The sequence below is a fragment of the Macaca nemestrina genome, unplaced genomic scaffold (assembly GCF_043159975.1).
Source record: "Macaca nemestrina isolate mMacNem1 unplaced genomic scaffold, mMacNem.hap1 Scaffold_118, whole genome shotgun sequence".
In the NCBI taxonomy this organism is placed as follows: domain Eukaryota; kingdom Metazoa; phylum Chordata; class Mammalia; order Primates; family Cercopithecidae; genus Macaca; species Macaca nemestrina.
The window spans coordinates 52,581-185,624 of NW_027257601.1; the positions used below are offsets into that span (position 1 = coordinate 52,581).

Below are 133,044 nucleotides of genomic sequence, written 5' to 3' on the forward strand. Positions count from 1 at the left end.
GTGTTTAGGTGTTTGAGCTGCCTTGAGGCTAGCTCAATTCTCACTGGTGTCTTCAAGGCTTTAGGCCTTCTGAACAAGCAGGAGGAAGGATGACTTTGTAGAGCTTTGGAAATCTCAACGGACTTCAGGGCCATCCCCCTTGGCAGGAGAGAGCCCCACTGGAGGCGAGCAGGGTGCCGTGCAGGCCTGTGCTGGGCCCAGGCATGTAGGGACGTTGTGAGGGCCACAGGACACAGATCGGTCTTGGTTCACAACTGGTGTCGATGGCCACGCAGCATTTGTGGCAGGTACATGAGTGCAGGGACGTGGGTTTTGGGGTGTGCGTCCTGGTTGCCTAGTTGCTTGGAAGACTCCTATTCAGACCCCAGCCTGAGTCACCGTGACAGGCCTCCCGCTTCACACACCACACGGAAGCCGTGGTGTCGGTCACTGATGCCCTCCAGATGTCAGAAATGCGTGTGTATCTTCCCTGGTCTCAGGATGGGTCTTGTTTTGAGGTTATAGTAAACGTTCTTTAAGAGGGGTTTTGGATACTTTTTTGTTTGCAAGGAGGCAGCAGGGAGTGCTTGAGCAGTGAGATCCCCTTCCCAACCAATGAGAATTCAGATCACAGCAGGTAATTACGGCAGCGGGGCGAGTGGCCAATCCTGAACTGTGGCTATGGTTGGAGTGTTGCCCCGCGGACAGAGCTTGCTGGGGCCTCGGTGGTCCCCTGTGGGGTGTGTGGAGCGCATGAACTGGGTGCTGCTGGGCCGTGGCTGGCTCCCCAGCCTGGGGTTTATGCAGGACTCGTTCTGAAGACAACTTGAAACCCAGGAAGCAGCATGAGAACGGGTTTGTGCGTTTCTGGATACTTGGTGCTTCCTAGTCTCAGTCGCTTTGCAGGCTCTGAGGGATCTCCCAGGAAGACTTGCACAGTCGGCCCCCGGGGTGGATGGGGCTGCAGCGGGTCTTGCAGGAGCTGGAAGTGTGGGGCGGGGGGTGAATGTCTCACAAGCGGGACCTTTCAAATGGGCCCAGCAGGATGCATCTGTGGAAATGGTGCCACCTAATGCAGGGCTGCGGGCAGCAGGGCCTGAAAGGCTACAGCGGGCTCTGTTTCTGCTCTCTGGAGAGAGTCTCTGCATGGTTTTCCTTGGTTTTTGTCTGTCTGGAGGCTGCTTCCCCCTTTCTTGGGCTTACCTAGCCTTCTGAGCTTCCTTATTGAGTATGACAAAGCCCTGAGAAGGCATTTTTATCGCATAATTATGTTATCCTGGTAGCAGGATAAATGATCTGCAAATGTGGGTGACTCAGTAGCTCTAAGGGTGTTCAATATCCAAGACAGAGGTGGGAATGAAATGTTCAGGCAGGCGTCAGAGGATCTGTTCTCTGCTTCACACTGGGGCCCTGGTTTGCTGACAGTCTTCACACTCGATCCAAAATGGGGATAATGAAATCTCATGGATTCGGCTTCAGCTGAGAGCTGCCTCCAGCACAGTCTTGTGTGAGTAACAGTTTATATGTTTGGTGCGAAGGGCGGGCCCCAGTTGATCTTATTTGTGGTGGTGCTTATGGTGGCTTTTCCATAGGAATGTAGACTTTATTAGCTTTGGCAAGGAAATCCTGAGTAAATCTGAAGAACGTTTCAGGAAATTCTGGAACCTGCAGTGAATCTGTATGAAATTGAGATTTGGATTCTCATGATTTCCTAATGCTACCCCGAAGCCCAGCAGTTGAGATAGTCGTAGAGCTTCAGTTGTGCTTCCCAGTTCCCCATTTTAAAAGGAACACGTTGATTTCATCTAGAATGTTCTGATCTCTGAGTGCTGCCGGCGGAGTGACCAGCTCTCTGTGTCAGAGGGGAAGCCAGGGCTGCGCTTACGTCGTTGCGGCAGCTGGGAGCTGACCCTGGACCTCAGGCACCTGTGAAGCTGACCACTTGCTGTAAACTCCAAGGGTGCATTGGTCTCCTTGGCGCTTTACAGTCTTCTGAAGCTTTTGATGTGTCTGCACTTTATAGCTTTTTCAGGAGTAGATGGCCTTTTCCCACACCCTTGGGCTGAGTTTTGTCAGAGGCTGGTGTGTGGGAAGCACCACACCCACATTCTGACAGGGAAGACTCTGGTGCCCAACTGAGGTCAGAGTGGAAATTTGTTTTTCCTTCCCTGCAGTCTGGTCCAGCTGCTCCCTGCTTGGTCAGAAGAAAATCATGCTTATCCAAGTCATAGGCAAACCCGCTAAGTCAAACATTTGTCTTCTTTCTTTAGTATACCCATTTCATTTATATGGGGCAATAGATAGAGAAATGTCTTTTAGGGGAAAATTAATTTCTTTAATTACAAAGAACTTTTTGGATAAAAACTGTAATCAAGAGGCTATTTTTGTAGAAAGAGCTAGTTAAATACTATAGTTGGAAAGCTCCTTATATTTGATCTTAAACTTGGGCCTGGTGTGCATGTCCACACGCTCGTGCTCATGACACCAGGCTCAACTGTGAACTACAGGCACTGGTACATACTTTCTGGTTGCTTTTTTGAAAGTCTTATTGCTTGGCCTCTCTGACTCAAATGTTGAGTTATGTTGATTCTGTTCAGAATGTTCATCCCTCCATCTAGGGTCCAGTCGTCTTTCAGGGAGGAACCGTCTTCCTCATCTTTGTCTCCTACAGTATTGTATATTTAATAGTCAAATATTTATAGGTTACATGGGTGACTGATCTGTTCATTAGGAAAACAATGCCAATTTTTACATCATTATAATGGACTTGTTAAATGATTATGTTAGTATAATGAAGTTTCCATGGCAAAAGAGGCTTTGCAGATGTGACTGTAACGGACAGTGAGATGGGGGAGGACCCTGGGTTGTCCAGGCGGGGTCCAGTGTCCTCACATGTGCCTGGTTGAGAGGGAGTATGAGGGTCTGCCCCAGAGGAGGAGACCTGAGAAGGAGATAGAGGCCAGAGGGCTGAGGGCGGCGGGGGTGGGGGGTGATGCAGGGGCCGGAGGGGCATGGGTCCAAGGGTGGGGCAGGGGACGGAGGCGTGCAGGGCTGAGGCTGGGGCAGCGGTCGGAGGGGTGTGGGGCTGTGAGCCAAGCTGCATTGTGGCCTCTATGAATTGGGAGACTCCAGGCAGGAACACAACCTACTTGACCCCTTGACTTCAGCCCTGGGACTCCTGACTTCCAGGGTTGAGAGGAGGTTTGCATTTGTGGTAATTTGTTGCAGCAGCAATAGGAAGTTAATGCATTGTATCTGTTCTTCACTTCCAAATCTTTGAAAAGTAACCCTGTTGTATCGGCCTTTTGTGTGCTCTAAATTCTAATGAGATGGTTTGTAGGAAATAATGGACACAAACGATGGCAGAACACAAAGTTGGACAGAAGCGGTGTCTTCTGTGGTTCTGTAGTTTGGGTCTGTGAAGTTAGATTTCGGTCACAGAGTGTGTGGTCTTGTTCAGGGTATACCGGAAATACTTGTTCAGAGCTCCTGGGGGAGTGGTCTTTAACACTGTTAGCATTAAAACTTCAAGCACATCAGGGACAGAGTTCCTGAGTCAGTGTTAGGTGAACTTTGAATAAGAGTTGGCATGTAGAATCTGCCCACTTTACTAGTATCAAGCAGCAATATCTTTTTTTTTTTTTTTTTTTTTTGAGATGGAGTCTCCTTCTGTCACCCAGACTGGAGTACAGTGGCACGGTCTCGGCTCACTGCAACCCCCGCCGCCTGTGTTCAAGTGATGCTCCTGCCTCAGCCTCCAAGCCTCAGCCTCCAAATTGCATGATTTATTTTCCTGTTTTATATACTTAGTATATGAAAACTCTGCAAACTTTTTTAATACAAATGACATGCCAGAGCTTATGAGAATCCAGCATTTTCCCATGCAAATTAGTAGTAATGTGGAATTCCTGGGCTGGTTTGGTTTTATAAGACGTAGGGGAGGATTCTTTGCCTAATTTCTGTGGAGCTAACAATTGTTAATCACCCAGCACTCTTACCTCCCCCAACAGCTCAGGTGAGGGGTGTTACCCCTGCTGTCGAGAGGCGGGAGACTGAGGCTTAGATGAGCAGGTGACAGGTTACTATCCAGCCCCACCCACCCCGTAGTTTCCTGCCATGGCTCAACTATCTTCCTGCGAGAGAGGACACACCTTGGTGATGGGTAGAATTCCTTGTGAACCCTTTTCTATCCTTCAGGAAGTTCTTGCTTTACAGTGGTGGCTCATGGGGAGGCCTCTGGCCCACTGAGAAAGTGGCTAATGTAACATTACTGTCTCTGTCTGGCTGCTGTTGATTGGGTTATTTGTAAATAGACATTTATTGCTCACAGCTCTGGAGGCTGGGAAGTCCAAGGTCAAGGCACCTCTGCAGATCTGGTGCCCCAGGGCCTGTGGCTCACAGATGGCAGCATCTGGCCAGGTCTTGCATGGCAGCGGGCATCTCATCAGGCCTCACATGGTGGAGGAGCAAGAGGGCTCCTTCAGGCCTCCCAACAAGGACACCAAACCCAGTCCTGAGAGCGGGACCTCCCAAAGGCCTCACCTCTTAATGTATCCCATCGGAGATGGTTTCAGCATGAGGTTTTGGGGACATTCAGGCCAGAGCCATTGCTCTGCTGCTGTGTTAGGGCTGCCATGGCATCATTACTGCAACAGAGCTGCAGCCTTCTCATCTGCATTTGCTGCAGGAGGAAGACGCAAGTGTCTGTGCAAGTTGGGGTTTGGTGCAAGAAGTGGAGACCCTCTGGGAATCTTAGCAGGAGGAACTTAAGGGCCTTGAGAACGGACACCTTAGGACTGTAGTTTTCTTCAGACTGTAAAAACCTTGGTGTGTGACAATACTGAACATTGCCTGAGCCCTGTGATCCTGTAAAACACTGATTGTTAAGACATTCTCCTTCCCCACAACTATGCCCCTATGTTGTTTACTGCAAGAAGCTCCTTCCCATGTGGCTTAGGCTGACTTGCGAATGACCATTTACTGAGGACAAGCCCAGGCACAGGTCTTCAAACCCCTCCCATCTCTGCCTTACAAGTGATTAACTAAACTGCCTGTCCCCACTGATCAATCAGGACAAAACGCTTATTAGCCAAATCTTGGTTCCTCCTCTTCTCTCCTTACCCGAACCTGAGTCCCCTCTGAAGAAACCTCTGATCCCCAATCAGCCACCCCATCGCTTGCTTCCCCAACCACTTCCTCCTGGCCTTGTTTCCCCTTCCCTGTGAAGGAGGGAGCAGTTCTGGCTGCTCTGAGATGCCGGCAGGCCTGCCGTTGGAGCAGTGGGCACCTCCCACCTTGAAATGGTTCTTCGTGGTGCAGTTGCACCTAGGTAGGTGGACTTGTCTTTGTTGCCTTCCACAGAGGACGGTGAGGGTGGGCAGGAAAGAATTCTCTGCTATAAGTGCATTCCAGGCTGTTTCCAGAAGTGGGAATTCTCATGCCCTGAGGTCTGGGAATGAATTTCTAGTTTCCCAGCTTCAGGTGGAGTTGAAAATGAGTGAGGCAACCCACCACACCCATCTGGAGCCAGGAACTAGAGCCGTTTTTAAAGTGGCAGTTTCTCCGTAAGATTACCAAAAAAATGCACTCAGCACGTTTCTTTCTCATATGCATTTGGCCATCTGAAATGGGAATGATGGTTTTTGAAGCATGGATGTAGTTTTAAATTTTGAGTATTATAACCCTTAATGTAGCTTGTTAGAATGTTGACCTGATTATCTGGAGATTTACTAAACCTTTGGAGTGGTAATAATGAGTTGATCTATATGACTTTGCTTTCTAGGATGCAATGAAAGTACTATAATTAAAACCTCCGTAGTTGGGTGCAGCAGGCGATTGGCCAAAACAAATTCTTCCTTTTGGTTTTCTTTAACCAAACAAGGAAGTAGAGTGTAGGCTGAAGTGGCAAATTCATTTCAGAGCACGCCAGAGCCCTCAACGATAGAGCAGCCTTCTCAGGTGAACGTGCAACGTGCCTTGAGTCTTGGCAAGCCTGGCTACTGATGTGTGCACGTGACACCACGGAGCCACACCTAGGAAGATGTGGTTTCTGTAGCAAGATTTGGAAAACCAAAGTGCAACTTAATTATCCAACTTTGTTTCAGAAAGAGCTTTGACCAGATGGCCAAAGACCTGATTCTCTTATGATCGAGACTTGGTTATAAAATTGCCCTTACTTGGTGCCAATCAGTGTTGGTCCACAGTGGTACTCCTCCAACCTCACTGAATAGTTTGGAGACTGAACTGAGACTGTGAAAATCTCCTTAAGGTGAAAAGGGCTCTGGGGCACCCGGAAATATCCGCACACCCGTGGCCATTCCCCTTTAAGGTGGAAAGGACTGCTGGGTCACGCGGGAGCATCCGCACACCCGTGGCCGTCCTCTTTAAGGTGGAAAGCGCTGCTGGGTTGCCCAGCAATATCCGTACACCCGTGGCCATTGTGGCTGTCCCTCTTTCTGCTCAGTTACCTCTGTGTTCCCGCATTCAGGCTTTGGGACACTCATGAGCAGCTCGTCCCCTGGGCTAGTGAGGAAGGAGTGGGAGGTTGTTCTGAGGCTCTGTCACCATCTGCCCTGTCATGAGCTGGGCAAGGCAGCGGCAGTGACCCCAGAGGAGTCTGGTCAGTGAGGGCTCCGGCAGGAAGTGCGAGGCTTGGGGTGGCTCTGCCAGTCGTAACCAAATGTCTTCCCTCTTATTTCCATGATTCCTTCTAGTTCTGCGCCTTGCACTGCAGAGTCTCTGTGTGTCTATAAATACACATTAGTTACGATACAGGTGCCTCTTTCCCCTCTGGGGCTGGGCCTGGGGAGTAAAGTGCAAGACCCCCTTACTGCTGGATGCCCACCAGCACGAGGCACTGCCTGCCCTGCTAACTAATGCCTTCAGCGAGTCCTGGAAGTCCCCTCCTGAGCACCTGGCCTGTTGACAGTGTACACGGGAGACAGATGAGCTCCCCTTGCCCCACCCTGAGCAGAGACTGGGGAGGCGGCGGCAGCAATGTCCCCCATGGTGTATCCTCGGTGCATGGAGGAAAAGTCTGTTCATGCTTAAAACAGCCCATCCTCTGGAAAGCAGGGGGACAACCACATTTCCATCTGGAATCTTAAAAAAGGGCCCTCTGGCCGGGCGCGGTGGCTCAAGCCTGTAATCCCAGCACTTTGGGAGGCCGAGACGGGTGGATCACGAGGTCAGGAGATCGAGACCATCCTGGCTAACACGGTGAAACCCCGTCTCTACTAAAAAATACAAAAAACTAGCCGGGCGCGGTGGCGGGCGCCTGTAGTCCCAGCTACTTGGGAGGCTGAGGCAGGAGAATGGCGTGAACCCGGGAGGCGGAGCTTGCAGTGAGCTGAGATCCGGCCACTGCACTCCAGCCTGGGCGACAGAGCGAGACTCCATCTCAAAAAAAAAAAAAAAAAAAAGGGCCCTTCTCTTTGAGAAGAATGTGGCATGTATGTGTGTACCTCCTGTTTTTTTTTTTTTTTGTTTGTTTGTTTTTTGAGACGGAGTCTCGCTCTGTCGCCCAGGCTGGAGTGCAGTGGCGCGATCTCGGCTCACTGCAAGCTCCGCCTCCTGGGTTTACGCCATTCTCCTGCCTCAGCCTCCTGAGTAGCTGGGACTACAGGCGCCCGCCACCGCGCCCGGCTAATTTTTTGTATTTTTAGTAGAGACAGGGTTTCACCGTGGTCTCGATCTCCTGACCTTGTGATCCGCCCGCCTCGGCCTCCCAAAGTGCTGGGATTACAGGCGTGAGCCACCGCGCCCTTTTTTTTTTTTTTTTTTTTTTGAGACGGTCTCCCTCTGTCACCCAGGCTGGAGTGCAGTGGCGCAATCTCAGCTCATTGTAAGCTCCGCCTCCTGGGTTCAGGCCATTCTCCTGCCTCAGCCTCCCGAGTAGCTGAGACTACAGGCGCCTACCACCACACCTAGCTAATTTTTTGTATTTTTAGTAGAGATAGGGTTTTACCGTATTAGCCAGGATGGTCTCGATCTCCTGACCTCGTGATCCGCCCACCTCAGCCTCCCAAAGTGCTGGGATTACAGGTGTGAGCTACCGCACTTGGCTGTATGTGTGTACCTCCTTACAAGTCTTGCCCGACCTTTGCATTTAAAAATTATTGAAAAACTTAAGGATGTAACTGACAAGAACTTTATAGGTTTCTCCAAGTAAAAATTAGGAAAAGTTAAGTGAACCCATAATGTGTTTATTAGTCCCACACTTGGATTTTAAAGGTGGGTAAAACATCTCCCAGTTCTTCAACCTGATTTCTGTGGAATCATGAATGAAACGTGCTGAAGTTGCCGTGCGGATTTTGTTATGTGGCGGTGACAAGTGGGGCTGGTCACTAAACAACTGGAGGGATCCCTGTCCTTTCTGTGCTCCTGTTGGACACTAGGCACGTGCTTGGCAGTTTTCTTTGTGTTGTGTGGGCAAGATGAGGACAGAATTTTCAGAAGCTCCACACGGTGGTATCTTCTCCCTTTTCTGTTAAAACGTGTCTTCTGCTGCTTCTACATAGACCCGTGTTTCTCTTGCCTGTCTACATAAACACTGTTTAACAAAAACTGTATTGTAGACATGTGAAGCTGAATTCCACATTATAAAGCAGATAGAGATGACTGAACATTGTTTTGTGGAAGGAATGTTTAAAGTGATTTTTAGCTTTTTCCCTGAAAGAGGGAATAATTTTAACTTTTTCCCTGATATAGGGAATAATGAAATGGGAAAATAATTAAATTTTCCAATGTAATTGTTAGATTATATTTAATTATTTGTTAGATTATTCATGTATTGCAAGGGAAAAAGGAACTAGATCACCTCATGCACCCAAATGAAAATTTAAAGGGTATGGGCGAATTCATTTGAACTCTTTTAATTTTTTTTTTTTTTTTTGACAGTCTCACTCTGTTTCCCAGGCTGGGTGCAGCAGTACAATGACAGCTCACTGCAACCCCAACCTTCTAGGCTCAAGTGATTCTCCTGCCTCAGCCTCCCCAACTGCTGGGATTTACAGGCATTCATCACCACACACAGCTTATCACCTCTTGGAGACTAGCTTTGAGTTTGGGCATTCAGTGAACTGTATTTTGGTTAATTCCCAAAGTTTCTCACTGTTTATCTTTAATTTGCTAGAAATCTAAATGTATTGTGAAATGCATCACATTTCCTTAGCATTCACGGATTCCCTGTTAATGGGGCAGAGACGGAGAAGGGCAGAAGGCGTTCGGACCTCAGGGTTGCAGTTGAGTGCTTGCCCCGAGCACACTGGAGCTCTGGGCTCTGTGGCCCCACGGGGGTCCTCTGTCCACTGAGGGGGCCAGGTTACCTGGAAGGTCCCTCCAGCCTCTGCAATTTTGCCCTTTTCAGGTTAACATCTCGTCGTTGTCCTGGGCAGCATTGCCTTTCATTCACTGACCCACGACTGAACAGCTGGTCAGTGGCCATTGCTGCTTCCTTCAGCTGGGAGTTGGTGACGTGATTACATTTCCATGGAACTTGGTTCTTGGTGTATTAAGGGTTCAGTTGTGTCTTGATTTTTAATCTGCACCTCTGAATTGGTCTTTTGATTGCAAAGAGATTGCTTGCTGGATTTGTTTCTGAATATTTCTTGGATAAGAGAAGAACCTCGCTTATCTGTGTGTTCCTTTAATGTGTTTTTGCAGGCATTTAAATGGGTGTCTTAGCCCTTAGCCCATTTTCTGTGTGTGGTGGATTCATTCGAATCATTTATGTGAAGTCTCTCTTCCATTAAGGCCAGAGGACGTGGGGTGCTGTCTCCCTACACTAGGGGGAAATGGCATTGTTCTGCCCTCCTCCCTGGGAACCCTGGGGTTTCCAGGTCTCTGGACTTGGCTCCCACACTGCGAGAGGGCCTGTGGCTTCTGGAGCCCGTTTTGTGCGGAACTGACTCCTTCACTTGCTTTATTCCCCACCATCTTTGCTGCTTTATGACACAGGGATGAGGGAGTCGGGCCTGGGGGCCACGCCTGTGCCTGAAAGGCTTGATGCAGAAACTCCTCATGGGAAGGATGTTCCTTGAGGGCAGCTTGGAGTCTTCTCCTACTTTTAACAGAGAAGTAGCTATTCACATAGTTCTATTCTGCTAGTGATGTTTCAAACTAATTGGTGTAGAGTTATGAAGATGTCCCAGACACCCATGATCCACTCCGGGCCAGTGCCGGGCATTGTGCTCAGATGCCTTCAGACCACATTCAGATGCCAAAGATTCTTGCTTGGTTATTCTCAAACTTACGAGAATCTAAAACAGGATCCACGGTGTGGATTTTCTCTTGAGCCCCCAATGCCTTTGCTTTGTATTTTGGGAATGAATGACTTCATCAAGGGGAAAGAATTTGAGGAAGGAGCCTCTGAAGCTAGGGAGCGGGTTGGGGGGCCGGGAGGCAGAGGGAAAAGGAGCTGTAGGAGGAGGAGCCAGGCTGGGGCTTCTCCCCATGATGCTCCCCCACCCCTGGCGCGAGGCCCCAGGGATGGATTGACTTTCCCACAGGAAATGTGTATGAGGATTGCGTGTCTGTTTCATGGGCTGGCCATTTGGATTGAGGGAATGTCCATCTTGTGATTCCTTATTGATTCGAATGTTGAAAAGCTTTGTGCTCAATACACAGGGGTCTCTTGGTGCGATGGGAAATGTGATCGTAGCCGCCTTCGGGGTGGGAAGGGCCCTCGAGACCCTCAGTGGTGGCCGGTGCCGGCCTTCGCCTCCCTGGGTGAGCTGCCCTCAGGGTGGGAAGGGAGGTCCTCGGTGGTGGCCGCCGCCGGCCTTCGCCTCCCCGGGTGAGTGCTGCTCCATCCCCAGTTTGCCTGGCACCTTCCTGGTTGAAGGCCATGATCCATCAGCCTTGTCCACGCATGTCCTGCAGACTAGTGCTGACTGCAGGTCCAGGGGTGGTCAGAGGAGGCCAGAGGAGGCCCTGGTGATGCGAAGCTAAACGTTTAATGGTGGCGCTGCTAAGTGCATGAGCCGCCTCAGCCCAAGAGTCCGGGTAGGAGGGAACCGCGGGGTGGAGGGAAGACTGGACAGATGGGTGCTTTCCTCGGCCCTTGGGAGCATGGCCAGGTCCATGCTCAGACCTCCTGGCTTCTCCCATATTTCCATAAATAGCAAGGGAAGGACTCGGGGCACCCAGGGACCTCATGGGTATAAGCTGTGTCCTCGCGTGGCCCAACTGCAGCCAGTGACGTTATTCTCTTTAACCTCAGGCTTATTTTGTATAAAAACACAAAGGAACAGAAGTAGTTCAGGGGCCTCTAAAGACTTATGTAATTGTTAATAGGCCTACTTTTATGATTTCTTATGTATTAAGGGCAAATCATGAAACAAATTCATTTCTGTTTGAAGAAATCTTGACCGTTCTCATTTTTGTGGCAAGCAACGTTGATTCTGTGCTTAGAGCGTTAGTACCCTCCTGCCAAGCGCCGCTGCCTGGCGTGTCCTCTGGTTTCCGTCCACCTTTCCACCTAGAATTGTAGGAGGGGCGCTGGGATCTTAGGGCTAGAAAGAAACTGTGAAGACCACTTTTAGGGACGGCTTTTAGTCAGGGCTCTCCAGAGGGACAGCCAGCCGGGTGTGTGTGTGTCTCCAGAGGGAGGCTTGCTCCAGGGGCTACGGAGTCCAAGAAGCCCCAGGACCCACAGCCTGCAAGCTAGAGCCCTGGGAGGGTGTGGCTTGAAGACTTGAGAAGCGGAGGGTGCACATCCCACCCGGGTCTGAGGAGCTGAGACCCAGGAGCACGGGCGGCAGAAGACAGATGTCACTGGCCCATCAGCCAGACAGGTGGAGTGAGCCCAGTCTTCCCCGCCTTGCTGTTTTACTCGAGCCCTGGGTGGATAGGGTAGTACCCTCCATACTGGTGAGGATGGGTCTCCACTCAGTCCAGAGGCAAACATGCATCTCACACAGAAATAATGCAGAATCAGCCATCTGGGCACCTGGGGCATGCTCAGGTCAATGCACAAAACCAACGCCGCGCGTGGCCCTGATGTCTGTGTGTTCACATCATTCCACGCACATTTCTCAGTCATCTCCTCGGTGAGTTTGTAAGGTCGTTGTGTGGTTCTGGGGGTCTTTGCCCCGGGTGGTGGTGGTGATGACAGGCTCCCCAGCGCCCCAGCTCAGGTGCGGTAGGTGATGCCACCAACAGCTCCTTATTTCTCAGACACTTGAGCGGGTGCTCTGTGCAGCCAGTTCCACCTGCAGCAGCATCTGTTCCCTACGCTGATTCCATTCGGAGTGTGTGCCTGCCTTCTGTTGGGGTGCAGCCTTCTTTCAGGGAGGAACTGTGTCCTGTTCACCTATGTCTCCTGTGGTGTATCTCATGGCTGAATAAGTACCTATAGGTTACCTCAGTGGCTGAATGATAGGTTCATTGGAAGGAAAACTTTATACTTTTTTTTCTTTTTGAGATGGAGTTCCACACTTGAATACCTAGGCTGAAGTGCAATGGCACGATCTCGGCTCATTGCAACCTCCCCTCCCAGGTTCAAGTGATTCTCCTCCCTCAGCCTCCCAAGTAGCTGGGGTTACAGGCGTCTGCCACCATGCCTGGCTAATTTTTGTATTTTTGTTAGAGATGGGGTTTCACCATGTTGGCCAGGCTGGTCTCAAACTCTTGACCTCAGGTGATATATCCACTTCGGCCACCCAAAGTGCTGGGATTACAGCCATGAGCCACCACACCCAGCAACTTAATTCCTTTTTTTTTTTTTTTAAATCATGATGGGCTTGTTAAATGCTTAAGTTAATGTTTATTTTTAAAAATGTCATCTGTGACCTTTCAGCTTTTCATAGCACTTCTCGTGTGAATATTTAAATAAAGGCCCTTTAGTCATGGGGGAGAAGGGGTTATCCCTTTCAGCAGAGGGAGATGGAGGAACAGGCCCTGGTGGGTCTGAGCACAGGCAGTCACCCCAGCCTTGGTGCTTGCTTAGGTCTGTTCTTCGTTCACCGTAGCAGCGCCCACTCTGATTGTTAGCTTAAAAATAAGCTTTTTCCTCTTTCTAATCAGAACAGTTAGTTTGTTAACCATCACGTTAAGGTATTGAGAATGATGGCTTTCAGGCCTCAGGTATGACACAAATAGTAAATGCAGCTGACCCTGAACGACATGGGTTTTGAGCTTCGAAGGATCACTTGTGTTAATTTTTTTTCTAACCTAACCCTTATTGAAAAAACCTGGCTTTGTGGAGGGCCGAAGTTTCCTACATGCGGTTCCATAGGGTGGCCGCGGGTCCTGTGGACACGTAGATTTGGGTAAACTCGGGGGGTGTTCTGGAATCCATGTCCCTGTGTATACAGAGGGACAACTGCAGCTTTTTAAAAGTTTGTGTCCTGCCTTGTCCTAAAAAGGCTCCAAGGTGGATGCAAAATTATTTCATTCTTTTGGTTTTCTTGGTGGGATACTGATGTTTATTCTTCAGGGTCTAAAATCCTGAGTGAACAGAGTTAGTGCTTCAGGAACAAAGCCAGTTTGGAAACACATATTGAGATATCCACCTTTTCTTCATGGTTTCACAAAAGGTCGTGATCATGTTTTATTCGGTTGAACCTTAGGAAACTGCTAATATTGGCTGTTTTTGGCCTACAGAATGGCAAGTTCGTATGATATTAAAAAGAAAGGCTTCCTGGATCGGGAAAATAGGAATCGGTAAGAACCTGAAGTTGTCTGTCATGGCCTGTGAGTCACAGGTAAATAAACATGTGTGAGGGGACGTTGGCTGTACAGTATTTTCCTTCTGTTTTAAGACTGTCAGAAAAAGGTCAGTTCCATTGCGTTGGGTCCCTGCACCTCACCTTTGCTGCAGAGGGGACTTGCCATTATACCTCTTGCCCCCAGTGCCCAGGAGGCTGATGCCACATAGAAGACCTGCAGGTCAGTGGACATGAACAGGCACCGGACACGCTGTGCACCTTGGGACACATCTGAGAAGTGCGTCCTTGCAGCAGGTCTGGGGTGAGGGTGTGTTCCATCTCCTCTGCCTTCTCTGGCTTTGCGGGCCTTTGGAGTTGGTCCTGGAAAGTGAAATTAGTTAATGCTGATCAGCTCGAGGTCAAAGCCGGAATCAGGCTCATCATTTCCTGCAGTGATCACAGCAGCAGGTCCTAAACTCAACATGACCTGAACCCGGAGAGTCGAGGTTCCACCCTGCTTTGTGACTCGGTTGTGTGTGGTCTTGAGAAAGTGAACAAGGGTTTTTTTGACTCTGAGGGGGCCGAAGAGACCCGCCCTTCACTAGGGGTGTGTGAAGCATTGGACCTTCCAGTCAGGAGGCAGCAGGGACTCAGGAAAGCCCCACATGCCCTCCAGTTCCCTTATGTTGAAATGGTTTGTACTCGGCCATGCCGGGTCATTTTGGGAGGTAAGTGGGGCATTCACATGGGGGTACGCAGTATTCTTAGGTGTCAGGTGCGAGAGTTAAATTTGTAGAAGCTGTGCAGATAGGAAAGGGCCTGGCAGGGAGTGCTGTTTACACGGAGCCGATTTAATGCGAGGTCTGCGCTCTCCCTAGGTCCGCGTCTGACTGGTGTCTCCCAGTCTGCAATGGGACGTTTACGTGACTCGGCGCCATCGTCCCACTCTGTGTAGACGTCTGAGGATCTGTGCGTGGCTGCTCTGTTAGAGTGAGTTATGATAATGAACTGAGAAACAGTGAACAAACCCTGAATTGGTCAGCACTGGTTCCACGGCCAGTCCTGCCGTGGTTGGAGTCATTCATCATAACGTGTGCTGGACTCCTATGCAGAGCTCTGATTTTCAGAGGCCCTTTAACTTGGCAGCTAAGCAGTGGCTTCCTTCAGAAGACATTTGAGTCCCCTTTACCTGCCAGGGTGACCCTGGGAGTTTGAAGATGAGTGAGACAAGCCCTCCCTGTCTTGTGGATTTTACTGTCCACAGGGGAGACAGATGTAGATGGTGAAGGAGGCCCTATCAGAGGTCAGCGCATGTCGGTTTTATTTCTGTAGCACTTGCTGTGTTCAGGCTGTGCCTCGGGCCATGTGCAGAGCATCTGGGGACCCTGCCCATGGCATCCCAGGCACAGCTAGCATCTGCACCATCTTCATACTTGACCTGAGTTTTGGGGGAAGTACCGAGAATGGCTTCTACCTTTGCTGGAGAGGGTTGGAAGTCAGGGCAGCCCTCCACAAGGAGATGATCGCCAGCTGATTCCTCAAGAAAGAGAGGTGGTTCCAACATGGGCGGAGCAGGGCAGCATGCACAGACGTGGGTGTGGGGTCTGGGGCAGGTACATCTGAGTGGGGTCTGCTGGGAGACAGCGGGAGTGAGGTGTGAAGGCAGTTGGAATTTACAGGATAAATTATCACTAAAGTGATGCTGGGGAAACAGATAAAATCGGGACTCTCTGGGGTAAACGTGGACCTAGGGTTACCCTGGGCGTGGGTGTTTTCAGGCTCTGAAGGCAGAGATTTAGGAAATTGGGCAGAGTTGAGCCCCAGACGAGGATGAAGGCTACCCTTGGGGGGGATGTTGAATGAGACAGGGGTGGAAACCCAGTGAATGTCCTGGGGTCAGTCTGGCAGGAAGGCAACAGAGGAGACCGGTGCCCTCAAAGGCCCTGTGGGTCCTGCCTCTCAAAGTGCTGGGATTACAGGCATGAGCCACTGCTCCCTGCCGTTACTGGTAAAATTTCTAAGCTACTGTCTCATACCCACTCCCGTATTTTTTTTTTTTTTTAAACCAGGTTTATGGCTGTATTTTTTGCAATGGAACCAAACAGTTACCTGTTTGAAGTACAAATAACACGATGTTTAAAAACCAAAAATGTCAATTTGCACAGAAGTTTCCAAATACCCAGTTGGTTTGAGCCTTGCATTGCAGTGCCACTACCTGCTCTTAAATTTCTACACGATGTAGAGATAGCGAGGCAGGGACGACTCGTACATCTTCAAGTTTTGATTCTACTAACTTGGGTATATTTTCAATTATTTTGGCACACCTGTGCGTGTGGCAAGCAATGCCAGGGTATTTATTTTGAAGCTTGTCAAAGGAAGAGTTGGGAAGATTTTCACATTTTTAGAATTTTCATAGTAGTTATAATTTACAAAGAATGTAAAGTTGTGTAGTCATTATTTTGCTTTTTTCTAGATGTGTCCCTAAACAGGGTTGATAACTAATTCTACATCACAGGATTCAGAACTGTACCCTTTTGGAGCCGATGTCTGTAATGGAGGAATTCTGCCTCGTCAGTTCACTTTAAGCGTGTTTAAAAGGTTTTCTTTATCCTAGTTGGAACCTCTGGCTATAGTTTGTTTTCACTGCTGAGGAATATTCCATGATGGAAACTGTAATTCATCTGTTTTTCATATCGATGGGCATTTGGATTATTTTGGGAGGGTGTGTATGTCTATTCATCCTTCATTTTTTCAGGATTTTTTGTAGAAGATAATGTAACAGTGTAACATCCTCTGCTAGGGAGCCAGCACGAACCCTGATTACAGCCACACAGACACTCACGCCTTGTTACCAATACACAGAACCATTTTCTTAAGTTGAAACACAGTAGCAGAACCTGAAGCCATGTGAATGGGTCCTCTGATCTTACACTTGGAATTCACTTTTTATTACTCTGTCTGCTAATTAGGAAGCATATCAATTATACAGAAATCTGGAATGTATAATTATACGTTTATAACAGAAGAAAACTTATTTTTAATACCCCAGAACACATGGCTATGTTTTTCCCTCATGCCCCACCACTGTTTTTTTTTGCTTGAAATGTGAAATGACACTTGAATGCAGTTTTCTAGCGACTGTTAGACTGGCATAGTTCTTCAGAGACAGAGGTTGTAAAGCACATGGAGAATTTGTTTGTGGAATGTGATTTCCTGGTGGCCTCATTCAGGCTGCCACCGCCTTCCCCTCTGGCCGACTGCACCGTGGGATGTCTGAGGAGGTCCCTGTTTCATCCTCTGGAAGTTCTGAAAAGGAAGGAGAGGAGGGCGTGCAGGGTGTGGTACCTTTGTGTTGGTCCTTCGAGCTTTTATTTGGAGTCTCGGCTGCCTTCCTGGCTGCTGCCTTTATGTCCCTAGCTCGTGGCTTCGTCCTTGTGTCTAACAGGCAGACAGATGGAAAGGGAAGTTGTATTCAGCCAACAGCTTGATCTTATTCTCAAGGCTCAAATCGACTGGGTATTTGAAGATTTCTATGTAAATTGGCATTTTTGGTTTTTAAATATGGTGTCTTATTTGTACTTCAAATGGATAATGGGTTCTCTTGGAAAAAATATAGACATAAAGCTGGTTTAAAAAAAAGGTGGGGGAGTGAGTGTGAGAGAGCGGCTTAGAAATTACACTAGTAATCACAGGCCGTGGTGGCTTATGCCTGTAATTCCAGCACTTAGACAGGATGAGGCAGGTGGATCACCTGAGGTCAGGAGTTCAAGACCAGCCTGGACAACATGGTGAAACCCTGTCTGTATTGAAAATATGAAAATTAGCCGGGCATGGTGACACAGGCACCTGTAATCCCAGCTACTTGGGAGGCTGAGGCAGGATAATCGCTTGTACCCGGGAGGCAGAGGTTGCAGTGAGCCGAGATCGCGCCACTGCACTCCACCCTGGGCGACAGAGCAGAAACTCCATGTCAAAAATAAAATAAAATAAAAAAAAAAACCACCCCGGTGATGGAAACCTGACTGCATCATCTGTGATGGAGATGGCAGATTATTTCGTTTTTAGTGACAGGATGAATTGGATATATTTGCCTTCCCGTCTGAAGCCCCCAGCACCTGTTTGGGGCCCCCCTCCCCTTCTGAAGCCCCCAACACTTGGTCAGCGGCGCCCCTCCCCTCTGAAGCCCCCAACACCTGGTCGGAGGCGCCCCACCCCTCTGAAGCCCACAGACCCTCCTGGCCTGTGGTGCTGCTGCTTCAAATGCTGCCCTTGGCTGTTTTTGAGGAGTCACTGGCACCCCAGCAGTCCGTATGTGTCACTTCTTCATGGATCCGGGGTGAAGTCGGTGAAGCTCATTTGTCTCGTCTTCCTCCTCATGTGCCACATCTCATCTGTTGTCTGTCCAAGTTCGTGTGTGTGTGTGTGTGTTGTGCATTCTCAGGCTGTACTCAGTGTTTAGGTGACAAGAACGTCTTAGAGCAACAGACTGTCTGCTCCTAAAGAATGCTGTATGTTAATCGAGACACGGTTTACTTGTGGGGTTTAAATTTCCTGGGTGTGTTGGAGGCAATTAGGGGGAAACAAGCTCTAAAAAAGCCCCTGGGAATGAGGAAGGCAATAATGAAAACAATAACTTTATACACACTTAGCAGTTGATTTAATTTGAAGGTGAATTTTGCATTTTGGGGACTCCTAAAGCTACTGTTCGTAGGGATTCCTTGATGAGCTGCTTGTTTTCTGTCAAGTAGAAAGTAAAGTGGATCGGTTTTGCCTTTAATTCTGACTGACTAGAATCTACTTCCCTTTCCCCCCATTCACATTAGGGTGGGGATTGGACTAGAAGAGCTGTAGGATCTCTTTATTTCTGATGTTAAAATGAATTTTTTTCTTTACTCTTTTTGTTGGTGAGCTGCTATTTTTTCCTTCAATGCACTGTTCTTTGGTTTGGGAAATGTGCTATATTTGTACCGTGCTTGAAATGTACACAATGGTTCTAAATTGCTACTTTAAAGTTAGATATAACAATTAAAATGTCATCCATAAATCAGGCACAGTCTGAGGCCTGGAGACCCCTCTTGTCACTTCTAGCCATATCTCCTTCCCTGGCCACTTTGCCTCTGGCCACGTCTCCTCCCCCCAACATGCCGTGTCATCCCCCCACCATGTCACCTCTAGCCACATCACCTCTGGCCTCCCTGCCTGCCTCCCTCCCTCCCTCCTGGTGGCCTCCGTGGCTCCTGCTGACTGCCCTCCCGAGTGTCTGTTCAAGGCTCTTTCCTCATTTTCTGCTCCTGAGTGGGTCTTGGGGCCTGGATATTTCACAGGATGCAAAGTTTTTTCCCTTCCAGCCGTGGGTCTCTGGGCAACAATTCCAGAGAGGGCACTAAGCTCTCCTTACCCACCTGGGGGCCCTGAGCCCTGACCGCCAGGGCTTTTCTGTAGGGTGTAGGACAGACTCATGCATGAATTGGACTGAAAAAGTGCTTCCAGGAATGCTTGTTTTAAGTGCACTGGAGCAGAGATGGGGAGAGGGGATCACTTGGTTTGCTAAGAATTTGGTCCTGCTCACAGCCAATAAGGCAACATAAGCACCTCCTAAATGAAGCATTCCACACACTGATTTTACACATGACAGTTGTGGTGGCTGGAAAAGGCTTCACACAATGAGTGAGTTTGAGCTGCGTTTGAAGGAAGAACAGGTCCCTGCCGGTGGAAATGAAAGATAAGGGTGACCAAAGCCATCAGCAGCAGCAGCGGGGCTGGGGTGGTGTGGACTCCCCATGGATGGTGGGCATCATGGATGGTGGGCATAGCTGAAATGCAGGAGAGGGCAGGGGTGCGAAGGAACAGCAGGGCGGCATTAAAATCCCCCTGCAGAGAGGGGACGTGACTGAGATATTATCACATGTATACAACAGAGATGATTTGAGGATTTCTGGGAGCCTGTGGAAAGAGCACGTGGTCATCATTAGTTCTCTGGATCTCTTTTTATGAAGTAGTGAAAACAGTCATGACTCTGCCTATCTTGTGAGCTGTTGCCAAGATCAAATCGGATAACCTTCAGCGAGCCTTGTAAATGCTAAAGGTTATGACAGACTGTTGCAGCCCCCTTGTCTCCACGCTCCTTTCCTCCTTGGTAACGTGAACCCTGCTGGGTACCTCACTATCTGCCTGACTTCCCCTCTGTAACGTGAGCCCTGAGCACTTGCTGGGTACCTCGCTGTCCACCTTCCTTCCTCAGTAACATGAGCCCTGAGTATTTGCTGGGTACCTCGCTGCCTGCTGTACAGCTGGGTGTAGCCTTGTCAAACGCACTTGGCTGGCACATAAGCAGAAGTGCTCGCCGGGCCTTGGGAGTGCTTTCTGACATGTGGGTGCCTGCTTTTCCCTGTTAGGCTGGAGCTGCAGGAGCCCTCCCAGACCAGAGAGTAGGACCAAGGCTATGGCCTTGGGGTGGAGACTGGGGAGCTCCCTTGGTTGATTGTGTGGGCGAGAGCAAACTTCAGTCCCGCTGCAGCACCGGGATTCAGGGTTCCTTCTGGAATGTTCTGAGTGAGAAACAGGAATGGTGCACAGGTTCATCTTCTGAGGATTTTATGGTTTTCTAGGGAGAGCACTGGTGCCTCTGAGCTATGAACCTGCAGAGCCACTTCTTCCACTAACAGCTTTCTTTATGTAAAGAAAGACTTACAAACAATGCCACTTCAGATGGAGGTATTTGCAGGTGTGGCCTGAAAAATGAACAGAATGACTCTTTCATCTCAAGGGGAAAGCACCTTACATTATTCCCAGTGATAGACATTTGAGCTTTCCAGTGAATATTAAAGTATTAAAATCTTGTGTCCACCACTTTCTCATGTGATCAATGGTGATATTGATGTGGGTTGGTTTGGTTTTTTTTTTTTGGACACATAATGAAATGTGGAAGCTGCTCATAACTCTGAACCAGTGTTTTCTAACCAATGTGATTACAAAATAGTGTGCTGGTAAAAGCCAGTCAAGTGCAGGACGGGCCAGTCGACTTAGAAGGAATTGGGGCAGAAAAGCCCATTGACCAGAGCACAGACTCCGCATTGCAGACAGCCTGTACGGAAGTGCCGCTTGTTACATTTGGCAGCAGAGAATACCTAAAATGTTCTGAAAACACAATGAAAATACTTCTAATTGTATATCAGCATGGGGTCAGACTTTCTTCATAAACTTCAACCACGGCTCTGCTGCGCACTGAACGCAGATGCAGGCATGAGAAACCCTGCTGTCTGAGGTGCAGAGATGTTAGGCGTTTTCACAGCAGCACAAACTATTGCCACACTGCTTCTTATTTTGGAAAATGGTTTCTTCTTTAAAACTGTTAAGATGTAATGACTTTATCATTGTAAAATGAACTAAATTATTTCTTTTTGTGACCGAGTCTTGCTCTGCCAGCCAGGCTGGAGTGCAGTGGTGTGTGACTTCAGCTCACTTCAACCTCTGCCTCTTGAGTTCAAGCGATTCTCCTGCCTCAGCCTCCCTAGGTAGCTGGGACTACAGGTATCCGCCACCATGCCCGGCTACTTTTTGTATTTAGTAGGTTTCATCATGGCCAGGCCGGTCTCGAACTCCTGACCTCAAGTGATCCACCTGCCTCTGCCTCCCAAAGTGCTGGAATTACAGGCATGAGCCACCACTCCTGGCCTCATGAGAAGGCTTTTTGTGATCTTCAATAAAGTGCAAAGGGTTCCTGAGACCCAAAAGTTTGAAAACCACTGGTTTAAACCAACAAAATTGTCCACGATTCTTCAGTGTGTCTTCTGTTGATGGAGAAAGGACGTAAGGGTTGCTTTACTTTTTTCCTTTCGCAACTCAATGGTGCTGGGACAACTAGGGTATCCACATGGAAAAGGATGGCCTGGACCCTTCCTCACCCTACACACAAAGCTCAAAATGGATCCAACGTAAGGAGCCGATTGCGAGGGATCAGGGCCTACTCTTAAGATCTTGTGGGACCTAAATTGCCAAGATAAAGGCCCTGTATCTAAATATAGTGACATTTTGAGTTTCTGGGGTTGTGACTTTAACATGGGAATCTGAGGCATGAGGGGCAGTTCAGCCTATGACAACTTTAGGGGGCGAATCCTGGTGAAACTGTTACGATGGATTAGGCAATGGTTCCTTAGATGAGACGTCTAAAGCATAACAAGCAACTGATGGGAAAAAGACGGTATCAAAATTAAAAATGTTCATTTCAGAGGATACTATTAAAGTAAAAAGACAACCCACAGAACAGGATACATTATCCCAATAAGGGCCTGATATCAAGAATATATTTTAAAACTCTTAATTTAAAAAAATCCAATTTAAAAATGGACAAAGGATTTGAATACATTCTCCAAAGAAATAAATGCCTTAAAAAGCACATGAGATGTTTAACAGAATTCATCATCTTAGAAATGGAAATCAAAACCACCGTGAGATACCGCTTCACAACCACCAAGATGGATAAAACCCCAGTATTGGACAGTGACATGTTGGTGAATTTGGGAAAACTGAAATCTTTAGTGGGAGGGGAAGTAAAATGGTACAGTTGCTTTGGGAAAGTCCGGCAGTTCCTCAGAAAAGTTAAGCATAAAATCACCATACGACCCAGCAATTTCACTCCTAGGCTTATGCCCAAGAAAATTGAAAACATTTTTACAAAAAAAAATCTTACGCAAGAATCTTCATAGCAGCGCTATTGGTAATAGTAGAAACAACCCAGGTGTCAACAGATGAATGGATGAAGAAAATATGTACACAATGGAATATCACTCAGCCGTAAAAAGGAACAAAAGAACATGTGCTCCAACCCGAACGAGCCTTGGATGTGAAAGATTCCGGTGCCAAAGGTCGTGCACTGTGAGATTCCACTCACCTTGGACGTGAAAGATGCCAGCACCAAAGATCATGCCAAAGGTCACGCACTGTGTATGATTCTCCTCACAACAGGTGTCCAGAATGGGCAAATCCAGAGAAACGGAAGACAGCTGGCAATTGCCAGGGGCTGGAGGAAGGAAGGAGCAGGTGTTGACTCTTAATGGGTTCAAGGTTTCTTTGGCCGGTGGTGAAAAAGTCCCGGAACTACATACTAGTGGTTGATTGTTGTGCAGCTTTGAGAATACACTAAAAAGACTGAATTGTATCCTTTAATATTGGGGCTTTTATGCTTTGTAAATTGCATTTCAATTTAAAAAGGAACTCCAGAACTTCTTTGGTGTTGATATTTAGAATGTGAAAGAGACAGTATCCAAAACATGTTACTATGTAACTCACGTCCCCAGAGAGTTAAACTTCATTAAAGGGTGTGTTTGAGCCTAGGAGACACAACGATCCTATACTATACGTTATAGCTCATCTCACTGATTTCTATCTCACATAACAAGCATATTCAGGGAAAACGGACATGTAAACGTGAGCTGAATGCTATGCAGAGGCACATTCCTCTTACCGGGATGGTCTTTAGTGGTGCAGTAAGAGATGCCGTCATAGCAACATTAGTTTAATTTCCATGGCAACAGGAATTTGGCACATTGATGAGTTAGATGTCCCTGCACAGCTCCTAACAGGGTTGCCCATTTCTGTGTGGTGTCTGTGTACATTCTTGCTGTGGAAATAAGTGATAGCACCTGCACAGACACTTGCTCGGAAACGCGCACGAAGCTGGTGAAAGCAGAGGACAGGGGAGAGGGAAGCATGGCTCAGCCCTGGCAAAGGAGACAGTTATTCCGAATGCGGAAGATTCAGGAACACGATCCTTGGGAAGACTGGTGATGTCCGTGGATCTCACCGCTGTCGGGTTGTATCTGCAGCCAGTTACTGGAGCTGTCAGAAGCGCATGTGTTGATATCGGTGTCATCACTCAACGCTTCTGACTTTTCCTGTTGCTGAGGATGATTGCATGTGGTGGAAGCAAAGTGCTGACTTAGCACAGATCATCAGATCCCAGTTCTTTTCTATCAAGGGGGGCAGGGTTAGAACCTCCCTCCCCACTCCCCAATCCCATTGCTGAAAATAATAGTTAGCTTGGGAGGGTTTTTACTCCTAAGGTTGAAGCCGTGCATTTCTAGAGCCTGGGCTGTCAGCTGTGCTGGCTGGGGAATGCTGGGGCTGTGGTCGTCTGGCTGCTGGCAGCCCTGCTGGTGGGTCCTGCTTCTGACGCCGTTCATTTCTGAAGCTTGCTTTCCCTGGTGTTGGAAGTAGCAGCACTGGAGGAACGGCCTCCTTCCTACAGCGAAGCTCTGCCAAGAGAGGAGACACGGAGCGTCTGTTGAGGGATGTGATGTTTGGGTCACCGCACCATGCGTTCTGCTTCTCAGCGGTGCCTCCTGGTTGATGTTACCATCACCTGGCATTACCCAGGAGGTAACTCGCAGATGCCACACTGATGGAAAGCTACGGCAGCGTGGTTCGAGTCCAGGGCCAGCTGGAGCATATCAGCAAGGTTGGGCTTGGACGTATGTGCTCCACCCAGTGGGTGGGTCTGTGGAGCTGGGGTGTCGTGAGAGCCAGAGGGTCCTGGTAGAACCCTGCCAGATGACAGGAAAGAACCAGTGGAATCGAGGCAGGGAGCCGAAGGAGCTCAGGAAGGAGCGAGCCGTCACAGGGCGGGAGGCTCAGGAGCCAGCAGGTGAGTGGGATGTGGCCTCAGGGTGCTGCTGGGTTGGTGAGGAGCCTTCTGTGACTTTTCTGAGAGTGGAGTCGGTTGTACGGGTGGGTGCCGGCTCCCGCAGATAGAAGAGCCAAGCGTCCTGCAGGAGACCAACATGTGCACTGGGAGTTTCCAGGTGCGTGTCCTGGCACGCGGCCCAGAGGCCCCTGACAAGGTTCAGTGCACCAGGCACACAGTGGACTGTTGGTGCCTGACCCAACGAGGGAATGAGGGAGGGCCGAGACACAGGTGCGGAGATGCACGGGACGGGGTGCAGTCAGGTGGAGAGTCATGCTGTGGGGTCCGGGAGAGACGGGTTCGAGAATAAATGGTACGGGGGTAGAGTCAGGTGGAGAGTCATGCTCCTGGGGCCTGCGAAATGTGTTTTTGCTTCCATCTGAGAAGCTGGACCTGAGCATGTCTGTGCTTTGACATTTAATCTGTGCACTATCCTCGGCAGGGTGTGTATCTCTGTGGCAGAGGACACCCTGGGCACAGTGGATGTCAGTGGCCGTGCCTGGACTCGGGGTCCGTGAATGTTGCGTGATCGAACGTGTTTGGTACATTCTCAGCTCCTGCCCAGGTGCCTCCCAAACCTCTGGTGTTGTGGCTCCCCACGCCTTTCCCATCTGCGTGTAGCATGACCACCACCTTCCTACCATGTGTTTGTCCTACCACGGCTGCCATGTCTAACGGACGCTTTGCTCTCCAGCTACTTTCCTATAATCAAAACCCTTGACTTTGCTTGTGTTTCAGAGACGACAGGGTATTAGTCTTTCATGATTGTTCTGAGGATTTCAAAAAGCAAATATACCTTACAGGATGCAAGATATTGGAGACAGTAATTATAGATGACTTTTCTCAGTCTTTTGATTGTGGTAAAATTACATAGCACTCGAACCATTTTTAAGTGTATGGTTTGGTGGCATTAAGAGTGTTCACACTATCATGCCGCGATCATCGCCATCCATCTCCAGAACTTCCTGGTCTCCCCACGCTTGAAACTCGGTCTACCAAACACTAGGTCTCCTACTGCCCCAGCTCTGGTAAGCACTACAGATTGCTTGCAAAATAGGCTTTCTCAGTAAGAGAAGGGGCAAGGAGAAGAGCTCTCAAGACTATCTTGAGATTTGAGGAAGTGTTTTAGGTTTTGCTCACTGGTTCCCAGTGTAAAGAAACTATTGAAGACGTGGGATGACGAAGCTGGGCAGCTTTCCCACTGTGATGGGGGCACTTGCCATCAAACCCGCCTGAGATAATCACTTGAGGATGGTGCTGCCTTGTGACGGCTCTGAACTTGGTCTCCTTGAACGTTGCCAAGTGCATAAGCTTTGGCGGTTACCGTCTAGTGTCTGCGGGAGACCTAGAATTTGAATGTTGTTGCCTTTAGAACACACTCATTCTTATAACACTCTACCTATTCTCATCAATAGGAAATATGCTGTGTCTTTTTTTTTTTTGCTTTAATATTCTGTGTTTCAGTAGCAGTAGTTGCAGCGGACGCTACTTCTAGTTCATGGTTATTGCCAAACACAAGCTTCTGGAAACTGTGTGAAAAATGAAGGGGGAAAGTGGTTTTCTGCATAAGGCTTTTTTGAACATCTTGTTTTTTTCTGGAATATCTGTCGTGGTGTAAAACATTTCCGTAATTAGGGGTTTGTAATGTGTTTGATAGTGGTTGGCTTTGAAACCCCATGTTTTTGCATGTCGTGGGGCTGCTTTATCCTGTTATTCTATGATATAGCTAGTTTTCAAAACTATTGGTTATTTCACTTTAAAAACCAAAGCAGCTTACATTATGAGTGTGATTCCTGTAAGAATGTAATTGTAAAATTGATTTGTGTTCAATAAACTTACTGGAATGACTAGTTAGATCAGTGGACGAAAAGATGATAAGAACATGTCAGGTCTCTGGGCCAGGAAGGACTTCCAAATAATACACGTGATACACAGTAATTTCTTAACAAAAGATTAGATTTAGTACATAACTGTTTAAAACCTCTGTATTTTCTATTATAGCCATTCCACAGTGCCCACGGGGTTGGGTTGCAGGACTGCCTATGGATACCAAGGTCTGTGGGTGCTCAGGTCCCTGGTATAAAACGGCATCGTGTTTGCATATGACATACGCACATCCTCCTGCAGACTTTGTCATGTCAGGGTTGCTCGTAACACCTATACCATGGATATGCCATGCGAGTAGTTGTTAAACGATATTGTTTAATGAATAATAAAGTCTGAATGCTTAGTATAAACACCTTAAAAAAGTATTCTTAAACTATGGTTGGTTGAATCCACAGGACTGGAACCCTGGGATAGAGTACAAACTCTAGAAGCAAAATGAACAAATAAAGAACTTGAAGTCAGCAGTGACGGGTGTGGGATCACACTGAATCTAGTGTGTTCTGCCATGTCACTACGGAGTCTAAATGGAAACCATTTTTAGCTTAAGGTAAAATAGGTAACAGGAAACACTACAGAATGGGCACGAAGGCTCGCCCCTCATTACCACGTGTTACAGCCAAGTGTCTGCCTCCTGGGGAAGGATCTGTCCTGTGAGGAGACTAGACGTTGATGATTTCCGGATGTGTGAAGGGAAACGCCCTCCGAGAAGCGTGGTTTTGGCCGGAGCACATCAGACGAGAGTTAGCGTGGCATGGAGTTGCCACAGTGCCCCTCATGCCTGCTGCTTCTCTCCTCCTCACCGCTGGCCCTGACTCTCACCAAGGGAGGAAAGTTCAGCTCCAGCTGAACCCCACACAGGGCTTGTCGGTCTCTAGGGTGGGTGCTGCCTTCTCCTGAACAGGCTGTGACAGAGGAAGGTCTGGCCGTACTTGAGCTGTGAGAGATGCTCTCAGAGATCCAGCATCCTACAAACCCAGGTGCTGAAGGTTCCTCCTCCACCGTCCTGCAGGGAGAGGGGTCTGTTCCTGCTTCCCCTCCACCCGAGCTGACTTCTTGTCTGTTCTCTACACCTAGCTCTTAAGAGCAGTTATTGTGAAAAATAATCATCTAGCAGACAAACACCATAAGGTGACAGCCTGGGAGGGTAGATGGGGCTGGAGGGTGGTTTCCTGAGCAACAGGGTTCAGTTTTCTGTTTTGGCGTCACTCGACCCAAGGCCCCCAGATAATTGAAATATTGTCAGGAAAACACCCATGTTGTATCTAAGTTTTTTTTTTTTTTTTTAAAAGGAATGGGTGCAAACTTCTAACAGGGACCTGACAAAAGAGGAGGATTTCTTCTCTGCAAAGTGAAGGTCGGGGCTGGTTGGCATTTGCCATCTGTGACTAGCAGGGACCCAGGCTGCTGCCCGACTCCTGACCCTACAACTCCTGCCCCTGTTCCCACCAGCAGGAAGAAGAGCGGGAAGATGCCTTTTCCCCTTTAAGGGGATGAGGTGAGAGTTGCGCCTGCCATTTCGCTGGTCCCTGGGGTGATTCTCCAGCATGGATGGGAGTTGGCTTTGGCGGCCTGAGCCCTGTGAAGCTGGGGTTGCTGTTCCCTGAGTAGCAGGAAGCCTGGACTCTGGGAAGTGGGGTCAGAGGGTAGCCTTTGCTGCATCCACAGGAGGGGGCCCTCATTCCAGTTGACATCATCACTGCAGAGGGGGGTGTGGGCTTCATGGTCCATTGATAAATAGAACGTTCCTTTTTTTTTTTTTTTTTTTTTTTTTAAAGCACATCAAACCCTAATTCCTTCAGCCTTTACTAAAGTGGCATTTTGTAATTCCACATGATTGCATTATACATGCAGGAGAGAATGCTTCCTGTAAACCAGAAGCGTCGGAGGTAATTCTTGGCCCATTCAGTGAGTTCAATTTCCCAAGGTTAAAAACAGCCTCAGGAGGGGTTGAGGACGCACTGTGACAGTCTCAGGAGGGGTTGAGGATACAGCCGGGACACAGCCTCAGGAGGGGTTGAGGACGCACCGTGATAGTCTCAGGTCCTGGACATGTGCCCAAGGTGTTTGGGGCACAACTTGGTCTTACACATTTTAGGGAGATGTGAGACATCAATATATGTGAGATGTACATTGGTTTGGTCCAGGCTTCCAGGTCACTGGTAGATCAGAGACAGATGCGTTTCCGGTGAGCCTTTCCGGAGAAAGCAGTAAGACCCGCATTTATGTCTGTGTGCAGATGGTGACTTTGAGTTCTGCCCTCTGTCCCTGAGGAATTTCCTTGTGGACCAACGGTTGTGAGGGAGGTACATGCCTTTTTTTTCTTTCTTTTTTCTTCCAGTCTCTGTTAGGAGCCTGGGAGGCAAGTTTGCCCTAAGCCGTTCCCCACCTTGTCTTCCCTTTAGCTTAGTGATTTTGGGGTCCTGAGATGTACTTTCATTTCACACTTCTGAGCACACTGGCACTCTAAACAGTGTTGTACGAGGCCGTCTAACTGATTTAGAAGAAGAAACTATTTGGAAGGACTTGAGAACCTTTGTCCTTGAGAGAAACAAGCCTTTGTTTATTTGCCCCGAGGCTGTTACGCTGTCCCAGGGCGGGCGGCCTTAGAAAGCTGTGCCTCTCTGAGCGCCTGCCTGTGGAATCTGGTGACTTTGAAGTGAATCCAGCAGCTACATGTTTTGGAAAGCAGATTGTCTCTTAAAGTGTTGGTGATTATGATTCTAACACCGGAATTTCAATGTGTATTTTCCACCCTTCTTTCTTTGTCTCCTCATACCCTGAGGATGCTGCTGCATTTGCCCTTAGGCTTCATTGAGGGAGGGTCAGTTCTGGCCCTTTCTTTAGATATTGACCTTGAATGGACAGAATCGAGATGCAGAAAAAATCCTTGAGCTGTGAGAGTGTGCGGATATCTATGTAAGTGGAATTCATGTGTCAAACTCAGTAAGAGTTTAAGAAATATCAATTCTAGGCTGGGCATAGTGGCTCACACCTGTAATCCCAGCACCTTGGGAGGCTGAGGTGAGTAGATTCAGTTTTGAGCCCAGGAGTTTGAGACCAGCCTGGGCAACATAGCAAGACCCTGACTCTACAAAAAAGTAGATAGTGGTGGTGTGCACCTGTGGTCCCAGATAGTCGGGAGGCTGCGGCTGGAGGATCACCCAAGCCTGGGAAGTTGAGGCTGCAGTGAATCGTGACAGCACCACTCTACTCATGGTACACTGTGCCTGAGTGACAGAACAAGAACCCCTGCCACCACACACACACACACACACACACACACACACACACACACACACACACACACAATCAATTCTAAATGGACAAAAATGAGACCTTTTAAGTGGAAAAACATCCTGTTTGGTTGCTCTACTTAGGTAACTGTTGACTCACTTGCCAGTAAGAAAATGCAGTGACCAGTTCTGCTGGGACCATCTGTTAAGGCTACTCTGGGCCTCATGGTTTGAGAAGGATCTGTCCAGGGGAGAGTGGGAGTGGCTTAAGGGCCTAGAAGCCAGGTCTTGTGGTTCAGCGTGACTGCGGGTGTGGAGCTGGGGGCAGGGCTCTCCAGGGCATGAGTGGGTAAACGGATGGGCTTCCAGGATGAGCCCCTGTGACTTTGCCTGGTTTACATCCATCCAATACAGATCCACAGGCTCTTACTCTAGAAGCTTCTGCCTGGGCTGATGGACTGGCCTGGGGCCAGAGGGTGCCTTCTGGTTTAGCAAGAGCACTTAGTCACCTAGATATAGGATTTATGGCACTACAGGGGACTTGTCACACTTGGAGCAGCAGCCATCTGCATTCTAGACTTGGTTCTAGGCGAAGTATTTTGGAGGCTGTTGGTACCCTGTGTTCTGTTTATCTGTAAAACAAGTTAGAGTTGTAACTATTTTTAAAATTTTGCCACAGAATATGGCAGTTGTGGTAGAGCTTGTCCAGAGGCCCCAACACTCAGACACTACCACGTGCTGGGGTTGCAAGCTTTGTCTGCATCGGCTGCTCCTCCTGCCGTGTCTGTGTTCTTGACACAGGAGCCCATTGAGGCTCGGCCTGTGGGACTCGTGCAGCCATTTGTCCGTGTTCCTCTGAGGTTCCGCAGACTTCACGGTCCCGTGGCAGAGCGTACGGTATCTACTTGCATCCTGATTTCCCCAAACCCCAGGACAGGCCAAGAATTCCTTACACACAAATGCAGAGGGCCCCGTGGTGTGGATTTGCAAGTGACACAGCCTTTCCCCAGCTCGGCCTTCGCCTCCAGAGTTGGCTTTAGGGCGATAGAAGCTTCCATCAGACTGGGGGGCCCTGAAGCTTTGGTGGTAGGAATTGGGTGACCAGCACGGATGATACCCCTTTTATATTTGTAGCAATAGTTGTTAACACGACCACGAGTTGTACAGAGAAAGGAAAAAAGGAGGTTTTATTTTCAGAGTAAGTCTGTGCTTTGGGAAATGTGGTCTCGGGGGAGCTGTAAGCACGCGCCCCTCAGGAGCGGGGGAGGTCGCGGCGTTAAACGTTCCGGTTTTTGTTCGCTGTGTGTGTTCATCGGGTTCATGGAATGTCTGAATACTTATGGGGAAAGTCTAGCACACGCGTAATGAGTTAACCTGTAACATCCATGTTTGCCTTGGGGCTAGCGTAACGTTAGAAATGAGGTGGACTCAGCGTGTCATGTACAAAGGTGAGCTTTTGGGCACAGACGTTTATGCGCAGCCTCAGTCACAGCCAGGAGTGGCTCAGGGTCTGCGGCTTCTGGCGGGAAAGGACACTCACGAGGCCATTCTGTCCAGTCGGGGCTGCCGGCAGGGTCCCAGGGTGGGGTTGTCTGGTCGGCCAGGGTCGGAAGTCCACCCGGGTCCCGTGGGCAGCGTTCCTCTAAACCAGGCTTCTGTCTGATGGCGGAGGAGACTTCAGGCTGATTAACAAACTGTACAGGAGTTACTGTCGTGGGGCTTCAGGGTCGACCTTCCTCCCTGTGATGCAGGTTACATTTCTCTCCGGGCCTCATTGTAGCCACAGAGAACCCACCTCGTCTGACAGCAGGGGGTGCCATGTTGACATAGTAATTTATTGTATTAACCTTTTTATTACTATTTTAATAAAAGCCTTTTTTTTTTCTTTTTAAAGAGAGAGGGTCTTGCTGTGTTGCCCAGGCTAGTCTTGAACTCCTGGTCTCAAGCAATCCTCCCATCTCGGCCTCCCAAAGTGCTGGGCTTACGGTCGTGAGCCACTGTGCCCAGCCTACAGCCATGTTTTTAAAACTCAGCAGTTTAAAAACACTACTCCTTTCACCCCCTCCAGCAGGCTGGTTGGCCTTGTACAAACTGGGGTGTCAGGACCTTGGTCCTCCTCTTATTTTTCCCTTTCTTTGGCCTCAAGTTCTGATGAGAACAGCAGTTACAAAATGGGCATTAGGTGATTTTTCCTGTTCCTAAAGCCAGAATTCTCACTAGTTAGAGATGTTTGTCCCCAGGATCCCAGAAATCTGTTTTTGAATCAAGCCCATAGCAAATAAGTAAGGAACTAAAGCCTCGGTCCTCTGTTTAGTATCTGGGGAATGTGTTATTGCTGACACCCTTTGATCTGTGCTCACATGCTGCATCTCGTCACGGGAAGCAGAGTCGCCCTGTGGAATAAAGCCCGGCTCACGGTGGCACATCGGGATGCTCCGGGCTGTCAATCCCATAGACGGCGGCAGACATGGAGACTCAGCATCGCGTGCAGAGCCCGGGCAACCAGGGTGCATCCTCCTTAGAGACCACACAGCCAGTCAGCAAGGTGGACATCCAGGCAGATGGCCCTGACAGGCTCGCCGCGCGGTGGTGAATTAGGAATTTGTTAGCAAAGAAATGAAATTCGCCTGTGGGTCCCAGCTACTTGGAAGGCTGAGGCGGGAGGATTGCTTGAGCCAGAAGGTCAAGGCCACGATGAGCCATGATTGTAATACTGCACTCCGGCCTGGGTGACAAAGCGAGACTCCGACTCAAAAAATAAAAGAAAGCAAGCTAAACCTTACTCTCCCTAGCAGGAGGGAGAATTTATCAAAGTAACTGCAACAAAAATCTTAGATGATGATATAATTTTAGTGGTTAAGTGAGCTGTCCAGCCCACGTGGCTGGCTCACAATGCAGCAGACAACGATGCTGCTGCAGCTGCCCTCCCACCCGATCGCTCGTGTACATTTTGTGTTTTCCCATATCTCTCTTTTGGATACGTAGCTCGCTCCTTTATAGCTAAGCATCAGTAAAACAGGTTGCCTATTTTAAGACCTAACTATTGTGTCTTTTAAGGACAGAAAATGAAGCAGGTGACAGGAGCTTGGCAACGTGGTGAATGGAATTAGATGAATATTTAATACTTGCTACCCCTCGGATCCCTTCTTCCTCTCTCATGCTTAATTACAACTGCCACCTCCTAGGACAGAACACTTTCAGTTCTGTGAGTAGGAATTAAACTTTTTCTAAATCAGAAGTTTCAGTTCAACAGTATTTTACATGAATGCCCAGTCCCTAAGTGCTCACTGTACTGGTGTGTGGTGTAGAGGAAGGAACCGGGGGCTTGGGGCTGGGTCTATGGTGCAGTGTCCTGGTTCCCACCTGTGAGATGAGGACCATGAGATGGCCTTAGAAGGTTCAGACTGTGGGATTGAATGGATCTGCCCACTCCTGGGAAGCCTCGAGTCTAACTCGACTTGGCCTGGTTTTAGGGAGATGCCAGCAGCGCTGTCCTCACAGGTCACTGGGAGGGGCTCTGGCACCGTCCCCTTCAGGTGTCTCATGATCAGCCCAGCTTGCCCATCTCAGAAGCTGCTGGTCGTGTTCTCGTTCCTGTTGTTTCTTGCCTATTACTTAGGTTCTGTTCATGTGGGGACCTAGGAGTTCCACAGTGAGAGGAGAGCGGCTGAGTCACCTTCCTGCCTGGACGGCAGCCCCACGGAGGACCATAACTGCTTGAGGTTGGCTTCTACCCCCGGCCTCACCTGTGGACGCATTGATGCAGTGGTACTTTCTAAGCTCCTGGGGCACACAGCGCGGTTGTGTGGATCCACAGGACACTGTAGCGTCCAAGCACGTGCTCCCAGAGGAGAGGACCCTGTGGGCGCTGATGCTGGGAGCTGGCCGAGAGTCCAGCGTGTGAGACTCCCTGGGACGTGCACAGCTGCCATCTGCGCAGCCCCTCCTGACGCCCAGATGGTCGTGCGATAAATGCACAAAGTGCATCTCCAGCAAGAAGCCGCCAAGTGTCCACATCCGGGATATCCACCACGGTGGCTTTTTGGTGTTAATACGATGAATGTGAGCAGTAGGTGGTCTGCGTTCTGGGTGTGTGTGACTGTGCCACTGCAGTTTTGTTCTCATGTCTTAATGAGCATGAATGGCTCCTGACGAGGGTGGGTAAGGTTGCTGTGATCAGAGACTCTGCAGTATTGTAGCTTGAGGAACCAAGGAGGTTTTCTCTCTTGCAAACCCTTCAAGGGGAGGAAGTTCCAGGCTGGTGACTACTCCATGAAGTATTCAGGGATCCAGGTTCCTTCCAGACCCCTGCTTTGCGTTCCCAAGGACACGGCTGTCCTTGCTGTGGTTGGGACTGGGTGATTACCACGCTGCCGGGGTGGGAGGTGGGGGAGGCTTGGCTTAGGGTGAGAGTGGCCATGATTTACCTAATCTACACAATGATAGGGAGCTGGGAGTAAAGCGTAGCCATGTCCTGGAGGATAGATGATGGATGTTGGTGAACGACTGGCTGCACTCACCGCAGCTGGCCCAGGGATGGGAAGGATGGCTGATTGTTGTTCAGCGGTACCTGGTTCTTTCAGATTTGACTTCCTTATGGATTTTCTGCTATAAAGAGGAGAGAGCCTGTGGTTCTAGGCCAAGCATCTCATCTCATAACATCTTGTATCCCTTAAGCCAACATTTATATCAAGTTTTAGAAGTTCTACAAACTGGCAAGCATTTCTCAATCTGGTTTAACCATTGGATATTATATCTGTGTCTGCATCTCTATTTACATCTATGTGATTATTTGACACTCTGTAGTACATTTGTAATAGGTTCTATTTGGTGGAAGTTACTTTCAACAAACCCTTGCTGCTACTAAAATTTTTGAGGTTGCAAGTTAGAAAGGAGAGAATAAAAACCACATCTTCTCTAATTTTAAAATTTGTTCCTCAAATCACACCAGAATTACAAATACTACAAATTACAAAAGCAGCCAGAATCAAGGTTAAGAGATTTCTGGGTGATTCTGGCTAATCAGCAGTATTTGCTGAGGTGTGTGCAGCAGAGCAACATGCCAAGAAGCCCGGGATGGAGGAGAGTTGGGAGGCCAGGCTGTGACTTCAGAGGTGCTGTTGCCTCAGGGAGAGGAGCTAGATGCAGAGAGGATAAGTGGCCGCAGGTGCGACCACTGCCGTCCTTGCTGCGGTACAGGGGGCCTTAGTGAACTGAGTTAATGAAGTAGGTGAAGTCCATGCAGGTGTCAGAGAATCCAGGCCAGACGCGACGGGTGGAGGCTTGGCGGAGGTGAGGAGCCAGACAGCCTCGCTAAATGTGCAGTGGCTCACTGCAGACAGCATCCATCAGTCGCCAGACAGACGGGCTTGATGTTCAGTTCTTATGACAGCTGCCCTTATCCTGTCTGCCTCCACCTTCTGAGGCCTATAGGCGTCGCAAATGTGTGTTTTTTAAACAGATTTGGATGACTTGCTTTCTGCACAACACACCTGGACAGACGGAGGCTGGTTCTCCACAATGGCACCAGGGACTTGGCAGGGACTGGTGGGACAGATCCTCAGGGCACAGCACCAGCTCCCTGGGAGAAGACGGTGCTTGCGGGATGAGGAAAAAGAGGCACACAGTGCTGAGGCGTGAACTCTAGGTTGCTCTTAGACATGACACACATGCCTTCTGGAAGTTTCCGGGAAGCACCGTTAAAGCCACCAGTGTGGACGGGTCCTGAGATCAGGAGACCCAGAACATACTTGTATTTGAAATCCTTCAGGTGCTGCAATCTCTTCAAAGAGGATCACAAGTCATCTCTAATAATGTTGTAAAATTATTTTTTTATTAAGTGCCATGGCGTTTTTTTTTGTTTTTTGTTTTTTTGGTTTTTTGTTTGTTTGTTTGTTTGTGGGGTAGGGCTGGTGTGTGACAGTAAAACAGATGCAGTGACAGAGCTGGTGGGTGTTGGTTCTGGGCCCCAGTTGGGCAGTTGTATGAAAAGAAACTGAAAAGTCTCCACAGTGGTATGAACTGAAATACCTGGATTACGTGTTTTCCTGTATTTAACATAAATGCACACGTTTGTATGCGAAACATACATTTTTCTATATGTAATAAAATTCACACCTTCAAGTATTTAGCATAGAAACAGCTGTGCAGCATCTTCTCCCTGCCTACAGCCACCCGGACGTTCTGAGTGGAAACTGCGCTGCTGTGGGCTTTGTGAGTGGTGAGCCGTGCACAGATATGTGCTGCGTTTGCTGTGTCCGCTGACGTGAGCCCTGGTCATTCCTGTTTCAGGTGGATGCTTTCCCTTGTAGTTCCCTTCTCTTGTTCTGTTGCTAAGTTCAGTAAACTCGGGACCAATGGTGAGAGTAGATGTAGAGGAACACGGTGTCGGCAATTAAGGAAAATCCATGCCAGACGTCACAGGAGGAGGAGGCATATGGGGTTCTGCTGCCTGTGTGAGCCATGACTGGTGAGGGCATCTGGGCAGTAATTCATCTGGGCTACTTGGAAATGCAGATTCCTGGGCACAGACCTGAGAGACCCTGGAGTGACCACCCTCCAGGGATTCCGCCCAAACTTGGCTATCTTGTCTCTTGGCAGGTCACCCATGCCCGGCTGTCTCATTGACATGCCCGGCCATCGCAGAGTTAGCTGAGTCATCTGCATAGCTGGTGTGGGTGTGCCGATGGGTGTACGGGGCTGGCCCGTCTTCCTTTCTCCCCCCTATGAAGTGTTTGAAGGTCTGTATCCTACCCTGTTCTCTCCCTGTGCTCAGTGGACAAGCAGGAGGTTCATTTTCACTTGCGGATGAGGGAAATTCTGAAGTCTCGTAAAGAAGCCAGGATCTTCTTCAGAATCTTCTTTGTTCCAATCAGCTCTGATATTTTCACTTGGAAAGACTTTTCCTCAAACACTTTGCCTTCGTTCTGTATGAGAAGTGCTGTAGACTTTCCTGTTGTTTTAGTAATTAGTATCTGTTCTGGTGTCCATCACAAATGTATATATTTTCATTCTGAGACACGCTGAGTCAGCCTTTGTAGTCCAGAGGGATTCCATGTGCGTTCATAGAAGCTTCCATCCGAAACCGCATTCCAAATAGCTGTGGATATAAAACCTGCTTGTGACTTTGGGAACTGCCAAAGTCCAATTCTATCCCGATTTGAGGCTTTAGGACCTTTAGAAATTTTGAAATTACAAAAAGAAAGTGTGACAAAATTAAGTGTATTTAAAACAAAAGAGATTTTATATTGTGGGTTTTAAGGGCTGTGATGCACTATTTGGTTATCTTTTAGGACGTCATGTTCCACTCAAATTACAAATACATTAAATAAAAGGTGATGCCTTCAGAACATCTTGGATTTCTTCTGGGTCTTCTGCCATTGAAAATGTGATTTCTTTTTTTTTTTGAAAATGTGATTGTCTTAAACTGTGTGTCTAGACCATCTCATCTGAATTGCTTTGGAAACGTCTGCACGGGCATCTTTCTATTCTTGGGTATAGAGAGAGACATCATTATGCTTTAAAAGAGCAAAAGTCCCATAGGGCAGTTTTTCTTGAACTAATGAGCTATGGTTGGAAATCAATGTGTGTAGGAAGTTATAGAATCTCTCAGCGAAAGTGATTATTTAAAATAGAAATTGAGAGAATGCAGTACATTCTTGGTTTTTAAAATAAAATGCCAATAGAGAACGTTTTGTTGGAAAGAATGTAAAATGTTATGTCCTTATTTAGAATTTAAGAATAGTAATTTGCTTGTGAGATCTTTGTGACTGAGGTTTGAAATCTTAACTATGGTTTATCATCAATGTTTTATACATATGCACGTATACATATGTATGTAAGGTACATAAAAGGAAAATAAGCATGTATATATTTACATTTACATACACTTCTATAATGTGTATACTTCTAGCCACACATAGGTCTAAGTGACTATGATTTGATGACCATGAGGGTAATTAAATAATTTTCCTGCACTTAGCCTTGCTTTTGCATCTGAGCAGGGACTCTGTGAAGTGCACCTCCTGCGTTCCAGGCCTCACACAGCCTGTGCCAGGTTTTGGAAGCAGGAGTTTGTCTGCAGCCACTTCGGAAAGCAGGTGGTTACCAGGATTGCCTAGAGCTCCAGGCTGTCTCCGGTCCCAGCCTCCCTGGGGTAGAAGCTGCCCCACCAGGGGCCTGGACATGGACGTTAGGGCCTGGAGCCAGGAACTGCTCTGGAAGGGGGAGGGCTCCTGTCACTGCTGAGCATGAGAACCGAGGACAGGAGCTGGAACCAGTCTCGGGCCACTGCACGGCCTCCCGGAAGTGCTTGCGGGAAGCCCCAGCCGCCCTGTCCTGACCCCACAGCCGGCACCAAAGTCTGTGAGATCCCCTTGGCCCACCCCTCAGGTTCTTAAAATGGTTAGGGTGTCCTGGGCTGTGAGTTTTTAAGTCTAGGCTAAAAAGTCCTGGGACAGACTCACAGGGTTCTTTATGTAGAAACGATGAGTGTGCTGGTGACTCAGAGCAGGCACTGCACCCTCACTCCAGGGTCCTTTGCGCCAGGTGGAAACGAGTGTGTGGGTCACGCAGAGTCCCTGCATCCTCACTCCAGGCATTGCTCTTTGATTTCTTAATTAAAAGCCTTGAGAACGAAAATGGGTTCTCCCCAGAGTAGAGTTTCCGGTTACGGAGGCTCACCTGTAAATGCCGTGCCAGGTCAAATATGCTGAGATCTAGGCCAGGTCCTGCTTCCTGCCCATGGCCAAGGCAGGTACTTCATTTGGGAAGTGACCTGGAGGGACATCTGAGAGGCCTGCGTGTCCCCGAGGGATGAAGCTGCTGGCCTTCTCATGCTGCTCCGGCCTCCATCAGCTCCTTCCTACCTGCAAACTGCCTGCTTTTATGTTGCCATCATTGGAGACATGTTAGGGACTTCGTATGGAGCAACCCCCACAGGACCAGCAGATCGTGGAAAGGTGGGAACCAGGGCTGGGAGGGTGGTGTCCATGGCCAAAATGAGAACCGTGATGGGCTTGGAGGTCCATCTTCTGTCTAAAGTGGTTTTTTTTTAAATAAAACACTGTCTCAGGAGCAGGAGAGGGCAGGGAACAGATGGGGAGAATGTATCTGTAAAAGACTCATCTGATAAAGGCTGTTATCCAAACCGTGCAGGACACTCTCAAAACTCAACAAAAAAATGAACAACCTGATTAAAAATGGACCAAAGACCTGGACAGATACCCCAGCAAAGAAGATGCACAGATGACAAACCTACACGTGGAAAGATGGCCCGCATCTTATGTCGTAGGGCGAGGCGTCACTGTGCACCCAGCAGCCTGGTCAATACTGGAACTCCCACACCACCGCGTGCTGGCGGATGTGTGGGCATCAGGACCCTCACTCATCGCTGGGGGAAGTGGGGCAGCTGCTGTGGGAGGTAGCGTGGTGGTTTTCCGTGGAACTAAGCACTCCGACCACAGGAACAATCACAGTCCTGGACGTTTACTCAGAGGAGCTGAAAGTTTACTTCCATGCGGAAATGTCACACAGATGTTGACAGCAGCTTTATTTATAATTGCCAAAACTAGAAAGCAACAAAGATGCGCTTCAGTAGGTGAATGGATAAACTGTGGTATGTCAGAAACTGGGATATTAGTCAGCGCTAAAAAGAACTGGACCACTAAGCCATGAAAAGACACGGATCTTTTAAATGCATGTTGACAAGTGAGTCTCCAATCTGGAAAGGCTGCCTGCTGTCTGAGTCCAACCACAGGACGGTCTAGAAAAGGCAAAGCTGTGGAGACAGTAAAACGGTCAGTGGCTGCCAGGGGCTGGGGAAGGGAGGGATGAATGGGAGGAGTGTAGGGTGGAGAAGCAACTCCGGGTAGGGTTTTCATGGGGGAATCCATGCCGTTCCACGTCTGTGAAACCCACAGAATGAGCAGTAGCAGGCTCTGAGCCCTCTTGTGTGCTGTGGACTCTGAGTGGTGGTGCTGTGTTGATGCGGATCTGTCAGTCGTAAAGACGTGCTGGCCTGGTGGGGGCAGGAGAACGAAGGAGGCTCTGCCTGTGCTGGGGAAGAAGATATGTGAGGACTCCGTACTTTCCTCCTGATTTTGCTATGAACTGTAAACTGCTTTTAAAAATATCTACTGAAAAGGCAAACAAAAAAGAGTGCTAGCCAGATAGCATCTGTGTGAGGGTGTGGCCTGTGTTCTACGTTCAGGATTTTCCTGTTAGGATACACGTATCTAAATTATTCAGAAGTTAAATTTTGCATTAAGTAACTCACTACAAAATTAATTACAGTATCAGCTTGAGCACTGCCAGGATAGCCAGGATCCTGTATCCTGACCAGCTTCTCCCCTTACAGGTACAGTGACGCCCATGGTCTCACCCCAGTGAGCAGCAGGGCTGGGACCAAGAGTCAGGCTTTGAGGGCCAGAGAGGAAGTGAGATCGAGGAGCCCGTGGCAGGGAGCCAGCAGAGTTTTTTTTTAACCAGTTTTCCTTATCGCTGAGGCCTTCTTAGTCTTGGGGAGTCGGGAATCCCCACTCTCAGGCACCTCAGAAAGCAAAGGCTGCTCCTAATCCTCATGTTCCAGATGCCTCAGGGGAGGTACCTGGGTTGTTGGGTGCAGTTCCGTTATTTGCTGTTCAGTGGAATTTGCCCGCAGCATTTCTGGTTGTTTTTAAGAGCTGATGCTTGAGCTGCTTAAAATCACATATGGATATTCATTTACCTGTAAAAGTTAAGAATGGAATTTGAGTTCAAAGATTTGTGAAAATGCTCAAGTTTGTGTACTAATATATACATTACATTTGTGAAAATATCTAAAAGTCCAGGATTTTTATCGAACACTTCTCTTGATTTTTGTAATGTCTACTTGTCATATTTCCATTTGATTAATAGATGTCAAAGGGCTTAAATTTTGAGTGCCTGAATTCACTGAATTTAAAACTCCTTACATCAAATGTAATTAAACTGACTATAGCCAACAGCGCATGCTTTTATAAGTGTTGATTAAAATATATATAAAAACACATATCCATGAACATGCAGATGGGGGCAACATAATAAATCATGAAAGTAGAATTAGTGTTCTTTGTTTTCTGAAAAGACAAATTTTTAAAAAACAAGGGAGTCTTATAACTTTTTAGTTTCCAACTTATTTGCCCTAAAGCGAAAGTTTAGCAGCAGAAGATTGGCAGCAGCAGAAGAGGAGATCCTGGGCCAGTGCAGGCTTGGGGAGCAGCCAGGTGAGTGCCGGAAGGAGCTGGCTGGAGGCAGAGCAGGGAAATGCTCAGGCAGGTCAGGATGGCCTCAGGGCTCAGCGAGTGAGAAAGGGTTCACATTTCCTGGAGAGCCCTCGTCTCTACCCACGGAAAACCCAGACTCCTTCCAACTGGGATGTGCATCTCATGTAAAAGTAGTTACGCCCAGAAAGAAAGCCAGTGGATATAGAATTTTTTTGTATGCAGAAATTACTTTAAATTTGTTTCTAACCTTATCCTTTTCTTCCCCCATCATAGCGTCTAGTAACTTTCTGCAGGTAACGCACACATCTTAGGAGAGCGCTGTATTTCAGTTGCTGTTGGCTCTGATGTGACTTTGTGGTGTCTGAGGTTCTGCCCAGAGCGTGGCACTCTGCTGAGCATTGCTTGTTGAAGGCCCGTGTGGAAACTTTCCCTGTAAGGTTGTCGACCCCAGCAGTCTTGGTTCAGAAACGTTTGGACTTGCTGAGACTTCACACGGCCTTCTAAGCTTTCTTCCGTGACCTTTTCATTTTAGTGTTCCCCATAATTCAGATGTTTTCCAGAATGTAAGTAAGCTGCTGAATTCAGGGCAGTGGGTGCCCTCCATTGGCCCTGGGGAGAAGCATCGCTGTTTCTCCGGGTGGAGCTTCCTGCCCGCCATGGTGTGCTCCAAGATGGAGCAGAGTTCTTTGGCAGAAGTAACCGTCAAAGGCCCGTGTCTCAGCCGCAGTGTGGCTGTGGGTGTGCGGCCTCGCGGCCATACCTGCCTCTTCCCGTCAACGGCACCAAGGAGAGGAGCATGGGGGGAGGCCTGGGATCTGTGCTTCCAAGACTGCGTCGTCTGTTTGTAACTAGACATGCCCAGAAAGTGTTGGAGATAAGCAGGAGACTGTGTCTGTCCCTAATGAGCTCAGGCGTGCCCTTGAGAGGGTCAGGTTTCTGTGTGGTTGATCTGAATTCAGCCTGGCTGTGGCAGTGCAGGTGACTGCTGGGCTTTGGCAAGGCTGCACCCACTGTCCTTCTGAAACGGCCCCCTTCCCAGGCTCGTGGTGCCAGCTGGGCACCCAGGCCTGCCTTCCCGGCAGGACGGAGGCCCCGTGTATGTGGGGAGCTGCTTTATTGCCGTATCCAATGCCACGCGGGGTCAGCACTCAGGAAACATGTGCTGTGTGGGTCAGCGATTGAGTTCAGAAACCTGGAAAACTCAGCAGTGCAGGCTTTGGGCATGAACCGTCCAGCCCTGGGGCTCTTTCTCTGAATTTCCTTCCATGGCATCCTCCTCATCTCAGGGACCCCTGTCCCCGCACAGCTGTTAGCAGCTTCACAGCTTCCTCTGCCTCCCCTCCCAGGCCCTGGTGTGGCTGGGGCAGCTAGTGGCTGTGCAGACCCCACAGCCAGTAGATCGTTGGTGCCAATGGCTTGGGCCTGGGTTACCTGAGCCAAGGACTCCAGTGCACGGCTGAGCTCACCATGAATGGCTGGATCGGAAGGCCTTGGGTTGCAGAGAGGGTGGTTGGATATTGAAGGACAATATGCAAAGGAGAAGGGGAAATGGGTGTGCTGGATGGACAGCTGGAGAAGTCTGTGCAGAGCCTGGGACCCAGTGTAGAGGCAGAGCTGGCATGGGGAATCCGGTGACACGGCCACCGTGGAAGTGGGCAAAGTCAAAGGCTTCAGACAGGAATGGAGGGGCTGGTCTAAAACGATCCTCCTTTTCCTTTAATCCTAGCAACTGCTGGCTTACGGGGTGGGGGAATGAGATCTGTGGTGGCGGTGAGGAGAGACAGGGATTTTAATTAAAGCCCTCTTTCTGGGAGAGAGGAGTAGCCATCTCTGTAGGACGGTGAGCATTGTCATCTCAGGCAGCTCAGGCTGCTGTAACGAAACACCATTGACTGAGTGGCTTATGAACAACAGGAATTTGTTTCTCCCAGTTCTAGAGGCTGGAAGGCGGGATCAGGGTGCCGCATGGGGGGGTTCTGGTGTGGGCCCCTTCTTGGTTTGCGCACGCCTTCTCTCTGGCCCTGACACAGTGGGAGGGCAACGGATTTGCTGGGCTCCTTTCTGAGGCACAAACCCCATTCACGGGGCTCCAGCCTCGGGACATCATCACCTCCCAAAGACCTCCTGACAGCATCACATTGAGGGTGAGGATTTCAACCTGTGTTTTGAGGGACAGGCGGGCAGTTCGTAACCGTCACCCTCTTTGTGTATTTCTGACTCAACATTGAGTCTGCATTCGGCTCTCCAGGGGACAGAACCTGTGTGGACACTGAGCGAGGTCAGAGCTGCAAGCATGTACACATCGCGGGCAGGGGAGCTGCCAGCAGGGGTGCGAGAACGGGGTTTCAACGTCAATCGGAGCTGCTTTCCTGGCAGATGCACTCATAAGCTATCCTGGCAACATTTGCTTTTCACAAAGAGTCGATCAGGCAGTGGGGGCAGCAGGCGGTATTGCCAGAAGTTTGGAACTGATGGGCAGCAGAGAAGGGGCAGAGGCCACGACCTTGGGGTGGGCAGCAGTGCCAGGTGTCTGCCCTCCGGGCCTCACACCTGTGACTGTAGAGACCAAGCCGACCGGGGCTTGCTGGCGAGTGTGGCTCTCATGCAGGTGATTATTGGGGCTTTCTATGTAATGTTCCCTCAGCCCCATTCCCACCCCACCAGTTTCTGTGCCTAGCAGAAATCATGCTGTGTCTCCTTGATGAAGCATTGAGTTTCCTATGAAGGTGTAGAAATAGCACGATTTGGCTCATGTCAAAATACTTTGCAGTGAAGCTGCACAGAAGAGGATTCTAGGCTTCCATTTGACGTTTTAGACAATGCCTGAGTATTACAGGACCCTTTTGCTTGTTAAAAAGCACCAGATGAGAAAGGCTACTGGTTAATAAAGGAGACTTTTTACATTAGCGCAGAGAGGGTGGCTTGAGATAAATTCAGTGTAACGTAGGTGTGTTTGTAAGCCGTCTAAAGGACCATCTCTCTGCTGGCGACACATGTTTTCCGGTATTGGTTTTGTTCTGAAAAAGGATGACTGGCATTCGGTAGAATCATTCCAAAATTCACCTGGAAGGCATCTACATGGTGCCTTGTTTTCTTCTGACATTCTGGACACCACAAGGAGTTATTCCTGTCTTCACCACTAGCAGGAGACTTCTCCTGAACTCCTGCTCCTCTTTGGCATTGTGGGTGTGAAGGGGTCAGAGTGACCCTGTCTTCATGGAGCTTTCAGATACCGTGGGGACAGTGTGGCACGAGTGTCAGACTCGGGTGGGATGGAGGCTTTCCCCAGAAAAGAGCTGCTGATTCCGGGACAGCCCTCGACCACTCCTCCCTCTGTTCCTCCATGTCATGTCTGAATTAAGGCTCTTCTATCATAGCTGGAGTGTCATGTTAAGTGGAAGTGCGCTTTTGTTCTGGGAAGTAAACAAACTAATGGTACATTTGCCAAGGACAGTGAGATTTGATTTGATGAATCCAGTGGGGAAAAGGAGAAGGGGCTTGGCTGGGTGGGGACGTGTGTGATGGGAGTAGAAAGGAGGAGCCATGCAGGCTGGTGGGATGTAGGGGCCACGCCCGCATTTCCATGGGATCCGTCCATGTTTGTGCCACTAGACCTGAACCTCTGTGTTCACTTCTAAAACCTGCATAATGAGGAAACCCCTGATGGGCCTGAGTTGTTACTTCCCACGGCCATTGCTGGGAAGTGCCCCAGACGCCTCTCCTGGCTGGTGACGGCCCCGGACCTGGACACTGGGTTCGTCCTGAGCTCTGCGAGGGGCTTGGGCTCCACATGCAGCAGGCACCTGTGCATCCCTTTGGACGTGAGATGTTGGCACTCGGCTTGGAGGCCACCGCGAACTGGGTGTGGTCAGGACTGGCTCATCCTTTGGGGAGACAGCACCTGCCCGGGGGCCCCTCTGAGGTGCGTAGCCCCGCACTGACCTCACAGGATGCCCTGCCCTGCGGGGACTTCCTGCCATTCCCCTGGACCCTCAGGTGTGGGAGCCAAGTGTGGTGTGTGTGTCCCGATCGGGGGTGCTGAGGACACCACGTGCCTGCTCGTGTGAAGACCCGAGGCACCGCGTGGGTTCGTTTCCAGGGGGCCGTTGGCATCTGGGGGCCTGTGGTTGTCTTTCCACTGGCAGGAAATAATGGGTGGCCCATGTTATCTTTTTTGTCTATTTTTGCCAAAAAGCCCTAATGCCAATGTCGCTGTCCCACTGTGGGAACCGCCCGTCTCAGGCTCACTGGCCCTCCTGTTTCTGGGCTGTTGCAGGGTTGTGTTTGGGATAACTGTGTTAACTTCGTTTGAATTTTCTTCCTGTTCCTTTGGAATAAGTGTTGATAGCTTGTGCTGCTTGTTCACCCCAGAGGTGATGGTGTCCTTTAGGCCTGGCAAAGCACAGCGGTGCAGGGAGGTGCTGGGCCTCGGCCTCTCGTGTCGTCCACAGCCCTCACCGCACTTCTGCTCTTCGCTCCTCGTGCACACAGCCGGGATCACGGGCTGCTCGCTCTGCTGTTTGAGATCCTCAGAAAAGGTGGTGTTTACACTGAAGGGAGAATTGGCGGTGTGCGGCTGATTTTAAATAGGAGGAAATGACGGTAACAGAATGAGCAATGCCTAGCACTTAGTCTTAGGCTTGAGAAATTGTGTTTTAGAAGCAAGGTATCCCCAAATCCGGTTTTCTTCAAATTAAATCTTTTAAAGGGTTCACAAATATAGCTAAAGCCTAAAACTATGCAACAGAGGGCCTAGAGCCCAAGCCACAGCCACCTCTGACTCCAAGACACCTCAGAAACTTGGTCCTCCTCCTCAGAGAACCCCCCATCTGCTCCTCCCTCCACACTCCTCTTCCTCCCCCTCCCTTTCCCTGGACAGCCCTCCCCTCCCCCCCCCCATTCCCTGGACAGTTTTCTTCTTCTTCCCCCTTCCCCCTCCATGTCCTTGGGCAACCTCCTTGGACCTCTGCTTGAAAGTCACTGGTCTGTGGGGCCGCCCATTTGACAGATGAGCATGCTGAGGCCCAGGCACAAGTGACTGACTCAGAGCCGCGCAGAGGCTGACCCAGCGCGGATGCCGTCTCCGGCCTCCTGTACCACCGGGTTGTCCGTAATGGAAGAGAATCAATGATGCTGCTTCACTGATCTCCAGGGAAAGCTGGTCGATAACAGGTTATGAACATGGGAATGTTTTGGAAAAGCAGTCGTCCACTTGTCAGCTCCATCTCTCCTGCCCAGAAGATGTAGGGAGAACCTGCCTTCAGCCCACCCTCATCCCGTAACAGAACAGAGGACAAAGGGGCAGTAGTCCCAAGTCCTGTCACTGTCCTCTGGAAACCCCCATTTCCTCCTCATGGTGGAAGTGGAAACCATCCCGCTGGATGATCTTCCCGGGGAGACCCTCCACCCTGAAAGCAAGGAATCTGGTTTGAGCACACACACATTCTTGGTGCCATCACTTTCTGCAGCTGAACCCTGCATACGTGGCCCATTAATCTTGCTCGTCCGGTGTTACTGGGTCCTGGGAGTTTCTGTGGGCTGATGGCAAGTGTTTACCATTGTGTTTAGAGAGGAGAATAGAACTTTATTGTGTCAAAATCAGATGATAACCATTGCCATGTGATTCCTTGGGTTGGTTGGGGCACGGGATGCTCAAGCTTCTTCTGAGGGCTAAGTGCTTGTTTGAGAGAGTCTCACTTTGTCGCCCAGGCTGGAGTGCAGTGGTGCGATCTTGGCTCACTGCAACCTCCGCCTCCTGGGTTCAAGCAGTTCTCCCTGCCTCAGCTTCCCGAGTAGCTGGGATTATAGGTGTGTGCCACCACGCTTGGCTAATTACAAAAATTTTTAATATAGGCAGGGTTTTGCCATATTGGCCAGGCTGGTCTCGAACTCCTTACCTCAAGTGATCGGCCCACCTTGGCATCCTAAAATACTGGGATTACAGGCTTGAGCCACCGTGCCCGGCCCGATCCTGACATCTTTTAAAGCTGGCTTCATGTACCAAAAGCCAGTCTATGCTTCAAAATCAGCTTGAAGAGCCTAGGAGGGAGGAGAGGGATATAGTTCAGCTAGGTAAATAACTATGTGTATGTTAAAAATAGGGGCCAAAATCTACCCCAAATGTTAACTCTTCCGCTTTGCCTTTGCGTTTTATATCCATTTATGGTTATCCATTCAGTATCAAGATTTCTGAAGATTCTTTTGATAATTATGGACAAATTACTGTTAAAACTCAGCTGCATTTGTAACACTTTAAAGAACTAATTGGATGACATTATTTTTCTCGGAGGCATTTTGGATAGTTACATAATTAATGTTTATCTCTTTGCTAGATGTTTTTTTCCCCAGAACAGAAACCTGAAAAGAAACATTCCTTTGCATTAAGAGCTATTTCACTGTGTGACAACCAATTTTTGAATGTGAGAACAAGATCATCGTGTATTTTTGGGATAATTCTTGCTTAATAATAGTGATAATGCTAAGTGTTAAAATTATGGAACAATTTGATTCTTTGAAAATTACTATTTGCCTGCTCACCAGGTGGGAGCTGATGAGAACGTGGATGTAAAAATTAAACTGTTTTTAGCTTGTATAAAAAAAGTTAAAAAAAAAAAAAAGCTTTTCTGTTTTGTGCTACTACTGAAGTTGCTTAGCTGTGGAAATGAGGTTATTGCAGGCACCTAGAATTTTATCTCCTTCACTTCCACAATGGGAAGAAATTCTCCAACAAGCACAGGAATCTGACTTTCTGATATTGAGACTCCTAGGCATCAAGCCCCATGGAAGGGGTGGTGATTACGTGAGCGTTGATGTTGATGTGGGCATCCTCTAAGCTGGACGCAGGGAGCAGGGAAGGGCAGAAAGAATAGGCCCCTCAGGAGCCATGAGAAAATAAAGTGTTGGCAGCAGTGGTGGTGAGGGTTGGTGTCAGGGGCCAGGAAGAGGTGGTGAAGGGAGCATGTGCCTCAAGGCAGCCCTGGAACCCGCGGTCCCTGCAGTGAAGTCTTGTCTGCAGGGGACATGGACTGCCATGCAGCGAGGCCCACAGACAGCCTAGACTTGGCTGCCTCAGAACTCTGGTGGACGTTGCAAATGGCCCCACAGCGTTGCAGTGCACATTCTTCGGACAGAAAGAAGACGCTTGGAACTGTTCCCGGCACAAAGCCAGCACCCTGTGAACAGTGGCCACTGCTGTCGTGACTGAGTGCCGTCCAACTGGGGGCATTTGCTCTGCTCAGTTCACTTAATTGGGCCAGGAATGGGGTTGCCCTGCCTTCAACAAGTTTGACGGATTGAACGAGGACTCAGTCGATAATGTACTCTGTAAATATGCTCTCCCGGCTAGAGTGAGCAAAGCCCAGGGAGCGGGTGGTTTTTCAGTATTAGCCAGGTGTTTGTGGCGGGGCCAGCTGTGCGACTGCCAGAGCAAATGTGACCAGGAAGCCTCTGTCCCCCCAAGGTGGCCAGCGTTCCTGTTATACGTGCCGTAAGCAGAAGGTGGGCACTGCTGGGGAACTTGCTCATGTTCCTGTTTTCTGATTGGAAATTCAAGGTTTCTGAGCATCTTACATTGAATTTGTACATTGCTGAGACTGTACACATTTCAACACTTGTTTTTTTCTGCTTTTCGGATTTATACAACCTGGCATTTGGCCGTGGCTTCCAGGACAGGCTGGATGCAGAGTGAAGCCCTCTCCTCACTGTCAATGCCTGCCGATGTCTTTTTGTATAAACTTTGTATTTCTTGAGACTTTCAATTAGGTTTTTACATAACTAGACTTTTAAAATTGCCATGCACATAACTCTACCAGTTACAATCGTGAGCTAACATGGGTTTTTGGTTTTACTTTGATGAATGTTTAACATTTGCATCCTGGATGTGGGGGGTGGAGGTCATTTATCTGCTTTTCATTTCCTTCTTAGTTATACTTACCTGAAAGTCACTAAGGTGTGGAAGGCGTGGTACAGGGTAAACTGCAGGCCGCACTGTGGCACGGTGGACAAGAGGCACAGGCTGCAGTGGTGTGCACAGTGGATGAGAGAAAAGAGGAGAGACTTCCATCCTCGAGGGAAACACACAACAATTTAAAAAACTGATCATCTAGCTTACATGAGGTCCAATAAATTCAGTTTGCAAAGTTTAACTTCCAAGTTAATTTAGTAATTTTTCCCCTAAGTCATTAATTTAGTAGCTTACATTTAAATATATTTCTGTTGTCTAAAGCAAGTCATAAATTCTAAAATGAATGACTAAACATGTAACAATTTAGGCATACAGCACCTGAAGGCAAAGCCGCCAGTATGCTAAAACATTGGATATAGATGCTTTAAAAATATAATGTAGCATTCTTGCAGTGCATGTGCTGTTAGCATGTAACTTGGTGAGTAGTTTTGAGCTATGTTTGTAGGAATGTGTATCTTGAATACTTCAGGGCACCACTGCAGATGTGTGCGTGAGATGTATAAATACTGAATGTTCTTCTCCCTTCCCTTAAATGAAAAGCATTAGCTCCCTTTTATTTTTATTTTTAATTTTATTTTATTTTTTTTGAAGTGGACTCTTGCTCTTGTTGCCCAGACTGGAGTGCGGTGGCACAATCTCAGCCCACTGCAACTTCTGCTTCCCGGGTTGAAGTGATTCTCCTGTCTCAGCCGCCTGAGTAGCTGGGATTACAGGGACCTGCCACCATGCCCGGCTAATTCTTGTATTTTTATTAGAGATGGGGTTTTGCCATATTGGCCAGGCTGGTCTCAAACTCCTGACCTCAGGTGATCTGTCCACCCCGACCTCCCAAAGTGCTGGGATTACAGGCGTGAGCCACTGTGCCCGGCCAGCTCCCTTCAGTAATGATTTATACAGTTGTTTTTGCTTTTTGTTTTTTTGAGACGGGGTCTCACTCTGTCGCCCAAGCTGGAGTGCAGTGACGCAAATCTTGGCTGACTGCAGCCTTCACCTCCTGGGCTCAGGTGATCCTCCCACCTCAGCTTCCTGAGTAGCTGGGAATAGACACATGTCACCATGACCAGCTAATTTTTTTTTTTTTTTTAGTAGAGACTGGGTTTTGCCATGTTTTCCAGTCTGGTCTTGAGCTCCTGGGCTCAAGCGATCTGCCCGCCTCGGCCTCCCAAACTGCTAGGATTACAGGCGTGAGCACCACATCTGGCCCATTTTTTTTTTTTTCCTTACAGGATTAGAAGTCGACTTTCAGAAAACTCTTCAACCTTGTAAACTTGATTTTCTACAATAATATGCCTCTAGGATTAAAACAAGATGGAAACAAAGAAGTATGTGTGGACTGCAGTTAAAAGTTTTCAACACAACATAGTTTAGGAGAGTTGACATTTACAAAGAGCAGGAGGCCCGTTCAGTGCCTTCTAGGCATTGGGAACGGCGTTCTGTGGGCGACCCTAACGTGTGCGGTGTCCTGAGACGTGATCGTGGTGCTCACGCTTTTACCGAGGGCCTCCCGGGAGTACCAGAGGCTCTTCTCCTGCAGTCGGCCAGCCGGGCAGCAGCTGCTGGAGAAGGAACAAACAGTAAAAGACAGATGTACACGGTGTTATTATGGCAGAGAGGTTAAAACCAGGCTCACTTTGTACTCCCACTTTGTTCTTACAGTTTTAAAAAAACTAATAACGAAGTCCTTAAATATGTATTGCGTTTCAGGATTTTCAAGTAGTTGTGGCTGTGTCTGTCTCTCGCTCCCGTTCGGGTGCTCCCTGCGAAGAGAGCTCAGAGAGGCCACCTTTCCTTGTTGAGGTGACAGGGCCTGGAGAGGTGTGAACCCTGAGGTGGGGGGTTGACTGACTGGGGGGAGGCTGGGTCAGCGTGGGGATCCACCCCCACTCCACGTTCCTGTAGGGAATCCACAGTTCTAAGTCTTTGTGATATGGGTAAAATGAACCTGGAAGAGGTGTTATTTTTTCAGAAGTAAGTGCCATGCTATTTTTTCCTCATACTTCTCCGTGTTTAAGCAGCATTGAAAGATAAGGCACTAGTAGCATGTTGGTTTGGAAACAATCTTGTTGATTATTTTAAGTTGAATCTGATATTAAGGTTATCTGGTAACAGAAGTTTTCCTTTAACAACATGGAACTCTGTTGAATTTGTTGCCCCATTGGCTGAGCCGTCTGAAGTCAGTGCGGTGGCACCTGAAGAGTCGGCTTCCCCTTGGAGGAAGCCGCTGGATTGGCAAGAGGCACCGTCCTTGATTGAGGGAGTGAGGCGCCTTTGCAGGGACCCCACTGCGGTTCTCTCCTGCCCCTGCAGCTCTCTCCTGCCCCTGCAGCTCTCTCCTGCCCCCTGCTGGCTGGCCAAGCAGATACGCGACAGTGTGCTCAGCGTGAATGTTCACGGGGTAGGCCGAGGCTTTTGTTCCAGAAACATTGACTTCAGAAATGGCCGGCAGTGTGTGTTGAGCATGGCAAGAAAGACTTACGTGTGTCTTAAACCTCTTGAACAAAGCAAGTTGATGTTTCAAATGTATCTCGAAGGCTAATGACTTTGCTATGGTCAATATTCAGGAGAAAATAGGGTTTGATGAAATAGATAGGAGTGGCAAGTGAGGTGCTTGTGTCCCGTATGACTAAGCGATGTCCTGGCCGTTCCACACCACGGCCTCTGAGCAGCCAGCGTGCAGATACTGGATCAATTTAGATGGGACTCCTGGAGCTATCAGCCGTCCGGGAGAAGCAGGAGGAGTTCTGTGTGCCCATGATCATGGTTCCCGCTACTGTGTCCAACAACGTGCTGGGTTCCGATTTCAGCATCGGGGCAGACACAGCCCTGAACACTATCACCGACGTAAGTCCGTGTGCGCCCCGCCAGGTGACGCTGGCTGACTCTAACTTGTGGGCCCCGGCCCTTTTTATCTACCGAGGGCTAGAAACAGCCTTTTACAAATATCCTGAATGAGAGCTTCTCGTTATTTCGCCGCCCTCCCCCCCCCCCACGAAAAGTAGGATTTTAGACTCTGAACATTTTTGATCTCACTCCCAAAAAGTTTTATCGCCTCTTCTTCTGTGTGGCCACCGGCGGGGACGTAGCGTGGCCAAGACCCCGGGAGTGCCCGTGAGTACATACAGCGCTGAGGAGGGCTGGGCTGCAGTCTCCTGTGATTGCACCAGCATTAAAATCTGCTTTTTAAAAATTATTATTAATGCTGAGCCTAAATTTTCTTTGAGCCTCCAATACCCATTATGATGAACCCCTGCCTTGATGCTGAGGGTAGAAATGGAACTGAATATTTTGTAATTGTAGTCATTGTCCTGAATGCACCATTGCATTTGTTTTCTCTTTGGTCTTGGCTGTTGACTTCATTTTCCCCTTTGTAAAGTGGGGATGTTAAATTACATCTAAGGCAATATTGGGGCTAATTTTTTTGCCAAAAGACAATAATAAAACATAGAAATATATTCTTCTGTTTTTTGTTTTGTTTTGCTTTGTTTTCTTTGTTTTACTTTTCTTTGTGAGACAAGGTCTTACTCTGTCACCCAGGCTTGAGTGCAGTGGTGTGATCTCGGCTCACTGCAGCCTCGACCTCCTGGGCTCAGGTGATCCTCCCACCTCAGCCTCTCGAGTACCTGGGACCGCAGGCACGTGCCGCCATTTCCGGCTACAAGAAATACACGCCTACCCCACGTTTGTGTGTCACACTTGGTGATTCACGTGGGAGTCTGAAGATCCGTACCTAATGCAGGAAGTATTTCATTTTTAAAAAATTTGATGTCTAAAATTTTTCACGAATTCTCAAGTTTTAATTTTTCTTGTGCGACTTAGTTCTCACGAATATTTTTCAAAGTTTTCTATTTTGTTTTTGTTTTTTGTAAACCCTTGGCATGAAACTTATTTCTAGCGCTGGTAAATAAAAAAACAAGCTTTTAACATACAGCTCATATGGTAAGTAATGCTTAGCAGTCGTTTCTTGCTTTTCTGAGCGTCTTAAACTTTCTTCACTTCCTTTGTGAAGGAAACCTGTCCAGGTTTTCCCGTGTTCACTGGCTTTGGGGGCAACGTTCACCTTATTTTTGGCAGTCACTAATCTCTGACCTAGATGTTGCTTCTGCTCTGCTCTGCTGGTGATAGGCGTCACAGCTTTGCTGCTGCAGGGCTGGCCCGGCTCTGGGCCTACCTTCGTGCTGGGAATGTGAACATGAGTGTGTTTCACAGAGAGGATTCCAGCATGGCTTTCACTGCTCTTTCACCTGCTTTAGCTGGATTTTTGGGTCTGTGAAAGTTGGGTGTGCAATGGGAGGGATTGAAGCTTCTTTTTTCCCTAATTGTTACCTAATTGGAACTTACCCAGAGGGAATGGGTGGAGAATTTGAGAGCAGTCACTGCAATTAGATGAGCATCTGAAGATGTGGAACAAAGCTGGTGTTGATCACCCTGTGACTTTTTTATTTTCAAGTTTCCACACAAAGCATAGATCCTTGTGGTGTGTGATGTACACTTTCAGGCATGAAGAAAATCTCTCTTTAATTCCAGGGTCCTCCGCTATAAATAACCTTTTTTTTTTTTTTCAGATTGTAAATATGTAACAAACGTGTAGGGTCAAAATTTGAAAACCAAAATACGTGAGCCAAACACCCCGCAAATGATCAGTTCCACCCGCTTTGACTTCCCTTGGAGGGACTGTGTGATTTATTATGCGATTCTTTTAAATTCAGTTTTTCATTCATTCCAGTTTCTCAAAGCTAGGTTAAACAATTTCATTTTCTTTTCTTTTTTTTTTTTTTTTTTTTTTTTTTTTTGACAGGGCCTCTGTTTCCTGGGCTGGAGCGCAGTGGTGCAATCACGATTGACTGCAGCCTCGACCTCCCAGGCTTAGGCGATCCTCCCACCTCAGCTTCCTGAGTAGCTGGGACTACACGTGCTTGCCACCGTGTGTGGCTAATTTTTTGTATTTCTACAGAGACGAGGTCTCCCTGTGTTGCCCAGGCTGGTCTCAAACTTCTGGGCTCAAGCAGTCTCCCCGTCTTGGCCTCTCAAAGCCACAGGGGTTATAGGGATGAGCCACCGTGCTGGGCCTTAAGTTAACGGATTACAATAGAGAAAGAACTGGAGTGTGTAGTTAGTTGAGCCTCCCGTTGGCCAGGCACAGCCACCTTGGTAAGTGTATGTGTGTGTCCTCATTGCCCTTCTGATCCCGAGCTCCGAGGAATGAGGCTGTCTTGGGAGTGCTGTGGTTCTAGCCTCATGATGGGTGAGTGACGCCGGCTGATTGAGGTCACCCTGGCGAATGCTGCAGCTGCTCGGGAGCCGGGGCAGGGACGACAAAGCCGCTGAGGATCCCTCTGTGGACCCCTGAAGGGAAGAGGGGTCGAGATGTGAACATGGCAGCTGTTTTCTCCAGAGCCCTGTTTACTGATGGCCAAACAGGATGAATCCTGAGAAGGTTTGGATTTGGGTCTGAACTGGGCTCGCCTGGCTGTAGAACACAGGAGCTGGTGGCGAACTCAGGAAATGAGGGCGTGAGGCGACTTGACGTGGATGGCTCTGGGTCCCTCCAGCCACTGTCCTGAAGCCGTCGGAGCCTGAGGATGTGTGGGAGTGAGCGTCTCTTTCCTGTCTGGCCAACACCCTCTGTGACCCGTGACTCATGGCCCGGCCCTGGGCAGCATTTATGTTTGAGGTCTGCGGATGGCTCCAGTTGTTCAGTAAATTTGGTGATTCTCATTGGGGTGATTGTGCCCCAGGGAATGTTTGCGCCATCCAGGGAGGTTTCTGGTTAGAACTGGGAGAAGGGATGCTCCCAGCACCTGGGACTGGGGACAAGGGACGCTGCGAAAAGTCCCTCCAAGCACAAGGCGGGCTCCATAGCAGGAGTCTGGCTCAGGACGTGGCCATGTTGTGCTTCAGAAGCCCTGGGCGGATCTGATGTGGTGAAGTCGTCATCGTCACTCGTGATTTCCTTCTTGCCAGCATTGATGCTTAGCTGACGCCACAGCCCCTCAGAATCTATGTGGCGCTGGAGAGTGGGTCTTTCTGGCAAAACAGAATGAATGAAATACCTCAGAGCAGGTGTTACACATTCTCAGGATATGGCTGCAGGGAGTTTCGGTTGGACTCCTTTCACTCCTTAGTGCTGGCTGGTGCATTACTCTGTCCTGTAAGCTTGATCAGGTCACATCAGAAACAGTAGGTGCGTGCCACGCTGCTGTCAGGTTTCGCGAAGGTGGCGGTGACTACAGCCTTGTGAGTAATTCCTTGTCATAGTGGCCCCACTAAGGACCCAGGGGCCTGGCTGTGTTTGGTCTTGAGAGCTTTATGCTTTTCTGGGCAGGGTCTCTCCCCATCTTGAAGTCTTCCCTCCCCTTTTTTGGAGACTGAAGGAAGGAAAAGAGGAGCGACAGGGAAGAGGGGAGAGAGGATTTGCAGCAATGTGGCCATTCCCACAGATTTCAAGGTGGAGTTAAGGAGCCGAGACACCCCCACCTGCCCTCTTGTGTGCCTCAGGACCCTCCTGGCCCCAGGTCACCCACACCCTCTGGCTTCCAGCGAGAGCTTCTTGGAGAAGCAGCCAGCTCCCCGCGGCCAGTCTTGGTTAGTCCTGGGCTAGAGTATTCCACAGTAAAGGAGTGACATCACCTGTCTGAAGAGCATAAGGAGCCCCCCACGTGGTGTTGCTGACAGGGCCACATCCTGGGCACCAGGCCAGCCAATATCCCCAGATGAGTGTTTCTGGCTTGGAAGCAGGCTGGCATTTGGATTGAAGTCCTGCAAAAACTGCCATGGCCAGAGCCTGCAAGGCAGAGCCTGTACAGAGCAGCCCAAGAGCTGGGCATGTGCTGGGTCTGGGTGGACGTGGAGTACATGCCATGGGGCACGGGGGCCCCTGCTCACAGCTCACCTCGTGGTCACCCAGCACTGACCCACCCATCTTACCCTGCTACCCACCATGCTGTGAACTCACCTGCCACGCATCTGCACCCACTGTCCGAAGCCCTCGGCCCACACGGGCTCCTGGCCTTGGGATGCTTTGGGTTGCACCAGGGCTGCAGAGCCTGGCTCGCTCACTGTCCAACTCTCCTGGGGAGATGTGGGCCCCGCCTTGCATCCCAACAGTAGCATTTCTGCAGCAGATGTGGGGATATTCACAGTAAGAGGGACACGTCCAAGTCCATAAATAGTTGATTTTGCCACCAAGTGGATGACAAAAACACCTTGCTGTGTGGGGCCGCTTGGAGCTGGGAACAGTGGGCGTGTGGACCTGTCCTGCTGTTACCTTGGTTAACACCCTGAGGGTGGAGCCTGAAAAAGCCCGGTGTACACGGGCTCAAGAACCGCTCCCCTTTCTGACACCAGAGCCCATTTCCCAGTGGAACCTCAGAGCAGCAACTCAGGTTCTTGCTCGCCTGTGTGGCTTTGCGTGTGACTTCCCGCCGGAGAGCAGAGATGTGGCGTGGGGCTGAGTGTGGCCCACCGGTAATCCAGCTGCCCGCCTCCTTGCCTGCCTGCGCGTGGAGGCTGCCTCTGCACGATGAAGGCGGTCACTTAGTGTGGTCCTTACAGCTGTGTGCCCCATCCCACTGATCGTGGACTGCCTACAGAAAGCTACAGGACTGGCTTTGCCTTCAAACGTCCTGACCGCCCTGGCCTCCCTTACCCACGATGAGATGCCGAGAGCTGAGCTGTCCTGCTCGTGACTAACTTGCCGCTGCCTGCAAGCTGCTCTGCTGCCGGCCTCACACCCACCCTGCTGTGCTGCCTGCAGGCCTCCCCTTTCATGAGGACCTGGGCTGTGCCCAGGCAGTCCCCTGTGTTGCTAAGGCCTGTCCTGCTCCCACATGGCCTCCAGAGCTCCCCTTGGTCCCCTGACCCACATGAACCGGCTTCCCCTGATGACTCAGGTCCCTGCTGTCCCTTCCTGGACCTCAGTGGAGGCCCTGGGGCTGGCAGGTGAGCACCCAGCACCCCTGCTAACCGCTTGGCCCTGCTGCTTCAGGCTTACAAGAGCACGTGCGACGTGGCTGAGGCGCGAGGCCGCCACCGGGAGCTTTGCATCCCCCTGTGTGTGGTGCCGGCCACGATTAACAACAATGTCCCAGGCACAGAAATAAGCCTGGACACCGACACTGGCCTGACTGCTGTTGTCCAGGTAAGAGAACCCCATTTCCTCCCATTGCTTTCTTTATTTTATTTTAGCAATTTGTTTCTTCTGTGCTAAGAATGAGCCAGATTTATTATTACTCTTCCCCCCTCCCCCACCCTTTGTTAGCTTGGCTTTATGTCGGTCACACTGGCCAGAACAGGGTAAATTTTTTAGCTTCTCTGCCTTAGGGAGAACCTGTCTTTATTGATTAAAAGTGAGATGATATATCCAGTCCTTGGGGTCGTGTTTCTATCCCACCTAGACTAGGGGAGTTTTGAGCACCATTTCTCTGGAGCCGGCCTCTCCTGCCTGCGTTGAGTAGCGAGGCTGCAGGGCCAGCTGTGGGAGCCTGCAGGAAGGGGTTTGAGTGCCTGGTACGTACGAGCTCTGGGACAGAGGCGTGCCCACTGGGGGCCGCTGCCTGGAACCACAGCCTTCCTGGTGAGAGAGGTTCTTTAGAGAGCCGAGATCATGCCCTCCTGGGCAGGCAGTTTCACCAACATGTGCTTTGGGAGGAGGGGATTCTGCCGGTCATGGGCGTGGTGCTGACACCCGCATGGTGGCCCCTCCGGTCCCTGATAAGCTGACCCACCTCTATGGTCATGAGCTGGACATGAGGACCTGTGGGAGTTCCACAGGCCTTTGCTGCAGAGAGGGTCCTCACTCGGCTGCAGACAGGACAGTGGCCACCTTGGCATGTGGGGTCATGTCAGTGGATTGGCCGCCGGGTGTCTCCTGGAGAGCAGCCGCTGGCCTTTAGCTTAGATGTTCATGTGAAAACCAGCTCCGGAGTTTGCGGTGAAAACTCCCAGCCCTGTTGGAGACTCCTTAGTTCAGCTTGGCACAGAACCTCGGAAAACAGCAGTTCTGTTCCGGGTTCTTCCTTCAGAACAGAGTTCCAGTGCAGGGAAGGGAGCGGGAGGGGTCGTGAGGTCGGCTGCAGCCTCCTGTGCCTCCCACTCGAGTTGAGGGCCAGCTCTCTCCTGGGCTTCTCCCTGTCGCCTTCCCTGGTGCTGTGCTGGCCTGGCAGAGGCTGGCCCTGGCTCGTTCCCTGGACTTTCTTGGGCCCCCGCGCTTGACCCCTGTTCACTGAATGCCATTAGGGTCCAGCCATCGCTGGCTTCGCTCTCCTTTAGCACCTTGTAGATGTCCACACATGCTTCCACCCTCGCACCCGGCACGCAGCACAGCACTACCCCGGCCAGCGGCTGTGCTTTGCTGCAGGTCCCTTGCTGTAGCAGGGATGGGAGCCCCAACCCCTGCCCCGTCTGGCCACCGACTTCAGCAGAGGCTCGGCTGCCGTGAAGGATACCAGTCATGGGAAAACTGGCCTCCCTGCAGATTCACAGAGCAAGGTGGTTCTCACAGAGAAGTCAGTGGCTTTTTTCTACCTTAACACTGTAGCAAACGCCACCTTATCTTTCACCACCAATTGATATTTCTTAACACCCATGGAGCAAAGTGCTGGTGATGTTTGAACTGTAGCCTGGGGCTCTCGCTCCCATGGGACTCCTTGGGGAATTTCCTAGCAGGATCGTGTGTGCGCCCTTGCAGGGGGTTGTGTCTGCTGGGCACATCCCATTGTGTGGCAAGAATGGCTGAGGTCACAGGCTCTGCCTGACGAGTGCCACTCACAACTGCTGTCCACGCAGGGCCACGCTTGGGATTGGCCGCCTTCTTGTCAGTGCTACTTTGACTAATTGCCTGAGGCACGGCCGGAGTGACTTGCTATTTTTAGAAGCTAATTCAGGCTTCAGATGCCATCTAGGTAATGAGGAGAGAGTTCAGGAAAGCTGTATCTAAGCTCCAGCAAAGGCAGACTCTTCTGTCCCAGCTGTCACTGCATTTACACTCAGAGGAGCACACGGTTGGGGGCATGGCTCAGCTGTCAGGGCTCCACTGTTCCACACACCCACAGCTGCAGCCTGGCGGGACCAGAACTCAGACACGTTTGGGCACAAATCAGCCTCTTGGGAGAGCTGCTTTGCCTGCAGAATTCTTTTGCCATTAAGCAGCTGTCATTCTTTGAATGAGTGACAGTAATTCCCCACCTCAGGGTGGGCTGTGGGGGAGACTCAGTTGGAAAAATAACCCATGAGGCTTTGTGCCTCTGGAGGTCCTGATGCCCCACCCACATTTTCCTTCCCATGCCCGGGATGCTCTAAGACAAAGGGCAAATCTGAAAGCCTTACTGCATCTTAAGTCTTAGATCACAATGAGAGAGAGACCCAGTACAGGTGGAAGAGTGGAACCCTCAGAATTCTGCACTGGCCCTTCAAGAAGGCAGTTACAGGTTCTTTGGACCCTTGACGGGTTTCTGTCCTCTGTCCTTCCTAAGCACAAAGACGGGAATTCTTCCCATTGCCTGTTTCTCTCCCCATCTCGGCTTCTACACAATGCAAAGTGGCCCTCTAACTAGAGCCCGTGTTCAGTTTTGAATACATCAACCAATTATTTTGGGAGGAAAAGAATCTTCCAGAGAAACGAAGTATAGGTTGGAATGGTTTAATCAAGCCTGTGTTTATTCAACAAAGTGTGCTTTGAAATTTCATTCGAAGTACTCAAGTGAAAATTTCCCGTGGGTGTTAAACTTTAGTGAACAGACTCTCATGTGGCTCCTAGTCTCAAGCCCACACCCCCACTTCATCCTTTTACTCTTGGCTGAGTCCCACGGAGGCCGGTTAGGGAATCCTGCAGGATCAGCCCTTGACCCAGATGGACGGACGGACGGCTGGATAGACGGACAGATGGCTGGCTGGCTGGGGAATACTGTGCTTGTGTCATTCAGAGACAAGCATTTCTTGAGCGCCTTCTGTGGGGGGCTCGGCCGGGTCCTGCTGATGGTGCAGTGGTGTAAGCCCAGCCCACAGTTCCTGCCCTCATGGAATGTGCAGCCTAGTGAGGACTGCAAGTCACATAACCACGAGGTAACTGCAGGGAGAGACACTGGGGTGATTTCTATGAAGAGAGGACATGGGGTGCCCCGAGAGCCCCTGACAGGGAACTTTGTGGTCCTAGAAACCAGGTGACGTTTTCCTAAGGAAATGGCATTTCCCTCTGGGTCAGAGCTGAGGAAGGTGCCTGTGTGTGTCCCGTGGCCGCTGTGACCCTGACCACACACCTGGGGCTGGAAAATAATCGTCACTCTCCCACAGCTCTGGAGGGCGGGAGCCGTGGGCTGAGGCCAGAGTGTGTGCTCCAGGAGAGTCCCTCGTGGCCCATTCAGGTGCCCAGAGCCCCGGGCCTTGCACGCCTTGTTCCCTGGCACCGCCTCCTCGCATGTGGGTGTGCAGCATCCTACTCCAGGGCCTCTGCACCCCTCATCTGCCGATGCAGGTGGTGGCACTTAGGGCCCACCTGGGTAGTCCTCAGGATTCACCTTTATCACCGCATGAGGGAACATTCCCAGGTTCCAGGCATTCGGACCGGGATTCCTTTGGGGGCTGCTCTCCCGCCCACCACTGTGCCTGAATGTGATGCACATAGGGCCAGCATATGCAGAGGCCCCAGGAGGACCTGGGGTGGCTGGAGCTAGAGCCGGACCTGGTGTCAGAAGTGGGCGGGGCCAGGGATTCCAGAGAAAGGCTTAACGTGTACTTGAAGTGAGCAAAGGGTTTTGAATGAACCAAGAACTGGATCAGATTTATGCTTTTTATATAGATGGGTCTCCAGTCTGTGTGAACAGATTGGAGGGGGCCAGGGTGGGAGCTGAGGCCCAGGCAGAGGCTTTGCAGAGTGCCAGGAGAGGGCGCTGTAGCCCGGACTGAAGTGTGGGTGGGAAGGCGGCAGATGCATTTCTCTGCTGTTTTTCTCCCTGCTGAGCTTGGGTCCTCGTGGAGGGCGGATGGCAGACATTTCACTCTGGGACCTCATGCCTATGCATCCGAAAGACCCCCAGGCGCCTGGGTGTAAGAACCATCATCTGCCTTGGAGTAGAGTTTCTATAAATGTAACATTCACCGATGGATGGAAGACGGCCACAACTCTAAAATCACAGGGAGCTTTTCAGAAGAAAATAGAATAGCACAGCTGTTCCCATGGACAAAGCTGGCAGGTGACAGCCCCCTAACTTCTCAGCTCACACCTAACGGTGTCCGTGTCTGGTGAAAGCTGCTTCAGCAGGGACAGTCGAAGAGCAGCATGGAGTGAGTTGGCTTGTGGGGTCGTCTTTTCAGTCTCCTCCTATGGGGCCTGGGAGAAGGGAGCGGCAGATGGCCAGGTCCCCACCACAGGTCATCGAGGTCACCTCCAGGTGGCTGGCGGGGGGGGTGGGGGGCATGTTCACATCCACTCCGAGGCACATCCCGGCTGCTGCACATCCTTCACCCCTGTGCGATGCTGGGACCGCATGCTCAGGCGCGGTGTGGGGCCTTGCTGCACTCACTGGTAGGGGAGCTCTGGGATGGTGGGTGCACCCTGGCCCTGGGCTGGAGCGACTGATCTCTTCTCTGACCAGACCTGCGACCGCATCAAGCAGTCCGCCAGCGGAACCAAGCGGCGCGTGTTCATCAAGACCATGGGCGGCTACTGTGGCTACCTGGCCAACATGGGGGGGATCGCAGCCGGAGCCGATGCCGCATACATTTTCGAAGAGCCCTTCGACATTGAGGATCTGCAGGTAGGTGACGGGGCTGGCCTCAGGGGACTGTCCCCTTGGGATCCTCTCGGTGCTGCGGAGCAAATCATCGTGTCTAGGGTGGTTTGCTTTTCGAGGGGGCATGCAGACGGAGGTGCTACCGAACACGCCACGCTTGATGCCCTTTGCATCGACCAGGTGCCTCTCCCGAGTGTCAGGTGATGGCGGACGTGCCTGGTTGAGGACACCTAGTCTCTTGTGTGAAACATAAGCTTGTTTTTTTGATGTAGTCTGTTGTGTAATGTTTTCTCTCTTCTGTCACAAACGATTTGAGTGCCTCCACTGACAGTCACCACCCACGTCTGTGACTGGCTCTGGAGCTGGCTGCAGCTTCTTTTAAGTCTTGAGGACTCTGATGCTGCATCTGCCTCTAAACTGACACAGACACGGCCGTGGTTTCTTGGCATCTGTGGCTCTTTTAGGGAAGGGTGTCGCCGACCCCGGGGTCTGCCCCTGCTTCGACGGCACAGCAGAATCCAGGCCTGGACCCTGCAGTGTTCAAAGTTGCTAAACTCCATGCAGGAGGACAGGCCTTGGCAGATAAAATGCAACTGAACAATTGTCTTTAGTTAGTTATATAAATAAATATATGTTATATATTGCTCTGTCACCCAGGCTGGAGTGCAGTGGCGCGATCTTGGCTCACTGCAACCTCCGACTCCCAGGTTCAAGCCATTCTCCTGCCTCAGCCTCCCGAGTAGTTGGGATTACAGGCGCATGCCACCATGCCCACCTAATTTTTGTATTTTTAATAGAGTTGGGGTTTCACCATGTTGGTCAGGCTGGTCTTGAACTCCTGACCTCGTGATCTGCCCACCTTGGCCTTCCAAAGTGCTGGGATTATAGGCGTGAGCCATCGTGCCCGGCACCGTTGTCTTTTAAAAAGTTAGGATGTTACTTGTTTCTGAGCCAAATAGATCAAGTAAAAAGGGCCTTGGTGTTGTCACTAATTATGTGACATGTGAATCATGAATTTCTTCACTGTGTCAAAGTGACTACTTGTGGAGTCGTTCACTGCATTGTGATGTTTCTGTCAGCAGTGGGTCCCATAAGATGATAATGGAGCTGCCCCAAACAGGTGTACTGTTTTTTTAATCTTTTATAAAATTTATATATATATATATATATATATTTTTTTTTTTTTTTTTTTTTTTTTTGAGACGAAGTCTTGCTCTGTCGCCCAGGCTGGAGTGCAGTGGCCGGATCTCAGCTCACTGCAAGCTCTGCCTCCCGGGTTCACGCCATTCTTCTGCCTCAGCCTCCCGAGTAGCTGGGACTATAGGCGCCCGCCATCTCGCCCGGCTAGTTTTTTGTATTTTTTAGTAGAGATGGGGTTTTGCTCTTTTCCGCTGAGAGCGCCGAGTAGAACATTGTCATGAAAATAAATAAGGGGCAATAGAGCCGTGAAGGAGCGCTAGGCCAATCACGGAATTATCGTCTTCAGAGGGACCCTGTTGATTCTGGAAGGCATTTCTAGTGGCCGCCATGAGGGCTGCTCACCGTGCCCTGCGCTCAGCATTCATCGCTGCAGACGTGCTCTCCCCGCCTGGGGGAGGCTCCCCGAGACCTGAGCCGTGAGAGCTTGCAACCTCCTTGGCCACACTCACCGCCACACTTGGTTGGCACTTCCCGCCCTGTAGGGCCTGGCACACAGTGGGTGCTTAGCATAAGTTTATTGTCTGATTAACAAAATACTCTTCCAGTCCAATGTGGAGCACCTGACGGAGAAAATAAAGACCACCATCCATAGGGGCCTTGTGCTCAGGTGAGTGAGAGACCAGGGCTGATCTTACGGTCACTGTCACACTGCGGTTCTTAGGTTCTGGTGACTTTGGGCTGGATGAGTGGTCATTTCTTTGCCGCTGGAGTGCACTACACACTGGGCATATGCAGAAGAGAGTTGTGGTGCATTGCTCTAAAGACTTTCTTGCATTTAGACAACTAAAACTTTTGCTTTATAGTCTTACTCTATTAGATATCTCGCAATCATTTCTCTAACACCTGATGTTTATGAAGGAAGAAGGAAATACAGTCATCCCTCTTAGCCTCAGGGAATGTGTCCCAAGACTCCAGTGGGTACCTGGACCTGGGGATAGTACCCGCCCCCTGTATACATGAGGGGGTGGGTGCTGATAACCATCTGATAACCAAGGCGGCTACTGAGTGACTCAGGGGCAGGAGGCACAGACAGCATGGAGACTTTAGGGCACAGGGATGATTCACGTTCTGGGTGGGACAGCAAGGCAGCACAAGATTTCATGACTCCCTGTTAGCCGGGCTTAGGTGAAATCGACATCCTGGGTCGGTTTGTTGTGTCGCATATGTTGTCACTATACAACAAAATAATCTGGAGTATACGCATACTCCCAGTTAGCTGGGAGACTTTTTTTTTTTGAGACAGTCTTGCTCTGTTGCCCAGGCTGGAGTGCAGTGGTGCAATCCTGGCTCACTGCAACCTCCACCTTCCAGGTTCAAGAGATTCTGCTGCCTCAGCCTTCCGAGTAGATGGGTGTACAGGCGCCCACTACAACGCCCAACCAATTTTTGTATGTTCAGTAGAGATGGAGTTTCACCACGTTGGCCAGGCTGGTCTCAAACTCCTGACCTCAGGTGATTCGCCCACCTTAGCCTCCCAGCATGCCAGGATTACAGGCGTGATCCCCACCGTGCCCAGCCAAAACTTCTAAACTTTTAAGTCATGCCAAACAGCAGCAGCTTTAGGCTTCTTTTGTTGGTGAGGTTTGAGTAATGGGGATTTTAAGGGAACTGTCAGCTTTCATGAAAACAGTGACACCCCCATCACTTGGAAATGCTTATTCAAACTAAACACGGCATCAGGTTAAAAACTGGAGCGTCCTAAGATTTAAAATGGATTATCAGACATGTAAGATACTTGACACTCACCCTCAAATCAGAATGACCTGGAATAAGCTGCATGCGGGCACACGCATGTTATGAGTTGAGCCTGGGACACAGCGGTCCAGGATTCCTAACTCCCACACACTCCTCCTTCACCACCTCCTATTCTTTATACTTTTAAACCAGAGCCCGTGAACTTATTTCAGAGAGCTCATGAATCCCCTGAAATGATGAAATAGTAGGCGTCTGTGTGACTTTGTCAAAGAATCCACAACGGTTATCAGATTCTTAAAGCTGTGACCCATCCCCACCCCAGATGAGTTTACGAAATCTTGATTTAAGATTTTAAAATATTGGAGATGGTTAGTTGACTCGTTCCATTTATTAAAACCCTTCTCTTACTGGGCAGGGGGGAACACTTGATACTTTTGCTTAACAGGCTGAGTTCAGGCTACAGGAATCACAGATTTCGTTTTGTTCTGTTCCAGCTATCCCTAAAGACTTAGAAACAAAAACATGAATTCATTCAAAGTGTTACTGTATAACTGATATTTCATATGACTCTAACCACCAACAGGGTAGGACACCTTCTCCATTTGATAGAAACTTGGGAACCAAAATCTCTGCCAGAGCTATGGAGTGGATCACTGCAAAACTCAAGGAGGCCCAGGGCAGAGGTAAGGGGTCCGGGGAGGGAGGCCATCTGCCTTGGTGAAAATGCTGTCCTATCGGGGAGAAGTAGGCTGCTGGTTCCTTCTTCAGTTCAGTACCGAGCTGTGTGTGATGTTCTAACTCCTGCTGGTCTCTGAGCATTGCTATTTAACCAATCTTGGATTCCTGGGTGTGCATGACATGTTCTCTCTTATCACTGCTAGATTCAACGTGAAGTTCTTTTGTGCAGGCTTTTTGCTCTGGAAATCCTGAGCATCAGCCCACAGTTTCCCTCACAGTTGAAGTGGGGCCTTCTATTTTTTGGATGTTTGGTAGGACAACCTCCTTGTGACTCCATCCATCAGAACTTCCAGTTTTGAGGAAGATTTGGCTGCTGAATGAATTGTTCGTGTTTGTAGAACTATGCATGTTTTTCCTTAAATCAGTTTTGTAACTTACATATTCTAACAATCTTTAGATAAGCTGAAAAGTTTCAGAAAACATGACACATTACTCTTGTTAATGGTTCCAACATGGCTGGTCCCTACTCATTCCTGAGTGGTTATTTGTGCCAGCATCTTTCTCACCCCCACCCCCCTCAGCTTTCTTCAGTCATACCAGACGTGTGCTTTTATTAGGGCAAACCATTATCACTGCCAATGTCCGAGTTAGAAGAATGACAGTCTACAAAAAACAGTGATGTGAATAGTTTCAATCGGTTTGTCTTTTTGAAGAACTGACTGATTCTTTCTACATCCATTTTCTCTTGCTAATTTAGCTACGGATGCTTCTCGTGCCTCAGTGTGTGTATATGTGAGCATCAATTTCTTATTAGTGTTTTGCCATAATTTAAGGTAATTTCCTTATTCCACTATTTAGTGAAAAATTCTCTCCACTGAGAGAAAAAACAAAAGCTGCTTTCCAGGAAGCCATCAGGGTGATCCCACAAGAGCAGAGCTGTGCAAGCCCAGGCCGGGCGCTGGCCACACTGCACAGCTGTTCTCAGCCTCCCCCAGGCTTCCAGGCCAGGTTCAGCACAGTGCCCAGGAATCTCTCCCCGTGATTCTGCTCCCCCAGCTGCCCATGGGACAGGGCAGTGTTAATCTGTTTTTAAACCTTTTATAGGAAAAACATTGACCACCGATGATCCCGTTTGTGTGCTGGGAATCAGCAAAAGAAATGTTATTTTTCAACCTGTGGCAGAGCTGAAGAACCAAATGGATTTTGAGTAAGTCGGGGTCTTATTGCCTTAGCAAACCCAGCCAATGTGAGTACAGGACAGGGGAATGGCCATTGCTGTTGCGTTCGGCAACTCATTCAGGGGTTTGAGGAACTAGCTTTGCTGAAGCTCAGTTAAAAAATACTAGGTCTTGGCCAGGCATGGTGGCTCATGCCTAAGATCCCAGCACTTTGGGAGGCCTAGGTGGGTGGATCACTAGGTCAAGAGATTGAGACCAGCCTGGCCCACATGGTGAAACCCCGTCTCTACTAAAAATACAAAAAGTAGCCGGGCGTGGTGGCGCACACCTGGAGTCCCAGCTACTCAGGAAGCTGAGGCAGGAGAAACCGCTTGAACCTGGGAGGCAGAGGTTGCAGTGAGCTGAGATTGCACCACTGCTCTACAGCCTGGTGACAGAGCAACAAACTACCACTAGGTCTTTGGGAAGAATTTTTAGAAATATAAAAACAATGGTTTTGTTTGATCTTGAAATTGGCTTTATCATCTAGTTGATTCAGCCGACCCTACAACCCCTGTGTTTCTGGCAAGACCACTCACTGTGCTGGCCGTGGCATCTCCCAGCCTCACTGCTGTCCCCCCTTCCCTCAACAGGCACAGGATTCCCAAAGAACGGTGGTGGCTCAAGCTGCGGCCCCTCATGAAGATCCTGGCCAAGTACAAGGCCAGCTACAACGTGTGAGACTCAGGCCGGCTAGAGCACGTGCAGCCCTGTAGCCTCTGATCCAGTCCCACCTGCACGTGCCTGCAACCTGGACTCACCGTGGACCATCTGCTTTTGTAATACTTAAGTTATTGATCAGCACTTTAGGTTTTAATGTCAATACCTGCATAATCAGTGAGCACCTGTCACCGCCCGTGTGCCCCACCAGCTCCAGTGCGTGCTGTCTGTGGACTGTCTCATGCTTTCAGATGTGCGTATTAAACATTTGCCTACAACTCCAAGTAGGGTGGCTACTAAGGGTTTTCTCAGCAGTTTTGTGGGCAAAGATTATCAAAATATTTTTATAGGGATCACTGAACTATGCGCAAGTCATAAAAGGAGAACAAAGCTAGTAGTTTACACAGGCCAAGGGGAATGCCATGTTTACTTACTGTTACATATTTGTCACGTGTCAGTTTCCATCCACAGCAGCAGGCCAGGACCCTGGGCCTGGACCCCAGGCTCCTGCTCTCCTTAGAAAGTAAAAGAGAACACATGAATCTTATCTACTCAGCCTTCTTGATTGCAATCCTAGCTGCATGTTAAAACCACCACGGTGGGGGTTTGAAAAATCTGATAGCCAGCTTCTCGTCCAGTCCAAGCCACGGTCCTCACTGGGCCCTAATTTGGAACTCTCCAATGACTCTTGCCAGAGTAGACATGGGTGCAGGGGTGACAGCCCTGCCACCCTCGTGGGCCCCCCTCCTGTGGGGACAGTGTTTCTGCCTCAGTTCTAGACTGCAAGAGACCACAGCTGTACCTCAGAAACGTGGGCGGAGAGCTGTATGGAGGGAGAGGAGACACCAAAAACCAGCTGTTTGGGAAATCGGAGTCCAACGGCCAAGAGCTGGCGTGGAGGCTTTCCTTTCTGGCTCTGTAAAGACGAAGCGAGCACTTACTCACCCCAGCCCATCTGCTTCTCAGGGACTGCTTCCATTCGGCCGCCCTGTTGAACTTCCGTCTGTTAGGAGGATGCTCCCACAGGGCCTCGGTGTGATCAGTTTCATGAATCAGCACAGGCGGAGGTGGGACACCTTTGTGTGCCTTTTCATTCTACTTCTGCTTTTTAATAAAGGCCCTAAATGCTACTTAAAATAATGACTCAAGCAGAGGTTAAGTCAGAGTTGCCCTTTTAGATTCTTAAATATTCTAGAACTAATGAGGTAAAACTAGCCTTTGTCAGTAGAAAGTAAATTCTATGTGGTGCATCTTTGGCACTTTGTGCATAACTCTTTCAATGAATGTCTTCCTGGTTGCTCTTAAGACTGACTTGCCAGTCAGTGGCAAAACCTTAAGAATGACATAATGTTCTTGGAAAAAGCAGTAGCATTTCTGACTTTTCATATTCAGCTCTAGAGGCCGATTTTCTCAGGGGCTCCTGCACAGTCGGGCGTGCCAGGGCCACTCATCTGATGATCCAGGATGGGTCCTTGGCGATTTTGGGGTTCTCGGGTCCGAGTATGGCCAGGCCGTGCATGCTCTTCCCAGTGCCGAGAACCCGAGGGGAAGGCAGGCGAGGTCAGCGAGGACTGGCTTCTGCGTCAGTGCCGTTAAGGCCTCCATTCCCAGACACCGTCTCCCCCGCTCCCCACTCACCTATAGCTGACAGTGAAGAGCTGCTCCCTGTGGGCCTGCTTCATCTCATCTGAGAGGCCGTACAAGAAGAGGTCCATTCCTAGAAGACAAACTACAGGCACAGTGGGCTGTGCATTTCTGTCCCGGAGTGAGGCACCCCCTGCGAGGTGGGGAGTAATAGCCACCCCCCTCCCCCCGCCTTGGCTATTAGGAGCCATGGTGGACTCACAGCCTGTTTAGGATATTGTGAGTAGTATCATCTGCCCCTCTGGAAATAATGAACTGAATGGGAAACATCCAGGCCCCGAGACCCACTCAGGAGCAGAAAACGGGGAAGGAGCCTTGAACAGACCCTCGGGAGGGCAGTCAGCAGGAGCCATGGAGGCCACCAGGAGGGAGGAAGGAAGGCAGGCAGGGAGGCCAGAGGTGACGTGGTGGGGGGAGGAGACGTGGCCAGAGGCAACGTGGCCAGGGAAGGAGATACGGCTGGAAGGAAGTGACAAGAGGGGTCTCCAGGCCTCAGACTGTGCCTGATGTATGGATGACATTTTAACTAAGATGTTATATCTAAAGTAGCAATTTAGAACCATTGTGTACATTTAAAGCACGGTACAAATATAGCACATTTCCCAAACCAAAGAACAGTGCGTTGAAGGAAGAAATAGCAGCTCACCAATAAAATAAAAGTGAGTCAAGAAAAAATTCATTTAAGATCAGAAATAGATCCTACAGCTCTTCTAGTCCAATCCCCACCCTAACATGAATGGGGGGAAAAGGGAAGTAGATTCTAGTCAGTCAGAATTAAAGGCAAAACTGATCCACTTTACTTTCTACTTGACAGAAAACAAGCAGCTCATCAAGGAATCCCTACGAACAGTAGCTTTAGGAGTCCCCAAAATGCAAAATTCACCTTCAAATTAAATCAACTGCTAAGTGTGTATAAAGTTATTGTTTTCATTATTGTCCTCCTCATTCCCAGGGGCTTTTTTAGAGCTTGTTTCCCCCTAATTGCCTCCAACACACCCAGGAAATTTAAACCCCACAAGTAAACCGTGTCTCGATTAACACACAGCGTCCTTTAGGAGCAGACAGTCCGTTGCTCTAAGACGTTCTTGTCACCTAAGCACTGAGTACAGCCTGAGAACGCACAACATGCACACACACGAACTCGGACAAACAGGTGAGATGTGGCACATGAGGAAGACGAGAAAAATGAACTTCACTGACACCCCAGATCCATGAAGAAGTGACACACGCAGCCTGCTCGGGTGCCAGTGACTCCTCGAAAACAGCCAAGGGCAGCATTTGGAGAAGCAGCACCGCAGGCCAGGAGGGTCTGGGGGCTTCAGAGGGGAGGGGTGCCCCCGACCAGGTGCTGGGGGCTTCAGGAGGGAGGGGCGCCCCAATCAGGTGCCGGGGCTTCAGACGGGAAGGCGCCCTGACCAGGTCCTGGGGGTGGCAGGACAAGCCCTGGGTCCCCTCGTCACTTTTCACTCCCTACTCCCGAATCTCGCCCTGAAGTTGCAGCAAGTCCAGGTATTCATTTACCCATAAAATTAAGTATCTGTGAGTAACACAAGTCACTAATCCACAGATATCTGAGTCCACAGATATCTCCCAGAGATGCCACCATCCATTCTGGTAGAAGAGCAGCCCAGGGGCCCACGCTGCTAGGAAGGGAGACTGTCTCCAGCCTGACGCTGCAGAATTCTCAACACAAAGTCTACCTTCTGGAACCATGCATCTCCTACAGAAGCAACTAACGGCATACAGGGTTTTTTAAAATCTGTTTTTTCTTAAGACAGTCTCCCTCTGTCACCCAGGCTGGAGTGCAGTGGCACAATCTCAGCTCGTTGCAACCTCTGCCTCTGGAGTTCAAGTGATTCTCCTGCCTCGGCCTCCCGAGTAGCTGGGATTACAGGCGCCTGTCACCAGGCCCGGCTCACTTTTTGTATTTTCAGTAGAGACAGGATTTCACCCTGTTGGCCAGGCTGGTCTCGAATGCCTGACCTCATGTGATCCACACGCCTCGACCTCCCAAACTGCTGGGAATACAGGCAAGAGCCACGGTGCTCGGCCCATATAGCTGTTTAAATTTGACTAAAACTAAATGCAATTAGAAGTTCAGTTTCTCATTTGCACTTCAAGCATTCAGTTACCCACAGGCGGCCATGGACCAGAGGCTGGTGGAGATGTCACACTCCACACTGCAGAAGGATCTACGGACGAAGTGGCTCTAAGATCATCTCGACATCTTTATATCGAAGCTACTGAAGTTTTACTCTGCTTATTATAGACATCAGCATTCTCTCATTTAAAAATGTCAGTGCTATTGCAATGATCAGATCAGTGACTTCCCAGCACCTCTTCTCTTCCTGTACAGATAACTGCAGAGCATCTGCACTCTGCCTCCACACTAAGGGACAGCTGAAGCCTCCGTGTAAAATCGGGGAGAAAAAAAAAATGAATCCCTAGTCCCCCTCTCCCTACAATTTTGTGAAGCGTCTCTTAATATTCAGAATAACTGCCGGAGTTACAATAAACAAACATCCCTTGACCAGGAAGCAACAGGGAAGTAAGAAAAGGAAGATGCGAGGACCCTCCATTCCCTCTGGGACCCCAGGCCCAGCCAGGACTGAGAAGGGCAGCACAGCCCGGCACACCTGCACACCTGATGCAAACCGTGCACATGGCTTCCCTGGGAAGCCCTCACTGGCCGCTGTGGCTCTGGTAGAGGGAGCTCCCTGAACCCCAACACCCACAGTCAGTTTCCTCCTTGCAGGTCTCAGCTCTGCTGCGACTGCCTGAAGTGCCTCCCTGATGCTTCTCATCATCCGGGTACGGTGCCCCCTCTATCCCATAGCCCTTGCTACCACCCACCCCACCACGAAGCCTGGCACACAGCAGGTGCCTGAGATGCCCCAATGGGCGGGCATGTCAGGGTAGGGCTTGGAGTTCCAAGGGCCACGTCCCGCATACCACCACAAGCACCGCGGAGGCTGTGGAAGCGGTCCAGGCTTCAGGCCTGCACTCAGCTTCTCCCGCCCCCGAGGCCAAGAACCTAGCAAGGGAATGCAGCCGGAAGCAGGATTCCAAACCCCCTTCTTGCTCCTCAAGAGGAAAGGGGCCTCAGGGCAAAACCCCACAAGTGCCTTCCTCCTGCCATGCTGCCTGTCATAGCACCGACACTGTCACAGCAGGGAAACCCACTCCTGTGAGGAGAAAACCAAGTACCACAGGAGCCACGTCCACTGGCAGCGTCTGCTGAGCCCAATTAGTGACAACAGCAGCCGGGCCCCCACGCAGCATGCACCGACTCTGACCTGCCTCGCACACCACAAGGTCCTGAAGCTCAGCTTCGACTCATCAGGGGCCTCTTCCAGGAGAGCTCGGCATGTCTACCTTCCCTGGGCTCACAGAAAGCTGAGGGACTCAGCCCCGAGTGTGAACAGAGTCAAGCTCCCACTAGCTGTGCAGACAACCTCCCCAGCCCTGGCCTGGGAAGGGGCCAAGCAGAAACAGCCATCTTTTGCCCGCACAGGTACAGAATTCAGCCAGCTCTCTCAATGGAGTCATGACAGGTCAACTCCAGGCTCCTCAGGCTCTGGGGTTCACCTCGGGCCACTGCACCTTTGAAATGTGGCTGCAGACTCCTCTAGGTTGCTCGGTGTCACAGCCCATTTCATTCAGACACTGCAGGCCCCAACCCGTGGTGTCACTACCCAGGACACCCCTGCCGGCATCCTCCGAGATGCTGCTGCAGCTGCTGTGATCTGAGAACAGCCACGTGCAGGCATCAAAGGGAGGGCTTCTCAAGTCTTCTCCGAGAGCAGTGGCTACAGCTTCGGAAGACGTTGCACTGAATCCTCGGTGAGCCTGGCTCGGTCTGCAATCTAAGCCGGGTTGCTGGGGAGATGCACTCTGTTGTAACTGATGGAGGCTGTTGGTGGCAGCTCTACCAAGACCAAGGATGGCAACTAATCTGAGATTTACAATCCATACTTTCTATCTGATGTTTACAAGGAAAGCATCGTGCAAGTTCCAGTAGCAAGAAATTTTCTATAATCTATCACATCGGGATACAGCAGAAATGTAAGTTAATAGGGTCTATGCAGAAGAAGAGATGGGTCTATTTCAGGAAAAGTGCTTGCTGGCTTTTTTAGAAACAGAGTGAAGTCCCTGCCAAGTACAAGGTTGTTTATACTTTTGCTTTGGAAACAGAGGGAAAGTTCTTCCTTATTATTCAAATACATTAACTACATTTAAGTGTTCTGGTAGACTAAGTATTCAATATTCAAAAATAAGTAATTGTTTGGTCTATTTCATTCCTTAAATGTAGCTTTCAAAAACTGAAACACCTGGCCGGGTACGGTGGCTCGCGCCTGTAATCCCAGCACTTTGGGAGGCCGAGGAGGGCAGAACACGAGGTCAGGAGATTGAGACCATCCTGGCCAACATGGTGAAACCCCGTCTCTACTAAAAGCACAAAAAATTAGCTCGGCATAGTGGCGGGCACCTGTAGTCCCAGCTACTCAGGAGGCTGAGGCAGGAGAGTGGAATGAACCCTGGAGGCGGAGGTTACATTGAGCGGAGACAGCACGACTGCATTCCAGCCTGGGTGACAGAGCAACACTCCCGTCTCAAAAAAAAAAAAAAAAAAAAAAGTGACAAACACCCCATGTTTGCCCTGGCTCCCACCATCTTCATGGAGTGGACAGAGCTTGGGAAAAGCTCACTGTGGAGGCCCAGAAGGCCGGGCCAGGCCTTTGCTCAGCAGATGAGAGGGTCAGCCACCCTAGGGAAGAAGCCCATATTTGCTATGTTACTGACAATATCCACATAAGTTTCTATTTTGCCTCCCACACAGACCTGGGATCCATATTTGAGGAAGCGGCTCATGCCAATACACCCTCCATGCCATCGTTTTCCTGACCTCCCCAAGAAGAGCTAGGCCAGGCAGCGTCCCCACACAGGCGCTGGGGCCCAGGAAGAGTCGGGTCCTGCCCCCTTCTCCCTCGTCCCTGCACTTGGCTTGCTGTGGAAGCCCAGCAGTGCTGGCTGAACCCACGTTCACCTGGGGCGTTCAGGAGAAGCCTCTGCAGAAATCAGCTGGAAGCAGGGCTGTGTGTGCTGGCAGGTCACTTGAATGGATTTGTGCAACTGAGTTTTCAACACAGGTGCTGCCAACCAAGTCCCTCAAGCCCTTCGTGAGCCTAGAGGCACAGAGCCATTTGCTGCACTCTATCTCTAACCACCCTGCACAGAAGCCCAGTTTATCCAAAGGACCATAAAATTGTGCGTGGAAACACTTGAAGTTTGGCATAATGAATTAAAAGTGAAGTCACCACATCTATTTTCCATTAATCCATGCATTCAAACAAGTGTCTCTTGAGTATGTGCATTGAATACTGTGGAATTAGGATTTAGTCCATGCCCTCAAGAAATATACATCACAGAAGGAAAGGTATAGCTTGTAACTGTAACGGTGGTGAACAGGCAAGAAATAAACATCATAGAAGAAAAGGTACAGCTTGTAACTGTAACAGTGGTGAACAGGACAGAATTTCACAGGCTCATCAGGAACCACCAAGGAGGAAGCGATGATTCATTTCCATCTGCAGTAGATAAATGTTTCCTGGACAAAGTAACTTTTCTACAGTGATATCTGCTCCTTATTGTTTAGATCTTGCTTGATAGGGTATTAAAATTACCACTTTCTATGTGCTGCTTATATAAAATACATCATTGTCAAGGGAGGTTATAAGTTATAAAATAACTTAAATACTTCACACATAAGCCTGGGCTGTAAATGTTGGAAGGGAGTGGGATGATGTGTTCCCGTATTCTTGAGACACAGAAGGGCCAAGACCCTGGTTCCCTTCTCCACCCCACTGCCCTGTTCCCAGATAAGGGGCAGAGGCAAGGCCGCCGTGCAGCCCTAGAGCTGGCTCCAGGGCCGGGACACCACGCCCAGCCTCTCTGCGCCCCATGCGAGAAATACAGTCTGGGGGGCAATCACCGAGTTACCTGGCAGTGGGGAGAGTCCTTCATCAAAAGCCTGTGCTTCCAGGATCCAGGACAAAGCAGGAGCCCCCAGGAAAAGTGTTCCAGGTGCTCCTGAAACCTGGGCACAGGGTCACAGCCTGGCAGGAAGCACTAGCGATGCAGGTGTGCCCAAGACTGGGAGGATGGCCAGACGCTTGGAGGCCAGACCGTCCTGCAGGAGATGACCACTTCTCTCTCCTGTTCGTTAGAGTCAGAGTCTGGGCTTCAATTTTGTATCTGGAGTCTCACAGTACAGAAATATCACAAAGGGATTAGACTTCGTATACTTACCCCAATGTTTTTTCAGTTAAAAAAAATCGTGTTTCTTGTGACTAATTCTAAATCCAACAAAGAAAAATAATTAAGTGTAAAAACACATGCCTACAAAATGTCAACCACAATCTCTTTACCCATAGAGACCCAAAATTTAGTTTACGTTTTCTTCAGTATTGTCTGATTTCTTTTTTTTTTTTTTTAAGCCATTACTGAGGTGTCTCCTCACTGCCCCATGAGGAGGTTCATGGGCTCTTCAGGGCTCTTTGCTGTTTTATCGTTTCTTAGGTTTAAGGACAGGATCATTTTCCTACACTTCTTTGCTTCCTTGATCACCAATTTTTCACAAGGACGCCATTGTGCATCGGAAAACCTAGCAAGTGAACTTCATTAAAAGTGAAAACAATAAGGACATGTTGGCTGCTATGACAGCATCCTCAGTCACCGAATCTCCCTGGGGGACCACGCCCCAATCTCCTTGTAACCCCAGCATGCAGGTATCACTGTGGCTGACAGGACTGGCCCACCCTGGGGGAGGCATGAAAGCAAAGAGAAGGCAGGCGACTCATATTTAGGAAACTCGGGTGATCCTCTTGAGTCATGTTTCTCAGGGTGTCAGGGGACCAGCCACATACGGGGAACCTCCTGGCCTGGCAGGTGGCAGATTCCTGGGACCCGCTTCAGACAGGTTAATCAGAGAATCTAAAGGCGGGCGAACTCTGAAAAGTATCTGTAAAGGAAGGACTCAAGCTCTGCTGTGAGCCCACTACACGTGGGGTCACACAGGACGCAGCTCCCAAAAAGCCACCCAGCATCCAGTCTCCATTCCACCCTCATGGGAGGAATACCCGTCAAGTCATAGAACACGGGCTTCAGTGAACGCCTTCCTGCGCCACCTCCACTGTCGCCCAGCCCTGCAGGAGTAGCCGCTGAGTAGGGGAAACAAGCCTTTGCTCCTGACTTTGCTCCTGACCCTGCCCCCGACACGCCTCACATTCTCACGGAAATCCCAGTAGAGTTCAGTCGCAGCCGCCTTTCCCTCACAGCACCCACCTCTTCCACAATCGAATCCCAGGCTTGTCCTAGGCCCTGCTGCGCATGACACCATCTCTGGCACCCGGACCTCAGACTGTCCTCATGCAGCCACCCGCACCTTCCCGACAGGGGGATCCGCACGCCCCGGCAGCTGCTACCCGTCTCTACCAGGACATTTCAGAGATTACTCAGCAAACTCGATGCCCTTAGACTGAACACGGCTCTTCCCTCACAGACCCTGTCACTCCAACACGTCACCATCTACCGGCCACATGCAACAAGCCTCTCTCCCTCCACACTGTTGCCCGTTGGGCCTGGCCCTCCGCCCTGTCCACACTTCCATTCCAGGACATTCCTCTGGGATCAGCAGCCCCAGACTCATCCCCAACACCTACCGCACTGAAAACAAACTTCTTCTTGACGCATCAAACAAAACACAGAAAACCACCCTCAAGAAGCACGTACCTTGAGTCACAGAGGAACACCGTGAGCCCTGACCCTGGAAGGGATCTGTGAATGTGAGTACTTCTAGCCCTGTCCCGACCTTCAGGGCCTGGCAAACCCACACGCATGCTCTCCTCTCTCTCCAGCTCCCAGCCAGATTCTGCCATTTTCCTCAGCTTTAAGGCAACACCCAAGGCTTCTCACATGGCCCAGAAGCCAGCCCTCGATGGCCCCATGACCTCCCTCCTGGGGCTCATACGGCTGGATGCTCCCTCCCGCAGAGCTCAGGGCTGGTCAGTATGGCCCAGGGGACCGGCCACCTTGACACTGGGTGTAAGACCAGCACTCCCACGTCTCTGGGGAAAGGAGCGGCCCTGGGCAGGGATGCACCTGGCAGCCCCAGGGAGGGGCCGGGTGTGGAGGACCAGGCCTCCGCCCGCAGACATGTCAGCACAGCATCCTGGAGCAGAACCTCCAGCCCAGCTGAGCCTACAGATGGCCACAGCCCTGGACAGGGACAACATCTTCACGGTGACCCAAGGGGACTGGGCCAGAACCGCTCAGCAGGGCTGCCCTGAATTTGCAACCCGTAGAAGCTGTACAGTCATACGTGTATGTTGCCTTAAGCCACTAGGCTTTGGGGTCACTTGTCACACAGCGACGCACAGTGGATGCGCACGGGCTCCCAGGACACGACGGCCTCTGCCGGCCTCACCCGGCCTGTCTCATCTGTTCCCGCGACATCACGTTTCTCAGAGCCAAAGGCTGCCAGGGCCCCCTCTTTTCTTCATAAAGTCATTATAAGCTCACAATACAAAGTGAAAAGCAATCTGTAAAATACAATGTATGATGCAATACAGGGTGGTGAATGCACAGGTGTACACGTGTGAAACAGGCACATGCGTGAAACAGGTGGATGTATACACGAACAGGTGTACACACATGAAACAGGTGCATGCATGAAGCAGGTGTACACATGTCAAACAGGTGTGCATACATACGTGAAAGTACCAGACATGAAGGGCTGTCTTTGGGAGCCTGGTTTTTAGGCATCTCCCTCACCCTTTTAGCATCTGGCACAATCACAAACACAGCACACCACAGTACTGAGGGGAAGCCCCAGCTTCTCAGGGGGGCACATGAGGCTTTTTATGTATGCCACAGGTTGCATCACTACTTTCTAGAACTTCAAGGACCCCCACTACCAGGACTGGGTCACCAGCCCACACGGACCTGCCCCTCGGATGGCGTGGCTGCTTGTAAAACAGAGGCTGAGCCCCACCCAAAGACCTGCAATACCTGTTATTAAATCAAGACTTGGCCATGGATGAATGTGAAGATTTTTATTAAATGTGACTCTGGAACATTCAAAGGACCGTAGCTGAATGCTTTTGCAGCCCACGGCATGTCCAGATGCTCATGGAGAAGGCCAGGGCGTGGGAACCCACGGAGCCCCGACAAGGCAGACTTGGAGCTGTGTGGCGCAGTTAGCACCGATTTTGTTTTGACACTTGCCTTTTCTATTCAGATTAAAATAAAAAACAAGACACACAAGTAGCTCACATTCTATTTCAATTCTCTGGATTTCTGTAGTAACTGGGCCCCTTTCCCTCTGGTTTCCCAGCCAAGAGTTAAATAGGCCCAGCTGGGATTTGTCAAAGTCTGGGCCTCTGTTGTAGAGTAAGTGAGGGGGGCAGGGAGGGGAGCGGGGGATAGGGAGGGACAGAGGGAAACAGAGGGAAGCAGAGAGAGAGAGAGAGAGAGAGAGAGAGAGAGAGAGAGAGAGAGAGAGAGAGAAACCCCCGAGGGCTGGAGGCAGGAGGGATGCTCCCTGGCAGCCTCAGGCTCCCCCTTCCTAGGTATCTGAGGGCTGGCATCATGCGTGCAGTGCCGTCATATGATTCGGCTGACAGATGCCAGAATTACAATAAAATGCTTAAGGAGAAGAGTAAGCACTAGCATCTTCAGATTAGGATAGTGTCCAAGTTTCATGCTTGCCTTGTATGACATTCTATAAATTGTAAAGATAATGCATTTTCTTACCAGCCACGCTGTTCAGCAAATACTAACTATAATAAAGGCCAGACAGCATCTGAGTACTGAGCGTGTGTCAAGCCCGGTGAGGTAGGAATCATTTACTTTGATAGAGAAAGAAACAGGCTCTGAGAGAAACTTCCTGAGGCCAGGCAGCCATCTCCAAACCCACCTCATGCCTCCTGACCCTGAATATAGAGAACCCAAGTCATTCACGTGAATAATTTACCCACATGCATGTCAGATTGAGATTCAGCCCCCAGATCTAATCATCTCTATACAGAAATGTGTCAAGGAAGGTACAATTCTATGACCTCGAGCTGGGGGAACCAAGGCAGGCACCCTCGACACAGATGTGCGGTGGAGGCGGGCGCCCAGCGCAGGGGCGGGCAGGAGCATGTCCAGCCCTGCCCAGTCACACAGCCACCCTGCCATGCCAGTGCAGGGGCCGCCACCGCGTCTCGGGGAAAAACAGCTTCTCCTGCACAGGAATCTACCCCTGAAAGTGTGTTCCTGAGAAGGTGCGGACCAACATCTCAGAAATCAGACACTGTAACACACTTATCTATACAGGCTCCCTGTGTCCGGGAATCACCAATAATTCCCATCTCACCATCAATTATTTCTGGTAAATATTGATTCAGTTAACTGAGTCAACACAGGAACAAAATAATGGAAATGTCAGTGAATCTGCTCCACCTGCTGAAGAGCTGGGACTAATGATGAAACGGAAGGAATCCTGGAGAACGCAGCAGGACCCCAGACCCCGCGGACCACCCGGTCCTCCCCCACGGACCACTCCAGCCTCCTTCCACAGCAGAGTTAGTCGTGGGGCCAAGGAGTAGTTTCCAAGGAATCTCAGAGGTTCTCAAGGTCTTCAAAGTTTAACGGGAATTGAATATTTGCATCTGAGTCCCAGGAGCACATTAAAAGTAAAATTTCTCCTTTACACTAGAATATTGAGCTTGGTTCGGTGGCACTGGCTGTATCTCATGCTCACGAGATGTTTAGAGGCAGTCATGCGTCTCAGGTGAATCATTTTAATAATGAAAGAAGTGCTTGGGCCCTCGATCCAGGATCACAGACCCCATCAACGAGGGTCTAACCAGGACAAGCCTCAGCCTGGAACGGCTGGTGTCCGTGGGGGCAGGGAGGAGCACCAAGGAAACGCAGGGACAAGCCCCACACAAGTTCGGCATGTCCTACCCCATGCAGTGGACATCAGCCACAGGGATCTTTTGTTTTTTTGTTCAGGAAGGAACATATAAAAAAGCCCGGGGCCCAGGGCCTGGACTCCTCAAAGCTCCCCACAGAGCCGGGTTAATTGGCATCTTCCCTCATGTTAAAATCGACTATATATGGCCTCTGAGGGCATCTCGGAGCAGGTGCTTTCTTGCCGTCTGGGGAAAGCAGGAATTCCAGGCCTCTGCCTTCCTACCTCCCCAGAGCCTCTGGCCCAGGTGAGCTCAGCTTCTCCCAGGTAAGGAGCACAGACCAGCTTCCCACATGTCCCTCAGGTCACACAGGAGCTGTGCAGACCCTTGTACCTTGGCACGAGCCCTTGCAACCCACCCCAGAGGCAGAAGCCCAGCCCTGTGGCCCCGGCCTGGCAGGAGGCAGCTGCTGGGGCCCCTGCTCAGGGTTCAGCACAGCAAGGTCCAGCCACAACGGGTGAGACATCTGTCACCCGGCCATCCGTCTTTAACCTAAAACAGACACAGGGATTCGGCAAGGGGTTCCTTCCCCTGACAAACCCGTCCTCCCTGTTCTCATCTCTCCCTCCTGCCCTGTCATGGCCACCCAACACTGCACACAAGACCTGACTCCCAGTTTCACAGGGAATCCAAGATAATTATGATTTTGAGAAACTGGGAGCTATATAGAAAGTGAGTTGGGAAAGCCAGTGTCCACTGATCCTCCACTCCATACAACCGAAACCCCACAACCAGCCACTGCCTCAGCCCCACCCTCTGGAAACCCCGCATCCACACCAGCCACACAGGATCAGGACAGGGAAGGAGCAGGACTGTGTCTTGGGAACTTAAACTCTGGAAGCTGAGTTAAATCAGTGCCGCTCAAATCTTGTCACCAATGATATTGTTAAATTGGGAGATTCCGTCTCTGGGGATCTGGAGGGAACCTGAGGCTCTGCACTGAGTGAGGTGAGCACTCGTGCTGGAAGGAGACGTCAGGGAAAGCAACGGAATCTGGAGTCGCAGCTGTCTGAGGCTTGGGTCCCACAGGGAAAGTGGCACCAGGGCCCTCAGGACAGTGGCAGAGCTCCCAGGAGGCAAGTCCAGGCGCAGAGACTCGTGGATCCAAAGCTTGCTCCAGTGACAGGAGGGGCTGCTGCGCTGACAGCCACGAGGCAGGCAGCCTTCGAGCTCCTCCAGCTGCCATCCTGCAGGCAGGGAGGACAGTGCGCAGACCACCCCGTGGGCTCCCCCAGCCTGGCAGGCTGGTACTCTTACTCCAGCCACTGACAAGAGTCCCCATGTTCCAAGCTAGGTTGAAACAGTGCCCCAGGCTTCGGGACACATGCACCCCTGCAGGGCCACTCCTACCCAACACTGATGGCTATTCCCACACATCCCCAACTCACAGCAAAACTTAAAAATGAAAGTCGGAAGATACAGCCAGGAAACCAATGCTCAAGAAGCAACTCCAGGGTGACTATTCCTAGAGCTATCGCTACTGAACATCTTTACATTTCCAGGGACTTCCTAGAGCTATTGCTGTTGAAAATCTTTAAAATTCTTCATTTCAAAATTAGCTTTCATTACACTGTCTCCCTATTCTACCAAGTCTCTAGAAAACAAAAGCATTACAAATTCCAATTCTATCTTATAGCAAGTTAGAAATGCACACGTTTCCTCAAAGGATTCTATGTGTTTCTGTGGCAATATCCTTTCCATGCCCCACGCTACTGCCCGCAACAGGGAAGGCTTTTCCAACCCAACACAACCCAGGGGCCCTGAGACATGCCCCTAATGAATCGTCTGCAAACTCCATCTTCCATAAAAACAGTATTGAAAATGAGCTTACTCCAACCCAATCCGGGTACCCTGAGACAGGCTTGCCTTAACGAATCGTCTGCAAACTCCATCTTCCATTAAAAACAGTACTGAAAATGAGCATATTACCACCTTTTAAAAATTACTGTAAAGTGGACAGTGTTCAGTTCTGTGAATTTCGGCACAAATATTCCCATCGTCATCATCATCACACAAGCAGAACAGTCCCACAGCCCCAGACCCACTCACATGGGCTCATAAGCACACTCGCCCATTCCCAGCAACCACCGTCTCCATGTTCTCCATTCCCACGGGTCTGTCTTTTGCGAGTATTGTCGGAGGGGCAGGTCATAGCACAGCAGGCTCAGCCTGTCTCTTTCCTGGGCATCGTGCCTGGAGGTGCACCCAGGGTGTCCTGTGATCAGCAGCCCGGCCTCGGGGCTGCTGGGTGTTTCTTATTCCACGTATGGCTGCAGCACATTGTAACCTGTTTTGGGCAACTATAGACAGTGCTATTAACATCTGGGCACAGTTTTTCTTGAACATCAGCTTCTGTTTCTCTAGGGTAGATACCCAAGAGTGGGGTCACCAGGCCCCACGTTTATGTGAGTTCAGTTTTGTAAGAAACCACCGAGCTGTCTGCACCATGCTGAACCCCAGCATCGCACAGGAGTCCCGACTACCTGTCCTCACCAGCACCTGGGGCTGTCGGAAGACCTTACGTCAGGCGCTCCAGCAGGGGTGTGAACAAATTCACTGCGGCTTCGGTGCACATCTCGGTGCAACCAGTCACGCTGAAGGTCATTTCAGATGCTTTCGGGCCATCCTCCCGTCCTTCTCAGTGAAGCATCTGTTCAGGTCTCTGCCCGCTTTTAAGTCAGGTGGTTTGTTCTCTGTTATGAGCCACGGGAGTCCTGTGCATTCTGGATACGAGTCCTTTGCCGGCTGCATGGTTCACAGACATCTTCTCCCCCTCTATAGAAAATGAGTCTCTTCAATACCCTAGGGGTGTCTTTTACATTAAAAGTTTAATTTTGATGGGTCTTACCTACTTGTTTTCTTCCTTGATTATGGATCATGGTATCATGGCTAAGAGCTCTCACCCTAGGTCTCGACAATTTCTGTTTCTTCTACAGGTTTTGTAGTTTGGCATTTTACATTCAGGGCTATGGTCCACCTTCATTTTCATACAGGAATTTCTCCTTGTTTTCACTCTTTTGCATATGGCTGTCCCATAATTCCAGCAAAATTCGTTGAAAAGACTCAAATTCCACTGAATTGCTTTTGCTTCTTTGGGTCTGTTCTGGACTCCACTCTGTCAGCTGACCCGTGTGTCTTCCTGAGCATAATTTACAACTTTAGTGGCCGTCTCTGGAAAAAAGTAATTCTGTCTGGAAGCAAAAACCACATTAGAAATGCTCTAATAAGATTCTTCCTCTTGTCAGGAGAGCAAAGCCACCGCCCTAAGCAGGGTGAGGCCTCAACAGCTCCCAGACAAAACCTTAACACACAATGGGGAACGCAATTCATTTCAAGATAGTTACCAATGGCCACAACCTGAGACCAGCGCAGCCATGAAAACTGCAATCATTTCACAACAGAATGAAATTCATAAAGAACCGCTGAGAAGCGTGTGATAAGTTACATAAATCACTGTACCTTAAATTCTGATGGTTGACTAGAACAGAAATAGCTTCACGGTACAGTTCAAACAGGAGAAATGCAGGTAGGGGTGGTTTCCACACCACACAGGGCCTGCAGGAAAGGGACCCTCTTCCTCTAAACGGGAGATCCCGGGAGTGATGTGATAAACCACGGTGACAGGCACGGAACTGTGCAAGCCGGAGTCGCGGCCTGGGACCGACCACGGAGACTCTGCCCATGAACGATGAGGCTCGACTGTCAGGCTGGAGGCAACTGAGGCAGTTATCAGAGGACAAGAAAACGAGCGCACGGTGCAAGGCAAAGGTCTGAAACTGGGCAGCAACTTCGAGTCAAGTTGGACAAATGGACTCAAAATACAGGTTCTAAAAACACCACAGCGAACTGTTCCTCGGCCTTGGAAAGGCTAAGTGACTAATGCCCAACACTGAACATCTGCTACCAGAGACGACTCTGGTGACACAAGGCCCAGCTCCTCCGAACCCGCGCAGAACCTCAGCGAGGAACTTTGCTGGTATCTTACGGTATATCGACATGTTCCTTTAAAATCTGGTATTTCATCAACAATGCAGGTGCCAGCTTTGACTCATTCACATTTCGATTAAACAAAATAATTTACACCCTGACCACGCCAGGTAAGAGTTTACTACAATCTTTAAACAGAGCCAGAGGCTACAGTTTGCTCCTACACAACACCACGTCTCTACAAGTTCGATGGGTTTATTACTTTCCATGTCTTCACTTGCCTAGTGCTAGAAAGCAGATTAAAAACAGAAGGAACCCAGAAACACTATTGAATGAGACTCAAATATCTTGCAATCATCCTGATGAGATGTTTATTAAACAGAAGTGTTCTCACCTGTAGAAAGCATCACACATCAACACGCACCGGGAACTGTTGCCAGCATTCCAGATCACTTTCCCTTCCATGGCCACAGTGCAGGGAGATGGACCACGCACACCTGCAGACCCACGGAAAGCGGGGTGGCACGGCCGATTCTTGTAGCGAGCAGGCCAGGGTGCACTCAAAGTGCATCTCTTTCCAGAGGGCTGCCATGGAAAGTTACACATTTATTCCACGATTTAGCGGCGCTGCACCAAACATTTCTGTAAGATTCTCTAAGCAAGCTTTTCCTTCTGCCTAAAATGGCCCAACAAACTGAAAAAGCTCTTGGAGCTGGCAAAGACTTCAGTATCTCCTTAACTACTGTCATGCGCGTCCGTGTGAAGAGACCACCAAACAGGCTTTGTGAGCGCAACATGGCTGTTTATTTCACCTAGGTGCAGGCGGGCTGAGTCTGAAAAGAGTCAGCGAAGGGAGGTAAGTGTGGGAGCGTTTTATAGGATTTGGGTAGGTAAAGGAAAATTACAGTCAAAGGGGGGTTGTTCTCTGGTGGGCAGGAGTGGGGGTCACAAGGTGCTCAGTGGGGGAGCTTTTTGAGCCAGGATGAGCCAGGAAAAGGAATTTCACAAAATATCATCGCTTAAGGCAAGGACCCGCCATTTTCACTTCCTTTGTGGTGGAATGTCATCAGTTAAGTCGAGGCTGGGCATTTGCACTTCTTTTGTGATTCTTCAGTTACTTCAGGCCATCTGGGCATATATACGTGCAAGTCACAGGGGATGCGATGGCTTGGCTTGGGCTCAGAGTCCTGACAACCATAGTCTTCACCTTTAAGGTGTGGGGTAAGATCATATAATCCCCAACTAGGCTCCTGATGCTGTGTGTGGCATCCAGCAACAGCACGTTCCATTCCTGGATTAAATTTGAGTCAAGAGTCCACAGTGAGAATGATTTCTGGTGAATGAAACACCAGGCAGGAGGGCGATTCCGCTGGGCAGCTCTTCACACACAGCCCAGGAGCTGGAGGGAGACGAAGAGGCCGACTCGCGTCCACCGTGCTCACGTCCCCGTCGAATGCCCCCCACTCCTAGAGGCCAGGACCCAAGGGAAATCTGACCTGAAAATGGGCAAACCCTCACTTTGGCAGAGGGACAGGGACTCGGGGCCACACCTTGACCTCAGAGCAACACAAGTGCAGACACAGCACCCCAGGACACCCTCCCCACCCAAATTCAAGGAGGAAAACCAACGCCCCGCCCCCTTGCGGAAACCCAGGGCTGCTTGAGCAGATGCCTGCCGCGCACCGTGTGCAGCCTCTCCCGTCCACGTTCCGGTCTCAGCACCTGTGCCTCAGCCCTGGCACTGCTCGCCACACCCACAGGTGTGCCAGGAGAGGCAGGTCCTAAGGTCTCCACTGCACCAAAGCCTGTAAAGCCAGGGGACCGCTCCCTCCAGCAGGAGTCCAGAAGCAGTGACTGCAATAGCATCACGGCATGAGAATTTGCCCCTCAGTCTCTGAGTCTCCAGTCTGTTGCCCACCAGAGTCTTCTGCCAACGGCGAGGCCCAAGCTGGGCGTCACATTTGGTTCTGACCATTTCCCTTGTCAAGATCAATACTGCAAATATATCCAATTCATCCTGTCACTAAAAACAAAATAATCCGCCATCTCCATCACAGATGACACAGTCAGGTTTCCATCACTGGGGTGGTTTTTTTGGTTTTTCTTTTTTGTTTTTTTTGACATAGAGTTTCTGCTCTGTCGCCCAGGGTGGAGTGCAGTGGCGCGATCTCGGCTCACTGCAACCTCTGCCTCCCGGGTACAAGTGATTCTCCTGCCTCAGCGTCCCAAGTAGCTGGGATTATAGGTGCCTGTCACCATGCCCGGCTAATTTTCATATTTTCAGTATAGACGGGGTTTCACCATGTTGTCCAGGCTGGTCTCGAACTCCTGACCTCATCCTCTCCACCTGCCTCGTCCTCTCAAAGTGCTGGAATTACAGGCGTAAGCCACCATGGCCTGCCATTACTGGTGTAATTTCTAAGCCGCTCTCTCACACCCACTCCCTCTTTTTTTTTTTTTTTTTTATAACCAGCTCTATGGCTATATTTTTTCCAAGAGACCCCGTTACCCATTTGAAGTACAAATAAGACACCATGTTTAAAAACCAAAAATGCCAATTTACATAGAAGTCTCCAAATACCCAGTCAATTTCAGCCTTGAGAATAAGATCAAGCTGTTGGCTGAATACAACTTCCCTTTCCATCCATCTGCCTGTTAGACACAAGGACAAAGCCACGAGCTAGGGACATAAAGGCAGCAAACACCAAGGCAGCCGAGACTTCAAATAATAGCTCGAAGGACCAACACAAAGGTACCACACCCTGCACGCCCTCCTCTCCTTCCTTTTTAGAACTTCCAGAGGATGAAACAGGGACCTCGTCAGATGTCCCACGGTGCAGGCGGCCAGAGGGGAAGGCAGCGGCAGCCTGAATGAGGCCACCAGGAAATCACATTCCACAAACAGAAATTCTCCATGTGCTTTACATCCTCTGTCTCTGAAGAACTATGCCAGTCTAACAGTCTCTAGAAAACCTTATTCAAGTGTCATTTCGCATTACAAGCAAAGAAAACAGTGGTGGGGCATGAGGGAAAAACATAGCCATGTGTTCTGGGGTATTAAAAATAAGTTTTCTTCTGTTATAAATGTATAATTATACATTCTCAGATTTCTGTATAATTGATACGCTTCCTAATTAGTAGACAGAGTAATAAAAAGTGAATTCCAAGTGTAAGATCGGAGGACCCATTCACATGGCTTCAGGTTCTGCTACTGTGTTTCAACTTAAGAAAATGGTTCTGTGTATTGGTAACAAGGTGTGAGTGTCTGTGTGGCTGTAATCAGGGTTCGTGTTGGCTCCCTAGCAGAGGATGTTACACTGTTACATTATCTTCTACAAAAAATCCTGAAAAAATGAAGGCTGAATAGACATACACACCCTCCCAAAATAATCCAAATGCCCATCGATATGAAAAACAGATGAATTACAGTTTCCATCATGGAATATTCCTCAGCAGTGAAAACAAACTATAGCGACAGGTTCCAACTAGGATAAAGAAAACCTTTTAAACACGCTTAAAGTGAACTGACGAGGCAGAATTCCTCCATTACAGGCATCGGCTCCAAAAGGGTACAGTTCTGAATCCTGTGATGTAGAATTAGTTATCAACCCTGTTTAGGGACACATCTAGAAAAAAGCAAAATAATGACTACACAACTTTACATTCTTTGTAAATTATAACTACTATGAAAATTCTAAAAATGTGAAAATCTTCCCAACTCTTCCTTTGACAAGCTTCAAAATAAATACCCTGGCATTGCTTGCAACACACACAGGTGTGCCAAATTAATTGAAAATATACCCAAGTTAATAGAATCGAAACTTGAAGATGTTCTAGTGGTCCCTGCCTCACTATCTCTACAACGTGTAGAAATTTAAGAGCAGGTAGTGGCACTGCAATGCAAGGCTCAAACCAACTGGGTATTTGGAAACTTCTGTGCAAATTGACATTTTTGGTTTTTAAACATCGTGCTATTTGTACTTCAAACAGGTAACTGTTTGGTTCCATTGCAAAAAATACAGCTATAAACCTAGTTTAAAAAAAAAAATACGGGAGTGGGTATGAGAGACAGTAGCTTAGAAATTTTACCAGTAACGGAAGGGAGCAGTGGTTCATGCCTGTAATCCCAGCACTTTGAGAGGCAGGACCCACAGGGTCTTTGAGGGCACCGGTCTCCTCTGTTGCCTTCCTGCCGGACTGACCCCAGGACATTCACTGGGTTTCCATCCCTGTCTCATTCAACATCCCCCCCAAGGGTAGCCTTCATCCTCATCTGGGGCTCAACTCTGCCCAATTTCCTAAATCTCTGCCTTCAGAGCCTGAAAACACCCACGCCCAGGGTAACCCTAGGTCCACGTTTACCCCAGAGAGTCCCGATTTTATCTGTTTCCCCAGCATCACTTTAGTGATAATTTATCCTGTAAATTCCAACTGCCTTCACACCTCACTCCCGCTGTCTCCCAGCAGACCCCACTCAGATGTACCTGCCCCAGACCCCACACCCACGTCTGTGCATGCTGCCCTGCTCTGCCTCTGTGGGAACCACCTCTCTTTCTTGAGGATTCAGCTGGCGATCATCTCTTTGTGGAGGACTGCCCTGACTGCCAACCCTCACCAGCAAAGGTAGAAGCCATTCTCGGTACTTCCCCCAAAACTCAGGTCAAGTATGAAGATGGTGCAGATGCTAGCTGTGCCTGGGATGCCATAGGCAGGGTCCCCAGATGCTCTGCACATGGCCCGGGGCACAGCCTGAACACAGCAAGTGCTACAGAAATAAAACCGACGTGCGCTGACCTCTGATAGGGCCTCCTTCACCATCTACATCTGTCTCCCCTCTGGACAGTAAAATCCACAAGACAGGGAGGGCTTGTCTCACTCATCTTCAAACTCCCAGGGCCATCCTGGCAGGTAAAGGGGACTCAAATGTCTTCTGAAGGAAGCCGCTGGTTAGCTGCCAAGTTAAAAGGCCTCTGAAAATCAGAGCTCAGCATAGGAGTCCAGCACACGTTATGATGAATGACTCCAACCACGGCAGAACTGGCCGTGGAACCAGTGCTGACCAATTCAGGGTTTGTTCACTGTTTCTCAGTTCATTAGCATAACTCACTCTAACAGAGCAGCCACGCACAGATCCTCAGACGTCTACACAGAGTGGGATGATGGCGCCGAGTCACGTGAACGTCCCGTTTCAGACTGGGAGACACCGGTCAGACACGGACCCAGGGAGAGCGCAGACCTCGCGTTAAATCGGCTCCGTGTAAACAGCACTCCCTGCCAGGCCCTTTCCTATCCGCACAGCTTCTAAAAATTCAACTCTCGCACCTGACACCTAAGAATACTGCATACCCCCATGTGAACGCCCCACTTACCTCCCAAAATGACCCGGCATGGCCGAGTACAAACCATTTCAACATAAGGGAACTGGAGGGCATGTGGGGCTTTCCCGAGTCCCTGCTGCCTCCTGACTGGAGGGTCCACTGCTTCACACAGACCCCTAGTGAAGGGCGGGTCTCTTCGGCCCCTTCAGAGTCAAGAAAACCCATGTTCACTTTCTCAAGACCACACATAACCGACTCACAAAGCAGGACGGAACCTCGACTATCCGGATTCAGGTCATGTGGAGTTTACGAGCTGCTGCTGTGAACACTGCAGGAAATGATGAGCCTGATTCCGGCTTTGACCTCGAGCTGATCAGCATTAACTAATTTCACTTTCCAGGACCAACTTCAAAGGCCCGCAAAGCCAGAGAAGGCAGAGGAGATGGAACACACCCTCACCCCAGACCTGCTGCAAGGACGCACTTCTCAGATGCGTCCCAAGGTGCACAGCGTGTCCGGTGCCTGTTCACCTCCACTGACCTGCAGGTCTTCTATGTGGCATCAGCCGCCTGGGCACTGGGGGCAAGAGGAATAATGGCAACTCCCCTCTGCAGCAAAGGTGAGGTGCAGGGACCCAACGCAATAGAACTGACCTTTTTCTGACAGTCTTAAAACAGAAGGAAAATACTGTACAGCCAACGCCCCCTCACGCAGGTTTATTTACCTGTGACTCACAGGCCATGACAGACAACTTCAGGTTCTTACCGATTCCTATTTTCCCCATCCAGGAAGCCTTTCTTTTTAAGCTGAGGCTTGTGGCTACGGACACTAATGACACCAAAATCAGAGTACGCAGGTGCAGTCAAGTCATATGACTTCTCCACTAGAATATGCACAAATGTTCATCAGCAAATCTGATCTTTGCTTTACCTTTACCTCCCTCCCATGATCTAAAAAGGAGTTCACCACACACACCCCACTTTGAAAACATAATTCATACTTGCATTCAATTCTGGGCATTCGGAATAGACCTAATGGGGAATTAAACCTCTCCTCCAACCCATTACTTAGTCTTCTTAGAGGATGAAGGATTTTGCATAACACAAGGCAGCATATAAAAGATCTTGTATAGAAACATACTCTCAAGTGGTCCTCATTATAATAATTCAACTAATATACAAAGGACCCAACACACAGCACAATGTCTATTAGAAGAATGATTAATTTGTTTCCCTAAAAATCCTAATATCTACACAAGAAAATGCCCTATACACATTTTATCATTCTTTACAAGTATAGTCATACAAACAAAGGAGTATCACAAAAGCAAAAGAACACATTTGGTTTGACTCGCAGTTCTAAATTTAATATAAAATTGCTAAAACCACCAAGACAAACATGACTATGAAACATTTAACGACCTCCACCTAAATTCAAGTCATCATTCAACCACCAATACCTCTGCTTTCCTTACAGGAACTTTCCAAAAGTAAATTCTGGAATTAACAGGACAAATTTTTCTGGTGATAGAAATTAGGAATAAATTGGTCGAAGGCTCTTTCCTAGGCTATCAAACTTTTCCTCAATCATATTTTGTAAAATAAAAGCATCAAACCGATCTTTACATTAACTTACAATCTCTCAAGCAATACTGGAGCAAGCTTTAAATATTAGCCACATTCTGTCAGGGCTGACTAACATTAAATCAGCATCAGTCTCATGTCTTGCAGCATCCACAGCTCGTCTTCTCAAAACCACTTAAGATTTCATAATTAACTCAATTAAACAATGGAAGTCATCCCCTTGATCTTTGACATGAAGGGACAATTTTCCCCCAAAATAGTACCTCTTTCCTTGACATGATTTAATCTGTGGTTAGAGTATTTAACAGGATTTCTTTCCTTCTTAGAAAATAAAATATACACCTTTCCAATAGGAAAAACACTAACTGATAATGCTATAGCTTAACCAGGTCCATAGCGTTTTTTTGTTTGTTTGTTTTTGTTTTTTTTTAAAGTTAAAGAAAGAACCTAACTGCATCTTTGGACCTTATGTGAGGTAGTGTCCAGGGTCACTGGGACCCCTGCTTGGTCAGTGCAGCTGGGTACCAATTAAAGACAGAAACCCAAGCGTTCAAATCCACTTCCCAACGGTTCATCCTAGTGGAAGCCATGGGCACAAAGGAATGCGGCATTCCACGGAGGGCTTTGGGGATAGGCTGCTTGAGAACATGAAAGTGGCTCACGTCCCCTGAATATGAAGCCAGTGACTGCTCCCAGCTTCAGTGCAGCACCATCCACAGAAGCCAAGGTCCGGAATCACCTGAGTGCCCGTCAACAGGGGATGAAGGGAACGTGGCCCGAACATACACAGGAACAATACTCCACCACACAGCGGAGAGCCCTGTCATCCGCGACAGCATGGATGGAGCTGGAGGACATTACGTTAAGCAAACGAGCCAAGCAAAGAAACGGCACATGTTCTCACTCATAAGCAGGAGCTGAGAGCAGATCTCATGGAGGCCAAGAGTAGGTGGTCAACAGGGCCCAGCAGAGCCCACTCATAAGCAGGATGGGCAGAGGCTGGCAACGGGCACAAACACACAGCCTAATGGGAGCACAAGACCTACTATTGGTAAATCAGCAGGGGGATGGCAGTGGGTCATCTACTGTGTATTATCAAAACAGCTAGGAGAGAATAACGTGAGCATTACCAGCACAAGGAAAAGAAAATATTTCAAGTGCAAGATATCCCAAGTACCCAGATTTGATCAACATAGGGATGAATCAAGATATCACATGCACTCAGAAAATACGTACATATATTATGTATCAACAAAAACCAATGACAGAACCATTTGTGAAGCACGTGCAGAAGAAGAATGGGAAGCCTGACGTGGTGTGGCTGTGTCCCCACCCAAATCTAATGCTGAACTGTAACCCTGTGTTGGAGGTGGGCCCTGGTGGGAGGTGATTGACTTATGGGGGTGGTTTCTAATGGTTGAGCACAATCCCCCAAGTGTTGTCCTCATGATAGTTCTCCTGAGATCTGGTTGTTTGGAGGTGCATGGCACCTTCCCCTTCACTCTCTCCCCTTCCAGCCATGTGAAGGCAGGCCTGCCTCCCCTTCACCTTCCACCATGATTGTAAGTGTCCCCAGATGTAGAAGCGTGCACAGCCCACAGAACTGTATGCCTATTAAACCTTTTTTCCTTATTACCCAGCCTCAGGTAGTTCTTTAAAGCAGTGGAAGAACAGTACAGTCCTCAGGACCAGCAATGTTTTCCTTCTACCCAGCGGCCAACAAGGGTCCCACACCCTAGCTGGTTTTCCGATGTCTTTGAAAGAATGCTGAGGCTGTTTTGGGGATACTAACTTTCCCCATCTCTGGCAAACCAGATGGGGCATCCTATTTGCCTCTTACCTTTCTCAGAGAAACCCCACCTCTGAAACAGCCTCCGCCAGGGGCCTCCTTCAGCAACAGCAAAGCTGAGTATTCCTTGCACTTCCCTTCTTCTGAACAAGTAAACATCTTAAGCTTGTTTTTCCGTCTTTCCAGCCCATTGAAAAAAATATCTTGTGCTTTCTATTTTCCTCACAAACACACACATAGAAGAGAAGAGGCGTGAGGGCAGGGGCTCTTGTTTTCCCGGATCTGAGCCTGGCCCTCAAACACTAGTCGAATTCATACTAACACGATATCCAGAGGTAGAAATGCAAATATCCCCACCACTTCAAATACCCCTAAGGATCTCACAGGCCCAGTGGACCATGTAACTATGGTTTGTGCTGGGCAATTCAACTGGTGTCCAAATCCCTGTCCAAGCGGGCTCTTTAATTTCGGGACTTTTCAGACAGCTGTTTTGTTGTTGTTATTGTTCTGTTTTGTTTTCATTAAAGGGATCTATTACAGTTACAATCAAGAATATCCCAGGCCGAGTGTGGTGGCTCATGCCTGTAATCCCAGCACATTGGGAGGCCAAGGTGAGCAAATCACCTGAGGTGAGGAGTTCAAGACCAGCCTGGCCAACATGTTGAAACCCTATCTCTACCAATAGAAAAATGAACAAGCCATGGTGGCAGGCACTTATAATCCCAGCTACTCAGGAGGCTGAGGCAGGAGAATGGTGTGAACCAGGAGGTGAGGCTGCAGTGAGCCAAGATCGTGCCACTGCATTCCAGCCTGGGCAACACAGCAAGACTGTCTCAAAAAAATAAAAGTAAACCAACACGCCCACTTAGTTCTTCACCAATGTCAGATACATCAGTTAAAAGAAAAATAATATGAAAGCATGATTTTAAATTTCAGTGTTCAATTTAACCATATCTTTTAAGAAGATATGAAGACAGAATTTCCCCAAGGATCGGTGGAGAAAAAAGCAGTTAAGAAAATTTTAAAACCTCAGGAGAAAAACAAGTATGGGGTAAGACCTCGAGGCAAAACTTTTTCTTTGCACTTTGATTTCAAAAGAACAGAGATGCCCAAAATATGAACTCTCCCATCTGCAATTTATATTCCTCTATGTCCTTTGAAAGGCTGGAGATGGGATCCCAGGTTCCAAAGTGCCTGGCCATGGCTCACATCAGGCGGCATCTTTCACAGCCTTTTACCCCCCCGACTGTGTCTAGAGAGCTCTGTGGCCCAATTTACACAAAAAGGTCCTAATTTACACATGTTCATCACTTTGAACAAAGTCTCAAGAAATGAGACAAATATTGACGCTCCACAGAAGCAAGTATTCTCTTCCGAAAAGTCAAGTGTCAGGTTCCCATGAGTCAGATAACTTGGTTACAGAAAGCACTGGCTGATTACTGGTTTAGTGTTAAATGCGTTTAAAATGTTAAGTGATCCAGCGCCCCTCCCAGTGGATGGGCGCGTTGAGCTGGCTGCAGTAGTGATGCACACTGACCACGTTCTTTCCTTTGGTTGTGCTTCAAGCAGCGCACCCCACACTCAGGAAGAGACCATAGGATGGCATCGAGGTCTAGGACAGTTCTAAGGAGAGCTGCAGGCCAACTGTCTTCTCCGCAAATAGTCTCTCATTTCAGAAGAAATCACTGAACAGAGCTCATAACACGTGAATTTCAAAAATTTGTATTTCTAATTTCATCCCATTAGAACTTTTGAAGAACAGATGTGCACCTGCTCCAAGTCAATGAGAGGACAGTCCCTCACAGGTCCCTCGGCCTCCGCCTCCCACCTAGAAAACGTCAGCTCAAGCCGATCACAGCACAGTGTGATTTTCTGTAAATAATGTGCACGCCTGCATCTGAGCTGAGGTGTGAATGTCTGGAATGTGCCTGCCAGGCCCAGGAGAAACTGCAGCAGCTGTGGGAACACAAGCCTCTAAGGATCCGATTTGGAGGGAACTCAAGGCAACTAAAACTAGTTCCACTGATTTTTCTTGGCAAGGCTTGACCAGGCAAACTGTTGTCACTGTTGCTAATTCATGGTAATTTGGATGGGGACTTAACAGTAAGTAATTAGAGCAATTACTGAATTTGCTACTTAATTACAATGGCACAGATTCCTGAGAATGGAAGAACTGTTGCCCAGGAATAGAGCTCAACAGGTCCTCCCCATGCCCCAGAAAACATGGCATTTCCACCCACCCCTGCTTTGGTCCCCTGGCCACCACCCTCCTGATCTCGGACATCTGATGGCGTCACTCCCCACAGCTGGAAACATCTGACTTTTTGTCACCCTCCCATCTGCCCTGCCTACCTCCAGCCCAGCACACTCAGGGATGCCCACATACAGGACCAGGAAACCAGGGTTACCCTAAACCAGTGCCTGCATTCAAAGTCCTCCACAGCAGGACAATCACCAACGGCCAATACTCCCAGAACCTTCCACCTCAAAACGGGAGCACATTTGGATTCAAGTTGACAACACTGCATTCTCTTTGCCATGTACACACGGAGGCATGTCAGGTTCCACCTAAAGCTATCATCAGGTTCCACGCTGGCCAGGAGCCCAAGCCTAGTCACTCTGCATGATCTCAATTCACCACCCACAGAGAAGCCTGCAGTTTTCTTCTGGTGCACGGTGTGGATGGTGGATGCATTTCCCCTGAAGACTCAGAGATGGGATTCTGGCCAAGGAGGCCAGTGAGCAAGGCCCGGACGTGCCTCTCTGCTGTCTACACACAGTACCCAAGTCTAGCAGTGCTGACTCTGTGGTGGGATCCATCTGGGCCTTCAGAGGACCCGGGGCACAGGAACCGTGCAGCCCGGCTGCCGCCAGAGGCCTAAGGCATCCCCACGAGGCTCTCCAGCCAAGGTGTCCTCACCACAGGCAGAACCATGCAAGAGAACTGCCTGCTCAACTGGAAACGTCCCAATCTGCTCAGTCAACACTGAAAGACAACAGCCACCTACAGCTGCTGAGCCCCAAAACGTGGTCACTGGGCCTGAAGGGCTGAATCTGGAATTTAATCTGTGAAGTTCTTTTCAAATGTGTTGGGCTATGTAATCAAATCTTTATTCTAATTAAATTTAAAGGAGCCTCTGCCTATGGGCTCCCTTGTCGGGCATCACAGCTCAAGGGAGTAGGAATGGGAAGGAGAGGCCCAGAGCCTCTCCACATTCTCCACGCTAATTCAACACGTCATCATAAGGAAAGGCACTCCAGCAGGAGAGGTGTGCATGGGAAGAACTGGGTTGGCCCCGACACAAGTATGATCCCCATGGCATCACAACTGCCTCAACCAACAGGCAAAAGACAATGATGCCCACCTGGACAGGCCACCGGATGTGATGACGCACCCCAAGCCCTAGTCCCACAGCAGCCAGAGACCACCCGCTGCTCATTCCAGGTAAAACAGGCAGAGCTGCCCGAGCCCTCAAAAAGTGGAAGAATTAAGGCAATTCCCGTGATTCCCACGACACACATGACACTCCTCACAGACAGACACAGGATTTGCTGTGAAAGTGCAGAGGACGGTGCAGTCCCTAGGTGGGCTGCTTCTTCCAATGATCGGGGAAGAAACCAGATCCGTTTCCTTGTAGGAGAATCATTTGTACCATGATTAGACAGAAGACAGAAGGTGGCTGATGTTATCAAAGCACCACACAGCTGCTTCTTCAAGGAGGACCTGGAAACTTGCATCCACCCATGTAGAGGCCGCAGTGTTTACAATGGAGACACGGGTGACTGAGGTCTGGCTTCCTCAGGGAAGCTAAATTTGAACTTTCACCACTGAGGAATCGGTCATTTACAGTCATTCATCCTCAATGCAGAAGAGGGCTCAAGAAACTGTGCCACACTTCAACACTCAGGGTTAGGGTCAGGGTCAAATGCACAAGTTTTACAAAATGTATTTACTTGGGATGCCAGAAGATATGTAGCTTCACAAACCCCCCTCCCCCAAACAAGGGATTGCTTAGCCTCTTCACCAGTGGATCTTACCAACGGATGACACATCCACACTTCGTCCATGGCAGCACAGAAACCACTTGGAAGACAGCCACTCCCACCAAGCTTCCTGGCTTTGGTGTTTAAAATCTACATCTCATACATGAGATTACACTCCTCCAAACAACAGACACTGCGACTGTCATTTCACCCAAAAGGGCTTTAGGTAATGACACGTGGCCCAGGCGCCAGAGGTCGCCGGCCGCCTTACTCTAGCCTAATTTCTTTGTGCCTGTATGGAGGCTTCACAGATACAGCCCGGTCACATTAATGACCGTATGAGAAGCTCAGGGCATAGACGAACTCAGTACTGAATTTTTCCACGTTTATCGCCCTTTTGTTTTATCCAGAAGACAGCTGAGAAAGGCTGGGGCAGATCATCTCTTCGAGTGTAATGACTCCAACCACTTCTCTTCACCCCAGGTCACCCCTCTCACACGCTTTTGAGAAACCAAAGCAATTCTGTTCTCTTCACTCTGGGTTCCAAGTACCAAATCCCTCTGTTTTATCAATTAGATTATCAAGCAGCCATTTGTAATCTGGAATGCAATCTGATACAAAATTTAAAATTAATTTAGGTTGCCGTAATAGCTCCTATTTATGTCATAGACAAGGCATGAATGAAAATTAATCTATTTGTTCATAGGACCAATTTTGTAAACAAACCAATTACTCAAGCCATGATTGTCTTCAGTCAGATGCAAATTTGCTCATAAAAGATTTTCCAGTAGGAATTTTTAAATCCATGGTCTGTATTTCCTGAGCGTGTCTCTGCACCTCCCTGAGTGCACAGCAGGACTTCCCAGGGCATCCCATCAGCAGGCCCACTGAACAGAGTAAGCCCGCAGCCCCCAGCCTGGGAATCAAGTCCGAGCCCCAGCAGCCCCTCATCCAGCCGGGGCTTCCTCACCCAGCACAGCACCCAGAGGTCTTCCAGGTTTAATGCCACGTGTGTGGAAAGTAGAGTGCTGGAAGGAGCACAGTGGACATTCTACAAATGCAAATTCCCTCCTGGAACAGCCCAGCAACCCTCTGTACCTTCCTCAATGTACCCACACCAGGCAGGCGTAGAGAGTCCAACGGAGTGCCTAGGAATCAGCATTTAACATGATTCTGATGAATAAAAAAGTTTGAGAGGCCGGTCAGCGAGAGGCTGCCGTGGCCTCCACTCATTTGCAGGCTCTGAAGAGACACAGATTCAGGTAACAGGCCAGACAGAACAAGGATGGGGGTGGAGGGCAAATTCCATGGACCACCAAACACCCCACCATCCCCACTGAGACTCTGATTTAAGGAGAGGCAAAGCCAGGGAGAAAAGATGCCCGCACCACGTGAGGGACTGAGATTTCACCTAAAGCGCGCAGTATGTGGCTGAGGGTGAAGGTTGGACAAGCCAGGAGCACAGAACGGGGTTCACAGGCCCAGAGGCGCCCCCCACACCCAGACCCCACGCAGATCTCCCAAGCACTGCCTGTGTCTCCTGCCTGGTTTATTTCCTGCCCCCCTTCTACTGTGTTGGTTTCTCAGCCGTCCCCTGAAATGCACGACTTCCACCCCCCACCACCACACACCCCTCTCTACAAACTTGGTGGACTGAAAACAGCAGGGGTGGGTTAAGAGCTGGGCTCTGGGGCCAATGTCCTCCCTGAGACATTAGTTCCACCCCACCCAGCTGTGATGTGAGCCCCGGAGATTTCTCAAATGAGAGATGGGAAGGTAACTGAACCCACTTCCCAGGGCGGCTGTGGAGACTGAGATCACATATTGCCACACCTCAGCGTCCAGCACACGTGCGACCCTAGCCGTGTTGCTCCTGATGGGACTCCCTCTATGCCCCCTCTGCTACCAGAGCCAACTCCCAGCAGTAGCTGTGGAGGGTGTGTCCTCTATTCCCACTCCACTCACCTCCCATCGCTCCACGCAGTGACCTGTCACGCAGCGGCCACCAGCAAACCTGGCCCCACTGGAAAACTGACCCCCACCCCCCCCACACTTTGGGGAGTCTTCCACTTGCAGTTCCGAAGCAGGCCGAGAAACCGCCCTCAAGGGCGCTCACCTGTTCCTTATTGCACGTAATGACCTGCCACGCAGGACCACCAGCAAACCTAGCTCCACCATCCAGGCTCCAGTGGATAACCCAACCCCTACCCCCCACCTTGGGGTGTCTTCCACTTGCGGTTCTGAAGGGAGACGAGAAACCTCCCTCAAGGGCAGTCACCTATTCCTTATTGCAAGTAATGACCTGCCACCCAGGGCCACCAGCAATCCTGGCTCCACCATCCAGGCTCTGGTGGGTAACTGCGCCCCTCCCCCGCTTCCTCCTGCGGTGTCTGGGAGGCTAAGACATTGCCCTCCAAGGGCACTCATCTGGTCCTTATTGCACTAATACCTCGTTTACAGAAATCCACTTTGACTTCCAGCACTGCAGGTGTGGCAATTTAGGAATCCTGCTTGCTTGCAAGCTCCAAGAGCTTGAGGTCACGTCCACCCCACCCACATCCCAGAGACCCAGCACTGTCCCACTGTGTTTAAAATTCCAAAATACTCCTTCAAAATGCTGTTGGCATTTGGTTTGCGCATAAAACGCTAAAAACCTTCAAGTGAAATATCTTCAACGGTTTGATTCAATCCTAACATGTGAGTTACACATCTGTCAAGTTGTAAAGCCTCATGCATTTATAACATTTTACGTATGGTCAAATGGTTCATTAATATAAATTATGAGAATCTCTAAGAAACAGGGTTTTTTTCTGGCATTAGATGACCAAAGGAAAACTGGGTTCTGGCTGGCTTGCGGGCCTGTATGGGCAGATATATCTGTTGACACAACCAAGCTCCTTCCCACTGATGTGGCCTCATCCCAGGCCCCTCACCCGCATCCCTGCAGGCCCCTGGAGGAGCAAGCTGACCTGCCCACATTTCTCAAATGCACAGCTGTTGCTCATGCTGCAGATGGAGCTCAAGGCACGAGCAGGCCACCACGCTAAAAATACCACACAGCGTCCACGCCAGGTGACGGTGGTTTTCACTCCATCCCAAAGCCCCATGTATGAGTTTACAGCCGTGACTACTGAATGGATTTTTAAAACCTCAACATACTTTGTTTGCTTTCATGCAACAAAGTTAAAAGACTATCACTCAGATATAGGCTCTGAAGCTGTGGAATAATTATTTGGGAACAGAGCCTCTGCCAGATCAGGATAAGTACTTGGGACAACACCCCGTGACCTCGGTCCACACAAACCCATTCAGACCAGAGGCCTCCCGCACTGCTCTGGAATTTCTGTAAAGGAGGTATTAGTGCAGAAGGGAACAGATGGGTGCCCTTGGAGGGCAGTTTCTGAGCCTCCCAGCCACACGGCCACGTTCAGGTTGAAGCCGCCCCACCTCCAGAAACACTGTCCCTCGCCGAGGTGTGCCTGGCTTCTCCCTTTTTCCAGAACTCAACAAAATCTGAAAGGACAGGTCTGTGTAGAAAAACACAAACTACTTGCGATTCCTCTTCCCAGTTCAGGCTGCAGGAAGCTCATTTCAGTCCTCACCGTGTTCTGACTGTGGCTTGGTTGCCTTCTAGTCCCCGTGTCCTGGGCGGTGTGGCAGGCATACGTACCTTCAGTCACATGAGGAAAGGCGTGGTGAGCCCCCTTCCTTCAGTAAAACTGCAGTTCCCAGAACCCTGATGTCATCCCCGTCACGCCACTGTGAACACCTGGACAGAGCACATTTCAACGCGTGCACATTTATGGGCTAGTTTTCTATTTCTCCACTAAATCACCCCAAATTTAGCACCCTAAACACTGACTTATTTTCTCCCATTTCTGGAAGCTGGAGTCCAAAACAGGTCCCACCAGCTAACGTCGAGGTGTCGACAGGGCTGGCTCTGGGGGAGCGACTGTCTCTTTGCCTCCCACAGCCTCTAGAGTCTTCCTCATCCCCTTGTCCATAGGGCACCCACTGTCTTCAGGACCCACGGGGGCCCTGGTGGCCCCTCAACAGGAAGACACAGAAATGTCAGGAGCCCAGGCTCCAGTGCTAGGGCCAAGCCTCCCCCAACCTCCCAGCTCCTCACGCACTCCCATGCGAGCTAATATAGATTCCACTTTAGTGTCACCAGTGTAAGTGCCCAGCTGTGAACTGGTTAACCTTGCCCACACAGACCCCAGGAATAAACTCACAGGCCATGGACCACTCCACAAGCAATGAGTGACCACCTGCTTGGGGACCGCCATGGCCCAGCAGAGCCCTCTGGTACCTCCCCATGGGCTCAGGGACCGGCGGCCAGTGTCTGCAGCACCAGAGGGCCCTGGATAAAAAAGACAGCTCCCATGTCGGGAGGCACCCGCCAGCAGTTGGGTTCCCGGTACTTTAAGCAGCCCAGGTGGACAAGCCGTGCCGCGTGCAACTCCATCACCAGAATAACGACTGCACGTGTTGAGTGCACGGGTGGCCACCCCTCAGTCCAGCTGGCCATGCTAAGCACATCACCACCGTGATGCCCAATCAGACTCAGCTGCTGGCACAGTCCAGGCATCGGCCCCCCAAGAACATTCTGGATCACAATTCACAGTAGTGATTGCGATCAGGGCCACACGTGGCTGAATGTATTTACAAGAGGACGCCATACCAATCTGGCTGGACTCAGAGCATTTCCCACTGTATATTCTTACAACACCATTTTATTTGCACTTTATTAAATTTTTGTGGTTTTTTCTGCCTATCTACTTTATGGGAGAGTTTCTTGTTCTTATGACTGCAGTGATACTTCAAGCTACAACTCTGAATGTGTAAAATTAGTTTGGAAGGCACCTTATCGTTAAACATTTCACAAGCAAGCAGTCAGGGGCACCTAACCCGGAGGCCTGTTTTCTTCTCTGAGCCAAACCTACATTGGACTCACAGAAAATGGCAAACGGAGAGCGGCTGGATCTCCAGTGCCCATTCCTAGGGGGCCTCCTGGGGAGCAGATATGGAAGGAGAAGCCCTGGGCAATGGCATCGTCATACTAAAGAAAAGTGCATTTGGGTAAACGTAAGCACCAGACTTAAGAGATTAAGCAAACCATGAAAAGAAACCACTAACCACAGCTTCTCCAAAACAGAACTAAACTCCCTTTAGTTTCAATTGGAAAAGCACAAGTGATGATCAGGATACAAAAAAAATGACAAAGTATGTGAACACAGGAGAATGAACAAGGGCCACTGTCTCTTCCTGTGTCAGTGGGAGCCTCGCATCTAAGCTGGATTTAGAAGGTTGTTACTTTGGGCTGAAAGTTATCTCCAACCCTAGTTAGTAAGCAAGTGGAGCAGAACGCTTCAATTATTTCAAAGTTTAGCAGCAAAGCTCTGCAACTCTCAAAACCATTTTAATCGGTGTGAATTTTAAAGTGACTCAATCTGTTGTCTGGAGTGTCTAATGGCTTAGCCACGGGGTCATGTCGGAAAATTATTCCAATTGCTTTTGTTTTTCCTACTGAAGATGGATTTGAACGTTCTTGTAGTTTGCAGTTGGTTCGTTCTGATGTTTGGTCCTGAGGAGGCCCAAGTACCTGGAGAAGAAGAATCTGAAACCTCAAGACACTCGAGTGCTGTCTGGGGAGATGGAGACCCCAACCCGAGGTCCACTGACAGACTCACCACGGGCGCAGGGCCGCCCGACGCAAGGGCCACGTATTTGCCGCTTACAAAACAACATAAGCACCCACCCTCAGGTGTGCACACACGCTCTGTACACACTCACGTCTGTCCGTATCAACACCTGCACACACCCCCAAGTGTGCACCCATGCTCTGTACACACTCACGTCTGTCCGTGCCAATATAAACACACAACCCCGAGGTGTACACACATGCTCTGTACACAACTGTCCCAGCCAACACCAGCACACACCCCCAGGGGTACACACATGCTGTGTACACGCTCACGTCTCTCCATGCCAACAACAGCACATACCCCCGAGGTGTGCACACATGCTTTGTACACATCTGTCCCTGCCAATGCCAGCACACACTCTGTATGCGCTCACACACGCTCCGTACACGCTCACATCCCTCCCTGCCAATATGAGCACACACCCCCAGGGGAGCACACACGCTCTGCACATACTCATGTCTGTCCCTGCAGCCTGAGTCAAATAGTCACAGAGAGGCAGAGGAGGAGGAAGAAGGATGCGATGGGCACTGAGGTCCTGGGCCGGTTCCCCTCCCTACCTCGGGAGAGACCCCTCACGTGATCCTGCAGTCACTCACCCTTCCGCCTCTATCCTCCCACATGGATCAGGGGGATGCCCACTGCACAGAGCTGTGATGATCATGAACAGAAGATGGCAGGAGCTCATGCCAAGGTACTGAGCATGGGGCCTACGGAGTGCTTCTTTCTGCTGTGGCTGACATCAAACAAGAGGCTGATACGGCTTCCAGAGAGAAAGTCACTCGCTGAGACACTGAAACGTGTGACTTAGGAGCCTGTGAAGGTCGAAGAACAAACCAATAAACCAAACGGTTTTGTTTGTTTTTCAAACACCACAGCCTGTTTATTCTTTTTTTTCTTTTTCTTTTTTTTTTTATTTTTAGACGGAGTCTTGCTCTGTGGCCCGGGCTGGAGTGCAGTGGTTGGATCTCAGCTCACTGCAAGCTCTGCCTCCTAGGTTTATGCCATTCTCCTGCCTCAGCCTCCAGAGTAGCTGGGACTACAGGCACCCGCCACTTGCCCGGCTAGTTTTTTTGTATTTTTTAGTAAAGGCGTGGTTTCACCGTGTTAGCCAGGATGGTCTCGATCTCCTGACCTCATGATCCGTCTGTCACGGCCTCCCAAAGTGCTGGGATTACAGGATGGAGGCACCGTGCCCGGCCCTTTTTTCTTCCAAGAGAAGGGGCTGTGCTGCCGGGAGGCAGTGCTTCGAGCTCTAATGGATGGAACACTGCTAACCAGCGAAGGTGGAGAGAGGGCACCCGTCTGAGAGGATGAAGAGGCAGCAAAGCACAGCTGGCCTCGGGGAACCAGAAGCCACAGAGATATCAGGCTGGGTGCTGCTATCTGCGGGCCACTGGCTGGGGGACTGTACTGGGCCTGGAGGGACATCCCTGACACTCTCCACCGGATGCCAGGGGCACCCCCAGCCCCAGGTGAGAACCACGGATCCCATGGTGAATGAGGCCAGCCTGTGGGATGTGGGGCTGGGACAGCTCTGCACAGCTTAATAGAGAAGTTGGGTTCTATTTTGTGGGGCTTTGGTGACGCCAATGGCTGGTCAGTGCTGTCTGTCAGGAAGTGATTTGATGATAGATTAGAGAAGGGGCTGCCAAGGCCAGCGGGGCACTCGCTGCCTGGGTCCAAGGAAAAGGAAATGAAGGCTGGCGATGTGACAGTGTCGGGGAGCACAGAGGGAAGGAACTGGTGGAGACACAGGGCTGGCCCTGCATAGGGCTACGAGCAGGTACCCGGGGGTTGTCCTATTAATTCTTCTCACAGCACCAAGAGGCAGCTGTGAGGATCCCTCTCCTGAGGACAGAACTGCTCCAGAACCACACAGCGAGGATTCACAGAACCAAGATCCAGGCCAGCTCCACAGCGGGCGATCTTGAACCCTCACCCGTGGTCCTGAGGCAGGGATCAGAGCCCCCTGGACACACAGACGCTCCCAGGAACTGCAGGAAGGGGAAGCAGAAGCCCCGGACCAGCGGCAGGACCCAGGGATTCTGCCCTCTAGGTCACATGGGGACCAGCCACTGCACAGGTGGACACACGGTGCTTTAACCTGCGCTGGGGGAAGGAGCCCTCGCTCTCAGGGAGGAGACCACAGCTCGATCGGGCCGGCCTCCCTGCTGGGCACAGCCTGAGCCACAGGACCAAGGCCAGAGAGGATTACCAAGGTTCACCTGGCCAGCTTCCAGCAGCCCCCGACGAGGCCACTACCCTCAGCTGAACAGCCTGGTCCATCACCAAGCCCCACCCTCTTCTGCCAGCCCTGCCCCCACAAGGCCCCGTCTCTCGCATGCAAGCCCCGCCCCCAAGACCCAGCTTGCCTACAGCACCACCCCACTGGTTCCACCCCATTTCCTGCAAGCCCCGTCCCCAAGGCCCAGCTCACCTGCATCCCCACCTACTAGGCTCCACTCCTCACCTGCAAAGAGCCACCCCTCACTAAGCTCCTCCCATCACTTGCACAGCCCCGCCCAACATAGCACGCCCTTCTAGAAACCCTAGACACACTAGGGTTTCTGCCGCCAAACCTGATGATTCGCTGAGTATGAGCACGAAGACTCAGTGCCCTGATCTGTTCAGTCAGGTTTTGCCATCAAATAGTTTGCTCTAAACTTCTGCAGAATCTTTCAGTTTTCTGAGCCATTTGGGTTTCAAAATTATAAAGAAGAAATTGTGGACCTATACTTACTTGGGTTTATATTAAAATGGATTCATTTGTTTTTTGTTTTGTTATTTGCTTAAACCTTTTCCATTTTTTTTTTTTAGCATAGTAACTAAAAATGACAACACTTCACATATTTGGCCAGCTGTTGGCTCTGTGCTATGCTTGATGTTGTAGCAAATGTAAACGACAAACAGCTTACTGTCTAGAAAGACTGACGCGGCTGTGACTGGAGGCACATGGTGGATGCCATGCGGAGGGCCAAGGACAAGGGCGGGAGGAGGAGTGGGAGCTGCTGCTGCTGGGGGGAGAGGGAAGAGCTGGAGAGGGTGGTGTGAGAAAGCAGCTGCCTCTGGGCAGGGCTCCAGAAAGGGAGCCAGACAAGTGACTAGGGGGTTCCAGGCAAGCTCCAGGCATGGGAGTCCTGACAACAGACTTAGTGCATTTGTGAAACCCTGCAAAGGTTGGGCAGACAGATACCTGAGTTTATAGTACTGGCTACTATTAATAAGGGGCTCACCCAGAGTGGTAGATTATTCTCCTTTATTTCTCAAATTCTATAGAAATGTACTTATTTTTGAGACTGGGACTCACCCTGTCACCCAGGCTGGAGTGCGGTGGTGTGATCTTGGCTCACTGCAGCCTCGAACTCCTGAGCTCAAGTGATCCTCTCACCTCAGTCTCCCAAGCAACTGGGACAAGGTGCCACCATGCCTGGCTCATTTTGTGTGTGTGTGTGTGTGTGTGTGTGTGTGTGTGTGTGTGTGTGTGTGTAGGGGTAGGTGTAGGTGGAAACTTTGTTGTCTAAGCTGGTCTCAAACTCCTGAGTTCAAGCAATCCTCTTGTCTTGTGTATTAGTTTAATGTCACACTGCTATGAAGAAATACCTAAGACTGGGTAATTTATAATGAATGAGCCAAAAAGTAAGGAAGTTTAATTGACTCACAATTCTGCATGGCTGGGGAAGCCTCAGGAAACTTACAATCATGGTGGAAGGCACCTCTTCACAGGGTGGAATGGAAGAGAATGACAAGTGAAGGGGGAAGCCCCTTATAAAACCATCAGATCTCGTGAGAACATACTCACTGTCATGAGAATAACATGGGGGAACCGCCCTCATGATTCAATTACCTCCTACCAGGTCCCTCCCACAACATGTGGGGATTATGGGAACTACAATTCAAGATGAGATTTGGGTGGGGACGAGGCCAAACCATATCACCTTGGCCTTCCAAAGTGCTGGGATTAAAGGTGTGAGCCACTGTGTCCAGCCATAGAAACTTACGATAAGTCATGTTTCTTGTTTGAGAAATAGCTACCATGAACGCTATTATTATTAAAGCTCTATATTATTAGCAGACATCTCACAGTATTTGCTGATTTTAAATGCATTGATCATCTGATACAAAGTACGGTAAGCTTGGAAACAAGTAGTTTAACAGCGGTAGATGATGCAGGTCGTAGTGGGCCGCTTTATGCATGACTGTTGGATGGCAGGCTCCCTAGATTGGGCTGAGGAGACCCAAGGTCTCACCTCTGCCAGTGACTTGCTGTGTGCGCTTGGCCAGGTGACTCATGGCACCTGGACGGAGGGAGTGGCAAGTGGCGTGGTCATCACAGGGACGTGGTATGTGATTGCGGGAGAGGGCTGGGCCGGCTGGCCTGACTGGAAGAGAAGACAGTTTCTTTCATACCAAAGAGTATGGACACTTACCAGGAGGCTTGCCTAAGGTAGGAGAAGATCTTCCACCCTGCCCCAGGAGTGGGGAGTCTTTCATCTTTTTGGGGGGCATTTCTATCCTCCCAGCCCCTCCAGCTGTTCTGGAAGCCCCAGCTTTGTGCTTACAGCTATCACCGAGAATCTATCCCAAACTAGGAGAAGCAAAGACTGATCCTGGACCCTCTCCCCGCTGTCACCGGAGAGCCCACTCCAGCATTGCCCCTCCTGCAGGCCCGTGCTTTGTGCTATAGGAGATTATATGCACAGAAACAGGAGGCACACAGCCGATGTTGGAAGGGGTGCTGTGTTACTGAGGTGCAGTACACAAAAGCAAGAGGCACTCAGCAGGCGTTGGAAAGGGTGCAGTGTTACTTAGGTGCAGCACAGTACCGTGGGAGGGGCAGACACCAGGGCGAATCCTGGCTCTGATTCGGGCAGCTTGTTTCATCACCCTGAGCCTCAGTTTTTTCATCTGTAAATGAGGATGAGAATACCTCCGTCACAGGATTCTATGTGACATGATTAGAAAATGCCTAGCCAAAAAAGAATAAAAAATTAAAAAATTAAAAAATGGAAAATACCTAGCCAGTAATAAGCACTCAAAAATATACATATATACACACACATTCTCATCTGCCTTCTTTAGGTCTTCCTTTCCTTGTTTGTAGGATAAGGGACTTGGACAGGATGGTTCTGTTCTCTCCAGCTCTGAAATACTGGCTTCCCGGCATCATCTAATTTCAGGCAGAAAAGCCAGTTTTCTCAGTGTGTCGAAGATCACCATTTCACAGGCTATTTTGTCTACGTTTAACTGCTCGTGTTTTTCTGGTTAACTCAGGTGACATGTGTTCCCGAGCTGTTCCTGACGGCCATGAAGCTCAGCCACGATGACAGAGGAGCCAGGTATTTACACCTGGCCAGAGAAGACACGAATAATCTGTTCAGGTATGTCGTGCATTGTAAGAACATGGTCTTGAATGTTTTATTTAAATCAAGGATGTCCAATCTTTTGGCTTCCCTGTGCCACAACTGTCTTAGACCACACACTAAATACACTAACACTAAGGACAGTTGATGAGCTAAAAATAAATAAATAGAGGACCTCAATGTTTTAAGAAAGTGTAGGGATTGTGTTGGGATGCATTCCAAGCCATCCTGAGCATGCGGACTGCAGGCTGTGGGTTAGACAAGCTTGGTTTAAAGCACTGACTGTATGTTACGTGGTTTAAATATCATCTCACTAGTATTTTTATTGACAGAGCATCTTGAAAAATAAGGAAAAGCTTACATGGACTTACAATCTCATCAAAATACAATGTTATAGTCTGAATCAATGATTTACATTAGAGTTGGGAGACCCTGTGTTGGAGGATGGTGGTGTCAGAATGATAATTTCTAGTAGCCTGAGGTGATGATGCATCTGGGAACTGTGTCCGCAGCACTAAGATGAACGTTTTGTATTCTAGTCATTTTCCTTCCCTAGCGTTCTGTTCCTCCCCATCCCTGGGCTTCTGTTCCTTATTCCTCCCCCTTCCCTGCCGTGCCGTTCCTTCTTGCCTAGCGTGCAGTTCGGCACCACTCCCATGGACAGTACCGGTGTTCCTCACATTCTTGAGCATACCATCCTTTGTGGGTCTCGGAAATATCCGTGCAGAGACCCTTTCTTCAAAATGTTGAACCGGTCCCTCTCCACGTTCATGAACGCCTTCACAGGTAAGACCAGCATCCTGAACGGAAAACCATGTTTGCGTTTGCCAGGCACACCCACTGGAATTCAGTTAGTTTCTGAGAAGAGATGACAGGAGTGGGCAATTAATGTTCTAGAAAAATTTTTACCTCTCTCTACTTGAAGGACGTTAGAAATTTCATTCTTCAGGAAAGCCACATGGTAGCGAGATTATAAAAACCAGCATTTGAATAAAAGGTACGTGAACTTTTCCCAGAAAGGTTCAAAACAATTTTCTCTTGGGGATATCATTACAATGCCAGGCCTCCAGAGTTACCACTAACATTGATGTTTGACTTTTAGTAAGACTGACGCTAGTGAATAGGGTGACGATGAACAGTGCACTCTGTGAAGGAGTGACATCGAAGAGCAAGTTAAATCCATGGTCTTACAAAATGAGGTCATCTTTGTAGACGTGTGAAAGTCTCTGGAGACACTTGAGAGAGTTTAGATGTTCGCTGAAGAAAGACCTGGTGCCCGTCCAGTGCAGATCCTGAGATGGGATGGGAAAGCCGGCACTCAGGGTGATGAGCTGGGACAGCTGCTGAGGTTGGGGGCCAGAGCATGGAGCCACTGCCCCATCTCAAGAATAGCTACAACTTACTATCCTAGGACAAAGGGGAAATGAGGCTTGAGATTCAATAATTTTAGTAGAAATCTGTTAAATTTTACAATTTCGCTTTTCCTTTGTACCCAGCTAGCGATTATACTCTGGATCCATTTTCCACACAAAATCCCAAGGACTTTCAGAATCTCCTCTCAGTGTATTTGGATGCCACCTTTTTCCCAGGTTTACGTGAGCTGGATTTCTGGTATGTCATGAATGATTAACTAGTTGATACAGACTTTAGTATTTGAGTCACTGTCAGCTTATAATTATTTGTCCTCAGGCAGGAAGGATGGCGGCTGGAACATGAGAACTCCAGCGACCCCCAGATGCCCTTGGTCTTTAAAGGAGTCATCTTTAATGAGATGAAGGCAGGGTTTGTAAGTTTTCTTTTTTATGTTGTGTTCAGCTTACCTTACCCATGTACCGTACCATGATATAGACACATCTGAAAGATGGTTGATTTTTCTTCAATATTCTCATTATAGGTGACATGTTCTTGGATTAGCTGGGGTCAGTGCTGTGAGTAGAAGCCAGGGGTTAGCAGGGCCAGGCTGCTGTTCTTCCCAGCAGGTCTCAGACCATGTCTGATGACCGCGGCATATGATCTGCAGTGAGACAAAAGCTATTTTCATACCACTATCAACACATTGTCTTTTTCACTCATTCTTGCCCAAGTACATGGTGTACTTTCTAGAGGCTGCGTGGTGAGGTGTGTGACACACAGCAAGCTGGATACAGAGCAGATGGGGGAGTCCAGCTTCACCTCTGAGCCAGACACTACAGAGATTTGCAAAAAAGGCAACACAGCATCACTCTAAGTAGTCGGTTTTTTACTTTGTTATGAGAAGTATTTTTCAAACATATTTATATTAACATGTAATGATGGCTTACCTTAATGCATAAGTATTTTTAATACTTTAATTTTTTAATCAACTTTAATTTAGAATATAGAAAAATTATATAAACACACACAGGTACCTACACAGGCAAAAAAAGCCCACTTAATCAAAAGCTGTTTGGGTCCTCGTTAAAACCCATTTGTACCTAGTGTTCCATTATTGGAATCCTAAGCTTGTGGGAGTTATTTATATCTTACAGCTCAAGGTCATTGCAAAGTCTGATTTTTACAAAAAAACTTGCAACCTCAGGAATAAATGGGTTAATTTTTCAGAGTGTAAAGGAATCTTGAAACTATTTTGGATTAAGAGCTGCTGTCCTGGGCCAGTGTCTTCATGTCCCCTTGTGACTTTGACAACCTGCCTGTGCTGGTGTCCCTGAGGCTCATGGGTGGCCTGCTCTCTGATTTCCGTAGCCCCCCTCAGCTGGTGAACTATTTCTTACCTTTTCATTCTCAATTTGGTGGTCTTTTCTTCCAAGGAGTCTTCTTGAAACTCAAGTTGGGGTGACAGCTTCTCCCCACTTCCCTCGTGGCTGGAAGGCAGACCTGGTGATCCCTCCGATTTACAGCCGTCGGCTATGCGTTTGTTGCAACACACATCAAAAAGTCCATTTCTCAATCCTTGGGTCCTGTGTGTTGGTGATGAGTGATTGAATACAGTGTTAAACAATGCCTGCAGGGGTGTCTTTTGTTTGTTTGTTTGTTTTACCATTAGAAGAGTTTTATTTGCAAAGTATTACAGGCATATGCACCAGAATGTGATCAATTGGCTATATTGTAAGTAATGTAGCATGTGTGTGTTATTTTATATATACATATTCTTATTTATTTACTTCACATTTCAAGACAGACAATGAGAGGATATTCTCCCAGCACCTTCAAAACAGAGTTCTTCCCCACCACATGTACTCAGTGGTCTCTGGGGGTGACCCACTGTGCATCCTGGAGCTTACGTGGGAGCAGCTGAAGCAATTTCATGCCATTCACAATCACCCAAGCAATGCTAGGTAATATTTTGTTGGAAATTTTGATGGTGGATTGTGAAAAGTTGACTTGTTTGTGTTCTTACATTTTCATGACATGGCTTCTCTCACATTTAGCAATGCTTAAGAAATATCTAAGTGTAGGTAAGATTCTTGGCCTAAGTTTGCCTATCTTACTTGGACATTGATTTTGGACATTTACAATGATAGTCCTCAGTGGGCTCAGCATGGTGGTTACAAACACGGTGTTTAGAGAACCCCAGAGAAGGGTCCTGGCCCCCAGCTTCTTGCCTCACTTCCAGCTTTGTTGCATGGAGAGTGGGGGTGCATGGATGGTGCCCACTCCGACATAGGGTGTGTGAAGCTTCGAGCCTGTCCTTGGCACGGAGAAGTGCTCTTCCGATAGTGGATGCAGTCACAGAACCTTAATCACATCCTCACTTTCTGATACATCGCTTGTTTCTTATGTCACTAATATAAGGTCATTATCATAACAATATAGTTATATGTATTATATAAAATACTAATAATTTCCATATAAATGCTAATGTAAAAACATATTTCCAAGATTATTTTACGTAAAAAGAATTATGAAAACTTTCAAGCATACAGAAAAGTAGACTAGGATAATGAGCCCCTAAACACTTATCACATAATAGATATCTTTTTCCTTGTGAACGTTTTGGAAGTAAATTATGAATGTCATCATTTACCCCTAAGTATTTGAATTTGTGACCCTAAAACATGAGGATTCTTTCTTACATGAGCTAATGCCATTTTCAGTTTTAATAGAATAAACCATACTTTCTTAAAACTGCCTATTTCTTATTCCATATTCAAATTTTCTAGTTGGCCTCAAAGTGTTTGTGGCACAGGGTCCCACAGATCACAGCTGCTCAGCCCGGGTCTCTCCCGGGCACCCTCTCGGACGGCAGAGGAGTGTGCAGGCCGGGTTTCCTCCGGGCGCTCTCACTTTCCAGGTGTCCTGGCTGCTCCTGTGTGGTGTTGGGTGCCATGTTCCTGTGTTTCCTGAGAACTGGAACTTAGATCCAAAGACTTAGTTTGAGTCAGGCTGCGCCTTTTGAAGCAGAGTCCCTCGTGGGGAGCTCTGCATAGATGGCCACATCCTACCTTCGTGTGAGGCCTGCTTGCCTCCACTGGGGGGTCTCACGCCAGCGGGGTGCATGCTGAGAGTCGGCCACTGTCTTGTGAAGATCTGCCTTCTCCCTTCAGCCACGGAGCAGCTGGTGCACTTGAGTTTCTGGTGTCCTGTGATAATGAGTTCCTCATCAACCTATTAATGGTTTTCATATTCATTGAGGATTATTGCCTGAATCATTTATTAGAGTTTGTGAAGTTTTCAAATTCTATAATTCTTCATTCGTTTGCTGGACTTCTTCAAAGAAGAGCTCCACATCAGCTGGGGCTGTCGGGTCATCTTGAAATATGGTTCTGTGGAAAAGGCAGGGGCGGCTGCTCTCCCTGGGAAGTCCAGTTTGAGGAGGAGTTAGGGTGGTGCAGGAACTACCTTTAATGATGACAGAAGAGGCTGTCTTTTTTTTTTTTTTTTTTAAAGACAGGGTCTGGTTCTGTCCCCAAGGCTGGAGTACAGTGGCATGGTCTTAGCTTACTACAGCCTCAGCCTCCTGAGCCACCTCAGCCTCCTGAGTAGCTGGGACTACAGGTGTGCACCGCCATGCCCAGCTAGTGCTTATATTTTTTTGTAGAGACAGAGTCTCACCATGGTGCCCAGGCTGGTCTCGATCTCCTGAGTTCAAACAATCTGCCCACCTTGACCTCCCAAAGTGCTAGGATTACAGGGGTAAGCCACTGCGCCCAACATGGAGAAGAGAGTTCTTTCTTTTCTTCTTCCCCCCCCCCAGTCTTTTGTTTTGTTTTTTAGTACCCCTGTGACCTCACAGAAATATTTCTGTATATGTACATATTTGAGACTATGTGATCAGATGGAATTTCGTTTTATGCCCACATTTGCCCTAGCTGTTGGCCCGTTTTGGTCTCACTTCTTTGGTTTCTACGCCCCCACTCCCACCTCCCTAAAGCATGCACAGCCAGGCCCTCCCTGCTCCAGAGGCTCAACTGTCTGTTTCCCAGGGAGCTCTGATTTCTGTGGCTAGTGGGGAAGCGCCTTTGGAGAATAGCATCTGGACACTAGGGGTGGTGATTGCTTCTGGATTCTCTCAACCCCGAGAGTATAAAGTTTGTTTCTAAATTCTAGAATGAGACATTTCTGAAGGTTCTTTAAGATACCAGTTCCCCAAACCTTAACCATAGCTCAGGCAACATAGTAAAGAAAAAGATAAATTCTGTCATTGTAACCTTTTTCCTCTGATTGAATAAATGTATTATCTTTATTAACATGTATAACCTTGAACTTGTTGCCAAAAGTTGAGTTTTGTGAAATTGTCAGTTGGATTACTCTATTACTGTACTAGGGTTATAAAGTATTTTAACAAATACCTCATTTGGTTTTTGTCACATCTCTAGATGAAGTTTAAAATGAAAGATCCATGTTTGGCTAGGTGTGGTGGCTCATGCTTGCAAATCCAAGCACTTTGGGAGGCCAAGATGGGAGGATTGCTTGAGGCCAGGAGTTTGAGACCAGCATGGGTAACAGTGAGAACCCATCTGTAAAACTTAAAAATTAGCCCACCGGGCATGGTAGCTCATGCCTGTAATTCCAGCACTTTGGGAGGCCGAGGTGGGGAGATCACCTGAGGTCAGGAGTTCAAGACCAGCCTAATCAACATGGTGAAACTCTCTCTCTACTAAAAATACAAAAATTAGCCAGGCATGGTGGCAGGCGCCTGCAGTCCCAGCTACTCAGGAGGCTGAGGCAGGAGAATGGCATGAACCCGGGAGGAGGGGCTTGCAGTGAGCGGAGATTGTGCCACCCGCACTCCAGCCTGGGTGACAGAGCAAGACACTGTCTCAAAAAAAAAAAAAAAAAAAAAAAAAAAGCTGGACATGATACACAAGGTGACCCCAGGAGACTCCTGTGCAGAGTAAAAATGAACCCCAGCACTAAACTCAGTCCCTGAAATCCCTGCGGGATTCTCCCCACCTCCCACCCCTGGGTCCACCTGCACCCTCCCAGAAAGAACAGTGACATCACCCCACAGCAGGAGATCACCAGCGGTGGCCGCCGCACCCCGGGTGGCTGGGCCACTCCCAAGGTTTCACAGGTGGAGAGGGAACCTGGGAACGTGCATTTCTATCAATTTCCAGGGGACAGGGCACCACACTTAAAAATACACAACACTAGGTCCTGAAAGGACGTCTATTCACTTGCACGTTGGTGGGATGGAGCCCTACATTGTGAAGGGCTTTTCTTCACGTGTCGTCCTTGAGCTCAGGGGCTGGCAGCACTTGGTGGGACCTACTAGGGTGTCCCTTGCTGACTGCACACCCACAGCCAGAGCCCTCACCCGGATAATTCTCACAGGAAGCCCGCAGAGCTCCTGACACCTCGCTGGAGGGATGAGAAAGCTGAGGCTCTGAGGGGGATAAACTGATTACTGGAAGGTAACGACCTTAGTGAAGTGGTGAAGCTGCAGTGTAAACCCTAGACTTATTTCATTTTAACTTTCAAGACTTCCTGATTTCCTCTATTACAATGCCTGTGCCTTAGAGTCACCAATGGGAACTTGAAGGAAAATAATGCCTCCTGAGGCCAGATGCTCACTTCATTGCCTGGGGGTGGAGCCTGTGTGGTTCTAAGCCCTCCTTCTGAACTTCTGAATGGTGAGGACTGCAAATCAGCTGCCTCCTGCTGGGCCCTGCAGGGTGAAACCTGAGGAAGCCCCAGGAACATTCAGTGAGGGGTTAGGATGGAGGAGAACATGGTCGGATGAAAAGTAAGAAGGAAATGCACCAGCATTTACTGGTGGGCTCTGTCACCCACAGGACAGGGAGGAAGACATGCACACCTGCAGTACGGGCTTTCACAGCCTGGCAATGAGTGCTTTCAGCCTCACAGGTAAACGTCACCTGTTTCACCATCTCCTTAGGGCTGTCTAGGGCCCCAGCACACAGCTATTTGGGACAAAGGGCAGTTTCAGTGTCTTTCACTCCACACTCAAGCTACAGATTGTCCTTATAGCTCAGGTATCCTGGGGATAATCCAGCTCATTGCGTTTTGGTTTTGGGAGCCCAACCCCAGAACCAAATAACTTTCCTAAGGATTTCCAGGAGAAAACATCTTCCCACCAAAGAAGAACATTACCATTTGGAAAAACACCTCTTCGTCATTTGCAAAAACCCCAGTTTTCAGGGAAGTGATAATCTTGTCATGAGAACCAAAGATAAAGTTGGAGATGAGGGAGTGGTTACATAGGAAATACGTGGTCATTACTCTGACCAATTATTAAATCACTTTCTTCATATGACATACTTTTTAACAGCTTCTTACTAAACCACAGTGTGGGTAAGACAGTCACAAGACCGCTTCTTCCTTGAGTCAGAGTCATCCCCGGCCCACATTAGGGCCAGCAAGAATCACTTAGGTCACCCTTATTTCCTGGCTACTTGGAGGAGCTGGATTTCCCAGTTTACAAATCTCAGTTTCCTGGGATTCTGCTCTGATAAAATCTAAACTGTATTTAAAAAAAAAAAAAAAAAAAGGAATAGGCTGGCCGCGATGGCTCATGCCTGTAATCCCAGGGCTTTGGGAGGCCAAGGCAGGCAGATCACGAGGTCAGGAGATTGAGACCATCCTGGCTAACAGGGTGAAACTCGTCTCTACTAAAAATACAAAGAAAATGGAGCCGGGCATGGTGGCATGCGCCTGTAGTCCCAGCTACTTGGGAGGCTTAGGCAAGAGAATCGCTTGAGCCCGGGAGGCGGAGCTTACAGTGAGCCGAGATTCCGTCACTGCACTCCAGCCTGGGTAACAGAGCGAGATTCCATCTCAAAAAAAAAAAAAAAAAAAAAGTAAGAATAGATGAACTCAAATGAAATAATCTTGTTCTATCCTTTTACCTCCTCCGTTGTCTGGAGTACTAAAGCTCCCTACCTCGCCCTCTCTCACAGCACTGAACTGCCTTTCTTGAATTTTCCCACACGCTGATCACTCACTTGTTAATTTCGATGCATACATTCTTTTTGAGAAATAAAGTCAGTTTGCCGACTGCTGCCACTGGTTTGTCAGAAAATGAGCTTGCACTGCGTTGATCTCCCTCCTGCTGCCAAAGCTCCTTCTAGGCGTCTCTCCTTTGACAATGTAGGGATTATGTAGGCATGGGGAGGGGGGATACCAAGGGGGGATTCTGTCAACGTGCTGTTCCCCCCTCCCTACCCCCGCCGGGTCAAGGTCATCGAGCCGGGGGCCTCTCTGACTATCTGGACCGTGCAGACCACTGTGTCTTCCGGTAGGGTCAGGGTAGGGCTTGAGATAAACCTGTAGTGCCCTTCACTCAACCACCGGCTCACTGTCCACCTCAGGTGCCCCAAGCGCCATCGCTGCCGGGCACTATGTGGATGCGTCGGTGACAAAATGGAAAGTCTCTGGTCCTGGCGGGAGCTTGTTCCAATCAGGAGAGACCCGAAAGCAAGAAACACAGTGAACAAATGCATGATGCCCAGGGGTGGATGGCCATAAGCACTCAGGAGAAAAATAACAAGTAGGGTGGGGGTGTTAAGAGGGTGGGGAGGGGAAGGGCTGCCATTGACAATCGGAGAGCCTGCCGACTTGCCTGAGAGTGACGTTTGGGGAAAGAAGGAAAGGGAAGAAGGTGAGGGAGGTTAGCTAAGTGGACATCTGGGAAAGAGCTCAGGCAGCAGAGGGGCTGGGGCGTGGGTGCGGTGGCAGCGTGCTGCATTGAAGGGTCCTCTGCGTGGCTGGGAGGGTGTCGGCCCTCCCCTGCACATCCCTCAGGGCCTTCGCAGAAACACCCACACGGGGACCTTCTACATACAGGCAGGACACGCCACCCATCGCCGTGACCACACTGTTCCTCAGAGGAGTCGCTGGCCACGTGCACCCCGTCCACATGGAGATGAACTTTAAGATTCTTTACACAATGGATTTCAAAGACTTAGTATGGAAAACGGTGTAAAATATTAATCAACACAATAACTGATTGTTATCAAAATAGTGGGCTGAATGCTGAATATAAAACAGTTTCTTTTTTTTTTTTTTTTTTTTACTTTTTTTTCTTTAGATAGGGTCTCACTCTGTTGCCCAGGCTGGAGTGAACCTGTGCAGTCACAGCTCACTGCAGCCTCCAACTCCTGGGCTCAGGCAATCCTCCCACCTCAGTCTCCCACGGGGCTGGGACTGTAGGTGTGCACCGCCACATCCGACTCATTGTTTTGTATTTTTGGTAGCGGCTGTGTCTCTCCATGTTGCCCAGGCTGGCCTCAAACTCCTGGGCTCAAGTGATCCACCTGCCTTGCGCTCCCGAAGTGCTGGGATTACAGGCGTGAGTCATGGCACCCAGTGTCCCCCTGTCCCGGCCCGCCTTTCTTTAATGTGGCAACTAGATCATTTAAAATTTCATATATAACACAGGCCACCCATGCAGGCCCCAATCCTGGGAGATGCTCCCGTTGGAGAAACCTCCAAGAAGCGGATCTGCTTGGATTTGCAAACGGCCCCTCTGGCCCCAGGGGGATCTGCTGTGCAGAGCTGCTCTGGAATCGGCTCTTCAATACTGCCCTTGAGTGTACTGTGCACCTCCTGATTTTCGACCAGCACAAAGCTCCTTATTAAACGCTGACAAAAATTCCTTCCATTCCAGGTGCCATAATGGATTCATTAATCTCCTATTGATAGTTTTTTTGCTGGTTTTCCCAGTTCCTGCTATTCTAAGCACTGCTGTGAAGACTCTCCTTTTACCCCACCTGCCAGTGTCTGCCGCAGCTCACACGCTCTGCCTTCCAGCTGTAATAGCTGAGTGCCCATTTACCCCACACCCGACACACTCAAGTCCCTGGGTCTCCTCGGCGGGGTGTGTCTGTGGGCACAGGGCTGCCCTGCCACATGCCCCACCCCATAAGCTTCCATCTGTGGCCGCTCCTTGTGAGACCCTAAACTCACGACCTCCCCTCCTGTCCTCTCCTCTCCACAGAGCCACCCTTATCGGAGACAGTCAGTCTGCTTCCCAGTCAGTCGGCTTCCCTCCACCTGCTTCCCTGTTCCCCTATGGCAAGTCCAAAGTCCTCCTCTGGCCCACCCTCCTCTAACGACTCCTCCCTCACCGTGGGGTCAGGTCAAAGGGCCCCAACTAGAGGCTCCCCTGGGCCCTTTCATAAGACAGGAGTTTTTCTTCTCAGGTCCAGATACACGCACATTGTACCCGCCTCACCGCAGGAGTGAGAGCTCCAGGGGCGGAAGGGGCTTGGTTCTTTTGCCTAAAACCTGCCCCGACTCACCGATGTCGATCCGTTAATGTGCGAAATGATTACGGAAACACTGAAATAAGGCTAGGTGTGGTGCCTCAAGCCTGTAATCCCAGCATTTTGGGAGGCCAAGGCAGGTGGATCACTTGAGGTCAGGAGTTCGAGACCAGCCTGAACAATAGGGTGAAACCCCATCTCTACTAAAGATACACACACACACACACACACACACACACACACACACACAAAACCCAGGTGGGCATGGCGGCACAAGTCTGTAATCCCAACTACCTGGGAGGCTGGGACACGAAAATCGCTTGAACCCAGGAGGTAGAGGTTGCAGTGAGCCCAGATCAAGCCACTGCACTCCAGGCTGGGCAACAGAGGGAGACTCCATCTCAAAAAACCCCACACACACAGAAACAAAATCTTAATTGTAGTAAGACACAGCTGAAAATATATGAAGGAATGACTCCCCAAGTCTACTGCATGCCAACCTTTCAATCATTTTCCATTCAGAAAACTTCAGATCAGATCATTTACACATGTATGTTAAGACAAGGGGTCCTATATTAACGAATCTTCTCCGTCAAAATCCTGGTCAAAGTCAGAAAACAATCCCAAAGGACTCCGCGGAGCATCTCACTTTGGAGAAACCTGGAGAAGTGGAGAAGCTGATCTGCATGATTTGCAAACCGCCCCACTAGCCCCAGGGTGACCCGCAGCACCGGCGCCTCCCCGTGAGAGTCCCAGCCTCACTCAGACCCACACAGTCAGGATCTGCACCTCCAAAGGCTTCCCCAGGCTGCTCTGGGCACATGGAAGCTGGGAAGACAGCAAATGGGCCCTGGGGTTGGGGGGTCCCGCACAGTCCAGCCTTTTCTCTTTTGCCTCCTGAAAACTTTCACTGTAGATGTGTGTTAGGGAAGAGGGGAGTGAAGAAAGAGACAGGGAGAGAAGACAGAGACTGAGTGATGCCTCCATTCTGCAGAGGAAAACACCGAGACCCTATCTCAGCACTCGAGACAGCAGGGCCAGGGCGGGATTTACAGAAAATAAGTCTCTGCCTCTCAGTGCTCTGGTCTGCCATGTGTCTGGCTGCCTCTTCCATCCTGACAAGCACAATGACTGTAATTCCAAACAAAGGACTTGGAGTTGGGGGTGAAGATGGAGAGAACCGAGGAGTGGGGAGGGAAACGGCAGCCTCTGGGCAGCTACTCTCTAATATACACAAACACACACCAGAAAGGGCTTGTAGAAAAGAAACACAAAATGCAACCCAACTACTGACACATGGCCCTCTGTTCCATATTCACCCGCACGTTGTTAGCAGAAAGGCAACTGTGAACGTGCAATCTGGTATCCTGAGGTTTGCCCTGACCACGTTGTTACCGTATCTTCATCTTTCTAATTTTAATTGTTTCTGACGGCCCATCAGATTGGCAGAGGTAATTTAAAGAGCCCTGATTCTCCCTGATAAAAGGTCGGAGTCCTGTATCAAAAGCTTTTAGTTTTCTGTAACCAAGAAGGAAAACATGCTTCTTTTGAAAGATGAGAAAATGTCTAGCTTCGAAGGGTCCTCCGAGTATGGCGCACCCAAAGCAATTTGCATTCATAGAAAATGATGCCATCACACAAATCTCCCACTGTGCCACGGGGTGACACCATCACTCATCATCTGCCTCCCAGACCCAGTAATTTCTGCAAAATCAATTACTGCACTTTACCCTGAAAAGATCCCATCAAAGAATGTGTGTGCACAGGATGGTGAGGGGCGCCGGAGCTGTGTGAGGCGAAATGGCACTGTTCTCAGTTTCCCCTTCCATCCTACTGGGCTCCGAAGCATTGCTTCAGAGATTTTCCATTGTATCTTATAATTAAATAATATGAACTCTACTGGGGGAAGAAAAGCAGCCCATCACATTGGTACTAAGCCTTAATGTCATTTTTGCCATCTTGACTCCTATCGCTGTAAAAAGTCATTTTCCGTTGCCCTCACAAAACCACCCAAGGAATATTGCTTCAGACACCAAAGGTGCCCGTGTTCGGATCAAGCCTGGTGTCCAATAAATATGTGTGTCATTGACCTAATGCATGTCCAGTCAATTGAAACCTCACACTTCTGACTTTGGTTTTAAGGTACTAATCTTGAAGTCTTTACAGTTTATACATATTGACCTGAGGATGTTGGGTAAGAATTGTAAAGCTCCTAGTATACAAAATATTTTCAACGAATGGTAGCTACGGTCATTTTAATATATGGAATTTTACCATAATTTCACATCTGACAGATAATTCCCCTGAAGTTAATACTTGAATGGGAATGTGTTCTCTGATCTCTAGCTACAGGCAATAGTCTTCTACGTCAGGGAAAATCAAGTACTAATATAGAATCAGAATAAAATGGCAAAAAGAATGGGGGCACAACAGATAAATTCTCGAGGAATAACCTACTTACTGTAAGAATTTGTAAATCTGTGGCAGCTAAGACCAGGCCCTCTGAGCACATCTGGAGGTGAACTTCCTTAAAAGAAATGCGTCCAAATGCTCCAACAGGTTCAAGATCATATCTTGGAAGGGTAAAGCTCTTTAGAGTTTACAAAAAATTGTGACTTCGGCTCTGCCAAGGAAAGAATGCCCAGGCGACCTGCCGTGGCGGGCTTCCCCAGGGACAGCCCAGGTGTGACCCATGTGGGCTCGAGGCCACCGTATTTGATGCCACCTGCAGAGCTGAGGGCAGCTGTCTCCCATTAAGCCGAGGCTGTACCAACCAAGCCACGTTCCCACATAATATTGGTTTCCAAAATACCTTTTTCCCCAGAAGAGAAGAGGCGTTGACTTACAAACCTTCAATATGTGTAACTCCTCCCAGGTGGCAAAACCAGGGTAACAGAGAACACCGCTATTCTGCCAATGTATCCTAATCTCACGTGCCTGTACGCGAACTCCCAAGCATTTTAGCAAGCTTTTGGACATGGAGCTCAAAAGAATGACCCATAAATATTTTCCAATACATACAGCATCTTAATGTGTTTTTCTTTCTTTCTTTTTTTTTTTATTTTTTGTAGACACAGAGTCTCACTATGTTGTCGAGGCTGCTCTGGAACTCCTGGGCTAAAGCGATCCTCCTGCCTCGGCCTCCAAATGCACTGGAATGACAAGCATGAGCCACCGTGCAGGAAGCACAGCACCTAAATTCCAAAATAACCTTGAACCCCTGACCTTCCACCCGCCCTGGTGACTTCCAGAGATCGTTTCCTGTTCCCGTGCCAAAGGTTTCTCGTCTTTCGCGGCCCCGGTAAAGTCACTCAAGATGTTCCCTCTGCTTCTGAAGGCCTTTGACTGAGAAGCCACTCTGGGTCCTATCCCGACCCCAGGCGGTTCCATTCGTACTCGCACATCTCCGGGCTGGTTTAAGTCACGCTGGCCAGGCTATTTCCACTTCACTCTGGTAATTTCTCCAATCCCAGCGTCTGCTGCATCACCTTTTTTTTCTCTGAGAATCCAACTCTACAGGAGGAATGCTGATGCTGGGGGGGGGGGGGTCCTTTTACTAAAACGCTAACGCCAGAGCACTTCCCAGGGGCGCTGGGGGTCGGGCTGCGGGGCGGGGTCTGGCGCTGCCACCGGGGTCTCCCGCGGGGGGCGCTGGGCCTGGGGAGGTTGCGCTGCGGGCTCGCGGAGCGCGCGGCATACGGATGTCCGGGCCTGGGCACAAGGAGACGACGGGCCTGGCATCACGTAGGCGCTCGCGGCGGGCGGGGCGGCGCCCACAGCGCCCCAACCTACAGCACCCGCGCCCGCCCCGCGCACTCAAGGGCGAAGGGAAGGTCACCGGGGCCGTGGGCGGGGGGCTCATCCCCGCTCCATCCTTGTGCAGTGCGCGGTCCCGAAACGGCAGGAAATCCGCCATCCGGGCCTTTCCACGCATCTGCGGCAGGAGGAACCGGGAAAATAAAAATCAAAACCCAGCTCGGGGCGCGTCGCGTCTCCAGCCCTCGCGATCGCTAAGGCTCCCAGGTAGCGTTCGCCTGGGAAGCGCAGATCTACCCGCCAGGGGCTGCAAGGATCGGGGCGCTCCACCGTCCAGGCACAGGCGCCCCCACGTGCACCCGGGGCCTGGGGCGCGCAGTCTCCACCACCTCCGGCCCGTCAATGGTAAATGTCCTCCCGGCGCGCCCGCGTCGTGGGCCCAGACTCTGGCCCCTCCTGGAGAGCCGCCTCTACATTGCAGGGCAGGGGAAGCCCAGAGCCCGCGCCGTGGCGCCGCTGACGTCCCGGAGTCCCCGCTTCCTGGTCCTTCCCGTCCGCGGAGGCTGGCGGGGAGGGCCTGGGACCCATTTTAGTTTTCGGTTTTGTCACGAGCCGAAAAGCGACAGCACATGCGAGCGCAGGAAACCCTTTTTTAAACTCTTCCAGCGGAAAAGCGACGGGCTGCCGGACCGCCTCGGAGTCGCCAGGCGGGAACCCAGAGCACCCCCGCCGCCAGCCGGGACCCCACCCACGCCGCGCAGGGCATGAGGCGACAGAAGGCGCGCGGGGACCTGGCCGTTTCTTCCTCGACATGCTGGGGGGTGACGTGGGGAGGAGTTAGGGGGCGGGGGCTACTTAGGAAGTGATCGCGCTGTACCCACGCTTCGGAAGGGAAGCCCAGCCCCTTCCTACAGCTCTGAGGGAGAACGACCCCCGAGGGCGCTCCAGGCGACCCCCTCGGCCAGGCTCAATTTAAAACATAAACTGGAGGGGGTGGAAAGCTCACTCTCTTCCGGATGGAGGTTCCTACTGCCGTGTCCCTTCCTCCTCCGCCCCACTCGGCAAGGACCCTGGGGCTGCCTTGACGGCTCAGGCCGCCCCGCAGGGACCCCTGCCGCTCCGGGTCACGGGCTTCTCCCCGGTTCTTCCCATCGCTTCCCCACCTTTCCCCGGGTCCTCCCATCGCTTCCCCCCTTCTGCCCCGTTGCCACATCCACTTCGCCCTGTTCTCCCCTTCTCCGTCCGTCCCTCCCTCGCCGCCGGTAGGGGCGCGCGCACCTTGAACATCCCCGACGCTGGTCAGCATGCCGATGGCCTTGCGGGCCCCGGAGAGGTGCTTCAGAAACTTCCGCAAGGAGCCCTTCGGGGCCCGGGAGTCGTCCGCGTCCATGGCGAGAAGGCCGAGGGCAGCCGCTAGTCCGGCTGCGCAGCAGGCAGTGGGAACCCTGCCCGCGCGCGCCCGACTCGGAACCGCCGCCAGGCCCGCGCCCCTGCTCGGCCCCAGCGCCAATGGGCGGGGCCCGAGCGCACTGAAGGGGCTGCGGGGGCGGGGGAGCGGCTAGGGGCAGGGGCACGGCTAGGGGCAGGGGTAGGGGCAGGGGCTAGCGGGGGGACACGTGTGGGCAGGAGGACCTACGCGGGGGTCGTCGTAGGTGGGGGCCGCGCTAGCGGTGGGGAAGGCCGCAGAGGCGGGGGTAGAGCCACAGGTGGGCGAGGTCCCTGCGGGTGGGGCCGCGTTGCTGGTGCGCGAGCCTCGCGGGTGGGTTGGAGGACTCTGGTTGGGGGCTTTAGAGATGCCCCGAGCACCACAAGTGGGGACAGGGGCAGCGTCCTGGGGAGGGGAGACTGCAGAGGGGCGGGGTCATATCGTTTACCGGGCGCGCCAGGGCGGGGCGGGATAGAACGCGGGGAGCATCTCCCGGGGGGGCGAGGGAGACCCTGAGTGGGCGCGAACGCCAGGACGGGTGGAAACCCCGCACTTGCGGGGAGCGCCGATGGCGGGGTGGGGTGGAATTGGGGCGCGGAGACCCCACCTGGACGCGGAGGCTCGCGCCCGGCCACGCGCACAGCTTCTTGTTGCCGGCAGGATTCCTCCTGGGGCTGCGCTGGGAGCCTCGGGGCGCGGCTTCCTCGATCCCCGCCCCCAAGTTTTCTGTGCAGCCTGAGGTCGGGAAGGACGGAAGGAGAGTGGATCCTCCAGGTGGTGGGAAAAGCTGAGCACGGCGGGCTTAGCTTTGACGAAGCTGCGATTTCCCGTGCCTACAGAGGCTGTGGCGCTCCTGGGCCCCCAACCTGGCCCTTGGGGAGAAGAAGCCTTGGGGTGGAGGAGGGTAGTCAGAGTGAGGCAGGAGGAGGCGCAACAGGACTATCCTGGAGGGGAGGCGGGACGACCCTTCCTCCCCACGGACAGGCCCGCTGCTGTACGCTGTGCCGACCTCGGCAGGCTTCACTGGCCAACTCCACGTGCTGAAATACGCACACCCAATGGGATGTGCGGTTGCCCATCCACAGCTTAACAGCCTGGTGCCAGTTACCCTGCGATGGGAGAGGGGGCAACCCCCACAAAAGCACGGGCTTATGGGGCCCCGGTTCCTTCAGGGCTCACCCCACGAAGAAGGGCTCCCAAACGGCCCCACTCGACGGCTTACCGGAGGATGGTCCTGTGCAGTGGGTGTTTGTTGAACAGATAAGAGACAACAAAAGAGACTAAGAAGAGTTTTGTTCTATGAACCAGGGAAAGTGAAGCAGTCGCAAAGGAGAGTCTCGCCAAAGGGCAATCCTGGGGAAAAGATGGAGAGGCATGGATTTTTCTTGGATGTGTGCCTCATCCTGGGGCTCAACCCGCTGAGAATCAAATATTCATTGCAAAAGAGGGAAAAGAAATATGCTGCGGACTATGCTGGATGGTCTGATCTCTCCCTTGGCCAGAATTAACGGGGCAATTCCCAACCCCTTGTGGTCCTCAGAATCACCTGGCCTATGCACACCCCCACTAAACCACTGAAGTCCAGTTTCTGTGAGCGCAGCCAGGGAATGTGTATTTTTAAACAGGCCACCTAGGTTACTCTGATGAATGCAAAGTCGGAGAGCGCTGCTCTCATGCACTGAGCCTGAGCTTTATTCTATTAATAAAAAAGAAGAGGAGAATCCTGGGTGTCTTAAGGTGGCAGTTGAGTGGCCTTTGCCTTCTGGCGGGTAGGAGAGGACACCGGTGCTCTAAGCACCCGCACCCACGGCTGGGCTCAGGATCTGTGCTGGAGAATAGAAGGGCTAATTGAATTACTCATGCCTTTTTAGAGCATAGTACATGTGGAGAAGGTGGGGCACGCTGAATTTTATTTTAGAAAAATACCCCTTATCTCCTTATATAATTGATATTTCATATTGAACATTAGGGGATGGGTCATTTGTCATCAAATTGCCTGTATTACAAAAAACGATAGATACAACCTAACAGTTCAAACATGATGAGTTAAATAAATGATGGTAAAAATAGACGCTGTAATAATATTTAATTGCTGTTACTGCTACGAGGATAAATGTCTACTGACGTGGAAATATGTTCAGGACATACAAATAAGTGAAAAGGCAGTCCTAGACACAGTGTGAGCCTGTGCGTGTGTGTGTGAGTGTGTGTGTGTGAGTCTGCATACATATGTAAATGTTTCTGAGCATTTTATTTCCTTTCTTTTGCTTAGTATAGGTAATGCTGTTTTTCTCTCCGATGAACAGGTATTGTTTAGGGAATAGAAATAGTTAATTAAAAACAATAAAATTTAGAGTGTCAAGACCCCCAAGGTTACGGCTTATGTTGAACAGTTTGTCTGTATGTAAGGGCTGGGGTCAGGGTGGTCACGGACGGTCCTCACACATCTGTTCTCATGCGTTTGGCCCACTGCTCAGTCAGTCAAGGAATTAACATATATTAATATATTCCTGTAGCTAAGATGGAAGAGAATAGCTATGGCTCTTTTTTGGTTTTTTTGTTTTGTTTTGTTTTGTTTTTTGCAAGTCATGTATTTTAATGGTGCTACAACCAGAGGTATTTTTTTTTAATCGTTGGTCTTAGCAATGAATCTTCTAATTCAAGAGGAAGATATTACATGCCGTGCTGACCGTACAGCTTCCACCCAGTAGGACCTGAGGTGTGTGTTTGTTCTTTATTGTCCCTTGACAGATTACTCCAAACTGTGGCCCAGCCACACCAGCACACAGTTATACCACAGGAATGATTACTCCTGGGGCCAGGAGTGCAGGCTTCACTGAGCCCTCTGCCCCAGGGGCTCTCCGCGGCTGCAGCAGGTGTCTGCCCAGGGCTGCCGTGTCTTCTGAAGGCTCAGGCTCATCAGGGGAGGAGCTGCTTCCACGCTCGCTTCTGTGTTGCTGGCAGGATTCTGTTGCTTACAAGATGTTGGACTGAAGGCCCCAGTCTCTCCGTGGCATCAGCTTCAGGCCGCCCTCTGCCCTGGGCAGGTGACTGGCTTTGCCAGAACTAGCACCTATCAAGAGCCAGGGGGAGAGTTCCAGTGGACAGAACTTGCAGCGCCCCCCCCCCCCCCCAATTCAATCTCAGGAGAGACCGCCATCTCTTTTGCCTGGTTCTATTCATTAGAAGTGAGCCGCTGAGTCCAGCCCTCTTCGAGGGTCTGTCTGTGAACATTAGGGGCAGGGGCCAAGGGGAGCCACTTGGGAGGGGAGGTGCTGCCTGGGACCTGCCTAGGACAAGGTGAAGGAGAACATGCATAGGCACAGATGCCTTTCCCACTTCCCCTCTGTGGTGGGCACAGGAGCTGCAGATGTGCCCTAAAGGAGTTGTGGCATCCCAGGAGGGAAGCAGCTCCCAGCCATGAGGGCACCAGGACCCAGTGCCCCAGCATGTCGGGCTGCACATTCCAGGGCTACCTGAGCTGCAGCCTCTTCCCCTCCCCTGCCGTCTCTGCCTGTGCATGGAGTGGGCGTCTCAAATCTGCAGGGGCCAAACTGAGCTCAGGCCTCTGCACCCCCGCACAACCCCCCACCGCTCAGTCTTCCTCACCTCAGCTCCTGGTGACTCCATCCTCCCGGGGACTCAGGCTGAAACCTTGCAGTGCTCCTCCACCCCGGCATCTAAGTCCCTCAGGAAAGTCCCTCTTGGCTCTTCATTGCATCTGGAGCCACTGGGGCCAAGCCACCACCTCTGACCTGGACCGGCACAGGCTCCCTCCCCATCCCCTGCTCTGCCCCCACCTCCACCCCACCTCCATGCCTTAGGTGTCCTCAGCTTCAAAGTCAGGGTGCACCTATCAGGATGTAATTCAGGCATATTCTCTGCTGACTCAGAGTCACAGGCCCCACATGGCCCACTGGCCTGTCCTTTGGTCCCATCAGATCCTGGTGCTGCCCAGAGGCTCATGCGGGCACCCGACAACCTCAGGCCCAGCCTGCTCTTTCCTCAGGCCAGGCCCTCCTCTCCCTACCCACTCTGCCCACCTTCCTCAGGTCTGTCCTGAAAGGTCTCCTGCATGGTGAGGCCGAAGCCTGTCCCCTAGTGGCTGACATACAGTGGTGACACTCTCTGTGTGGGGGAAAGAGAGATCAGACTGTTATTCTGTCTATGGAGAAAGTTGAAGACATAAGAAAGTCCATTTCGATCTGTACTAGGAAAAATTCTTCTGCCTTGAGATGCTGTTAATCTGTAACCCCAGCCCCAACCCTGTGCTCACAGAAGCATGTGCTGTATTGCCTCAAGTTTTAATGGATTTAGGGCTGTGCAGGATGTGCCTCAGTAAAAATGTGTTTGCACCTCCTGGGCTCCAGGCTGCCAGCTGCCTGCCCAGGGTCTGAATGTCCTACTGTGATCTGTTTCCTCACCTGGCCCAGAGAACAGATAGGGAAGGCTTGTTTTGAGGATTAGGCAGGGTAATCCCAGTCAGCCCTCATTGGCTTGCCTATCCTCCAGGTCTTTTTGATTTCTTTTTTCTCTTCTTTGTTATGAAACTCAGAGAATTGTCCTCCAGCATGTCTTCAGCTGGGGAGGTGGAAAGACAGGACCATGCCCTTGACTTCAGGGCCCTTTGTGTTCCCCTCCTCCTAGGGTTTTTAAAAGCATTTACTTAGCAACATACCCTGTACCTGAGGGAGCTGCAGAGAACGTCCTGCGTGTCCAAACCAGAACACTTTGTTCCCTGACCCCAGGCCCTCATCACACCCCAAAGCCCAAATCCTTTCATGTGGCCAGCTTCAGACAAGAGTCTGAACTCAATGCTTGTTTTCTGGGGTCTCCACAGGCCCGTATGATGGGGCTACCTCCATTCTACCCTTGTGCCTCCCCCAATCCATTAGGGGCCTCAACTCCAGTGATTCCTAACTGGGAGCAAGGTTCCCCAGGCAAGGAATGCAGCCCTCCCCAGGATGCTGGCCTGGCCGTGTCCCAATGGACATCAGTCCTGGAGCAAGAGGTCTAAGGCAGGGAGTTTCACGCCCCATTTCACCAGGTGTGGTGACGTTTCTGGGTTCCTAGCCTTTAAGATGGGATTTTTACACTGTGCCACAGTGGGGGAAACCGAGGCACAGGGCCGGTGAGCCGTAAAGAAAGAAAACCTCTGTGACTAGGAAACGTGTCACTTGCCCAGCACAACCGCTCCAGGATAGCACCCTTTGGGATGTACCGCTGAGCTGTTCCTGCCACGTGACATGGCACTGTGGTGGAGGTCAGCAGCTGGTGGAGTTGGGGGTGGGGGTGCTGGCAGGAGCGGGTAACTTTGCACCCACCATGGGGAGGAAGGGGACGTTGCCCCTTTCCCCACACCTTGAGCACAGCAGTAATTTTCTTCTCTGATGTGTGTGGGCACCAATGCCTATACAGGTGTGGGTGCATCCTCCCCTTTTGTTGATGAAGAACCTTCCTGCAGCCGTTGGGGTGCGTATGGGCACCATGTGTGCCTGGTAGCAGGGTGGTGCCTGCCGAGGCTTGGCTACTCTATGTCTCACTGCCACCTCTCCAGGGGAAGCAGACCCTGTGCCCTAGTGCCCCTCATACCCAGTCCCTCACATTCTTCACTTGGCATCTCCCTGCCTGATTCTCCCAACTCAGCCCCTGCCAGGTTTCTCCAGGCCCTGTGGGCCCCTAGGATGGGATCAAAGGAGGCAGCAACTGTGCTGTCTGCCTCTGCCTGAAGTCAGGGATCCCTGGCCGCTACTGGCATCTGGTGGGCAGGGTAGGTGGGGAGGTCAGGGCTCAGCTTTTCCACTCCCCAGCCTGCACTGGCGAAGTCACCAGGTGTAACTGGCCTGGAGGCTGATCTGTGTCCTCCACAGTCCCTTGATGCGTTATATTGAAGCCAATCCTTGTGTGAATGACTTGACCTGTTGTTATCACCCAGATCAAACCAGAAGCCAAAGACTCTTGCACTTGGGCCCAGAGCCTGGGGCTGAGGCCGCCATGACCACCCTGTTCTCTTCCTTCTGGGTTCCCTAGGAAGCTCCCAGGACTGAATGATCCCCACAAAACACAGTGACCAGGAAGGGAGGGCTGGAGGTCAACTCCCCCCACCTCTACCACCACAACCAAGAGTCCCCATGGAGGTTGGCCCTGAGCTGTGGGTCCCTGTGGGATGCAGGTTCCCACGGATACTTCAGGGGGTGAGCATGGGTCCTCCTGGCTGATGGGAGACTGATGGGCACTGGGTGTGTGGAGCCTGTGTAGGTGGGTTGGACAGCACTGGGCCTAGCCAGGGAGCCGGGGACTGGTGTGGCCAAAGTGGGTAACAATATGTTGCCAGAACAAAACTACAGTGCAACCAGCCCAGATGGCAGGGAGAAGGAGGCCTGCCTAGCAGGACCGTCCACCCCTGTCCTGGCCCCAAGCCCAGACTGCCTGCCTGTATTGGACATTGCCTGGTCCAGGAGGCCTGGGCATGAGGGTCAGGTGGTGTGTCCCTGGTTTCGAGACTTTGGTGGTCCCTTGGGAGCTGAGTATCCTCTGGGCAGGAGGAGGGCCAGCGGTCCACTGTTTGCATTGGCCCCTGGGGGTGTGCCCCTACCCCAGCTTCTGAGCCTGCACAGGGACGTGGCCAGGGCTCCTCCCCTGCTCTATGGCTCCAGCTCTGAACAGCTTACTGATGACTCTGACAGCTTCCTCCCCAAAGCTTGGGTCCTCGTCTGTGGGAATGGGGTGTCCCAGGCCCCCTGCAGGCAGGAGCCCATCCCCAGCCCCTCTGGTGGGCCCTCCTGGGTTTTCTTACCTACTGGCTTGTGAGACCCGGTTGGTCAAACTTAGTGTCCTATTTTTATTTTGGCCTTTTTCTTAGTGTGTGTTTTCTGTAACTACTGCTGCGAAGATCTTCTATTTGAGTTTTAGGTAGAGACTCTTGCCCACCCAGAGAGCCCCCACCCCACAGAGCCTCCACTTCAGCCCCCCCGGGCTGGTCCTGCCTGTGCTCCGCTTGGTGTGAATGTTGAGTGTGATGGATCCACACGGCTGCTTGACCCTGCATCTCCTTCCTTCTTGTTGCTGAGGCCTGTTCTGTTCTCTCTTTCTCCACCTGAGCTGCACTTGAAGCCAAGATGAAGGATGAGAAGTGGTTGCTACGCAGGACCCTCCTGCAGCGAATCTGCTGTGAGGAGGCTGCGCTGGCCCAGCCTGTCGTTTCCTTCTCTAAGCTCATTCCAGAGGTCGGCCAGGGGCAGCCCGTACCTGCCTGCTCTTGTGGCCCGTGAATCAAGAATGGATTTTACATTTCCAAATGGCTGAACAAATAAAAAAAAAATAACAATTCATGACACTGAGAAGTGTCCATGTCCATAAGTAAAGTTTGATGTGGGTGCAGTCATGCCCATCTCTTCACAGGCCACCTGCAGAAGGCTGCTGTGGTGTAGCCATGGCAGAGTTGCATTCTTGAGGCAAAGATCAGTTGGCAAAGCTGAAAATACTGACTCCTGGCTCTTTAGGGAAACAGTTTCCAGTCCCTGGTTTAAAGGCTGTGTGGCAGGACCCCAGGATCTTGGTCAGCTTGTTCCTCCCTCAGGGCCTGCTGTGGCCTTCGCTAGTATGTCTGCAAAGTCTGAGTGCTATGGTGCCTCTCACGGGGTCATTGAGCTCTGTCGTGCTAGATTTCACGATGTCTGCCTCATGGTCACCTGTCTCACCAACAGAGACCCTGTGGCCAGATTCAAAGTAGCAGGAGCAGTTGGTTTTTGGAAGCAGGGATACCTTCAAGCTGAGCTGCCACCCGCCCTGAGGTGGTCCCATGACACTCACTGTCTCGGTCAAGGTTGGGGCAGTGCTGGTGTCCTGGACTGCCCTGCGATGTGGATCGTAATAGCCAGGGGGGAGAGGGGGTTGCTATTACTCCCCATATCATGGGGAGTGCCTCACCCCCTGCGATGTGGATCGTAATAGCCAATTACTCCCCCCTGCAATGTGTGTCCATTATTAGCAGTCTCTTTTATTCAGGATATTAGGAACAATTTCACAGGTTGTGTATACACAGCCTGCGACAGGAGAACGAACACCATCCTCTGCACCTCCGGATATTAGGAACCATATCACACAATGGGTGTACACTTTTTGGGAGATTTGGGGTAATGTCGCCCTGTGTTTCCCTGAATATTCGGAGACATATCACAGGGCAGTTGTACACCCACTACTCTCTTGGCAGGAACATCATACTTTACCTACTGGAAATTAGGAGCAATATCACAGACTGGGTATCAAGCCACTGTCATACTGGAAGTAATATCCTGCTCTCCCCCACAAGTTATGAGGAATAATATCACAGGGGCGTGTGTACCTTCTCCGGTAGTGGGAGTAGTATTATCATGTCTTCCTTTAGATGACAGGAACAATATCACAGAGTGGGTGTACGTCCTGTGTGTTTTTGGAAGCAATGTCATTCTCTCTTCTTCTAGGTTATAGGATTCATGTCACAGGCAGGATGTACACCCCTTGTTATATTGGATGGAATCTCATCCTCTTTCAACCTGTATCTTTAGAAAACTATCCCATGGGGGTTGTCCATCCCTTCAATATTGGTACTAATACCATCTTCTCCTTTCCTGGACATAAGAAATAATATCACAGGAGGGGTGTACACCCCTTGCAACGTTGGTAGTAATATCACCTCTCCCCTGTGGTTATTAAGGACAAAAATCCCAGGGTGGCTGTACGGTTCCTACTTTATTGGGAGTAATATCATCCATTCACCTCCTGGATAAGAGGAACCATACCACTGAAGAGGTGTCCACCCCCTTCGATATTGTCAGCCATGTCATCTTCTTCCTGCCTGGATATTAGGAACGATACCCCAGGGTTGGTGGCCGTGTATACCCCCTGCGATATCGAAAGTAAAATCATCCTCTTTCCCGCTGGATATTAGGAACTATATCACAGGTGTGTGTGCACCTTCTGGGATATTGGGAGTACTCTCACCCTCCACCCTGCTGCATATTAGGAGCAATATACAGGGGGCAGGGTGGTTACACCCCCTGCGATATTGAGAGCAATATTCTTCTCTTTCTCCTGTACATTAGGAACTACATCACAGGGGCCTGTACACCTTCAGCGGTATTGGGATTCATGTTATCCTCTCCCCCACTGAAAGTGAAAAACTATATCACAGAAGGGTGCACACCCCCTGCGATATTGCCACTGGTATCATCGTCTCCCTCCCAGGATATAGGGAACAATATCCCAAGGGAGTGTACATCCCCTGCAATATTGGGAGTAATGTCTTCCTCTCCCCCGCTGGCTATTACGACCAATGTCACAGAAGGAGTTAACACCCCCTGCTCTATTGGGGGTGATATCCTCTCCCTCCCTGGATATTAGGAACAATACCACTAGGCAGTGTACATCTCCTGCAATACTGAGACTAATCCTCTCGCCCCATGGATATTAGGAATCATATCACAGGGGTGGTGTACATCCTTCGTGAAATTGGAAGAAATATCATCATCTCCACCTTTGGATGTTAGGGATAATATCACGGGGGAGGTCTACAACCCCTGCGATATAGGGAGTCATATCATCCTCTCCAACCCAGGATATAAGAAACAAGATGACCGAGGGGATATACACCCACTGTGATAGTTTCAATAATGTTCTCCTCTACCCGATGGCTATTAGGAATAACATCATAGAGGGGTGTACACTTTTTTCGATGTTGGGACTAATATGCTCTCCCCCGCCGGATATCAGGCAACAATATCCTAGAAGAGTTGTACACTCCCTGCGATATTGGGAGTGATATCATATGCTTCTTCCGTGAATATTAGGAGCAATATCACCAGGTGGCTGTCCATTTCGTTGCTATGTTGGGAGTCATGTCATACTGTATCACCCTAGATATTAGGATCGTGTCACAGCGTGAGTGTACATATACTACGATATTAAAACTAATATCATGCTGTCCGTCCCTGAATATTGGGAACGACATCATAGGTAAGTGTACACCCCTTGCGGTATTAGGAGTAATAATATGATTAATTATTAAACATCAATGATTGATTTTAATAATTATCAA

At 49.9% G+C, this 133,044-nt stretch overlaps 2 protein-coding genes and 1 long non-coding RNA gene across 5 annotated transcripts; 2 read left to right on the forward strand and 1 right to left on the reverse strand.

The window, feature by feature from the left end:
* The first annotated feature begins 49,267 nt into the window (after positions 1-49,267).
* LOC139361248 (ATP-dependent 6-phosphofructokinase, platelet type-like) lies at positions 49,268-67,045 on the forward strand. Of its 3 annotated transcripts, XR_011618807.1 has the most exons (6): positions 49,268-51,476; positions 61,223-61,384; positions 63,106-63,167; positions 64,839-64,938; positions 66,038-66,140; positions 66,744-67,043. XR_011618807.1 is itself a non-coding variant. In XM_071089832.1 (5 exons), exons 1-5 carry the CDS (start codon positions 51,330-51,332, stop codon positions 66,829-66,831), a joined length of 600 nt encoding a protein of 199 aa, XP_070945933.1. In that variant the 5' UTR covers positions 49,271-51,329; the 3' UTR covers positions 66,832-67,043. The 3 variants fall into 3 exon arrangements, 1 of the variants encoding a protein (XP_070945933.1); XR_011618808.1 differs by lacking the exon at positions 64,839-64,938 and having other exon boundaries at positions 49,270-51,476; positions 66,744-67,045; XM_071089832.1 differs by lacking the exon at positions 63,106-63,167 and having other exon boundaries at positions 49,271-51,476.
* LOC139361250 (uncharacterized) lies at positions 61,216-100,895 on the reverse strand. The gene is made up of 4 exons (XR_011618809.1): positions 99,744-100,895; positions 67,613-68,539; positions 67,245-67,325; positions 61,216-61,953 (listed from the first exon to the last, which is right to left on the reverse strand). It is a non-coding gene; the product is annotated as an uncharacterized lncRNA (long non-coding RNA).
* A 5,252-nt stretch (positions 100,896-106,147) lies between these two features.
* Positions 106,148-110,019, forward strand: LOC139361249 (presequence protease, mitochondrial-like). Its single transcript, XM_071089833.1, has 6 exons — positions 106,148-106,225; positions 107,053-107,159; positions 107,776-107,927; positions 108,638-108,752; positions 108,831-108,927; positions 109,928-110,019. Exons 2-6 carry the CDS (start codon positions 107,086-107,088, stop codon positions 109,937-109,939), a joined length of 450 nt encoding a protein of 149 aa, XP_070945934.1. The 5' UTR covers positions 106,148-106,225; positions 107,053-107,085; the 3' UTR covers positions 109,940-110,019.
* The last annotated feature ends 23,025 nt before the right edge of the window (positions 110,020-133,044 follow it).

What these genes read in the sequence shown, in the direction of transcription:
- LOC139361249 (XM_071089833.1), top strand. Translation starts at nt 107,086, where the DNA reads ATGAAGCTCAGCCACGATGACAGAGGAGCCAGGTATTTACACCTGGCC. An exon ending in GACACGAATAATCTGTTCAG is followed by an intron (nt 107,160 to 107,775) that starts GTATGTCGTGCA and finishes CTTCTTGCCTAG; the next exon opens with CGTGCAGTTCGGCACCACTC. An exon ending in TTACGTGAGCTGGATTTCTG is followed by an intron (nt 108,753 to 108,830) that starts GTATGTCATGAA and finishes ATTTGTCCTCAG; the next exon opens with GCAGGAAGGATGGCGGCTGG.
- LOC139361248 (XM_071089832.1), top strand. Translation starts at nt 51,330, where the DNA reads ATGGGACTCCTGGAGCTATCAGCCGTCCGGGAGAAGCAGGAGGAGTTC. An exon ending in CCCTGAACACTATCACCGAC is followed by an intron (nt 51,477 to 61,222) that starts GTAAGTCCGTGT and finishes TTCTCTGACCAG; the next exon opens with ACCTGCGACCGCATCAAGCA. An exon ending in TCGACATTGAGGATCTGCAG is followed by an intron (nt 61,385 to 64,838) that starts GTAGGTGACGGG and finishes AACCACCAACAG; the next exon opens with GGTAGGACACCTTCTCCATT.